Below are 144179 nucleotides of genomic sequence, written 5' to 3' on the forward strand. Positions count from 1 at the left end.
CCTGACTTCTCTTGGTATCTCCTGTGGCCCCAGACTCTACTCCCCAGTCTCATGAGCCCACCAGGCTCCAGGCCAGAGCTGACAGCTGTTGCTGGCTGCCTCTGCTGGGCTGAGGGCAGGTTCTCACATGGGCCTTCAGTTCCCCCAGCTTTGATTGGAGCGTGGTTGTTGTGCCATCACTAAGTTGGTGATGAGTGGCCTGAAAGCCTTTCCTTGTGCGGATGCTCACTTCCAGTGAGGACTGTGGTGGTTCTGGTGAGTGAGTGTGGCTTTGTGGGAAATGAGCTGGTGAGTTGCAGTACAGGTGGGGTCCTTCTTCAGGACCTGTCTCTTGGGCTCCCTGTCCCATTTGCTGCAGTTAGTTGTCTGGGTCTTTGCATACTTTCTCTGCCATTCTAGAGTAATGCCTCAGACTCAGCTAACAGTACACATTTTGGGGCTTCTTCCCAGAAGTCTTCAATTGGAGGCTCCTGGGATGGGACCTGGGAAGCTGGATTTCTGGCATGCTTCCCAGGTGATTCTTCTGCTATCTACATTTTTTTCAAGCAAAGCTTCTAGGGCAGAAGCAATTCTCTGGACATCACTTTAATAAGTCATCTAATGGATGTGAAATCTTTTACCATAGGGGTTGGTAGGGATAGGGAGCACTTTATCTGCTCTGTAGGACATTTAGCAGCTTCTGGATTTTTCAGTATTAAAAAATCTATCCAAGGGGCTTTATTTTATATTTATCCTTTCCCTTCCTGGATAGTTTTAAGATCAACTTCAAAAATTTGGGCCAAATTTTGAGTCTTAATGCTTTTAAATTAGGTTGCATCAGTTAATCTTCTTTATTTTAATCTTACAAATTTGGAATTAGAACTTTTTGAATTTACCCTGAAAATGTATCTAGACTAAGCCATCAAAAGGAAAACTAAGTGAAAAAAAAGTTGATGACTTCACTCTGCATTCCTGTGCTGTTTAGGTTCAGCAGTTGCATCTCCAACTCTACCCTTCTCAGTTTATTTCAGTAAACATGTAGCCAGTCTCCACAGCATTGAAGGTGTGATGGTGATAGGCATTAAGGGCTTCAAAGATGACTAGCACTGGTCCCTGCACTTAGGCAGACCTGAGAACCAATGGACAAGTAAAATGTGCTAAGTGCATTGATAGCATTTGTATAGAGTGCTCTGGGAATACCGGAAATAGGAAGTGTTCTTGCAACGATAGTTTTCTCTGAATGGGATGGTTGATAAGACAAATCCAGGAACACCAATAAGTTTCTTGACTTGAACTGAGTCTGGAAGCTTGAGGAGTCAGCAGTAGAAGAAGCATAAAAGTGCAAAAGTGTTTGATATGTTTGGCAAGCAGAAAGGAGTCAAGTATGACTAGTTCCAGATGTTGAGTTCCAGATGTGTGTGATGAGAGGAAAGGGAGCCCAAAGCCCCAAATGCAGTGATATAGAGCCGGGGCTTGACTCTGTGGGCCAAGAGTTTTCAAGCTGTTCTTGGAACCCTGGAAGCCCCTCAAAGGTGCCTAGGAGGTTAGACATGGGTGTGTGTTGGTGTTCATGTGCACGTGTACATACCCAGGAGTGCAGGGAGAAGGCATGCGAGGGCCTGGGTGGTCCCCCCTTGCTTCAACTATGTTTGGCAGCAGAAGATTTTATATGAATAAAAAGTCCCCTTCCTTTGTCCTCTTCTTCATAAAGTTTGAAGACCTCTGCTGCAGACAGCTGGAGAGGAGGTAGAGATTTTTAAGCAGGGAGTAAGACAATCAGATCAGGGTTTCAGAAAGAAAAACCTATGGAGGCCACCTGGAGGTTGATTAAATCCGTTGCATCTGAAGCCAAGAGACCAGGTAGAAAAGAGCTAATAAGAGCCAAGGCTAGGTCAGTGGGTGCCAGAGGTGAAAGAATAAAGAGCACAATGGAAGGAGGGGTCCAACTGTCTAGAAGCCCAGGGGCTGGGGCTGTGGCTCTGGGGGTTCCTTGAACTGTGGAAGGGAAGGAACAATAATGAGGACATGCGGGACCTTTGCATTTGTGGCAGCATTGGCTGCCTTTTCTTTTTGTAAATTCCAATGAAAGAGCCCATCCATCAGATAGACTCTGATAGAGATGCTCAGTATGCGAAACACCCAGTGGGTCCTCAGACATAGGGGTCTGGGGCTCAGAGACCGAGCCTGAGAGTGATCAGGTCCCTGGAAGAGCCCATGGGGTTAAAATGGGAAAGGCCCTGGGAGAACAGCAGCAGTAAGAGGTGACCAGAGAAACAGGTGAGAGAGTGGAACAGAGTGGGCAGGCCAGCAAGAAGAAGAGCAGGAGAGAAGGGATCATAGAGCAGGCTCAGAGGCCTCAACCTGCTTGAGGAAAGCCTTTGGTTAGGATGGGGGTAGGGGTAGGGGTAGGGTGGATCATTCGTGACATTTGCTAAGTCAGTGAAGCCTAATTTCAGTGAGATGAAGTGGAAGGGGTATTGGAAAAAGCACAGGTCAGTTTCTAGAGAGGTAATTGACTGGGCATAACCAAGGGCAGAAACGGGGGTGATGCGGGTAAATCTTGTGTCTTCAACCTGGGAACACGAAGGTGTCACCAAGGCATGGGGGGATTCCCCTGAGATAAGCAGAGTCTTTGGCCACTGAAAGAAGAAAGCCAGAGTTACAGCCAGGCTAACCTGGAGTAATGGAAAGGTCTGAGGTCTAGGGTACCCCTTGCACAGCTCCAGTGGTGTTTATGTGGAAGGAGTGCTTTTCTGCCATTGATGTCGGGTTATAAATGACTAATTGGGTTGACCTGAGAGATAATATCCAGCAGATAACACGAGGACTGTCCCATATGGGTGTGTTCATCCAGGCAGATGGTGGCAGAGTGAAATGTGCTTCCTTCAATCCATGCCTCTTAAGACTGGTCTCTTGGGAGCTGGAAGCTGCGACGGCAGCTACTTCATTGGAGGGGAGGCCCTGGAGTTGATGACGTGGTTTTCCCTGTCAGGAAGTTTGGCTGCTAGAGGAAGTAGTTAGGTCACTGGAAAGGGGTGTTTGCAGCAGGACACTGGCCTATATCGGGGGGAGGGGCTGGAGAGCCTGAGGAGCAGGAGGGGTAAAGCTGAGCTGGGGCTGGAAAAGAGGAATGTGGATGCTGCTCATGCGTGACTCTTATGTTTTCTCGGGGAAACAGAAACCTCGTCTGCTTGAAGAGTGCCTAGGACGGGATGAATGGGCAAGATCTTGAAGATAGTGGGAAAGACTAGACATGCCAGTCTAGGGAAGGCAGACAAGGTCAGAGCTAATGAATCTACATGGAATTCAAACATCTCTGCCATGAGATTTTTTCCACCTCAGTGTTCTTTTTAGAGGAACAGAGCTAGAACTGGGCAGTGGTCACAGCTCCAGTCTCTAACCCTTAACTCCGTTTTCTTCCCCCTGACTTCTGCCCTGGGTGCCTATGAGATACGATAGCTGTCTAATGGGATTAATAGCCACTGTACACTGGTACATAGGTTGTGGTGATGCTGTTAGTGGTGATGAGGCCCTCTTTGGTCACCCCCTCACGCCTGGTTAAACACCCAACTCAACAAAAATTAGCCAGATATGGTGGCTACTCTGGAGGCTGAGGTGGGAGGATGGCTGGAGCCTGGGAAGTCGAGGCTGCAGTGAGCCATGATCATGCCACTACACTCCAGCCTGGGCAACAGAGCAAGACCCTGTCACAATAAATAAGTAAATAAATAAAAATTTAAAAAACACCTAGCTCTTTGGAGGCTGCTTGGGTTTAGTAATCATTTCAGAGGCTGTCTGGCTTTCAGCAGAAGTAGGTACTTTCCTACTAAAGTACCTACTAAGTACTTCCTAAGTGGGAAAGTACCTACTAAGGTTTAACCAGGCGTGAGTACTTTGTAGGTACTTTCCCACTAAAGTAGGTACTTTCCTACTAAAGTAAGTACTTAGTAGGTACTTCAGTGGGAAAGTACCTACTTCCATTGAAATCTGCCTAAAGATTTGATCTGACAGGTGGTAAACTAGTGAACAGACATTAGTTTTTATTTTTTCTATGTAATTCTGTTAGGGTTTTGTCATAGCTACATCTTATTTCTAGTATTCACATGGCGGGGGGTAGAGAGGGAATTTTAATCTTTGAGCATTTGTTAGGATTGGGCCAGCACCTAGGCCACTCTGTAATTTTTTCCCACAGACCTCAGTGGGGTAAGTCTTACAATATCTGCTGAAAATGTTTATAATGCTGTTGCTTAAATAGAGTTCTGGGTGCATATATCAAGGCTAGATATTTGTAATCCACCATTTGAGTGATATTAGTAGCTTCTCACTGAACTGGGGGTCTCATGCAAGACATCTAAAGCTTCAGACTGAGCCCCATTGGTTTAACTGGGGTAACAGTTTGCTTAGACCGTCTGGGCTGAAGTAGTTTTGAATTCTGTCTGTGATATTCAGGCGTTTCTCTGGACCTCAGATAACCTGGGTCTGAGTTGGATTTTACTCTCAAGCCAAGTGCTGTGGTCCTCCCCGCAATTAGTATTGTAAAGAAGAGGAAGGATAGTGGGAATGTGCTAATGTGGTTTAGTTGGCTGGGGCCCTCATTCACCCAGAATGTGTCTCTTTTCTTAATTGTTCTCTCAGACAAAGAGAGAAACAGAGAAGTTTCTCTGGCTGGAAACAGAGAAGCGGCTGCACACGGTGGGCGAGCCGGTGGAGTTCAGATGCATCCTGGAGGCTCAGAATGTTCCCGACCGTTACTTTGCTGTCTCCTGGGCCTTCAACAGCTCGCTCATCGCCACCATAGGCCCTAACGCTGTGCCTGTCCTCAACAGCGAATTTGCTCACCGGGAAGCCAGGGGACAGCTTAACGTGGCCAAAGAGAGCGACAGCGTCTTTGTGCTGAAGATCTACCACCTCCGCCAGGAAGATAGAGGGAAATACAACTGCTGGGTGACTGAGCGAGAGAAAACCGTGACGGGGGAATTCATTGATAAGGAGAGCAAGCGTCCCAAGAACATCCCCATCATAGTCCTCCCCCTCGGTAAGTAGAGAGATGTGCTGCTTTCTTCTCCTTTGGCTCAGCATCATTTAGGAGAGGTAGGGGGAGAGAGAATAGTGTGGTGAGGGTGAGGGGAGACAGATGGAACCCTCGAGGTTAATGCAGAGCTGGGGGAAAAACCGTTGAGCCTCTCTTCCCTGTTGTAGCCCACCTGCCTACATTTAGCAGTCTCCCCATAGCAGAGGATCAGGATCAGGGGTGTCCAGGATCAGGGTGCCCAGATAGGGCTGGGCATAGGCCTATCTGATTGCTAGCAGCCCTGTGCATACACAAGCAGTGCCAGCTCAGCTTGGAGGGAAACCAGGAATCCCAGAAAGCTGTTTGCTCTTGTGTGGGAATCAAGTCCCAGAAGAAGTGGGTAGATAGATGCCTGCCTTGAAATCTCACTTAAGGAGAGCTGGTCTTTTATGGGAGGATTTTAAATCATAAAGTGCATTATTAAGGATTTGCCATCTGGGTTTTTCAGGTATAAAGGCTGGCATTTCCCTAAATGGCTTTTCCCTGTTGAAATTGTGTTTCTAAAAGTCAGTGGATGGGACCTCTCACATCTTCCTGGAGCATAGCCTTTTAAGCTTAGCTGATTTCTGAGGCTGCCTCAGTGGGCTCCCAGCCTTCATGTAGACTGGCCTTGTGTGGGTGGGTAGTGGCCATTGCTAGGGATTCCAGAAACTACCGGTGTTTGCTTGTGTTGTGTTTAAACATTCATAGTATCAAGATATTCTTATTAATCTCATTCTCCCATAGTTCTGTTTTTAGTAAAGAGAATAAAAACCTATGATGCTCTGATTTTAAACAAGTGGTAAAGTTTTAAGACTAACCTTTAACCTTTTCTCAGCTGCTAAAACTATTCTTTCTCTGAGCCTTGTAATAATTTCCTTTACTTTTTATTTATATGTTTTAATATTTAAAATATTTCTCTTCAAGTGTGAAGTAAAAAGTAGCCATAGGGGTCCTCTTGTCAGTCTTTTCTTCTTTTCTCATCAACTGGATTATTTTCTTTTATGCTTATTATTATTTTGTTAAAAACCATGCACACACATACCTAATTATCTTTTTTTTCCTGGCAATACATATTTTAATTTGTTTCATTTTTATGATGACAAATAATTTTCAAGTTTATTTCCTTGTTTAAATACAAAGCTAAACCACAAACAGGTATAATCAAGACATTGTGTCTCACATTTATACTCCCGTCGGATCCTCTTCCAATTTGCTGACCACTGACCAGGCTAGCATGGGGGAGGGGGTGGGAGGGAAGACTTTCTTAGGTAACACCGTCGTAAGGCCCGAGGTGGGGTTGGGGGGAAAATCAAAGATGAGGACAGGCTCTCATACCTGTCTCCATTCACATTTACCTGGGACCAGGGTGGGCAGGAGACACCAGGTCATGGCTCCTGAGCCCCGGCCCCCTGGACTGAAGGGACAGTGTGTGAGAATCAGTTCTGTGAAGGGCGGGAGGAAGCAGCCACCTATTCCTCCTGCCTTCACTGTTAAGGTGAAAACCTTAGCCCTATCCTTGATTCCTGGGGGCTGCCGGGCCCTGTGTGCTCCCCTGCACACCTGGGTGCCTTTCTGAGGCTGGCAGCAGTGGCTGGGGTCAGGGGTCCTGGGCTCCTAGGCTCACACCTCAGCTCAGTTGCATCCTTGCAGGAGGACACTGGGTATCTGACAAACACAAGGCCTCGACAGCAGGTCTGGAACTTTCAACCCCAGCAGGATGAGGGGGAATGGGGGTGGATGTCAGGTAAGTAATCTCTGGTTCCACTACAAAACTTTATTTTTGATTAGAGTACCATTCTCAATCTCTTCTACAAAAAGCCAAAAAAAAAAAAAAAAAAAAAAAAAAAAAAAAGCAGCCACTTCACTCACTTCAAGACCTGTATACATGTAAGTTGTTTTCTGTGGTTTTTTTTTTTAATTATTTTTAATTTTTATTATTATTTTTAAAATAAATTCAGTGTTCACATTTCTATAAAGAATTAACCTAGTTTCAGGAAACCCTGCCCCAGCAGGGCAGGTAAGCAACACTCTCCCTGCCCACATCTAGTTTGATTTCACGCCCTGATGCTTCAAGGTGCCCAGAAAAGCGGCAGCTTGTGGAAGAGGAAATCTATGCCCGGCCCGTGCTTGGGGCCAAGGGCTCAGTAAGCTTTCGAGAAAACAGAGGGGAAGACTAGCTTACTGCAAAAACCTTTTTAAAAAATATTCATACACTTCAGTGAGCGCCTGTCGAGACGTTAGGAGAACAAGAGCTTGGAAACATCCCGTCCAGGCCATTGGGAGGCAGCGTCTTCCTCACACCCCGTCCGTGGATGTCGGGGGTGCAGGGGGAAGGTCCTGGCTCTTCCACTGGAGAAAGGAGACTCACCTAGCTTCCTAGTTCATGTTTGACTATTTCCTCTAAAACCTGTGCTGAGTCTTTGACTGCATGCACGGGAAGCACAAACGTTCGGCTTGTATGCAAAAGAAAGTACAAAAACAACTAGAATATAAAAGTTTTGGTAATATAAGGCCATCTGTTCAAGTCCACCTTGGAAACCTGTAACAGATATTTAAATACTACAGTGAAAAGGCATCTTAATATACTTTTTAAAAACATCTGAAGTAATCCGCTAAGATTAAGTGTGTAAAAAAAAATTCAATTCCCTTTGAGGGCACTTTGTCCTTTGAAGAAGGGAAAGTGGGGCGGGGAGGGCGCGGGGCCCACCGGTTAATGCTTCAGCCACGGGTGGGCTTCAATGGAAGCCTTGCTGCGGTCCCCATAGTCATACAGGAGCTCCTCCCCAGCCGCCATGTCTTGGGAGGCGATGAGGGTGAGGTGAGGTACGCCGTCGATGTCGTGCAGTTTGGTTTGGCAGTTCCCACATTTGCTGTGATTGATCGGTCTTCCTAGGCAATTTGTCTCTCTAGTTGCATCCACGCAGTAGGTTTTGCTCAGATACTGAAAATAGTACATGTAGCAGCACGTGGAAGGGTCCTGTGCGTACAGAGCCTCCCATTTCTTGGCGTCGGTGATCTCGATGAGGTCCCCGTGGTATTCCACCACAAAGTCACCCCGGGAGAACTGCTTGGTGGCAATCACACCCCTGCCTTTGCCATCGATGAGGTCAATCTTCATTCCTTCTTCCTTCCCACTTTCAATCAATTCATCTATTCTTTTCCTTTCTTCAGACTGCAGCTCGGCTTTGCTCTTCCTGGAGCTCCTTCGGACAGGGTAGAAATCCGTAAGTTTGCGATTCTGTTGCGTTTTTCCTTGAGCTTTTTTTCGGGGGGCCTGTTTGCCCTTGATGGGCTTTTTCAGGGCTTGCTTGGCGATGGCTGCATTGGTGGAATCACAAGATGAGGGTGGAGTTTTTGGAGGTTCTGCTGCTTCAGATTTTTGGTTTGGAAAAGGTACCAGGGGACCTCTCCTGGCTTCTTTGATCTTCTGTTCCTCGGACTTCATGGCGCTCCGTACTGCGTTCCCAGCATTTCTTTTCTCTTCTCGTTTCCTGTAGATTCCGGCTAATGGTTTCCCCTGGCATTTGACTTGGTGGTGTGTAACTGAGTTCTCTTCCTGAAGGGGGAAACGCATTCCAGAGCATTTGTTCGGGCTCATGTAGGAATAGATCTTTGACTGCCCGGTAAATACGTTCTCCCGTCCGTGCGGGAACTCCCCGGGCCCCTCCGCTCCACCATCTCCGGGCCCGGGGCCGTCGCTGCCGCCGCCACCGCCGCCGCCGCCGCCTCCACCGCGCGGGGCTTGGACATCTTCCTGCCTGCAGCCCGGCCAGGCCCATGGCAGCGCGCCCCGCGCCCTAGCCGCCGCCGCTACCGGGCCACCACCGCTGCCGCTGCCGCTGCTGCTGCCGCCGCCACCAGCGCTGCCGCGGCGCCCCGGGGAAGGGCCGGCAGCGCCCCATGGCGCCCCCTTCCCCCGTGGCCGGCAAGGCAGGGCCCGGCACCCGCGCACCGCGGCAGCCCCGGGCCGCCCGGGGTGAGGCACGCAGGGAGGGAGGCGCAGGCGGTGCGTCCTCAGCAGCCCGCCCGCTCCACCTAATTATCTTGAAATTCTTTTGTTTCTTAGCCTTTTCCTCCCTGCAATGCCTAGCATGGTGCTTTGCATAGAGTAGGTGCTCGCTGAATACCGTACAACTGAAATTATTGAATTGAATGCCCACTGTCTTTACTATTTTCCTGTCAGTCTGTGCTTGCCTTAACCACGGACTCTCTACTTTTAAATCTGCAACTAATTCCTCATTGTTTTCTAAGGATCAAGTGAAGGGCAGCCACGCTGTTTACTTCCTATATTTTTTGTGCTAAGATTTCCCCCAACCCCTTCTGAGAACTGGTTTGATTATCTGTGGCCTGCTATATTGCTTTTCCAGCAGATAACTGGGTAGTTAAAATCCCCCAGCACCACCAGATCCTGTCCCAAGGCCACTTGTGTAAGTCGGCTGAAGAACTACAACAATCACATCGATAATGGTGATAATGCCTTGGATTTTAATGGCGCTTTTCCTCCTAAGAGACCAAAGTGCTTCTGCATATATCATCTTCTCCGCTCCCACCTCTCAAATCCTCGTAGAGGCCAATATGATATCCATCGAATGAATGAAGAAATCAGAGCACCACACAGGAAGTGACAGAGCTGATTGTTCAGTTAGTGGTTGAGCTTGCATTGCATTAGGAAATATTTGCTTCTAACTCCACACCCACCGCCCTGCGCTTAGCCTGTGCTACACCATCAACTTCCTGATTTGAAATTTCATTTGCGAATGTGTACTCAGATTTTTATTAGTTCTGTCCTAGTTTTCACTTAATCCAGAGAGTTTAAAATTGTCGGCTGCCTTTTCTCAGGCCTGGAGATTCTTGTAAATAGTGTTAGTGGGCAGTGAGGCACCAGGTCTGTAGTTGCCTTTGCCTCAGCTGCTGTAATAAAATAGCATTTCTTCTTGTAGCCCCACATTCTAACTATGTGGGTTTCCAGGCTTGCTCAAGCAACAGAGCACCACCAAACAGTAGCCCTTTCAATAAATGAGCTAGGACTTGCGTAAGAGTCCACTGGGATGACAGTAGGGGATGAGAGTAAGGTCCTGCAAGTCATTCTCCTACTTAAGACAAGTGAAAGGATTTTCTTCCTTGATGCTGCAGTTGCCCTTTTAATCCCTTATTTTGAATTGGTAACAGTGGGGATGAGTCTTTAATCTAAAGAGGAATATTGTTGTTATTAATGATGATGAAAAATAATTACCTCATCTAATCCTGTCAATGTCATGCCCTAAGAAGTAGGCACTATTAGTATCTCCATTTTTCACATGAGAAATTGGAGCTTTGGTAGGTTAAGGAAGAACCACAGGATTACAGAGTTAGGAAGTCTCCAAATGCATCCCCTTAACCATTAGTGCTATAGATGGTGACTGTTCAGGAGCCTGATTATCTCTATGAATCATCCTGGTATGACTCCTGGGGGAGGTTGCCCTCCTGGGAAAATTGCTATTCCCTGCCCCATCCAGACCTTTTATTTTTCACATAAAACAAGCACATCCAGAATGGCTAGCAGGCATCCTCACTATAATAAGAGCTACATTTTGAGGCTCAGTGCTCGTCTTTGTTTCTGCTTGTTGGGGAAATAAAGGAGAGAAAAGATTTGATTCAAATGCATTGTTATGTGTATGTGTGTGTTTTCTCTTGGTAATTGGGTGTGCGTCTTAAAATCTGGGATTTGATTTAATTAATTGGTTTAAATTATTGCATGTATTTAATGTGGGTGGTACCCCAAAATTGGAGCCAAATTAGTTACTTTGTGTTCTTTAATACTTACAGACCTTCTGAACTCAATATAGATAATTATACAAAATACTACAGGCATAATTAAAACATATTAGGCTATCTGTGATGTTTATAAAAACAAAGAGTTATGTGGAATAGTAAAATTAATCATGATCATGATGACCAGTTTTTGAAAACCTACTATGTGTTAGGTGAATCTATACGCATCATCTCATTTACTTTTTAATATTTAAAGAATTCTACAATTAAAGGTGGCTCTCTACCTGTCTTACAGAAGAAGAGGCTGAGGCATGTCGAGTTTAAATAATTTGATTGAGTGAATTCAGATAGTTAAGTGAGCAGCAGAGGCTAGATGAGACAGAGAAGGGAGTGGAATCCTTATCCCAAACTTTTGATTGGCCGAATGTTTCTAGAAAGAGAGCAAAGGAGCCCCAGGGCTGACTGGACAGGCGGGAGAGTGGTGGATGACGAGCTGCTGGCTTTGTTTTCTTCCTGTGTGTTAATGAAAGAATGAAAGCCTGCTCCTCATGCACTCTGCGAAACTAGACCATCTGTGCTCCCTTATTACCCACACTTAAGCACACGTTATCATCCAAATACTTACTGTCAGTTTTTTTTTTCATATTTCCTAAATTGTCCTGAAGGACTCAAATGGCACATTATGGATGTTCAGCTTTTATTTGACTGCTGTAGTATCGAATGGTAGGAAGAGGGAAGTGAAGTAGGATTTTGGAGTTACTCTTCTTGCTGAAAATTCAACTTGAAAAACCCTGAACTCCAGCTGAATAGATTACCCAATAAATTGTTTTATGCCCTAATCATCATGCCACTATGTTGTATTTCTTAGGTTCTTATTCAGGCTCAGGTCTTAGAACCTCGTTATCACAGTTCTCTGCACACAGCAAAGAACATCCTAGATTATCAGATCTAAAACCACAGGGAGCAATGCCCAGAACCAGCCAGGGCTTACATCAGCTAGGGTCAGAGTGTTTTTGACCCTCTGAGGCTCACCGTACCTGAATATGATTCCATTTGCACCCCTCCTCCTGTTTCCTCTGTGGGGAGGGCGCTGTGGAGACCATAAAGCCTCCAGGGTGTTTCTCTCTCCCTCTTCCTAGAGAGCAGCATCTCCGTGGAGGTGGCCAGAAATGCCAGCGTCATCCTTGAGGGCAAGGACCTGCGCTTCTCCTGCAGCGTCCGCATGGCAGGCAGGCTGCAGGGTCGCTTCTCTGTCATCTGGCAGCTTGTGGACAGGCAGAACCGCCGCAGCAATATCATGTGGCTAGACCGGGATGGCACCGTGCAGCCAGGCTCGTCCTACTGGGAGCGCAGCAGCTTTGGGAGCGTCCAGATGGAGCAGGTGCAGCCCAACTCATTCAGCCTGGGCATCTTCAACAGCAGGAAGGAGGACAAGGGCCAGTATGAATGCCATGTGACTGAATGGGTGCGGGTGGTGGATGGCGAGTGGCAGATTGTTGGGGAGCGCCGGGCCAGCACTCCCATCTCCATCATAGCTCTTGGTGAGTGAGCGGTGGGACTGGCAGAGGGTCTGGTATGGAGACAGCTTCAGTGTCAAACACCTTATCCTGACTTTTGTCTGTCAGAGTTCTAGCAGGAAACTATGGCCAGTCTTTTACCTATACAGTTTGAAGTACTTTCCTTTATATCTATTTTGTTTCTTATAAGGGTTTAATTAATTAAGATAGTGCTAGCAAGGACTAAGGGACCCACAGTGGATGATGGGGCTCCTGAGGGATAGCAATAGCTGGAAGCTGTGACTACTCCTCGTCTGGCTGGGAGAGAGTGATGTTATCAGAACTCCATCCAGGTTAGTGAAGCCACCCAGCCATAGTGGTGGCCCCAGGTGGAGGAGCATGGCCACTGCCAGCCTGGCCTTAAAGAGAGCAGAGTGGCTGAGCACTGTGTGGCATGTCTTTCCTGCCCTGCTCCTCAGGGGCCAGCCTTCCTGAAAGAGAGCAGAGAAGGGTATAAAATTATCTGTTGTCATTTATTTAGCATTTACTATGTTCCTGGCTAATCCTTAACACTTAAGCTTAGTTGTCCCATTGAATCCCCACCTAGCCAAGTGACAGACACTTTCATTTTATGGAGGAAACTGAGACTGAGACACATTAAATACTTTGCCTAAGGCTAGAAGTTTCTACTACCTGATGGGGCCCATACCTAACAAAGCTATTCCCTCATTAGCATGGAATGAAAAGATACCTTGAGATTTGCTAAAACCAAGGAAGATTAGATTTGCTTCTCACTGGGGTAAAGAGGCTTCTATCAACATTTATCTGCCTGGATATAAACAGTATATTAGATTTTAAATGACCAGTCTGTGACTTTGCTGGGAAAGAAATTTGTTATGTCAGGTCTTCCTGTTTATCAGGAGACATCGGTTGTCCTCAGCAACTTTATGTCCCACTCCCTGGGACTGTGTCACCACCTTCCTTGCAGGTCGGGATGGTGGTGCTTTTGGATACTTCCAGTAAAGACGGCAGCCCCGAGTGGTTTTTGTCCTTGACAGAGTCCTCCATTTTCTTACCCCTTTGAGATTAGAATTACATTTGTTTTCTAAAGCTTAATCCTAAAGATTGACCTGCTTTTTGCAGTAATTATATGGCTCAGATTTCTGTCTTAGAAACTTCCTCCAGTGATTGCGTTTCCTGATAAGCTCAGTTCCTGTGTCCATACTCAGCAACTATGTGGACCCAGTGAGATGGAACTTGGGGGACAACTTTTGAATGTCCAGTACTGGTTTTTTTTTTTTTTTTTAACCATCCTGGAAGGTTAGGAATGTCCAATGAGTGATTAGAGTTAGTGAGGATTGTTTCTCTAGAAGTAATTTATGGTATCAGGTTATCCCCTGAGTTTTTTCTTACTCACCATATGTCTGGTGGTTCTCACAGCCAGGGGCACTGAGGGGCTCTGCCCTGGGATCTGGAGGCCAGCACTGTTCACCTGATCTCCACCACTGAGATACCTCTGGTTACAGCCATAATCAGGTGGCCCAAAGGACTAAACAAGGAAGAATGGGAGGGCACTCTAGATTAATTGAGGTTGTCTTTTCAGTCTAAAGTTAACAATGACACACATGAATTTTCATATCAGTATAATTAGATGCGGGTCCCAAATGTACAATGGGCCATTATAGCTGTTCAGTTAGAGCAGCTTGGGTGCTCTGTGACTGTGGCATGTGTCTGTGTCAGGACTAGACAAAGTCATTTGCTTGGGGAAGCTCTCTCCCCTTCAGGTGTGAGGCCAGGAGCACCTGGTGTGGGTCCTGTCCCTGAGGTTCTGTCCTACACCACCCTCATGCAACACCTACTACACACAGATGCACAGTGACTGTCAGAGATGCTTCATGTTTAAGGATGGGCCTCCGTGTCATAAACTTTTTTAAAGGGTATATAGAGATAGCCCATGAAATCCAAATCAAAGGTCCAGAGTTTTCAGCAAATTGTACCTACCTATTTGCCAACTTAACCTCCCCATAGAAAGCCAAAAGATTCATCCTGTGTCCAGTCTTTCACATTACAGTGTTTAAAGTACTTTTTTTAAATTTCTATTTCATTTTTTAACAAAATATTTAACAAAATATAGTATATCTCATGTGCCAGGTACTATTTGTAATGTTTATAAACACTGATTTATTTAATCTTCACAGAGACTCATTTTACAGATTGGAAAACAGAGGCAGAGAGAAGTTAAGTAACTTTAATGTCACTTAGCTGGGAAGTATCAAAGGCTTGGCTGCTGGCTCCAGAGTCTGGACCTTTAACCACCGTGTTATGCTTTCCATGGGTAAAGTAACCTAAAAAGGCCCCTGGAATCAGTTACATGTGGTTGGAGACTAACTCTGTCATTGACTTACCAAATGCTTGATATTGAGCAATTTATCTAACCTCTCTCTGCATCAGTTTCTACATCTGCAGGAAGAGATGACAAGCCTGCCTGTTCTACAAGGTTGTTTTGGGGATTCAGTGGAGCATGATGAGAGCAAAGCAGTTGGCACCATGCTTGCACCTAGATAGTGCTCAATAAATACTGGCTACTGTTAGCTTTATGATTGTGATCAATGTATGAATATTAAACAGTATTTCCCGGCTGAAGGAACTCTGAGGTACTCATATTGAGGAGTCAGTATTAGAGCTTAGCAGTGCTGCCCATTCAATAAGGAATATTGAGAGACCCACAGCCACTGAGACTGCAGAACCCTGCATTTAGGACAATTGTCCCACCCCACTGGAGGTCCCCACCTGCTCTGTTCTTGGATTTCATGAGGGCCGTGAGAAAGAGACTGGAGGCCGACTCCATCTGCTTCCCTTCTCGGCACCAGTGCACTAAGGGACCAGGAAAAGAGGTGTTGGGGCTGTGTGGTTGTGTTTTCCTCCTGTGCAATGGAGGAAATTGGCTTTGGGGTTTTCTTTTCCTGTTTTCTCATGGAATCTCAATATTTCTAGGAGCAACCCTGCCTACATGCAATCAGTCCCTGAGAGGATTGTGATGTCTAATTCCAGGGGAGGAGCAAATGCACGAGGATCTCATTGGGAAGGGTTAGGCTAGTGCTGTTCAGGGGGAATTGTGGTGGGCCTTTCTTTGGAGTCTTGGAAACTCTTGGACTGGGCTTCAGCAGGATAGTAAAAGCAACACTAGCCTGAGAACCCAAAAGGGGCCCCGAGAGCCTCTGCTCCACACTGCTTGCTTTGCCAGCTGCCCCATTGCTGATGTCATACTGCCCTGAGAAAGCCACATGCCTCCTCTGGTTGAATCTCTCTGCTCTCTCTCCAGAAATGGGCTTCGCAGTCACAGCCATCTCCCGGGCACCGGGGGTGACCTACAGCGACTCCTTTGACTTGCAGTGTATCATCAAACCCCACTACCCTGCCCAGGTCCCCGTGTCAGTGACATGGTGGTTCCAGCCGGTGGGCACGGTGGAGTTCCATGACTTGGTGACCTTCACCCGGGACGGAGGGGTCCAGTGGGGGAACAGGTCCTCCAGCTTCCAAACCCGAACTGCCACCGAGAAGGCTGAGCCCAGCAACAACGTCCGCCTAAGCATCAGCCGAGCCAGTGACACGGAAGCAGGCAAGTACCAGTGTGTGGCAGAGCTGTGGCGGAAGAACTACAACAACACCTGGACACAACTGGCAGAGAGGACCTCCAGCCTGCTGGTGATCAGGCTGCTGCAGCCAGGTGAGTGCTGAGGACCTGTGGGCAATGTGCCCATGCTGCCTGAGCAGACGTGAGGGAAAAAGAAAAGTGTGCATGGAGCCCTTAGCATCACTTCCCCCTTTCCCAGCTCTTCATTTAGAGACATTGCAAATCAATAGGAAGTTTTAAGAATCATGCAGTGGACACTTGTATTTCCTTTCCTTGATAGCCAGTTGTTGTCTGACGGCATTTGTTTTCTTCCTCTGTGTGTATGTTTGTTGTTGTTTTTGAGCCATTGGAGGCAAAGCTGTGGACATTGGGACACTTCTCCCTAAGTACTTCAGCATGTAACTCCTAAGAACCTACCCACCCACTGCACCATTATCACACCCTTGGGGTTTTACGTTAGTGTAGTTCTATCACCTACATTTCCCCAGTTGTCCCAATCATGCCCTTTATTTTTCCCTTTCAGATTAGGATCCAACCAGGGATCACACATCACATTTGTTACCCTGTCTCTTTAGACTCCTTTAATCTAGAACAATTCCCTAACCTGTGTGTTTGCGTGTGTGTGTGTGTGTGTGTGTATGTGTGTGTCTGTAGATATGGACATTTGTGAAATGCACAGGCCAATTGTTTTAAAGAAAGCCCTTTTCTTTACTTAACCTCATCTCCTGTAATCCTCATACAATTATGGGGAAGTGATATCATTGTCTCCTGTTCATAGACAAGGAAATTCTGAGTAAAGAGGGAGGGTAATAGGCACCTATTGAGCATCTTCTTTGCATGAGGTGCTGAAGGTCAGTTATTCTATTAGAATTGCACAACAACCCCAGGAAAGATTTAAGTGACTAGCTTAAGGTCATGTACCTAGTGAATGGTGGAGACAGGATTTGAACTCCGGTTGTCTTTCTCCCACAATGTTGCCTGCACCCAGGCCCTGTCCAGTTGTATGGGCCCTGAATTTGAGCTCCTTTCTCTATGGAGGCTGAGTCTGTCTCAAAGCGGATCATCAGGATGGATTAATTTGGAGAGCATTAGTCAGTAGGGCTTTCTGCAAACACTCTCACCTTCATCAGGCTCTTCCGCTGACATGCGGGAGGAGTTAAGTACATGCAGCTCTTATGGTTTTCCTCCATCTGTCCTTGTCTCCTGCCAGGTTAGAAGCTGGTGGAGGGTGGAGCCCAGGCGGTAGGCTCCTGTGTTCCTTCCCTCACCCAGCCTATGCCTCGGCTAGGACAGATACCTGTGCAGGCAAGGGCAAGGGTTTGACTTTGCAAAGATGGTTGGAACGTCTTGCCAAAGGGATTTTTCTGTCCACTAACAGCCATGGTTAGGGCCTGACCTGGTCTTCCCGACTACTTTAGGTGGCCACAGTGTTGTTTTCATCAACATGAGGTTAAATAATGGTAACCTTTGGGTTTCTCCTTCACCTCTTCCAACCCCATAACAGAGTTCTGTTCTGTACCAGATTTGGAACAAGTGAGTTGTATAAATGATGAGACTGTTCCCTTGGCCAACGAGAGCCTAAACTTTGACTGACAAGAGGCCCAGAGAAGAGGCTGTTTTACTTAAGTGGATTTTCAGGTTAGTGGAAGGTTAAGCAGAGACCCCATTTTATGTGAACCCTTGTTGTGGAAAATGTCGACGTACCTACTTGCCTGCGTTATTGAGTGGGACATTAGGATTGTAATTGCACCTTTTTTGGCCCCCTCTGGCTCTCAAAGTCAGTTTTCTGAGCAGCATTGCCCATCACATGGTTCTGCAGCTGTAGAAGGTAGAGGAGATGCTGACCTCAAGACCTTGTCTGACATTGCCTTTTTGAATCCATCCCTAGTATTTGCCTGTTTCTGGTACTACTTGGAATCTAAGACTGGAGTGCCTAAGGGAAGAATACAGAATGAGTTCATTGAAGGTTCTAATTATTTGGATTAATTTATGGTGTTACTAAAGGCAGACAGGGAAAAATATGTATGAAGTACCTCTTGGATGCCAGGTTTGTGCTTAGTGCTTTACTCATGTTTTCTTTTTTAAATTTATCCAACAACCTAATAATGTAGGTGTTTGTATCCCTATTTTGCTAATGAGGAAACCAAGGCTCAAAGTGGTCAGGAATCTTGATGGAGGCAAGCCAGCTGGTTAAGGGGCAAAACTGAGATTTGAACTGAGATTGGAGCCCAGGTATCTCTGACTTCCATAGAGCAAACATTTTCCTTTATACCATAATTGCCTCCTGGGTAAAGTAGCTGGAGGGTTGGGAGACCCCAGATCTGCTCTGAGGTTGTCTTTGTGTCTTGGGTGTCTCGAGTTGGTTTCTGTTGTGTTTTCACTGTAAAATGAGAATGAACAGTGGTTGGCAGAGGAGACTTATGAGTATCACTGTACTTGGACTGTTATGAGGCCTCTACTTAAAGGTGCACAGTAATATACTTTTATGGCCCTTTGGAGGCTAGGAAGAGCAAAGGTGGGTGCTTGAGGCCATGCAGGACTCCCAGAGGACAGCTGAGGCACCAGGAGAGTGCATCCCCTTAAGTGTTACTGTCTCTCCTCTATTAAATATTTATGCATTTAGCACTTAATATTTTCCAGAGAGCTTCATAAGAGTTTTTACTCTTTCCTGTATACTTTGGTGCTGGTGCATTGATTTTGGGGAAATAGAAGTGGAAAAATACATGAGAGCTGACTGTGTGCTGGAGACTGTTGGACACTTGGTGTATATTATCTCACTTAATCTTCACTGCAACCCTGGGAGGAACATATTGCTTTCCCATTTTATAAATGAAGTAACAGAGGCTCTGAGAGGTTCTCAGTTCCTCAAATTAAACACCTAGTGAGTGGGGGAAGTTGGGATTTGAATCCAGGTGTGCCTTGTTTAAAAGTAATTGCGGTAGGGAGACTTTGACCTTTTTAAAGGCTATGCAATCAGAGATTCTTCTTTCTGCATTCAGTTAATGCTGTCCTTTACAGAAGAATTTTCTCCTTGTAGATTGATGATGTGGAGGAGTTATGGCACTAGCGTTACTGGTAGTAACAACAATAGCAGCTGATATTCACTGAGCATTTCTTGTAAACCACTGGGAATGCTTTACACATAATAACTTAGTTCCTTGTTTCTTAATCCATGCAGTGCTGTGAGGGGGACCGTTTTACCCAACTTCACAGATGAGGACACTGACACAGAAGTTACATAAATTGCCCAGTGTGCCATAGTAAGTGGCAGAGCCAGGATTCAAGTCCAGGCAGGCAGTTTGGCTCCAGAGTCCAAGTCCCTAATTTTATTATTATATGTTCTAGACAAGTGCTTTTCTTCTCAGGAATCTTCTTTGGTACCGTATGCTTGTATTTAAAGTTTCCTCTCTCTGGTTAACCACTCCTGATTTCCTAATCCCCTTTAGCAAATCCTTAAATTTGTTTTTTGGAAGTTGGGGTCATAAGACACTGGTAGAGGTTCCTCAAGACACAGTTTGCTGATGGTGTAGAAGTTTTATCTTGTGCCTCTTTTAACTCCTGATTCTTCCAGCTTCTGCCACAAGGTGGCTCTAAGACCTGGGGATACCAGCGCTATCCTCTCTTCTTTTGCTCTCCCTGCGTACCTTGCCCCTCAAAACATAGATTCTTAGCCCTGCTCTGGTGTCTTCCATAGAAGTGTCCCCTGCTACCCCCGTTTTAAAGAATATTGTGTTAAATATTCGTATTCCATCAGAATCAAATAGGAACCCAGGGACTGTTGACTCACTCATGCTGGTCCATTTACCATCAGCCTTCCACTGCTGTGATATCATTTATCACAGCAAGCTTCTTTGTGGTCTGTGCCCCAGACTCGTCCCTGCTGATCCTGCCCCCATATCAGTATTCATCAGAATCTCTGGTTGGATGGCACAGTTGACTTGTGGATCTGTTATTTGACCATGCCCTGTGTGTGCTTCCTGTTGTGTATGCACATCCCCAACAGAATCTTCAAGGAATGCCATCACTGTCATATTGCCATTGATCTAGCTTCGTCTGATCCCCATTGATCACATAGTGTGACCCCTCAAGGGGTGCTTAGGCAAGACTTTCAGCCAGTTCACATATTTGATTGTTAGCTCTTGATCAGTTTTCTCTTTTAATTGTAAAGCATAATTGCCTTGCTTCCTTCTGATTTTCTTTAGCTCAAAACGCCCTCCAATTACACATCCCTAAATACAGAAGCAGTAAGAGAAATGTCAGCACTCATTTTTCAAATGTTTACGACAATATCTTGGTTTGGCTATTAAAATTGACAAAGCCATAAACAAGCTCCCATGAGGACAGCCTCCAGTGGTGGAAAGCTGACTTGTCAGAGGGTGTATTCTGCTGGGATTTTACTGATGGGCACTCAGGATGAATATTTAATACCCTCTGGATGTTGCCAAATTGGTTTTCTTCTATTTCTTATTGCTGACCTGGCAGATTGGGATAGCAGAGGGCTTTTCTTTGACTTCCATGAGTCCAGAGCATGTGAACACTGGCTCTCCTTTCACATTCTGAGGGATGACTGCCCCATCCCTCAGAGGACTGGCCTCTGCCTTCTTTCAGGGGAGTCTGGGGTTCTCCTTCTTCCATCCCAGGTGGCTTCTGCCTGTTGTCTGTGCCAAGATAGAATGGGCATGAGTGCAAGAGCCCTAAGATGAGAGCCCAGCCCCTCCCAGATGCCTCAGGCCTGTTGTCATGGTAACACCGGGGCACTTGCTATTGGCATCAACGAGCCAGGGTCACTGCCCTGCCTGCAGACAGGTAAGGCAGGGTAGGGCACATCTGGGTAACCTTCATTAGCTATTTCCACCTGCAGACTCTTGCTGCTTTCCCCTTGCCCCTCCCTCCCTGTCTCTCTGCATGCATTGAGCACCTACTAAGTGCCAGGTTGCCATGCTGGTGAGGCTGCTGAGATGGGTGTGTCACATTCCTGCCTTGCGGGCTCTGTGGGAGGCAGGAGGCCTAGGGACAGAGGAGAGCAGAAAAGCATTACAGGTGTGGAGGCAGAGCCAGCACAGGGCATGAACACGGGGCAGGGGGCAGGGGGCGTGAGGAGAGAATGGGGTAGGGGTGAGGGTGGGAGGTTGGGAAGGAGAAGTGGAGCATTTCAGGCTCAGAGAAGAGTGTGAATAAAGATAGTCATGGAGGGTGGGAGCAGCATGCTTATCTTGAGATGACTAAAGCATGGGGTCTGGGAGGGGTTCACCCCCAGGCAAGCTGGCAGGGATCAAGAAGTCCCTTTTGTACATGGGAGCATGGGGTGAGGATGGGCATATGTAATAGCTAAAAGCAAGGACAGACCAGACGGCCTTGGTTTGAATCCCAGCTCTACCACTAAGCCAGCTGTGTGACCTTGGGCAAGTGTCTTTATAAAATTGGGAATAATATTTATTTCATAGGATTGGTGAGGACCAAATAGTTAATATCTATAAAGTGCTTAGAATAGTGCTGAGCACATAGGACCAGATGAAAGTTTGCTAAATAAATAAGAACATCCTAAACTCAGAAATTAGGACTTTAGCTCATACCCAGATCATATACTCCATTTTTGTAATAATTTATAATATTCCCTTTACCCAGAAATGAAATTCATATACAATATAACATTCCTAATCATATCTTTAAAATTTGCTATACTGTCCTAGTTGTGGGATAAAGAAAGTATTTTTTTTTATAAAGTAGTTCATAGTAAAATAATGTGTTTCAATGTGTAAATGCTCAGGACAGCTATGCTAGGAGGCACAGTCACAGTCAACGCTGTCCCTAAATGCACACTAACAGTCACCGTATCAGACTTGGCACCATAAGCAGGACTGCCATCCTGACAGGGTTTCTGAAGTCCTGAGTAACTCTTGCTACAATTCTGAACAAAACAAAGGAAAATCCTCTCTTGACTGACCTGGCATATATTAAAACCATGCAAAATAAAAGTATTGTGATTATAGTAAAATGAAAGTAGGTTCTAGGCTCAGAGGCATAATTTTTGCCCACATGAATGTCATTTGAAAGTCACACAGGACACGAGGCAGAGTTTTGTTGCATGGAGTTGTCCCATATATGATTTTACATCTTTAATGGCTTTATTCTATTGAATATATACCCCTCCCCAAATCAATATGGCAACCAGAGACCTGCTTGCAATTAGCTGCCTTATTGAGAACTGCTGTCATGGACTGTGGGGTGGGCAGCTGTGGGCAGTAGCATGCCCCATTTGCCATTTAGGGAAATCCCCTGGCTGTGGCTAGGCCGAGAGGGAGGGAGTGTCATATGCAGGCCAATTATAAGAGCCTGAGAAGGAGATCATTGAGGGCCCAAATAGGGAATGGTCATGTGGAGAGAGCAGGGAGCCAAGGGGTGTTAAGGACAGAGGGACTCAGGGGTAGTAACAGTTTGACTGGCAGGCGCCTGTGCCACTGGCTTCCCATGCAGCTCACCCTGCATTCTTTCCTTGTCTCTCATCTGACTTGCTTCTCTCCACTTGAAACATCTCTCCTGCCGCAGACACTGGCCGCCTCTATCTCTAGCATTACTGTCTGTTGTCTTTAATAAAGAGCAGTGTCTTCCTCCCTCAGTGCCCATCTCTTTGCACCTGCCACTCTGGCTGCTGCTCACACCACTGCACAGAAACCGCTTTCTCCAGACTTACCGGCAACCACCTCAGCAGCACAGCTGTTGCTTCTCAAACTTGAATGTGCATCAGAATCAATTGGAGGGCTCATGAGCCTGCAGGTTGCTGAGCCTTACTCACAGTTTTTCTGACTTAACAGGTGCTGGCAAATTCCCAGGTGATGCTGATCTGCAGATCCATGGCATGCACCCTGAGGGCCACAGGTGGTCAGGATCAAGTACAAGTTGCAGGCCCCTTCTAGTGTGGCTGAAGCTTACCTTTCTAACCTCATCCACTACACCTGAGCACTTGCTCCTCCTTGAATAGAGTGCACAGGGTAGTTGTCATCTTTCTTCACTTGTCCCCTCTCTCTGGCGTGCCCTTTCACTCTCCTTCTCCACTTGTTTCTCAGGGCCTAGCTCAGAGGCCACATACCTTTTGAAATGTTCTCTTTTCTATCAAAATCAGAATTGCCCCTCCTTTTAAAAAGTAACCACATTTATTCAACTATTCATTGATTAGTTTAACAATGATTGGGTCAGAGTCCCTGCCCTGCATATGCTTAGAATTTTGTAAGAAAGAGAAGACTTTAAAAATTACCTTCGTTGTAAGGCAGCAGTAACAGCTATAGTGGAGCATAAGGGAATCCTTTATTGAAGAAATAAATGAGTTTTGAGTGAGAAGAGCACGCACAGAGTGGAATCTGAAGGGAGGGTAGGCTGGCTGAGAAAGCTGCTGCTGGTCTCTGCTGTGGAGTTCTTCCCTCTTCCTGTTGTCTCACCTTGAAACCACCCTACCCTGGCTTGTAACAAACGCAACAGCCTCTCCTACCATACAAAACACAGATCTTCCAAGTTTTAATCACAAGCCTGGGAAGGAAACTCTCCAGCTGCAGAAAGAAAGGGCCACTCCCTCAAAGCAGGGCCTGGCCCCTGGGGGCTGCTGTGAAGGCAGCTGCTGGCGTGAGCAGGAGCAGCTCTCGGACCCTCTTCCTGTCTCTTGCTGGATTCTTTCTTCCTCCTGCCAATTCACTGTTGGGGGTTAACCAAGCCTCACTCTTTTCTTTCACGTCTGCATTTATGGCCTCTCAAAGCCCGTTCACTCACACGCCAAGTCCAGGGTTTCTCAGGCTTGAAGCTACTTGTGAATCACCTGGGGATCTTGTTAAAGTGCAGATTCTGACTTACTGGGTCTGGGGTGGGGCCTAAGAGTCTGCATTTCTAACAAGCTCCCAGTGCTGCTGGTCTGAGAACAGCACTTTGAGCAGGAAGATTACCACTTATGCTTGACAACTCCCAATCTAAGTGTTGAACTTTGAACTTGGGACAAGGCACAGAAACCAAAAAGGAATGAAAATAGCTAAAATTCACTGGGTGTTTGTTATATACCAGGTTCTGTGCTAAACTCTTTTTATAGACAATTGCTTTTAGTCTGCACAAAACTCCTAATGGAGATAGAGACATTGTTCTTATTTTGCAGATGAAAACACCTGTGGTCTCTAAGTGGGCAGGGCTCTCCTAGCTCTGTGGAGGAAGGTGGTGCACGCAAGCTGTACACCACCCAGGGCAGGGCTCTGGCAGGACATGGGAGGGCTCCCTAATTATATGGGGAGATTCCAGTCTCCCCTGTGCCTCAGGAAAGGTCCTACCTGCCCTGGAGATGTGGGAGGAAATCCAGAGCATAGAATAAGAGCTGACCCCTTGCCCACCTGTCAGACATGCACCAAATTTAAAAAATGCCTCTCTTTCAAGCTTCTCAACACTTCACAATATTTTGACACGGGAAGGAAAAAAAATGGAAATGCTTTGGAACATTTCTCTTCCTTGAATTCTTGTTCTCAGACCATGTGACTGAATAGAAGTTTACTCACAGGATTCCAGTTTAACATATGCAGTTACTGTAGCAATTGAGGTTTCCTTAGTAACAGTTGCAAAAATAATCCAGTCCCAATTAATAATACATTTTAAACCTCATTCTACTCCATGCTGAACAACCCAGTTTTTTTGGCCAAGTACCAGATAATTCAGGTGGTGTCATTTGCACTGATATAGATATCATTTGCATGCGGTGAATTGGGTTGGAAAAGAATGAAAAGGGAGCCGGTTGTTTCAAGTATTATAGGAATCCAATCTGAAAAGTCGACTGGCAAGTGAACGCAAATCTAACTTCCAGAGCTTGGGAGCTTAATGGTAAACCCTGTCCTGGATTCCTAGTGTGCCCTAGAGGACTTTCTGCATTTGAAGAAGGGAGAAGGCAGAAGATTGGACTTGCTAACAAAAAAGATGAACCCGGGAGGGTGGGGCCGTGGCACACAGGATTTCTCTCTAAGTGGTGCCTGGTGTGTTCTTGATGGCGTGAGAAGGTCTGTGGGTTTGTGAATTCAACAAGTCTTCCTGGAGAGAATGTCTGATTCACCGCCGGGAGATGCTCCGCAGTGTTGCTCAGTCATGGCATTGGGAATTGGACTTTGCCACACCTTGGCTTGCTAAATCCTTCCATCCATTCAGAACATTTGTCTGTGTGTTACAGGGAGACCAAGTGGCAGTCTGTGGCTTTCACAAGTTTTGGTTCTGTGATGCATGGGACTCAATCAACCCTTGATGCTGCCAAACCAAGCTTAAGCCAGCTGGCAGACCAGGGTCATGACCAGTGGGCTGGGTCCTGGGTCTGGATGCAGTTCCTGGGGTTGAGCTGGACTAAAGAGACAAGAGTCTGACCAGCAGAGTGCTGGAGCCTGGCCAGGCATCCCTGCCCTGCCCCTGCCCCTGCCCTCCACACAAGCTCGGTTGGAGGAGGCCTAGGTTGCTGTCCCTAGGTGGAATCTGCACCTTGCCCCTGCTTTCTTTCTCAGCTGGGAAGTGGTTTGGTCCCTGTGGCGGAAAAACTAAGTGTGAAGAGAGTGATGGAGGTGGAACAATGCTTGTGCTATTAGTTCCCTAAGAGGAACTTAGAATTGTTTTTTTTTTTTTTCATTTTTAGTAGCATCAGAGGCATGGGTGGGGGAATGCAGAGCCAAGGTTAATGATGATAGGGTGGGTGAGATCTCAAATCACCTTCCTAAGATGGATTTCATTAGACCTTGGCTTCTTGCCACTGGCAAGGTGAACATCGTCATTAATTAGCTGCTGGGGAGGCGCTCCACAGGCTGCCCTCTTGTCTGTTTTTGGAGCGGGACAGTGAGGAGAAGGGAGGATTGCAGTTGGCTTTGCCTTGTCCCGTGGTTTACTGTCTTCTCAGCCTTCTCTCTCACTCCCCTAGAGGAAGCCGCCTCTCCCCGCCCCCGCAGCATCCTCTAATTACCTGTTGCCGTGTTTCTCCAATGTGCTCTCATTAGCTCACCCACTCATTCACCTATTTCAGCAAACACTGATCAAATGCTTTCCTGGCCCAGGTGTTGTGCTAGGCTCTGGGGTTGCAGCGATAAGAATGTCTGCTAGGCCTTCCGCCCCATGAGGGCTGGGGCTCTGGCTTACTCTTCAGGGCATCCCCAGCACTTAGCATCCTGTGGGAAACTGAGTGGGCACTCTGTAAATACTGGTTGATTGAGTGGAAAGAGCTTGATCCCTGCCCTCGGGGAGCTCACCATCTAGGATATGGGAGAGAGATGTGAGGACACACAGCCCAAAGATATATAGAGGGTGCTGAGGAAGGGTATGGAGCCCAGGGGGATGGGAATGAGGGATAAGTGGAGAGAAGGGTGAGGGTGGGAGGTGGCAGAAGGAGACTGGCAGAGAGGACAGCAAGGGCAAAGGCCAGCACTCAGGGAAACTGCACCAGGGGCGTGCGCCTGTGGAGGGTGCCTGAGGGTGAGTCGTGAGAGATGAGTCAGGACACTTGGGTGAAGGCCAGATCCTGAAGGGACTTTGTGCTGTGAAAGGGAATTGTTTCTCTCTAGCCCGTAAGTAGTTCAGAGCCATTAAACTTTTCAAGCAGAGACCTGATATAGCTAGATTTGTACTTCAGCAGGATCACCCTCAGAGGCCCTGTGATGGTGGGCTGTGCAAGCAGTGGATAGGGGAGAGATGATGAAGGCCTAAGCCAGGCACATGGCAAGGAGGAGACAGGGAAGGGTATTTAGCGGTGGCCTGGGCTCCGTGCTGCCTTCCTCACACTGAAGGCAGTCGGTGTTAAATCCCCCAGGAACTGCGCTGGAGGAAAACTGACTCAGAACCTCAAGGTGGATGGGCCACGTTTCTGGGAGTCTGTGGTGATTCCTGTGTTCCCCTTTCCTTTGCAGTGACAAAGCTGCAGGTGAGCAAATCGAAGAGGACCCTCACCCTGGTGGAAAACAAGCCCATTCAGCTGAACTGCTCAGTCAAGTCTCAGACCAGCCAGAACTCCCACTTTGCGGTGCTCTGGTACGTCCACAAGCCCTCAGATGCCAACGGCAAGCTTATCCTGAAGACTACCCACAACTCCGCCTTCGAATACGGTACTTACGCGGAGGAGGAGGGCCTGAGAGCCAGGCTCCAGTTTGAGAGGCATGTGTCGGGGGGCCTGTTCAGCCTCACCGTCCAGAGAGCCGAGGTCAGCGACAGCGGCAGCTACTACTGCCACTTGGAGAAGTGGCTGCTGAGCCCCAACTACGCCTGGTACAAGCTGGCAGAGGAGGTTTCTGGGCGCACAGAAGTCACTGTGAAACAGCCAGGTAAGGCCGCAGGGCAGGGCTGTCCTGGGTCAGTGGGTTTAGTGCAGAGACTGCCTGGGGGTGGGTGGGGCTCTGTGGGGCTGGTGTGGAGAGACTGTCTGCAAGGTGCATGCTGAGTGTGGGTGCAGGTACACAGACCATCACCCTAGCACACTGCAATCCCATCCATTTTACCTGCAGTGGGTCCTGATGCTGACGGCAGACTCATGGAAGCATCCTTGACCCTGCTTCTGTGGATAGCATCTTCACCAAGGAGCAGGGCAGCTGTGGTTAGCAAAATGTGGCAAGGCAGGGTTCATGGCAGCTCCTGAATCTTCTTCTGGATTTGCAGTTTGCACCCTGAATCTTGGGCTGACACCAGCTCCACACCCAGAGTTCCTACCTAGAAGGCATTTTCTGGTCTTATGCATCTGCATCCCCCTTCTTCCTTAGCTCCCAGCCCAGCCCAGACAAGCCTTTCCTGCCTCCAAACTGAATCATTCCTCTTCTGGCCCTTCCTCGACCCCATGGTGTAGCCCTTATTCCTCTCCCTCACAGGTGGCACTCAACCTCTGCCAGAATGCTTCCAGGGAGGGAGAGCTACTCACTCTGCAAGCCTCAGTTCCACTTTTGGGCAGCTCTGATTGTTGAAAAGTTCACTTTCCTGTAATTTCCCTTTTGAGATCTGCCCATGGAAAAAACAAAGAGAAGTCTGCGTCATTTCCTTTCAAATACATGAAATGTATGCCCCTTCTCTGTTAAAAATCTCTAGTTCTTTCAACTTCTCACATAGTGTAGCCTTAAGTGCCTCTCCATCCCTTATTCTCACATCCCTACAATTCGTTGTTGTCTCTGCCTGTCCTTCCTGATGGGCCATGGAGGGTGCTGTGTTGCCACTCTTAGCCTTGCTAAGAGTGACAATTCTGGCAGGCTGCAGACCATGTGTGGACCTTGATCTGAGGGCTTAGAGGCTTCGACCTGCCAGCCCTGTGGGGGCACCCACCCTATCTCATCTCATTGAACGGGGCAGAGCAGGTGAGGGCATGATGGACGGATGGGCCTCATCCCCCTGCTTCCGTTGCCTGGGGTCCTCGGTCAGCCTGTCTGCTCAGACCCCTGAAACTGGGGGTTGAGGAAGGACCCTCCTGGATCACGTGACTCTGTTCAGTCCAGGTGACTAGGGTCCTTGGATTAACAGCTCCTAGAGCCCAGCCTATAGCCCTGAAAGTTGGGGAGAGGGCCTGTTAGGAGAAGCATCCCCTGCCTTGGGGTTGTAGAGGTGATCTAGGCTCCTCAGACCTTGTGGGGCCTCAGATGCTTACATCTCCAGCTCCTCCTGGCATGGGCATCTGGCTGCAGCCCAGCTCTGTGGCCCCATCTCCCAGGGAACCTTTGGTCTAATCTGCCTCCCGCTGAAACCCAGCCTCATTCAGCCCCACCGAGGCTTTCAGAGTTCAGGTCTCTCATTCAGGGTTTGAGACCCCACCGGGCTCAGAGAGACCTGCAGCCTGCAGCGATCCCAGATCACACAGCCCCAGGGATGGGACCAGGAGCCAGCCCACATCCCACCTGCAGCAGTTCCTGTGCCTTTAAAGCCTCCCCTCCCCCTGCCCCGCCCCCAGTCCACTGGGGGAGGGAAGGAGGAGCTGGGTCACAGCAGGGAATCTTAGCTTGGTTTTAGTGTGCTGCTGGACGACCAGACCGGGCGTCGAGTGAGCCCAGAAGTGAGAGCAGTTGGTTGCGCCCCAGTGCTGTGTGACCCAGAGGCGCCACTCACCCTCTCTGAGCTGGTGGACATCATAGGTGGGGAAGCTCAGGTCAGGGCACTCCCATGAGTGTCTGGAGTCCTGAGTCCCATTCTCAGCTCTGCCATATGCTTGCTGCACTCTAGAGGAGTTCCTCTTCCTCTCCGAGCCTCGGTTTGTGTACCCGTGCCGTGGGAGTGAGTTGCACTTTGGGGTGAAGGGGGCAAGACTTGTGTGGGCGCATCCTGCAGAGGGATCCCACAGAAGGGGAGAGCCCTGGGTTCTTTATCCGACTGGGTCTGGGCTGGGGGGGGGCTCTGTTTCTTGGCTGATGAGTTTACGTGAGTTTGAGTGAGGTATGCGGGTGGGTGAAGGAGGGCTGGGGGGAGTCACCTGACTTGTGCAAAGAAGCTCTTGAGAGAGCCGTGGCTTCTTGGAATTAAGAGGAAAGAGTGCAGCATGAACAAACAGGTCCTGGAGGATCTGGCAGCCCTGAGTGGGGGTGGGGGGTCAGCTCTGGAGTAGAGCCAGAGCTGTGATGGGGTTGGGGGGACCCTGTGTCCTTGGGCCATGCTTGCCTCGCTCCTGGGTTCTGTTTGTGCCTGTGGATTGGGGTGGGGCAGGGCCGGTTGTGCGAGGGGTCATTGCCCAACTCCAGGGAGCACCTGCCACCTCTCAGCTATATATATAGGGATATATATAGTTCTTTCTACAGGTTTCCAGCAGGTAGTGGTTATTAAATCTTACTGAAGGGGTGTTTTTTCTGATTCTCAACTCTGTGCCGCAAGGGTGGAAACTGTGAGAGACAGATTCCATCTCCACATCTGGGTAGTAAGAATCCAGTCCAGGGGTGTAGACGGTCCTGGGGAAGCAGCCAGAGATCTGTACATTCTGATATCCAGGGATAGCGACTCCAGGCTGGGGGCTGGCAGGGTAAGGGGTGGGTGTGTCCTGGGCTCACCCGCAGGTCTGCAGACTTCCTGGAGCCAGCTGACCTTGGTAAATCCCTTTTGTCTAAGCTTCAGTTTCCTGCCTGTGAATGGGGTTGGGGCTGTGCTCTGGTTTCACCTTTGTGGCTCTGGGGTTGTGGTGACAAAGCCATCAAGCTGGGTTGAAGGATTAACCAGGAAACCTCAGACTGGCTGCCGTGTCTACCTCTTCCTGGTACTGCTCTCTCTGCTGCATCCTGGGAAGCTGCTCTGCCCAGCCTAGATGAGGCTCAGTTGTGTGTGTGTGCACGTGCTTGCACGTGTGTTGGAAGTGGGTGGTATTGATACCAGAGTCAGTGTCTCCGGGTGAGTGAGGCTTGCACATTTCTCGGGACAGGGAACTCACTACCTTATGTGCCCAGGACAAGAGCTGTGGGGTCTGGAGAAGACTTCTAGGCCAGCCCCTGCAGTCTTTCCTCAGGTGACATGGCTTCCCTGGACCCACTTCCCCCTAGGTGCCCTCTCTGCATTCAGGGGGTAGAGGGCTGACTGGGACAGAATGTGACACACTCAGCATGTGAGGAAAAGCCTCCTTCATTCTGTAGGCCCTACCTCTATTAACATGTCCTTTGATAAAGTGACTCCCCTCCTGTCTCCCCTCTCTGGAATCCTCAGCTGCTGCCAGGCTTCAGCTGTGCCCTACTGAAGGCAGCTCTGTCTCCCTACTTTCCCCAGCCCAGGGTTTTCCTTTTGGGGTCAGCTGCAGGGATCTGGGCCATCCTTTACTCACTCAGATTTTCTTCCTGCCCACCTGCTGCTGTGAATCCTGTATGTCATATACATGTGTGTGTGTATATATATATATATAATTATTATATTTATGTAATTTATATAATATATTATAATATATAAATATATATAGTATTATATATAAAATTATACTTTAAGTTCTAGGGTACATGTGCACAACGTACAGGTTTGTTACATATGTATACATGTGCCATGTTGGTGTGCTGCACCCATTAACTTGTCATTTACATTAGGTATATCTCCTAATGCTATCCCTCCCCCTTCCCCTCACCCCACGACAGGCCCCAGTGTGTGATGTTCCCCTTCCTGTGTCCAAGTGTTCTCATTGTTCAATTCCAACCTATGAGTGAGAACATGCATGTCTTATATGCTCTCAGGCAGAGAGGAAACTGCTGAGCTGGGCAGGGGACAGAGCCCTGTGGCTCTCCACTTCAGACCCCTCCCGGCTGACTGCCATGGAATGCAGCCACTCAGCAGGGCCAAATCCCGTGATGTTCCTGTTGGCTGTCTAGCCTTCAGGGACAGGTCATGGGGCCTTGGTTCCTGCCCTGTCATCTTCCCAGTCACCCTGATCTTCAGGGGGAGGAATAGCCTGAGAAAGGGCTTGGTCATAGCACCTCCATCCTAGGGCTATTGAGGATCTCACAGTTGTGTGTCTGGTGGGTTCTGTCCAGAGCCCGTTTGAGAGCAGTGGATGACAGGACAGGCGTATGTGACCCAGGCAGGAAGCAATATTGGGTCAGCCTTCATGTCCCCTTCTGTCAGGTTGGGGCAGCCTGGAAGGATGATTGTGGGGTAGGTGTTATGGGCACGAAATAGACCTCAGGTGGAGGCTGCAGGGGCTCTCCGGCACTGTAGACACAGCAGGCCAGGATCAGGGGAGAGAGCCATGACTCAGGGAGACTCTGGCCCATATCCCTGGCAGATGAGGGCCACAGGGGAATGGGCAGCACTGTCCAAAGTCCCCTGGGCTGGGTCCGCAGCTGTTCCTGGCTCAGACTTCTTGGTGGGCTGGTCAGAAACATGCAGTAACTTGGGGCAGTTACCAGGTGGCCAAGTCTGCACTGCTGGGCTCTGTGAGCTTGGGCCAGCTCAGGCCCTCTCTGGGCCCTGCCTTTCTGGGCTGTTCAGGTGGTTCCTCGGGCCTGGGGTGCTAATGTTTCTGGATGGGCAGCAGAACCAGTCTGCACTCAGGGCCCCAGGCCATGTTCCCGGAACACACTTTTAGCATTGACAGCAGCGTGTGGTGAGGCCCCTTAGTCTGGGTTCTGGTCTAGTGCCAGGGGCACCACTACTCCACCACCTCCAGAGCCATCTCTGGGACACTGGCTGTGAGTTCAGATGTTCTGAACAGGGACAGGGCGAGCCAGAGGGACCCAGCCTGGGGCTCACTGGAGGGGCTCGTGGGCAGACAGTGCCCTTTGGAGGGAACTGAGTCTGAAAGGAAGGAAACCCTTTCCCCGGCTCATAGCACCTGCCATCCAGGGCCCTGCCAGGGCTGCGTGAACTTTAGTCATGTGGTGACAGGCCAAGTCACCGTGCCAAGTCACTGTGTGCCTCCTTGCTGCTGTGACGTCAGCTTCCCCATCCTCCCAGCCAGGCTGGATCTCTGTGAGAGGCCTGCCTGTCCAGCACCCTGTGTGGATGCCTCCCACTGTCCACCAGGGCTGCTGGGCACCCCCTGGCTGGTCTCTTGGACTAGGTAAGCTCATGGGTCCTCTGGCCGCTCCTGCTCTTTCCCTGCCTCTGCTCCTCCTCGGAGGTGGCCACCCCCAGATCCCACTCCCAATTCGGAGGCCCCCTGAGGAGTGCTGCAGGGGGCCGCAGGCATGGCTCTGAGCCACTCTGGAGAGTGGGGGGGCCCAGCCAGTTCTGTGGCTGGGATTTTCCCAGGCAGACAAGTCTGTCTCTTCCTCCCCAGCGGGTGCAGCCCAGAACTGTCTTCTGAGGAAGAGGTGCTCTCCTGGGCCCCCACTGTCCCCAGGCCTCAGGTAAGCCCATCAGGGTCACAAGGAAGGGGTTCTGGGTTTGAGGCCAACCATAGCAGCTGACCTACTTTCTAGCCTCAGTTTCCCCTAGTGTGTGCAGCTCTCACACTGTTTGGGTGAGAACCAGGCCTCTGAGCTTGGACATTCTTTCAGTGAGTTTTGAGGGTGGAGGGATGGGAAATGGAAGCCCAGGACCTCAGCAGGGTGTCTTCCTCCGAGCCGGGGACATCTGCCTATGGGAGGCTGGGCCCACCCTCCCTTGCTGACCTGCCCTGGGAGGAAGGGACAGGGCCCAGCACTGCCTACTCCCCTCCCTGTTCTTCCCAGCAGTCTAAGCCTGGCTGGGTGCCCCCTGCTCCTCCAGGTGCCTACTTGGGCCTTTGGGTAGACAGATTAACAGACAGGGGAGGCTGGGTCATGGTTTGACCACCCCAGGACCCTGACCGGGGGCTCAGCTCATGACCCTGAGCCTGGGAGAGATGAGGCCATGCCCTCCAGGGCACTCAGCATGACCCGGCCCAGTGGACGGGACTGGGTAGCTTCCTTGGTGCAGGGGGCTGTCATGCTAGGACAGGGTCACTCACCAGGCCAGGCCCCTGCCCCATGACTTGTGGTGGAAATGTCCTTTTGTTTTTGTTTTTTGCTTTTGTTTTTTTGAGACGGAGTTTTCCTCTTGTTGCCCAGGCTGCAGTGCAGTGGTGCAATCTTGCCTCACTGCAACCTCCACCTCCCGGGTTCAAGCAATTCTCCTGCCTCAGCTCCTGAGTAGCTGGGATTACAGGCACCTGCCACCATGCCTGGCTAACTTTTTGTATTTTTAGTGGAGATGGGGGTTTCACCATGTTGTCCAGGCTGGTCTCCAACTCTTCACCTCAGGTGATCCACCTGCCTCTACCTCCCACAGTGCTGGGATTATAGGCATGAGCCACTGCACCCGGCCATGTGATGGGAATGTTCTGTGTCCATAATAGATGCTGCATATTGCTGGCCCAGCTCCTGAGGCTCTTTGGACCTCCAGGAATCGGTGTCTCTATCAGGGACCCTTAATCCTGACCCGGACTCCCGGCTGGGACCCAGGGTGTTGGAGTGGCAAGAGCGCTGTCAGGCCTGGTGAAGGGTGTGAGCTGTCCAACGGGGCAAGGAGGAGGCAGGGCCTGTTCTGTAGTTGGACAGACAGAGCCCTCTAGCAGCTTTCTGGAAGACTGAAGGGCAGGCGATGTTGGAGAGAGGGAGTGCAGGCAGCGGCTGTGAGGGAGTTCAGGTCAGAAACAGGTGGCACCTGGATTCACGCTGTGGTGGTCACGGTGGGGATGAGGGGCTGCTTTGGATTGTGCTGGGGATGTGGGGTGGTGTGCTGCTGCATGACTACTGCCAGGTCTCTCTGCTCTTGGTGTCTGCATCCAGGGCTGGGAGGGGGTCAAATGTATCACACTATCGGCCCCAGGCCCACCAAGCCTGGGGAGGTGGCCACACTTCCACGATGGCATCTGGATGTTCCCTGTGTGTGGGGAGGGCACAGGGACTCCATTCATAGACCACCTCTTGGACAGTGTGTCTGCCTCTGAGGTCAGACGCTCTGCACTGGGACAGGGTGGAGTGGAGGGAAACCCAGCTTGGGGCTCATTGGAGGGGCTTGCTGGCAGACACCTCCCTTTGTGGGAAACTGACTGTGGGAGAGGGGAACTCCAACCTCTGTCACCACATCCCTCTTCCCTGTTGTCACACCTGTCACCTGCTGCCATATCCATGAGACTTCCCAAGGGTCACTGCTGCCACTCACTGCACAGCCTGGAAGGGAGTCCACAGGGGACATAGAGTGAGCAAGAGACCTGTGCCACTCAGGCCTCCTGGGGGTGTCCCCAGTGCAGCCATGATGATAATCACAGCTACCATTCACCAAGTCCTGCCCACAGTCTAACCTACTCTATTCACAAAACTCCCAGCAGCAAGGCAAGTGAGGTGCTGCCGTCATCCAGGCTGGACAGTTCAGTGATTTGCCTGAGGCCCCACAGCAGGTGAGTGGCAAGTCCAGCGTCAGAGCAGGGCAGGCTGGCAGTGCCCCCTGAGCCCCCTTTGCCATGCTTACCACATGCACATCCTGGGCTTCTGCAGGAATGCCCTGTCCCCTACCTGCCCTGCTCCATGCAAAACCCTCTTTGAGCTGTGCCTGGGAGACGTGCTGAGAGAATTCATGGAAACAAATGTGTTACTGACAGCCTCTTTGCCTCCAGAGTTCAACTGGAGACAGAGAAACCAGCCAGAGGCAGAGGGAGGTAACACGGAGTCCCCCAGAAAGGTCTGGGCTGCGCGTGCTTCAGGTAACCTCCCTTGACCTTCAGGAGAACGAGAAGGCTGCCTGATCAGAGAGTCTCTGAAGAAGATCCTGTGGCTGCAGGCTTCAGCAGAGTGTGAGGGAGACCCCAGTTATTTCCTCAGGTGTTTCCACCAAATCCTCCTGTCTTTTGTGGCCAACACCCCAGGCAAGGCTTGGGGTCCCCGTCTGCTGCTGGACGGTAAGTCCTGTCCCCGTGGCAGTGAATCTGTGGGGTGTTCTGATTGTGGGCACTATGGAAGCTAAACCCCATGCTCCAGGTGGGGTGGAGGGTCTTCAGAGGACTCCTGGACAGTGCCAGGCTCTAAGCTGAGGTGGGGGACACAGGAGAAACCAGGCCAGGCCCATCCCTACTGGAGCTTCTCCCTAAGCAGTGGAGGCTCAGCCACTGTGAGGAGGTAGGCAAGGCCCTGCAGAAAGAGGGGTGAGGAAATCTGGGGGCTCCCAGGAAGGTTCGCTGCTGGAGATGGGGTTCTTACCAGGATGGGCTCTGAAGATAAGCAGGGAGGATTTGGGAGGGCAGAGATGAGGCCCAGAGCTTCTGGCAGAGAGCATGGCCTGCGCAAAGGTCTGGGGGCCTGACAGCCTGTACGTATTCTGGGAAGCAGGAAGGAGACACAGGCCTTGTGTTTCTGAGCCCCGACTTTAGACTGTGCCCTGTTGGGGAGGGGCCAGGGAATGTCTGAGGCTGGGCCTGACCCTGCTCCTCACCCCGTGGGAGCAGCAGAGCCATGAAGAAGAAGTTAGTGGTGCTGGGCCTGCTGGCCGTGGTCCTGGTGCTGTTCATTGTCGTCCTCTGTCTCTGGCTGCCCTCAGCCTCCAAGGAACCTGACAACCATGTGTATACCAGGGCTGCCGTGGCTGCGGATGCCAAGCAGTGCTCGGAGATTGGGAGGTGAGTGGGGCAGGGCATGGGACATGGGCCCTGAAAACTGGGCAAGTGGACCAGAGCAATACCTTCACCCCTCTGAGACTCAGTTTTCCCACATGTAAGCTTTGCTTGGACTCTCTCAGTAGCCTTTGGGAAGGGGATGGTGACTCCGAGAGCAGGATGTGGGTCTCCTAGAGCCAAACAGGGCCCCTTTTCTCAGTTCTAAGAGTCTCTGTCTCTTTGGATAAACTCCACTGTTTTGTTGTTTGGTGGCTATTTTTACTTATTTCTTCCTATCTATCTATCTATCTATCTATCTATCTATCTATCTATCGATCGATCTATTTAGAGATGGAGTTTTGCTCTGTTGCCAGGCTGGAGTGCAGTGGTGCAATCTCAGTTAACTGCAACCTCCGCCTCCCAAGTTCAAGCGATTCTCATGCCTAAGCCTCCCAAGTAGCTGGGATTACAGGCGTGTGCCACCACGCTCAACAGATTTGTGTGTGTGTGTGTGTGTGTGTGTGTGTGTGTGTGTGTGTGTGTGTGTGTGTGTGTTTCCGAGACAGAGTATCACTCTGTTACCCAGGCTGGAGGGCAGTGGTGCAATCTTGGCTTACTGCAGCCTCCCCCTCCCAGGTTCAAGTGATTCTCCTGCCTCAGCCTCCACATTAGCTGAGACTACAGGCATGTGCCACCATGCCCAGCTAATTTTTGTATTTTTAGTAGAGACAGGGTTTTGCTATGTTGGCCAGGCTGGTCTTGAACTCCTGACCTTGTGATCCTCCCACCTCTGCCTCTCAAAGTGCTGGGATTACAGGTGTGAGCCACTGTGGCCTGGCCTAATTATGGTGTTTTTAGTAGAGATGGGGTTTCACCATGTTGGTCAGGCTGGTCTCGAACTCCTGACCTTAGGTAATCCACCCACCTGGGCCTCCCAAAGTGTTGGGATTGCAGGTGTGAGCCACCATGCCCGGCTTATTCTTTTCTGGTTTTTTTTTTTTTTTGGATAGGAGACAATTTCTTTCTTTCTTTTTTTATTTTATTTTATTATTATTATACTTTAAGTTTTAGGGTACATGTGCACAATGTGCAGGTTTGTTACATATGTACACATGTGCCATGTTGGTGTGCTGCACCCACCAACTCGTCATTTAGCATTAGGTGTATCTCCCAATGCCATCCCTCCCCCCTCCCCCCAAGGAACGCTGTTGCCCAAACAGGGACATGAAGGGCTTATTCTTTTTTTAAGGTGGAGTCTTACTCTGTCACCCAGGCTGGAGTATAGGGGAGCGATCATAGCCCACTGCAGCCTCAAACTCTTGGGTTTAAGTGATCCTCCCGCCTCAGCTTCCTAAAGTGCTGGGATTACAGGTGTGAGCCATGGTGCCTGGCTTCTACTGTTTTATTCTATTTTAGACTCTTATCTCATGTTATATATAAAGATCAGTTCCCTTCTAAAGACTTAAACAGAAAAAATATTATGTTTTTCATATTTTGAGACAGGGTCTTGTTCTGTCACCCAGGCTGGAGTGCAGTGGCATGATCATAGCTCACTGCAGCCTTGAACTCTTGGGCTTAAGCGATCCTGCCACCTCAGCCCCCTGAGTAGCTAGGACTACAGGCATGCATCACACCTGACTAATTTAAAAAGACTGTTTTGTAGATATGGTCTCACTCTATTGCCCAGGCTGGTCTTGAACTCCCGGCCTCAAGTGATCCTCCACCTTGGCCTCCCAAAGTGCTGAGATTACAGGTGTAAGCCACCATCTCTAGCAGGGAAAAAAAATGTTATTAATGAAGTATAGCAATTTCCCTTTTTGTCCCAATTATAAAAATCATGTACATTTGTTTGCTTCATAAAGAGGAAACTGTCTGGGCAAGGTGATCTACACCTGTAATCCCAGCACTTTGGGGGATTGAGGCGGGCAGACCACCCGAGGTCAGGAGTTCGAGACCAGCCTGGCCAACATGGTGCACTCTGTCCCTACTAAAAATATAAAAAGTTAGCGGGGCTTGGTGGTGTGCGCCTATAATCCCAGCTACTCAGGAGGCTGAGGCAGGAGAATCGCTTGAACCCAGGAGGCAGAGGTTGCAGTGAGCTAAGATCATGCCACTGCACTCCAGTCTGGGCAACTGAGTGAAACTCTGTCTCAGAAAAAAAAAAAGAAAAGAAAAAGAAGAAACTGTAATCCCAGCACTTTGGGAGGTTGAGGCGATAGGATTGCTTTAGACCATGAGTTCGAGACCAGCCTGGGCAACATAGAAAGACCCTATCTCTACAAAAAAGACAAAAATTGCCCGGTGTGGTGGTTCTTACCTGTAGTCCCAGCTACTCAGGAGACTGAAGTGGGAGGATTGCTTGAGCCCAGGAGGTCAAAGCTGCATTGAGCCAAGACTGTGCCACTGCACTTCATCCTGGGTGACAAAGTGAGACCCTGTCTCATAAAACAAAGGCTGGGCACAGTGGCTCATGCCTGTAATACCAGCACTTTGGGAAGCCAAGGTGGGTGGATTACTTGAGCACAGGAGTTCTTGACCAGCCTGGGCAACATGATGAAACCCCATCTCTACAAAATACACAAACAAACAAAATTGGCTGGGCATGGTGACATGTGCCCATAGTCCCAGCTACTTGGGAGGCTGAGATGGGAGTGTCAATTGAGCCCAGGAGACTGAGGCTGCAGTGATCTGAGATCACACCACTGCACTCCAGCCTGAGCAACAAAGAGAGACTTTGTCTCCAAAAAAAAAAAAAAGAGGCCAAGGCAGGCGGATCATGAGGTCAAGAGATAGAGATCATCCTGGCCAACATGGTGAAACACGGTCTCTACTAAAAATACAAAAATTAGCTGGGCATGGTGGCATGCACCTGTAGTCCCAGCTACTCAGGAGGCTGAGGCAGGAGAATGGCTTGAACCCGGGAGGCAGAGGTTGCAGTGAGCTGAGATCGTGCCACTGCACTCCAGCCTGGCAATAGAGCAAGACTCCATCTCAAAACAAAAAAGAAAGAAACTAAAAACAAAAACCCCAAAACTCGAATGGACTTCTCTTCCATCCTCCTTTGGGCAGGTGGGCAGCAGGGTGTGTATGCGGGGCCAGGGTGGAAGCCTGCAGGTTCTCATGCCTTTATGTGCCACATGGCAGGGATGCACTGCGGGACGCTGGCTCTGCAGTGGATGCAGCCATTGCAGCCCTGTTGTGTGTGGGGCTCATGAATGCCCACAGCATGAGCATCGAGGGTGGCCTCTTCCTCACCATCTACAACAGCACCACCCATGAGTGCCTCGGAAGAGGAGAGGGAGAGGGGTAGGGGTTGTGGGTTGGGCCGAGGCACAGTTCGGTGGCCCCCAGGCTCACGTGGCATAAAGGGTTTGGGTGGGTGGGCCTGCCTACCTGCTTCTCCTTCTAGGAAAAGCTGAGGTCATCAATGCCCACGAGGTGGCCCCCAGGCTGGCCTTTGCCAGCATGTTCAACAGCTCGGAGCAGTCCCAGAAGGGTAAGCCATGCTGCAGACTTGGGGCATGGGTGCAGAGCTGGCTGAGCCACCGGGAAGGGGCCTTGCCCACAGAAGCCTGCTCCCGTCAGGGTTCAGGGGCAGTTCTAGTACCCCCCATCCCTTCCTGGCCCCATAGCACCGTCCCACAATGAGTGGTCAGGACCATCATCACCACGGTAAAGGGCCGAGAGCTTCTGTTATTTCTGCTAAGGCCTCCGGGGCCACTCTGTGCAGCACATGGAAAGAATAATTATTATGCTAGCAGACCTCATGGACCAGGGCTCACTGGGGCCCACGCTCTGCTCTGCGCTTTTCACCCACGAGCCTCTCACAACCCTCCCTGCTCCTTTGGGCTAGGGGATGCTGTGTGGATTCCCATTTTACAGGGTGAGGATGCTGAGTCTCAGACAGGTCATGCAAATCAGCTGAGGTCACACAGCTGGGAGGTGGTGAAGCTAAAATTGAACCCAGGCTGTCTATATCCTGCCTTTTCAACAGGCATCCCATTCACTCATTTGTTCATTTGTGGGGATGGCGCTCTAGAATGTGAGGTGGAGTCTCTCTTTTCTAATCTGGTCTTAAGTGGAGAGGAGGCCCCCAAATTCCCCAGGTACATGAAGGGAAGCCACTGTCCATCCAGGAAGCCACTGTCTGTCCCCAAAGGAGGCACAATAGATTGTGAGATAAAAGTTGGAGGATGGGAGGGTCTCAACAACTCAACGCCTCTAGTCCTAGCACTTTAGGAGGCCAAGTCAGGAGGAGCACATGAGCCCAGGAGACCTGCCTGGACAACATAGCAAGACTCCATCTCTACAAAAAATGGGAAAAAAAAATTAGCTAGGTATGGCGGTGTGTGCTTATGGTCCCAGCTACTCAGGAGTCTAAGGTGGGAGGATCACTTGAGCCCAGGAGGTTGAGGCTGCAGTGAGCCATGATTATACCACTACACTCTAGCTTGGGCAACAAAGTGAGACCCTGTCAAAAAAAAAAAGGCTGGGCCTTTTTTTCACAGGCTCACGCCTGTAATCCCAGCACTTTGGGAGGCTGAGGCAGATGGATCACCTAAGTCAGGAGTTCAAGACCTGCCTGGCCAACATAGTGAAACCCTTTCTCTATTAAAAGTACAATAAGTCGGGCATGGTGGCACAGGCCTGTAATATCCCAGCTACTCAGGAGGCTAAGGCAGGGGAATCGCTTGAACCCAGGAGGTGGAGATTGCAGTGAGCCGAGATCATGCCACTACACTCCAGCCTGGGCAACAAGAACGAAGCTCCGTCTCAAAAAAAAAAAAACAAGTTGGAGGATGGAGGGGCAGGACACACTCACCATAGCAGGCCTTAGACTTCAGGTGGGGGTCCTGGGTGGCGCCCTTTGGAGTCTTCTGCAACATACTCAATCTTTGATTTTTTTTTCTTTTTTTTTTTTTTTCAGATGGAGTCTCACTCTGTCGCCCAGGTTGGAGTGCAGTGATGCGATCTCGGCTCACTGCAAGCTCTGCCTCCTGAGTTCACGCCATTCTCCTGCCTCAGCCTCCCGAGTAGCTGGGACTACAGGTGCCTGCCACCACACCCGGCTAATTTTTTGTATTTTTTAGTAGAGACGGGTTTTCACTATGTTGCCCAGGCTGGTCCCTCGATCTCCTGACCTCGTGATCCCCCTGCCTCGGCCTCCCAAGGTGCTGGAATTACAGGCGTGAGCCACTGTGCCCCGCCAATCTTTCATTTGTTTTTAATACTCATTGAGAAACTCAGCATCTGTAGACATGAAGTTGCTCAGGGTAAGAGAATGCGGGAATCATAGGCTTGGCACCTTGTGGATGCTTAGAATCATTTATTTAACTAGAATGTATTGAGCATTGTCTTAAAGAATCAGCTGTTGTTCCTGAAGCTGGGGTGAAAAACAAAGATGGCAGAGGAAATCTGTGACACTCCAGGTGGGAAAAGAAACTAGGCAGGTGCGGGTGTGTTACGGGCTGTAGAAAAACAGACCTGGAGGGCCTCAAAATCTGGGACTCTATGGAGGGTGACCCAGTCAGGGAAGGAGACATCTGAGCAAAGACCCAGAGGCAGAGATGGGGTCAGGGGAGTTATCTCCTGGTCTGCTATCCAGGTGTGATGGCAGGGACAGAGCCCTGTGGGGAGCTAGGGAGGCTGCAGCAAGTGACCCAAGGGAAATGGCCCAGGTTGTGTGGGATCTCTTAGGTTATGGTGAAGCCTCTGCTTCCTGTCTGAGGGAAGTGGGGGCTCGTGGCGTGTGTGAGTGGAAGGGGATGGATCTGGCCTACGGATTGCTGTGTAAGGGGCAGGGAGCATGTGGGGACCTGTCCAGAGGTCACTGCAGTAATTCGTGGAGAGGGTGCTGGGAAGTGGCTGATGCTGGACAGACACACTTGGAAGTGGAGCCTGTGGATTTGAGGATGGGTTGGGTGTGATGCTTGTGTAGGGAGTCCCCGGGGACCCCTGATCTTTTGTCTGTACCTGGAAGGATGGGGTGACCCTAATGGAGACAGGCAGAGTTCTCAGGACGCAGGTTGAGCAGACACTCAGAGCTCGGTTTTGGGCACGGTGAAGTTTGAGATGTTTTCTTCAAGCAGGCAGGTAGACACTCAGGTCTGGTGATCAGAGGAGCAGTCCAGGCCAGCAGGTCAATTTGGGAGTTAGTGCATAAATGGAGGCTGAAGCTCAGATGTCAAGCAGACCACGAGGAGAGAGAGCAAAGACAGAGGGGAGAGTAGGAGCTAGGATGGCAGGCGGGGGAGACTCGGGTGGAGCCAGGTGCTGGGATGCAGGGGCGGCTCTCAGGGAGAGTGATGAGCCCAGTAAAGCTGAGAGGGGCACTGGGTCTGGCAGTGTGGGGGTCACCAGAGAACTTGGCAAGTGTGGCGGCATGAGAGTCTGATTGGCCTGAGGTCAGGAGAAGATTTTTTTCTGATATTGATACATGATATTTTCTATATTTATGGGTACATGTGAGTGCTTGTTACATGCATAGAGTGTATAATGATCAAGGCAGGGTATTTGGAGTCTCCGTCACCTTGAGTATTTTTCATTTCTGGGTGTTAGCACCATAGTCCTCTCTTCGTTACTTTGAAATATACAAAATACTGTTGCTAAGCATCATCACCCTGGTCTGCTATCAAAGATTAGAACTTCTCCTGTCTTGGCTGGGCACGGTGGCTCACGCCTGTCATCCCAGCACCTTGGAAGGCTGAGGTGGGTGGATGACCTGAGGTCAGGAGTTTGAAACCAGCCTGGCCAACATGGCAAAACCCCATCTGTACTAAAAATCCAAAAATTAGCCTGGTGTGCTGGCCTGTGCCTGTAAACCCAGCGACTCGGGAGGCTGAGGCAGGAGAATCGCTTGAACCTGGGAGGCGGAGGTTGTAGTGAGCTGAGATCATGCCACTGCACTGCAGTCTGGGAGACAGAGCAAGACTCCATCTCAAAAACAAACAAACAAAAAACAAAACAAAACAGAAAAGAACTTCTGTCTAACTACAAGGTGGAAGGAATCATGTGCTGGGTGTCAGACCTTCCGGGATGTATGTGCAGCTTCTAGGAATTGAAACCACCAGCTCTTGGAAACTTGTGCCAGGCTTCAGGGTGGGAGAGGCAGTTCTAGAGCAGCAGCCGCCAAGCCAAGCCAAATGGCCCCAACATCTCTCGCAAGAGCAGGAGAGTACCTGGGGGCAGAGGCCATAGTTGTACCTTTCTGGGCAAAGGGTCAGTGTCTGTAGTGTCCATATGGGCAGTGGGGCTCGGGGGGAAGCAGGCCCAGGGGTCTGTTTCCAATGACCTCCTCAAAAGTCAGAACTGGAAGGCAAAACCCCTTATAGACTGGGTGCACCTGTAATCCCAGCATGTTGGGAGGCTGAGGTGGGAGGATTGCTTGAGGCCAGAGTTTGAGACCAGTCTTGGCAACGTAGCAAGACCCTTGTCTCTACAACAAATAAAAATAAAAAATTAGGCTGGGAGTGGTGGCTCACGCCTGTAATCCCAAAACTCTGAGAGGCTGAGGAGGATGGATCACCTGATATTAGGAGTTCAAGACCAGCCTGACCAATCTGGTAAAACCCCGTCTCTACTAAAAATGCAAAAATTAGCAAGGCATGGTTGTACATGCCTGTAATCCCAGCTACTTGGGATGCTGAGGCAGGAGAATTACTTGAACTCGGGAGGTGGAGGTTGGAGTGAGCCAAGATTGTGCCATCGCACTCCAGCCTGGGCAACAAGAGTGAAACTCCATCTCAAAAAAAAAAAAAAAAAAAAAGCCACGTGTAGTGGGGTATGTCTGTAGTCTTAGGTACTTCAGAGGCTGAGGTGGGAGGATCGCTTGAGCCTGGGAAGCCAAGGCTGCAGTGAGCCATGATTGCACTACTGCACTCCAGCTGGGACAACAGAGTGAGACCCTGTCTCAAAACAGACAAACAAACAAAAACCCTTATAGTTGGATGGGGAAACTGAGGCTGCAAGAGGGGACAGGATGGAGGTTAAGGCTCAGTCTTGCCTCTCTGGGGCAGTAGAAAAGAGGAAGGGAGCCCTTTCTTGGGGCTGGCTGTGTCTTGAAGGTGGCCTGTGCTTGACCTGGGTCAGGGTGGGATCTGCTCTTGTTTTGGCACATTCTGGTGGAGCCCATGAGTCTTACAGGATAAGCCCTTGTGGTCAGCGAGATGGGAGGGGGTCTGGCCTGGCACAGGATTTTAGACATGCAGGCACCTGCACAGACAGACACCTCATCCTGGGACAGCAAAACCCAGCCGCATGCTACTGCTTCCCCTCCTGTGCCCTCCTCAGACATCCCTGGTCCATGTACACTCCTACCTGCTGAGCCCCTCTTAAAAAAAATTAAACATCCCCTCCTAAAAAAAAAATTAAAATTAAAAAATAAATAAAAAAATTAAAAATCCCCTTCTGCTGGGTGTGGTGTTCACGCCTGTAATCTCAGCTACTCAGGAGGCTGAGGTGGGAGGATTGCTTGAATCCAGGAGTTCGAGATCAGGCTGGGCAAGATGGCAAGACCCCAACTCAAAAAAGAAAAAAAAAACCTTTCCTCCTAAGCCTCATTGCCCCATCTGTAAAACGAGTCAGGGACTGTGCCTGGGATGCTGCCTGCGAGAGATCCCGATGTCCCCCACTCAGGGTCACTAACTGTGGCTCTCTCTCCCCAGGAGGGCTGTTGGTGGCGGTGCCTGGGGAGATCCGAGGCTATGAGCTGGCACACCAGCGGCATGGGTGGCTGCCCTGGGCTCGCCTCTTCCAGCCCAGCATCCAGCTGGCCCGCCAGGGCTTCCCCATGGGCAAGGGCTTGGCAGTAGCCCTGGAAAACAAGCGGACGGTCATCGAGCAGCAGCCTGTCTTGTGGTATGTCTGTGGGTGTGGCCCCCTGACACAGGCAGGGCAGGCACAGCCCAAGGACCTTGCAGGCTGTAGCAGCAGTGGAGCGGCCCTCTGCCTTCAGGACCCTGCGCTGATAATGGGATGAGGAGATACAGACCCTTCCCACCACGTGTGGGGACACATTCTGAGCGTGGGGTCCCAGTGGCCACTGTGGCTGGCCATGTGTCCTGAGTGGCAAGGGACACTAGGAGGTTCCCGGAAGGGACACTAGGAGGACGAGTGCTGAGTGACGGGGCCACCCACCTGTGACAGGCGCCGCCCCTGCTTTGTGCTGGTCTCCCGTGTGGGCAGGTGTGGGGGGTGATGTAGCTAAGTCCACCCCACCTGCTGCCTCACATGAGCCCCCTCTGCCCCAGTGAGGTGTTCTGCCGGGATAGAAAGGTGCTTCGGGAGGGGGAGAGACTGACCCTGCCGCGGCTGGCTGACACCTACGAGACGCTGGCCATTCAGGGTGCCCAGGCCTTCTACAATGGCAGCCTCACGGCCCAGATTGTGAAGGACATCCAGGCGGCCGGTGAGTGGGTAACCTTAAGGGCCCGGGTGAGGAACTCTGCAGTGGAAACCCTGAGCTGTAGCCCAGAGCCATGGGGTCCTCCTGTCTTGCCTGAGCCTGCAGGAAGTTCCTGGTGGAGGAGGGTCAGTGACTGGCCATGTGGGTCCACAGCTCCTGCTTATATCAAAACCAAGAGAGGCCACACAGTCCAGGAGAGCAAGTCCCTGTTGGGGTAAATGCAGGTGTAGGCAAGAGCCAGGGCTGGGGAAGCACTAGAATACAGCCTGAAGATCCAGGAGGACTTCTTGGAGGAGGTGGTGGCTGGGCTGCAGATTACTTCGTTAGGCAGAGAGAGGAAGGGATTCCTAGCAGAGGAACAGCTGGGCTAAGGCCCAGTAGAGGGGGCTTTGATTCACCAAGAGGGTTACAAGGGATGAGGGTCGCCTTGAGAGAGGCATGGGGAAGGGGATTTGTGGGGCAGGGGCCTGGAGCTTGGCTGTGGCTTTCTTCAGGTAATTTTTGTCACTGTTTCATGGAGGAGGGTGATTAGCTTGTCGACCTTTACCACTGAGGCTGGAAATTGGCATGCCAATACCCTGTCTGTTTGGAGCTGACTCCAGGAGAATTAAGAGCCTCCCTCCCTCCCTCTATCCATTCATCGTGAGGAGAAGAGGCTAAGCAGCAGGGACACCGGCAGGAATTCTCCAGTTAGAAAAGGCCCTCTGAGCCAGGTGCGTGGCTCACGTCTGTAATCCCAGCACTTTGGGAGGCCCAGGCGGGTGGATCACCTGAGGTCAGGAGTTCAAGACCAGCCTGGCCAACATGGTGAAACCCTTTCTCTACTAAAAATGCAAAATTAGTCAGGCATGGTGGGTTGTGCCTGTAATCCCAGCTACTTGGGAGGCTGTGGCAGGAGAATCGCTAGAACCTGGGGGGCTGAGGTTGCAGTGAGCCGAGATTGCACCACTGCACTCCACAGAGTGAGACTCCATCTCAAAAAAAAAAAAAGAAAGAAAAGGCCCTCTGAGGCCAAGCTTTGTGTCTCATGCCTGTAATCCCAACACTTTGGGAGGCTGAGGTAGAAGTTGAGGCCAGGAGGTCCAAGACAAGGCTGGGCAACATAGTGAGTCTACAAAAAAAATATTGAGAATCTACATAAATATAGTGGGGGTGGGGGTGGGGAACAAGAAAACAAAAAATTCAAAGCATAGTGAAAAGAAATATAGCAAAACCCGGCCGGGCATGGTGGCTCACGCCTGTAATCCCAGAACTTTGGGAGGCCGAGGCGTGTGGATACAGGGTCAGGAGATCGAGACCATCCTGGCTAACACAGTGAAACCTGTCTCTACTAAAAATACAAAAAAATTAGCCAGGTGTGGTGGTGGGTGCCTGCATTCCCAGCTACTTGGGAGGCTGAGGCAGGAGAATGGCGTGAACCTGGGAAGCGGAGCTTGCAGTGAGCCGATATCACGCCACTGCACTCCAGCCTGGGAGATAGAGTGAGACTCCATCTCAAAAAAAAAAAAAAAGAAATATAGCAAAACACAACAAAAAAAATTAAAATTTGCTGGGTGTAGTTGTGCCTTTAGTCTCAGCTACTGGGGAGGGTCTGCTGGAGGATCACTTGAGCCCAGGAGTTCAAGGCTGTGATTAAACCACTGCACTCCAGCCTGGGTGACAGAGCAAGATCCTATCTCTAAAAAAAAAAAAAAAAAACAGAAAACACTCTCTGGCCACAGATGAGAGAAGGCAGACAGGAAGCCACTAAGCCAAGCAGGCAGAGGGCAGGTGGCCCCAGACCGGCTGTCAGGTGGTGAGCAGTGTCAGGGAGACAGGAGTGCCAGAGCTGGTGAGGTTCCCAAGGAGGTGAGGTTGCCTGTGGCCCCCTCCCAGGGCACAGTCCCACCCCTCCAGTAGTGCACTCTGTCCTCCCTGGTAGGTACAGGCTTTTCCCCACCACCATGGTGCAGCCATGCCTGCCCCCAACCCCACTGGTGCAGCTCCATCCTCCACGCAGTGATGCAGCCCCATCCCAGTGCCCATTCGAGCTGCTGTCCCATTGCAGGGGGCATTGTGACAGCTGAGGGCCTGAATAACTACTGTGCTGAGCTGATCGAGCACCCGCTGAACATCAGTCTGGGAGACGCAGTGCTGTACATGCCCAGTGCGCCGCTCAGTGGGCCCGTGCTGGCCCTCATCCTCAACATCCTCAAAGCTGAGTGGTTGCACCACAGCTGTGTGGTAGGACCCATGACACTGCCTCTCTCTCCCCACGCCCCACTCCTGCTGCATCTCTGCTCGCCCCCCATGCCACATCTTTCCATCACTGAGCTCCCGAGGTGTGTCCCTGCATCACAGCTCACCATGTCCTGAAGGAGGCAGTGCAGAGCGACAGGGCTGAAGCGGGCAATGCTCAAGGGTTGGAGGAGGAACAGGAGTCATCAGGAGGGAGAGAGGTGCAGGAGCTCAGGGCTGCAGGGCCTGGTCCAGAGGGTACCCTGGTCCAGTGGGTGACCCTGCCACTTGGTCACTGAATGGCCAGAGCTGATGCGTGACGTGAGGCCCAGGCTCAGGAGCCCTCACCTTACTTCACTCTCACCACAGCCTTCTGAAGCAGCTGCTGCTATTGGTTATTAAACGCTCCTTGAGGTGGGCAAAGTGGCTCAGGCAGTTGTTAACCCTCTGAGCCCCTCAGAGTCTCTGGGGCTCAGCAACATGCACCTGGCTCTGATCAACCAGGGTACAGCTTCTCCCGGGAGAGCGTGGAGACCCCCGAGCAGAAGGGCCTGACGTACCACCGCATCATAGAGGCTTTCCGGTTTGCCTACGCCAAGAGGACCCTGCTTGGGAACCCCAAGTTTGTGGATGTGACTGAAGTAAGGGGCAGGGGCTGGCCCACTGTGGGTGTGGGGCCTGCTGTAGAGGCATCGGGTGGGCTCCCCAGGGTGGCTACAGCCTCACATATGCTTTCTGAATCCATTCCTGCCACAAACTTTGATTGCGGGCCTACTGTGTGCTCAGATGGACTGGTGGGTGACCCCCAGTCTTGGCTTCTGCCCCACAGAACTGACAGTGTGGGGAATTAGTGGCCACCCTCCTACCTCAGGTCCTTTGCACATGCTGTGGTTCTCGAGTGCTCAGTGCTGAGATGAGGAACACATGGGGGCATTGCAGCCCTCGGGCATGGTGAGATGGATGGGTGAAAGGGAGACGGCCAGGTGAACAGAGACCTCGGCCACCCACTCCCTGTCACTCCAAACTAATGCTTCCCAGATGCCACCCTCAGCCCTGCACCACCTGACCCACTCACTCAGTAGCTGCCCCAGCTCCACGCTGGGTCCCTATAAGACCCTGTCATATCCCTTCCCGCTGAGGATCCTCACATTCCTCCTTACCTACTTGGGTCCTTGGCATTCCTGGGTGGATCTGCAGAACCCCCACACTGACCAGTGACCTCCCAGGAGGGGCGTCAGCTGCCCGGGTGGTGTCTTCTCTTTCCCCGTGAGCATTCTGCACCTCTGACTCCCGCTGCAGCCAGTGACCTGGTGTCTTGTCTCTCTGAGGGGACAGAGCCACTGCAGCGTGTCCCTCTGCCCTCCCTTTTGGCTAAGGCCAGCTCTTTCATCTACTTGCTGGCTCGGGGTGCTGTTCCTACAATGCTCCTTTCTGCCTCTGACGATTTACTTCTTTATCACGGATTATTCCCGAAAGAAAGGCAGCTGTTGTTGCTCTAGAAATTTCTATCTGCTGCCTCCTTCTGTCCTTTGCTCCTCTTACAGCAAACATGGCTGGGCTATGTCCTCTCTCCCTTCAGGGTATCCTCTCCCCTGCTCTATCCCCATGCCACCAGATCTTCATGTCCAGCCTCAGTTTCCCCATCAGGCCCCACTCAGCAGCATCTCACACAGCTCACCACACTCTCCTCGAGTTTTCATTTTGCAAATTTTTCGCACCTACAAAAATGTAAAAAAATCCCAAAACTGCCCAAGCATCAATGTTCCCTTTTCCTGGAGTCTGCAGTGTGGACGTTTCTGCCAGATTTCCTAACTCTCTCCGTCTCCACCCACATCTATTGGGATTCGTGTTTTTCTGAAGGATTCCACAGTAGGTTACTGATGTCACACCTCAGGGTGTGTCTCAAAAGTGAGACTTGAACATAGCACAGCAGGATGTCGGGGTGACACAACCTGCTGTCCCTTCTCTTTGCCTACAGTAGGCTCCCTTGGCTGTTTGGTTTTTGTTGTGTTTTTGTTTAGACACAGAGTCTCTGTCATCCAGGTTGGAGTGCAGTGGTGTGATCTTGGCTCACTGCAGCCTCAACCTCCAGGGCTCAAGGAATCCTCCCACTTCAGCCCCCTGAGCAGCTGGGACCAGAGGCACGTGCCACCAAACCTGGATAATTTTTGTATTTTTTTTAGAGACAGGGTCTTGCCCAGACTGGTCTCAAACTCCTGGGGTCAAACTATCTTCCCACTTCAGCCTCCCAAATTGCTGGGATTACAGGTGTGTTTTTTTTGTTTGTTTTTGAGACAGAGTCTTGCTCTGTCACGGAGGCTGGAGTGCAGTGGCGCTATCTCAGCTCGCTGCAAGCTCCGCCTCCTGGGTTCACGCCATTCTCCTGCCTCAGCCTCGCGAGTAGCTGGGACTACAGGCGCCTGCCACTGCGCCCAGCTAATTTTTTGTATTTTTAGTAGAGACGGGGTTTCACCATGATTGCGATCTCCTGACCTCGTGATCCGCCTGCCTCGGCCTCCCAAAGTGCTGGGATTACAGGCATGAGCCACCGTGCCTGGCTTGTTTTGTTGATTTGTAAAGCCCAGGGCAGTAGTCTTGGAAAATGTCCCACATCGTGGATTTGCCTTTCTGTTTCCTTGAGGGCAGTTTCAGACAGAACACCTTTCCCTGGGATTGGTCAACTAATCTGTGGGGTGTTGCTGAAACTTTATTTTATTTTATTTTATTTTATTTTATTTTATTTTATTTTATTTTATTTTATATTTTATTTTTGAGACGGAGTCTCGCTCTGTCCCCCAGGCTGTCCCCCAGGCTGGAGTGCAGTGGCGGGATCTCGGCTCACTGCAAGCTCCGCCTCCCAGGTTCACGCCATTCTCCTGCCTCAGTCCCCCAAGTAGCTGGGACTACAGGTGCCCACCACTGCGCCCAGCTAACTTTTTGTATTTTTAGTAGAGACGGGGTTTCACTGTGTTAGCCAGGATGGTCTCGATCTCCTGACGTCATGATCCGCCCTCCCATAGTGCTGGGATTTCAGGCCTCGGCCTCCCAAAGTGCTGGGATTACAGGCATGAGCCACCGCGCCTGATGTTGAAACTCTCTTGAGGCATTTTCTTCGGCCTTTGGGTCCATCCTCTCTGTCTCCTCCTTGACCTCCTCATCTCCTCCTCGCCACTGCCTTGGGGACCTTGGCCAGGCTCATGGCATCCAGCAGCCACTCAATGTCAATACTTCCATGTTCATCTCTCAGCCTGCCCTTGCCTGTGAACCCATGCTTATTTATTTATTTTTTTTATACTTGCACCCATGCTCTTCAGGTCTGATGAAGTGTCCAATATCAAGCTTCTGACCATACCCAAACCTGCCCCTTCTGCAGGGTTTATCTCGCTAGTCGGCACCATCCTTGATTCTTCTCTTTCTCCCACCCAGGCCATCATCTCTTGCCTGGTTGATACCCACAGCCTCCCCTTTGGGATTTATCCTTATCCCTGTCATAGCTGCCAGAGGGACCCTGTGAAAACACTCCCCAGCCTGCTCATTCCTCTGCCCTAAGCCTGCATGGCACAGAGCAAAAGCCAGTTTTTATGGGACCTAGGAGGTCCTGTGGGTTGGGCCCCAGCCTGCATCTTCATCCTCTTCTCCCCACCCCACTCCATTCACTCTCTGCCTATCGCTCACCAGCCTATACCACCTGCCTCAGGGCCTTTGCACTGACCATTTAGGCTGCATTCCAGGCTCTTTTCACACGTTGCCTCCTCTGAGAAGCCCTCCCTGACCACTCTGCCCATACCTCATGCCTCTTGATTCCCCTTACCTGGCTTGTGGTTTCAGCACTTTCCCTGTGTGTGTTTGTTTTTCTTGGCATGAGGGCAGGACGTAAGTGTCTGTTCCCTGTTGATTCCCCAGTGCCAGGCATGCAGTGCAAACTCTAGAAATATTTTTTGCATGAAGGAATGAGTGATTGAATGCGGCAAGGGTCTGGAGGCTCAGGACCAGGCAGACAGACATTCAGAGTTACTGAAACGCAACAAAGACAGGGAGTCAGACTGGTCGTGCAAGGTCCTGGGCCTGCCCTTGGGTCCTGGGGAGCCACGGAAGGTTGTGGGTGCTAGAAGGTTTTGGTCAGAGTCACAGTCAGGGGCCTTCTGAGACCTGTGCCCCCTCCCTACCCTCCCTCCCCACCTCATCAGGCCAGCTCTGGGGTCTCGGCAGGTGGTCCGCAACATGACCTCTGAGTTCTTCGCTGCCCAGCTCCGGGCCCAGATCTCTGACAACACCACTCACCCGATCTCCTACTACAAGCCCGAGTTCTACACGCCGGATGACAGGGGCACTGCTCACCTGTCTGTCATCACAGAGGACGGCAGTGCTGTGTCCGCCACCAGCACCATCAACCTCTAGTAGGGGTTGCTGGGACGCCTGGGTGGGAAAGTGCCAGAGGTGGGTGGCCCAGGGACCGCCCACTTATCCAGTAAGGTGGCTCCGTCACCTCTTTTCCTGGTGGGAAACTGAGGCCCAATCTTGGTAGCTTATCCTGGGCCTCTCAGTGAGTATGTTTCAGCCTCAGTGGGTGGATAGGGACCAGGCTGGGCCAGGCAAGGTCGGGCGCTGTCTGACCCGGCTGGGTGGTAGCTTTGGCTCCAAGGTCTGCTCCCTGGTCAGCGGGATCCTGTTCAATAATGAATGGACGACTTCAGCTCTCCCAGCATCACCAATGAGTTTGGGGTACCCCCCTCACCTGCCAATTTCATCCAGCCAGGTATGGGGTGGAAGTCCGGGGGTGGGGGGACTGGGGTGGAGAGGGGCGGGTGTCCTGGGAAGGCAGCTCATGGGCATCCCTGTCTTCTCCCATCAGCCGCAGGGAAGCAGCCACTCTCATCCATGTTCCCAACGATCATGGTGGGCCAGGACGGCCAGGTCCGGATGGTGGTGGGAGCTGCTGGGGGCACACAGATCACCACAGCCACTGCACTGGTATGCGTCACCCCTTTTCTCCCTGGCCCTTCCCACTCCGCACAGCCCCCAAGCCATGCTGATCACACTCCCAATGCCCCAGACCATCATCTACAACCTCTGGTTCAGCTATGACGTGAAGCGGGCCGTGGAGGAGCCCCAGCTGCACAACCAGCTTCTGCCCAACATCACGACAGTGGAGAGAAACATTGACCAGGTGGGCCAGGGGTTGGAGAAACTGAGTCACGGTGTGGGGCCCCAGAGCATCCTGGGCTGGAGGCCTGGATCATCACAGAGTGGACAATGGTTGGTGTCCTCTCTCTAGTGTCTGGGCCATCTGGAGCCCCTGTGCCATGAGGGTCAAATCCCCTGCTCCAATGAGGCCCAGAATGCCCCAACCTGCTCTTCCTGATGACCTGGCCTGAAATGGCACCACCTGGGCTGAGGCCTGTGACCACACAGGCGTGGTTCAGGTGGCATCTGGAGCCCTGCTCAGGCTTCCCCTCTCCTCCCACCCCCAGGCAGTGACTGCAGCCCTGGAGACCCGGCACCATCACACCCAGATCGTGTCCACCTTCATCGCAGTGGTGCAAGCCATCGTCCGCACGGCTGGTGGCTGGGCAGCTGCCTCGGACTCCAGGAAAGGCGGGGAACCTGCTGGCTACTGGTTGCTCCAGGCAGACAAGGCTGACAAGCAACCCAGGGACAAGATACTCACGAGGATAAGGAAGAGGACTTTGGGGGACGGGCTTCCCCTGTGAGCAGCAGAGCAGCATAATAAATGAGGCCACTGTGCCAGGCTCCAGGTGGCCTCCCTGGCCTGTCTCCCCACTCTCTGGGCCTCAGTGTATTTTGTGTGAAATGGAGCCATCTGGCTGGGGAGGAACAGAGGGGTGGGATTCGGAGATCTTCACAATGCGGGCACTGGAACTAGCCTCAGCATCTTCAGCATGGGGAGAGTGGGGCACATGGCTGGGGGCCAGGGGAAGGTTCACACCAAGCCCTGCCCCTTTCCACCCTGATCCCTCGGACTTTGGGGCCAGGCCCTCCCTTACTGGGGCTGGGCAGTGACACTACCTAGAAGCAGCCACCAGGGGGTGTCACGACCCTGGCGCTTTCTTAGGCAGAGGGTGGCCAGCTGATGCTGGGAACCCGGGCGCCTTCTCAGACCCGTAGGCCTCCAGCTCAACCTGCCGATGACACTGGCGGTGAAGCTGAGGTCCGAGGAATGGGGACTGGGCAACAGGCTGGAGGAAAACATCTCGGTCAGAGCCACGCCCCTGGGGGGGTTCCCAAGAGCAAACCCAGAGTGAAACCCAAGCTTGTGATCCTCTCCAGAGGGAGGCCTGGTTCTCAGGGAACAGCAAACGGGAAGATGTCCCCAGATCCCAGGGATCAGGGCTTGGTCCAGCCGGGGACGCAGCCCAGAGGGAGTGGGTCCAGAAGGAAACAGCTAGACACAGCAGCCTTCACCATTGGCAGCCCCTCCAGGCCTCCCTCGGGGCCTGCTCCCTCCTCTGTGCACAGTTCCAACACCTGGAGCAGGGTTCTGGGAAGGGCTGGTGGAGGTGGGCTGGTGGGAGGCGGTGATCACAGCCCAGCACCTGGATATCACCAGGGGCACTGGGGCCAGGGGCCAGGTGAGGCCAGGTCAGGGCTATCCTTCAGGAGCCCCGAAAACCTGGTGATTCCAAAGGGCCCATAGACAAACAGGGTTTTATGCCTGTGGAGTCAAGTCCCACTGGGTCTGAGCTCTGGAGGGCTGTGTCTCTGGGGCTCTGCAAGGGTGAGGTGGAGGTAGGCTCAACTGGTGTACAAGTCACTCTTCAATCCTTATTTTATTTATTTAATTTTTTTTAAAAATTAAACCAATAGAGATGGGGTCTCACTATGTTGACCAGGCTGGTCTTAACTCCTGACTTCAAGCAGTCCCCCCATCTCAGTCTCCCAAAGTGCTAGGATTACAGGGGTGAGCCACTGCACCCGGCCTCAACCCTTATTTTGGCCTGAGAGGAAAGGCTGTGACCCCATTTGCAGGGGAGAAGACTGAAGCTGAAGGGGCAGGCCTTGCTCTGGGTTGCACAGCAGCAAGAGAAGTGGGAGCTGGCCATGAGACTTCCTGGACCCGACACGCTGGTGGGGTACAGCCTGGTTCTCCAGGTCCCATGGGGCTCAGCCCAGGACTACCTCGGGGGGTGAGGGACTTAAATCCTCTCCTTCATTCTCATCACCCTTTCCCCCATCATTTCCTGAGGAAGGACATTCAGGGACCTGAAGGGGTGGCCTGCCCCTCCACACCTGTGGGTGTTTCTCATCAGGTGGGACAAGAGACTGAGAAAAGAAAGAGACACAGAGACAAAGTATAGAGAAAGAAAAGTGGGCCCAGGGGACCTGCACTCAGCATATGGAGGACCCACGCTGGCACCAGTCTCTGAGTTCCCTAGTATTTATTGATCATTGTCTCTACCATCTCAGAGAGGGGGATGTGGCAGGACAATAGGGTAATAGTGGGGAGAGGGTCAGCAGGAAAACACGTGAACAAATGTCTGTGTCATAAACAAGGTTAAGAAAAAGGTGCTGTGCTTTGATGTGCGTATACATAAACATCTCAATACATTAAAGAGCAGTATTGCCACCAGCATGTCCCACCTCCAGCCCTAAGGCAGTTTTCTCCTATCTCAGTAGATGGAATATACAATCGGGTTTTACACCGAGACATTCCTTTGCCCAGGGACAATCAGGAGAGAGATGCCTTCCTCTTATCTCAACTGCAAAGAGGCCTTCCTCTTTTACTAATCCTCCTCAGCACAGACCCTTTACGGGTGTCGGGCTGTGGGATGATCAGGTCTTTCCCTTCCCAGGAGGCCATATTTCAGACTGTCACATGGGGAGAAACCTTGGACAATACCCGGCTTTCCTAGGCAGAGGTCCCTGCAGCCTTCTGCAGTGTTTTGTGTCCCTGCTTACTTGAGATTAGGGAGTGGTGATGACTCTTAACAAGCATGCTGCCTTCAAGCATTTGTTTAACAAAGCACATCCTGCATAGCCCTAAATCCATTAAACCTTGAGTCGACACAGTACATGTTTCTGTGAGCACAGGGTTGGGGCTACGGTTACAGATTAACAGCATCTCAAGGCAAAATAATTTTTCTTACTACACAACAAAATGGAGCCTCTTATGTCTACTTCTTTCTACAAAGACACAGTAACAGTCTGATATCTCTTTCTTTTCCCCACAGGGACCTTCCTGGCTGTGCCTCGGGTCAGGACTAGAATGACACCCATTCATTTCCCTGGGCCTTTGCTCGGGTGGTCCCTGCGCCCTGGCCTCTGCCTGACGAGGATGGTGGGGAGAGGAGGGGGGACATCCCCCACACTGCTGTCTCCACTGTTCCTGCTGCCCAGGCCTCTGGGCTTCCAGGACTGCAGCGGGTCGATGGGTGGGCTGGCCTGAGCCCAGGAATGCACTTCAGCTCCTGGTTGAGCAATGTCACTGAGGCTTGGGAGTCGGGTAGCGGCGGGAGGAGGCGTCCACAGGCCCCCATACCGTGAGAGGCAGCCGTGGGAACAGCCTACCTCTAAACAATCACTGCGGCCCAGGCTGACCAGGGGCTCTGGCCAGACATAGGGGCCTGGCAGGCTGTGTGGCCTGTAAGGACACAGTCTGTCTCTGTGCCTCAGTTTCTCTGCTGCCCAGATGGAGGCGCCCGGACTCCAGGTGTAGACATCTGGAGCAGGCAGTGTTCAGCTGGGGAGGAAGCGGGGAGGACTGTGGGGGCCATGTGGGAAGGATTCCACCCCACATCACCTGCACCCCTGCTGAGCCTGGTCAACGGAGCCCCTCGGTGGGTCTTCACTCCCCTGGCTGCCTCCCATTTAGGCACCCTGAGGCCTGGGGAGAACAGAGCCAGCCCAGTTTTAGGCACCCTGAGGCCTGGGGAGAACAGAGCCAGGCCAGTGTCCCCAGAGAGGCTGCACTGCCAGCACAGTAGTAGCGGATTTGGATTCAGGGAAGCAGAACTGCAGCCAGGGTGGGAAAGAGCTGCAGGTGGGGTGGGGCCCCCACATGGCACAGCCCCCCTCCCTGGAGGTCCATGCTGCATTTCCAGGACAGCAAGTCCCAGGGATGGATGGTGCCGGGTACCAAGGGCTAGAGGCATGGTCTGTCTGCATTTCCCACGTAAGTGTCTCGTAGTCACCAGCATTTGATGCGGTCAAGTCCCGCTGTCCTCTGTGCAGACTGGGAAGCCCTTGGTCACCCTGGGGGTGTTGGGGGACCCAGGCCAGGCTGCAGAAGCATAAGGACTTGAACCCGGGTCCTGAGTGACACCACCTTGGGTCCTCCTCCTTCTGCGTCTGTTCAGCTCCACCTTGATGCTGACTAGGCTGGGCCATGCGGAGAGGGTTAGGGGATAGAGATGGGAGCTGGGGAGCAGGGCTCCACTCTGGGAGGGGGGAAGCCTTGCCGGATCCAGGGCAGAGTTAAGCGGCCCCAGCTCTGCTTTCCCAGAGCTGCTGAGAACCTGGGGAATGGTGTGGAGGTTCCAGGGAGCCCTGCCCCTACCTGGCAACAGCAGTGCAGCAGGCACCAAGTTCTCCTGCACATTGCGACAGTGTGACCATGGGCTCTGGCAGGCGGTAGGTGGGGCCTTTGGACCTACCAGCAGTGAGGGAGTTAACACAGCAGCTGACTTCTCTAGGCAAAGAAAACTCCCCTCAGACGCTTTGCTGCCTGGCCTCCTGCCAGGAACAAGCAGGAGCTGAAAACTAGAAGTTGAGGCGTGAGTTTGGCCACTCCGTAGTGTGCACTTGGTGAGGGCAGCAGCTCACCACAGCTGCCAGCCATCTGTCCATTCACCCATCTGTCCATCTGGCAGCCCGCTGTTCAGACCTGTCTGTCTGTCCGCCCATCTGTAAGCCCATCTCTGTCCCATTGTCTATCTGACCATCTTTCTCTTACTGTCCTCTTTTTCTAGCTATCTGGCCTGTCTGTCGATCCATCTTCGTGTCTGTCTTAAGCCCCCACCTGTTTGTCCATCTGTCCAATTACCTGTGAGTCTATCTATGCATCTTCTTGTCCATTCATCTGCCCAACCATCTGTCCCTCCGTCTGCCCACCGGCCTCCCCTCTCCTTCTGGGCCGCAGAGCCATGGCCCAGGACTGCGGAGCCATGGTTGACCTGGTCCTGCTGGGGCTGGGGCTGGGGCTGGCGCTGGCTGTGATTGTGCTGGCTGTGTTCCTCTCTCGACACCTGGCCCCAAGTGGCCCCCAGGCCTTTGTCCATGCTGCTGTTGCTGCTGACTCCAAGGTCTGCTCAAATGTTGTACGGTGAGTGAGACGTGGGAGGAAGCTGGGTGGCCCTTGGCAGCCAGCCCCTCCTGGAGAAGGCGTGTGTGTGTGAGCATGTGTGTGTGTGTGTGTGATTATGTGTGAGTGTGAGTGTGTGTGGGTATATGTGTGAGTGTGTTTGTGGGGTGTGGGTGGGTGTGAATGTGTGTGATTGTGTTTGTGTATGTGTGAGTGTGTGGGTGTGTGTGGGTGTGAGTATATGTGAGTGTGAGTGTGTGGGGGTGTGGGTGGGTGTGAATATGTGTGATTGTGTTTTGCTGTGGGAGGGTGTGTGTGACTGTGAGTGTGTGAGTGTGAGTGTGTGGGTGTGTGGGTGTGTGTAAATGTGTGTGATTGTGTGTGTGAGTGTATGTGTGGGTGTTTGTGGGGGTGTGTGTGTGAGTGTGAGTATGGGGCTTGTGGGTATGTGTGAATGTCTGTGATTGTGTGTGGGTATGCGTATGTGTGGGTGTGTGTGCGTGTGTGTGTGTGCACGTGCACTGGCCCAGGAAGCAGGAGCTGTGTGTGTGGGCTTCAGCACCTGCAGGATTGAGCGCAAGGAGACAGCCTCAGGGCCCTTGCACAGAACAGGTGGCAGGGTGTGCCCGTGGGGCAGATGGGGACGTTGGGACAATGGTGGTGTGTGAGTCCATACCTGGCTCCAGGATTCAGGAGGCCCATTTGCATATCCCAGGTGGGAACCTGTCTGGCCCCGCCTGACCCTGCTGGCTGGTGCAGGCCCCTTCAGTGAGGCCAATTCTCCAAGGCTGGGGTCTTCTCCCAGGGTCATGGGTGAAGGGGTTTGGAGGCTCCCTGCGTGGTACTGGCCTGCTGGGGTACACACAATGCTGCCATAGCCAGTCTGCCCCAACACCCAGCCCGGGGCCACATCTCAGGTCTCTCAGTCCTGAGGAGCCCGGTGCCCCACCCCTCACATCCTCTCTTCCTGAGTCAGGGCCTGGGTCTCGTGAGCTGAGTGACTGATACTTGGTGTCCTGGATGAGGTCGTGATGGAGAGGGGCCACAGTGGGTGTTTCCTGATCCTCTTCCAGGACGGTGCTGCTGCCACTGCAGGGAGGACACATACAGGATGCCCCTTCCTGCCCCCTGCCTCCCATTGGGCCCACAAAAGCCAGGGCAAGCCTCCCCTCCCTGCTAGCCACCTGGTCTGCTTCCCAGAAATTCTGTCTTGCAGGCTGTTGGGAGGATCCCAGTACTTTGTAAACTAAAGCAAGGGAGGAGTGGTCATTCTCTCTCTTTGTTCATTTATTCACCTTTTCATTCATTACTTCTTCCCTCCATTCCCCCATCTGTCCATCCTTCCCTGTCCTGATTGCTCACGCCACCCCCCTAGCCCCTCCTGACCTGATCCTTTGGTTTCTCTTCAGGGCTTTCTGTCTCCTCCCACAGGGCTGAGAATGGCAGCTCAGGGGCAAGTGGGGGCTGCGGACTGCTTAGTCTCCCCAGTGGCTCTCAGGGGATTTGAGGGTTTGACGCCAGCTGCCACCCCGGGCTGTGCCCCTCCTCTGCTCAGGAGGACATACAGGGATGCGACACCCACTTAAACTCGAAGTTGCAAAGATGCAAATGAGACTGGGGTCTCAGGCACCAGAGACCACCCGTGGGCACGTGGCTTTTGGGAGTGGGGACCTGCTGCCACAGATCTCTGAAGAGTCTGGACCTGCTGGGTCTCACCGAGTGACTGTCTGGGGGTCTCCATAGCATGCCCTGCTGTGTGCCTGACGGTCACTGGTTGGGTAGGGGTCTCTACTCTAAAGCTCCCTCTGCCGGCATCCCCTCGAACTCTCCCTTGGTGAAGAGAGGATGTGGTTTGCCCCAGTGTTTTATCAAACAACTCTCTCCACTTCCAGTTTTAAGAAGCTGAGAGTGGAAGAGAGCCTGGGGCTGGCCCCAGCTGCTGCTGTGAAACAGGGGTCACTGGATGCTGGGACCCTGGCCGGGCTGGCTGGAGGCCTCAGGAAGAGGCCTGCTACAGCGTCATCCTGGCCAAGATTCCTCCCTGCAGAGGACCCTGGCCACACTGCCACAGGGTCTGCTGGGGCCACCAGAAGCCCATGCTCCTGCCTCCATCTCTCCCCTCTGTGCTCACCTCTCACCAGGAGGCCCTCCCAGAGTTCAGTGTCCTGCTTTTTTTTTTTTTTTTTTTGAGACGGTGTCTCACTCTGTCACCAGGCTGGAGTGCAGTGGCGTGATCTCAGCTCACTGAAACCTCTGATTCCTCAGTTCAAATGATTCTCCTGCCTCAGCCTCTTGAGTAGCTGGGACTACAGGTGCCAGCCACCATGCCCAGCTAATTTTTGTATTTTTAGTAGAGACGGGGTTTCACCATGTTGGCCAGATGTTCTCTATCTCTTGATTAGCCCGCCTTGGCCTCCCAAAGTGCTGGCATTACAGGAGTGAGTCATGGCGCCCGGCCTCATCTCCTACTCTTTCAGCACCAGGTTTTATTCTTAGGATTCTGCTACAGCCGGAGCCCCTGGGTGCGAGCTCCTAAGCTTTCTGTGAGTGTGGACCCAGCACCGTGCCTAGTAGACATACAAAAGGAGCATGGTGACAGTGAGGTCTGTCATCTCCAGCATAATGACTGCTTTGATCCTTGTGAAAAAGGTGATTTTTGGCTGGGTGTGGTGGCTCACACCTGTAATCCCAGCACTTTGGGAGGCCGAGGGGGTGGCTCACTTGAGGTCAGGAGTTGGAGACCAGCATGGGCAACATGGTGAAAACACGTCTCTACTAAAAATACAAAAATTAGCTGGGCATGGTAGCGGGTGCCTGTAATCCCAGCTACTTGGGAGGCTGAGACAGGAGAATCACTTGAACCCAGGAGGCAAAGTTTGCAGTAAGCCAAGATTGCACCACTGCACTCCAGCCTGGATGACAGAGCAAGACTTGGTCTCAAAAAAAAAAAAAAAAGAAAGAAAAGTTTATATTTTTGTTCTAATGGTTATCTTAATATCTTCATTCTATAATTATATGTTTTATATAATTATAATAGCTATATAAGATATAATACCCCTAGTATGTTGTTTTTTGGATATTCTACTCGTTCCTAACGGTTAATTTATGTGTCAACTTGGCTAAGCTATGGTGCCCCGTTGTTTGGTCAAATACTTGTCAATATCTTGCTGGGAGGTTATTTCATAGATGTGGTTAATACTGACAGTCAATTGACTTTAAGTAAAACAGATTACCCACCATAATATGGGTGGGCCACCTCCAATCAGTTGAAGGCCTTAAGAACAAAAACAGGTTTCCCAGAGAAGCAGGAATTCTGCTTCAAGACTGTAACACACAAACCCTGCCTGAGTTTCTGGCCTCCTGACTGCTCTACAGATGTGAGGTTCCAGACTTCGAGATCAACTCTTACCTGAATTTATAGCCTGCTGGCTTGCCCTACAGATTTTAAACTTGCTAGTCCCCACAATCATGTGAGCCAATTCCTAAATAAATCTCTCTCTATGTATAATCTATTGGTTTAGTTTCTCTGAAAAGCTTTCACATCCAGTTTCCTGGATGTTAAGAATTACTGAAACTAGCTAGTAACTTTTTTTTTTTTTGAGACAGAGTTTTGCTCTTGTTGCCCAGGCTGGAATGCAATGGCACAATCTCAGCTCACCGCAACCTCCACTTCCTGGGTCCAAGCAATTCTCCTCCCTCAGCCTCCTGAGTAGCTGGGATTACAGGCATGTGCCACCATGCTTGGCTAATTTTTGTATTTTTAGTAGAGACAGGGCTTCTCCATGTTGGTCAGGCTGGTCTTGAACTCCCAACCTCAGGTGATCCACCGCCTTGGCCTCACAAAGTGCTGGAATTACAGGCATGAGCCACTGCTCCTGGCTTCCAGTAAATTCTTCTTTTCCGTGATGTGTCTCTTACCTCTAATAATACTTTTCTTCTTAAAGTCTACTTCATTAAAAATAGTTATGCTGGGCATGGTGGCTCATGGCTGTAATCTTGGCACTTTGTTGGAGTTCGAGGTGGGTGGATCACTGAAGCCCAGGAGTTCAAGACCAACCTGAGCAACATGGCGAGACCCTGCCTCTACAAAAAAATATGAAAATTAGCTGGGTGTGGCTAATATAATTCTAAGTTGGCACACTTGTAGTCCCAGCTACTTGGGATGCTGAGGTGGGAGAATCGCTTGAGCCTAGAAGGGAGAGATTGCTGTAAGCCAAGATCACATCACTGCACTCCAGCCTGGGAGACAGAGTGAGGCGCTATCTCCAAAAAAAAAAAAAAGTTATACAGCTTTCTTGGTTAGTGCATGCATGACATATTTTTCATTATTTTCCACCTCTCTGTATCCTTATATAAAAGGCATTAGTTGGGTTTTACTTTATTTTCAATTATTTTAATTTTTATTGTCCTTTTAAATGTAACTAATGATTTATTTGAGTTGAAACCCACCACCAATTTGTTTTCCATGCCTATTCTATTTCTTCTTATCTCCTCTCACATCTTGTTTTGGATTTATTATTTTTATTATTTAATTTCCTCCTTCTCTATTAGTTTCATAACTGTGCAGTCTTAGAGTTATTTTAAAAGATGACTGGATTATTTTAGAGCTTACAACATGCATCCTTCACTTATCGAAGTCTAACATGAGCTAGTACTTTTTGTTGTTGTTGTTGAGATAGAGAGAGTCTTCCTCTGCTGCCCAGGCTGGAGTGCAGTGAAGCAATCTTGGTTCACTGCAACCTCCACTTCTTGGGTTCAAGCAATTCTCCTGCCTTAGTCACCTGAGTAGCTGGGACCACAGGTGTGCACCACTATGCCCGGCCAATTTTTGTATTCTTTTTTAGTAGAGACAGGGTTTCACCATGTTGGCCAGGCTGGTCTTGAACTCTTGACCTTAAGAGATCTGCCTACCTCGGCATCCTAAAGTGTTGGGATTACAGGCATGAGCCACCGCGCCCAGCCTATGAGTTAGTACTTCTATCCTCTTCCTAGTCAGTACAAGAACCTTGGAACAGGAACTAAATTTACCCCCAGTGACTTATATGCTAATATTTTTGTGTATTTTAAATATGTGTGTGTGCATAGATGTACCTGTGTGTTTTTTGTGTTTTTATTCTTATTTGTGTTGAGAGTGTAGAGCTATGTAAGAGTAAAGAGAATTGTGTAATGAAGCCCCACGTATCCATTCAATTTCAACAACAATCTTATGGCCAAGCTAATTTCATGTATACTCTTTCCTGCTTCCCTCTACCCCACATTATTTCAGTGCAAATCCCAGATATATAACTGTACCCATACATATTTCAGTATGTTTTACTTATTTTAACCCCCACAAGATATCATTTTCTATACTACTGTCATTTTATACCAATAACATTCATTTAGATTTACCCACACGTTTACCCTACCCTCCGGGTCCTGTTTCAAAATCAAACCCATGCTCACAGGCCAATTTCTTTTTCTTTTAGAGACAGGGTCTCACTTTGTCACCCAAGCTGGAGTGCAGTGGTGTGATTATAGCTCAATGCAGCCTCCAATTCCTGGACTCAAGGGACCCTCCTGCCTCAGCCTGCCAAGTAGCTTGGACTATAGCTGTGTGTTTTATTATTATTTTGTAGACATGGGGTCGGGCTATGTTGTCCAGGCTACTCTCAAAATTCCCGGTCTTGAGCAATCCTCCTGCCTCAGTCTCTCAAAGGTTGGGATTACAGGTGTGAGGCAAGGCACCCAGCTCAGCCACAGAGCCCTGTTGCATCTCTCTTACTAGGAGCAAGAGCTGACTGCCCCCTCATCCCCATTCCAGAGTGTTGGGGCTGTGTTCAGCTGAGGCCAGGTCACTGGCATGGCCCAGGGAGTGGGATCATTCACTGCTGCCCCAAATGTGAGATCGTTCCACCTTGACAAGACTTCCTCATCCAATCCCTTTACTTGACAGCTGGGGAAACCAAAGCGCACAGAGCACCCCCAGCTCACTCGGGGTCTCAGAGCTGATCCATGAGCAGAGGCCGAGATCCTGGGATCTTGTCCCCCAGCCACCCCGCAAGCTTACTCCCTTTCTGCTGGAAGAGATGGGGCTGGACCTCGACCAGCAGCCCTGGCCTGGACATGACTGTGCTCACGCAGGTATTGAGGCCGAGATGCCCCGGCATCATATTTCTTTCTCTTTTTTTTCTTTTTTTTTTTTTTTTGAGACAGTGTCTCTGTCACTCAAGCTGGAGTGCAGTGGCATGATATTGGCTCACTGCAACCTCTGCCTCCTGGTTAAAGTGATTCTCCTGCCTCAGTCTTCCAAGTAGCTGGGCCTACAGGCTTGTACCACCACGCCTGACTAATTTTTGTATTTTTACTAGAGACGGGGTTTCCCCACGTTGGCCAGGCTCATGTCGAACTCCTGACCTCAGGTGATCCACCTGCCTTGGCCTCCCAAAGTGCTAGGATTACAGGCATGAGCCATGGCGTCACTTAAATGTAGTGAGAGGCCGGGCAAGGGGCTCATGCCTGTAACTCCAGTACTTAGAGAGAACGAGGCTTTCCGATCACCTAAGGTCAGGAGTTTGAGACCAGCCTGGCCAACATGGTGAAACCGTGTCTCTACAAAAAAATAGAAAAAACAAATACCTGCGTGGTGGTGAGTATCTGTAGTCCTAGTTACTCAGGAGGCTGAGGCATGAGAATCGCTTAAACCTCGGAGGTGGAAGCTGCAGTGAGCTGAGATGGCGCCACTGCACTCCAGCCTTGGTGACAGAACAAGACTTTGTCTCTAAATAATTAAATAAATAAATATGGCTGAGCATGGTGCCTTAGGCCTGTAATCCCAACACTTTAGGAGGCTGAGGCAGGTGGTTCATGAGGTCAGGAGCCCGAGACCAGCCTGGCCAAGATGGTGAAACACCAGGGGATCCTGTGCGAAGCACCATGGCTTCAGCTGGGGTGGGAGGAATGGGTGGGCCTCTCTCTAATGACTTATCCTGGTGTTTGTGTTTCTAAAGATTTGATTGTGGAGAGCATATCCGATGATGGGGATTTGTAGGTAGGTAACTACTTTCCACGTAAGATCCAATGGGAGAGAGTTCCCAGGGGCCTTCGGGGTATCCATGCTGCTTGGGAGGTTAAGGGAGGGGGCATGAAATCAAAACGAAACAGGAAATAGGTGTCATACTGTATTTGGTCTTTTCCAGGTTTATTGGCATAATAGTTAGAACTGTCTCTCTGGGCCATGAGGGTGATGTGTTATTTGAAGGTGGTCTTTCCCAGAACACCTGGCCTTTTCTTTTCTGCCTCTGCCAAACATCACAGCCTTTGGGTTGGATTAGTCAGCACCCCTTGGGATTGTGCACAAAAGGTTTGGGGTTGCATCGAGTGTCACCTGTGGTGAACAGAATCTGAGGGACACAACTCTCTCACAGGCACTTCCTTCAACCTGGAGACAGAGTTCTCCTGGTGTGTGCCCAGGGGTAGAGGAGAAATTGACAGTCGGCCTCTGAACTTTCAGGACTTTAAAAAGCACTCATGTTTCCATCCTCACTGTTGACTCCCGGCTTAAAGGGATCTCCTGGGGTGAGTGAGGAGGCGGGATCGGACCCTGGCAGTCTGACGGCAGCACCTGTGTTCCTCTGCACTGGGCCGTGGATGACATTGCACACCTTCGTGAGAATCAGGAATTGAGGCTAACCACATCTGAAATTGAGATGGGCCTTGAGTCATATAAATAGTTTGGAAAAGATGCATTTTACTACGCTGTTGAAAGAAACCACTTATTTCTCACGCCAGCAGGATAAATGGTTTTCAGTATCCACTTAACTGCTCATTGACTCTTACTGTAGATGAGGAGGTGGCCAGCAGCCCCTGCCCTCCCCCAGTTGTAGGCCCAAGGTAACCAGCAATTGACTGGATATAATGGAAGAGTGGTGCATTCGGAGGTATCTGTATTAATGGGACCCACATGATATGGATGAGAGCTATTAGGGTGAGAAAAAGCCTGGGAGCACAATGAAATATTTAAATATTAAACAAAACATTGTTGAAATCTCCATTGTACTTTAGTACTTGAAGTCATTCTTGTGGTCATCACTGCCTTTCCCAAGCATAACAAGCTACTTCATATCACATAGACCCGTGCCATGAGGAATGATGATGTTTGTAAAATGCCAATAAAACAATTGCCTATATAAGCCACAATGTTTCATCCATATATTTCAATTTCCATGTGTAAGTATAGTTCAAATTTCAGAAATTTATTATTATCTAATAGAATATGCATGGTATATCAATGAGCAATTATCATACTGTTTCTATTAACAATTATTTGTATGATGAAAAAAGCAGACTCCCATTCTTGGATTTTTCTGTTTGCACACATTAGCATGACAGCCCCATTTCCACCTGACACGTGCCAGCAAGAGGCCAGGAACAGAGGCTTTTCTTATTAACTAAGATTTCTAAATGTATTACGTATTCACATTTAGAAACTCTAAATATCATAAAAGGTTAGCAAGGAAGTTTCCCTTCCACTCTGAACTTCCAAACACCAAGTCAACATTTTTGTTTGCCTATCATCCCTGCAATCTATGTGCAAATAGAAACATGCACCTGGAATGCATGCTGATGTGTGATCGTGTTTACAAGAAGTCCTCTGCGCCTCTGCATATATCACTGGGCAATGCACCTTAGTTATCATTCCACATTTCAAATGTAAATCCATTGTATTGTTTCAGAGCTATAAATTACTGCACCCTATGACTATTCCCGAAATTACTTAAGCACCCCGCTATGGGTATCCATTCGTTCTGTTTCCAGTCTTGCTCTTATAACCAATGCTGTAGTGAACAGCACTGTGTTAAGAAGTGGTGAACGTGGGCATCTTTGTCTTGTTCCCGTCCTCAGGGGGAATGCTTTCAACTCTCCCCCATTCAGGAAAATGTTGGCTGTGGGTTTGTCATAGATAACTTTTATTATGTCCATTCTATGCTGATATTGATGAACAGTTTTAATCATAAAGAAATGCTGGATTTTGTCAAAGGCTTTTTCTGCATCTATTCAGATTATCATGTGATTTTTGTTTTTAGTTTTATTTATGTGACGTATCACATTTATTGACTTGCCTATGTTAAACCATTCCTGCATCCCTAGTATGAAACCCACTTGAATCATGGTGGATTATCTTTTTGATATGCTGTTGGATTCAGTTAGCTTGGTTGTAGCATTTCTTATTATTCCATCTGTGGAATGTATTGGTTTAAATAATGAAAACATGTTCTATCCCCACTGCTTAGCACTTTGTGTTTAATAGCCTTCCCAACAGAGTAACATAAAAGCAGGAGCCCTGCTAGTCTCCCCTTAACCCGGAATCCCCCCTTCTCCACAGCTCGCTCATTGGACAGGATAGACTGGGAGCCCAGGCCTCAAGGTAAGGACGTGCTCTGTCACCTAGAGGTGCAGTGCTTGGGAAGGCCAACCTTGGAGGGTTGCCTGCCAGCTTTACAGTGACAGAGGTGTTGGGAGGGACTGATCACCAATGCATAAGGCTGTGCTTTGTTGGTGACATAAAGGATTGTTTCACAGATTGTTGGGGAGGGACAATCCCAAGGCCTCCCCCGGCCCTGGTGCTGGCTGTGCACAAAGGCAATAAGAGAGGGATGCTGGTAAGGGCTGACCTGTTGCTGTGCTGGGGAGGAAGGTGCTGGGCTGAAATTCGGGAGGCTGAGGATGCAGCAGTCCCATAGGAGGTACATGACCTTCAGGATACATTTTCTTCATTGATGATCAATGGAAATGAGAAATCACTGACTATTTTTTCTATCATTGGAATCTACTCTCTACTGCTCATGCTGTTCCTGTCTTTTGGGGAAGATGGAGGATTAATCAGTGTGCGCAGCACTGAGTGGAAGGAAGGAGAACTGTGACAAAAGTTAAGGAAGGATGAGAGATGGGAGGGCCCTTCACCCAGCTGCTTGCAGAGTCCTCCTGAGGAGGAAAGCCCCATGGCTCCCTGGTGAAGGAGCAGTGAGGGATGCGTGACTCCCACAGTGAAGTTTGCAGTATATCTGAGGACACCCAGGCTGGTCCATGAGGAGCCAGTGGCAGAGTGAGAAGCAGAAAGGCCAGGAGGGTGGCTGGAGGCCAGACTCTGAGTCATTCTCCATGTGATGGAAACAGCCAGAGCCCAGTGGGCTTGGAGGTACAGGATGCGGTGGCTGATGACAGAACAATGTGGAGAGAGGCGTCATTTGTCAAATCCTTACTTTGTTCTGGGCATTGTGCTAAAAATTCTGATGGCTCATCCCATTTACGGGCTGAAAGTTGCAGAGGTTTAGGAAGCTCGCCCACGATACTGGAGCCCCCATCTCCTACCCTAGTGCTGTCCACCTTCTCACCCAGCCACCACTTGTTTCAGGGGAACACACAGAAGTGGTAACCTCTTATGGATAGGCAAGTAAATTCTGATGTTTTTGTTATTCACAGAAAACCACTGGCTTGTGTGAGGTGGGAAGGTGAAATACCAGAAGTATTTCATCTAGTTATTTCTACCTACGCAACTCCTATAGTATTGAAATGCATAGGTTAGCATTTTTGGCCAATTTACTCTGCATTCTGGGTTAAAGGCTTTTATTTATTTATTTATTTATTTATTTATTTATTTATTTATTTATTTATTTATTTTTGAGATGGAGTTTCGCTCTTGTTGCCCAAGCTGGAGTGCAATGGTGCAATCCTGGTTCACTGCAACCTCCGCCTCCAAGGTTCAAACGATTCTCCTGTCTCAGCCTCCCAAGTAGCTGAGATTATAGGCATGTGCCACCACACTGGGCTTTTTTTTTGTATTTTTAGTAGAAATGAGATTTCACCATGTTGGTCAGGCTGGTTTCGAACTCCTGACCTCAGGTGATCTGCCCTCCTCGGCCTCCCAATGTGTTGGGATTACAGGTGTGAGCCACCACGCCCGCCCTAAAGTCTTTTAAAATTCACTTGTATAAGTTGACTTAGTTTTCTTTAACCTTGTAGAAAAATACAAAAATGGCAAACTCTTTTATCACACAAATAATGTCTTTTTAATGGAGTGATTTTTTTCTAATCGAGGTATTATGTACTTTTCATTTACTAATTATTGTTTACATTTGAAGTGCTTTATGAATTAATATTTAATTGCACAGATGAAGATTACTAGTTATAGGCATTTTACTAACCAATACTCATTAAGCATAGCGTGGATTCATATGACATCAAGGAGCTATTTTATTTGGTAAAATGAAAAAGCACAAGAATGAACGAATGCAAGAACTGAAACAGTGGAGACACCTAGAATGACTTGTCTAAGATCTAAATCATTTTGTCGTCTTCCCAGCATACTTATTATCCTGATCATTGTCATCAGCATTGTTTGGGTCCTTTTAGCACAGATTTCTCAAAAGGGGTAACTCCATAACTGTTGGAAGCTTACGAATTCATATAATTTTTAAGAGGTCAATTTGGAAGTACCTATCTATTTTAAAATTCCAGTAACCTGGGAATTTCATCCCATGTCTAGAGTCTTTTATGTAAAATATTTCCACAATTAGGAGAAATATGTGCATGGGGATTTTCTATGTAGTGGTGTTTTGATAGAATAGAAAATTGGGATAAACCAAATTTCCATCATGAAGGAAATAGTAATATGCTGAATAATAATACAGCGAATATTATGCAGGCTTTAAACATCAAAAAAGAATTCAACTTCTGACTTCCGATGATGGTGTTGAAGCAGGTCACTGCTGGTTAACATTTGATTTTCTCGTTAGCGACGCCGTGGAGGGCGTCCTCATTAGCGATGCCGTGGACGGCGTCCTCGTTAGCGATGCCGTGGACGGCAACCTCGTTGCCCATGCCCTTGGTGGCGTCCCCGTCGGCGATGCCCTGGGCGGCGTCCCCGTCGGCGATGCCCTGGGCGGCGACCCCGTCGGCGATGCCCTGGGCGGCGTCCTCATTGGCGATGCCCTGGACGGCATCCTCGTTATCGATGCCGTGGAATCCATCTTCATTAGTGATGTCCTGGACAGCATCCCAGTTGGCGATGCCCTGGGCGGCGTCCTCGTTAGCGATGCCGTGGACGGCATCATCGAGAGCAATGCCCTGGATGGCGTCCCCGTCGGCGATGCCCTGGACGGCAACCCCGTCGGCGATGCCCTGGACAGTGTCCCCGTCAGTGATGCCGTGGAAGGTGACCTCGTCGGCGAAGCCGTGGACGGCGTCCCAGTTGGCGATGCCCTGGACGGCGTCCCAGGTGGCGATGCCCTGGACGGCGTCCTCATTGTCGATGCCCTGGACGGCTTCCTCGTTATTGATGCCGTGGAATCCATCTTCATTAGCGATGTCCTGGACAGCATCCCAGTTGGCGATGCCCTGGGCGGCGTCCCCGTCGGCGATGCCGTGGAAGACGACCTTGTCGGCAAAGCCGTGGACGGCGTCCCAGTTGGCGATGCCCTGGACGGCATCCTCGTTATCGATGCTGTGGAATCCATCTTCGTTAGCGACGCCCTGGACGGCATCGTTGTTAGCGACGCCCTGGACGGCGTCCTCGTTAGCAATGCCCTGAATGGCGGCATTGTTAGGGATGCCGTGGACGGCCTCCTCGTTAGCGATGCCCTGGGCGGCACCCTCGTTAGCAATGCCCTGGGCGGCGTCCTTGTTTGCGAAGCCCTGGGCGGCATCCTCTTTAGTGATGCCACGGATGGGGTCCTCGTCAGCGATGAGCTGGACTGCATCCTCGTCAGCGATGCCCTGGACGTTGTCCTCGTCAGCGATGCCCTGGACAGTGACACCGTCAGCGATGCCATGGATGACGTCCCCTTCAGCGATGTCCTGGGTGGCATCCCCGTCAGCGATGCCCTTGATGGCGTCCCCGTCAGCGAAGCCGTGGACGGCGTCCCAGTCAGCGAGGCCCTGTACGGTGTCCCAGTCATCGAGGCCCTGGACGGTGTCCCAGTCAGTGAATCCCTGGATGGCGTCCCAGTCAGTGATGACGTGGATGGCGTCCTCGTCAGCGATGCCCTGGACAGTGACACCGTCAGCGATGCCATGGACGACGTCCCCTTCAGCGATGCCCTGGGCGGCGTCCCCATCAGCGATGCCCTTGATGGCGTCCCCGTCAGCAAAGCCATGGACGGCGTCCCAGTCAGCGAGGCCCTGGACGGCGTCCCAGTCAGCGAGGCCCTGGACGGCGTCCCAGTCAGCGAGGCCCTGGACGGCGTCCCAGTCAGTGAATCCCTGGATGGCATCCCAGTCAGTGATGACGTGGATGGCTTCCTCGTCGGCGATGCCCTGGATGGCGTCCTCGTCAGCGATGCCCTGGACAGTGACACCATCAGCGATGCCATGGACGACGTCCCCTTCAGCGATGCCCTGGGCGGCGTCCCCATCAGCGATGCCCTTGATGGCGTCCCAGTCAGCGAGGCCTTGGACGGCGTCCCAGTCAGCGAGGCCCTGGACGGCGTCCCAGTCAGTGAATCCCTGGATGGCGTCCCAGTCAGTGATGCCGTGGATGGCGTCCTGGTTGGCGATGCCCTGGACGGTGTCCTCGTCGGTGATGCCGTGGACGGCGTCGTTGGGGGTGCCCTGGACGGCATCCTCGTCAGCGGTGCCATGGACGGTGTCCTTGTCAGCGGTGCCGTGGATGGCGACCTCGTCGGCGGTGCCGTGGAAGGTGTCCTCGTTGGCGGTGTCGTGGACGGCGTCCTCGTTCGTGATGTCGTGGATGGTGTCCCCATGGGGAGCTTGAAGAACACAGAATAAAGGTCAGTTCCCTGGTGGTGGAGACTGTGAATCACCCAGGGGGTTGCTTGGTGTGGTGCATGGAGTTGGCTTATCACAGCATGGGCCAAGCTGATGCTGGGACATACTCCCAGGTGGACCTGCACTAGTGAAGCTAAGGGATATGTCTCAGAACACTTTCTGCAGTCGGAATCAGTTTCCAGGTTCAGGTATGCATTATCCGGTGAAGTGGGGAAATATAAAAACTAGAAATTGACAAATTCATGAAAAGCCTTCCATGAGTGCAAGTGTGATTTTTTTATCCACTTTACATTCAGTATGCATTCACACATACAAAATATTTTTACAAGAAATCAGAAATTTTAATTTTTGTCAGTTATGTTAAATCTAACTTAGCTGCCGACATAAAGATTCTCATTTACTTGGTCTCGAGAAAATGTAGCACATAGTAAGTAGACCAAAATGTTTATTAAATGAAAACACAGAGCAGAGATAGGGGGGCTGCTAGGCAGACTGGGTTGCACCTGATTACCTGGATGATAATAAACTGCACAAAACCTCGGTCAAATTAATATTGAAACTGCCTTTTGCTTGGGCTCGTTTCCCTTGCGGAAGAAGGATGACCAAGAAGATGAACAGGAAAGAAATGAGAAACCGAGGCCTTTGCTTAGTAGCTAAAGGCCACCTTCTGTAACACGAAATAGTCTACAAGTGGCCTTGAACTCTGCCGTGATTCAGTGACAGAGTTCCCTCATGTCTTCTACCCAGGTTGAAGTCCAGCAAAATTGCGACTGTCCTCTTTACAACTTGTGAGACCACACTGCTTCTGCATTTGCCTGTTGTATGAGATTTACACTTGTTTTAAGGCAACATTTTGTTTCAGTTGGGCTGGTGGCCATACCCAGCACTAGCCAGTCAATAGTGAGATGGCTCCTCATGGAGGAGGCTTGGCTTGATGCTGAGGGTCTTTAACCCACATATACAAGAGAGTTGCCACTAAGGGATGGAAGCCAGGCTAATAATCAAGTGCTACACAGAGTTTCTATCTGTCCCTCCTCACCATTTTTGGCTGGCAGGATTTGAGCATTTTAGGGCTTGGGAAGATAGTATTACTAAATCTACTAAAATACATCACCCATCCTTATAGACTTTGGCCAGTTGCTGAGCAAATTAACTTCACAACTGAAGTGGGCCACACTGGCCTTTGTGGTCCCCCACTCCTCTTAGAATTTGTGTGCGTGGGGCCTACTGGAGGGTGGGAGGTGGGAGGAGGGGGAGGATCAGGAAAAATAACTGATATTAGGCCAATGTATGGGTGATGCAATAATCTGTACAACAAACTCTCATGACACACATTTCTATATGTAGCAAACCTGCACATCCTGCACATGTACTCCTGAACTTAAAAGTTAAAAAAAAAAAAAAAAAGATCTGTGAGCTGAGCCAAACACCTGGGGATCTTTGTGCTTTTGACACACTGATGACTATGCCTGTCCGTGGGGAGATGAGCCTATAACTGCCCTGGGTTGTGTGACCACGGAGGCCACTTTATGATGATGGGCAGTGTCTGGGGCCTTTTGGGCTCGTTGCTTTTGGGTTTATACATGAATGCTGGACTCCCTGTGTGGTGGTGAACACCCCATGACTAAGTGCATGTCAGTGTCAGCACTGGCCCACACTCCTGGGTTCGTGTTTTCACTTTTTCATTCAGGACCTCAGGAGCTGGGGCCACTCCCTTGGCCCTTCAGGTTCTCCACCTGAGCAGTCGGGATAATAAGGCAGACCCGGGGATGGCTCTGGTGAGGGTGGAGGAGTCACTGTACAGAGAGAGTAGAGCGGGGGTGGATTTTATTGTTAGAAGTGGACACTGGTGATTGGGTTGTATAAGTGGGAAATCTCTCCTGAGAAAACACACAGCCTCACCTGTACAGAAACACACACATTCACACCACACGAGGCAGCCTCACACAAGACACCACCAATCCTCAAGCACCCAACTCAGCACCACCCAAAAGGGAGCACAGCTGCTTCCTCAAAATTTGGCCATAATTTTTCCCTGGGGAATTCATGTTTTAAAAAAACACTTCCCCTATACTTATTCCTATCACAATCCCAGGATCAGGGTGGCTCTTCACATTGAAACCAGGCAAGGATGCCACACGTTTCTTGGCATCCAGATTGTTTTCTTGGCAAGTGATCCCAGAATACTTACTAGATTCACGCCTCAGAGGGGCCACCTGCACCACCTGCACCACCTGCAATACAGAAACAGAACTTTTTGAGGGGTATGTCATGTTGTGCATTATTTGCACAAGGCTCTGTTTCTCTCAATGAATACTGAAAACTTGATCAGAAAGTGTAGTCAACTTCAAGGCCTCCAAGACAAGGGTAGGATACACACTGGAAAAGACATCAGCTTCTGGATGGTGTATCTCTCAGGTCCACGTAGGTTGGCAAGTGCAAAATACTGAATCCAAGGAGTAGACATTGCTTCCAAGGACAAGGATCCCAAGGATACAGTCTACAACCTGAAGCCGTCATAGCTAAATGCCATTTTGGATTACATATCAGTTGCTAAGAGTCACTTCTTCCTCCCCCTCAGAAAACTGCATTGAATACCTGTCATGGACATTGTCATTTTCTCACATGTAAAGTCAGTTGAAAAAGAAAGACACCAAGAAAGGAACATTTCTATTTCAGAGAAAGCAAGGCAACCTTACCCTCGCATTGACTGGCCTCTCTCCATCTCCTCTGTCCTTGTGAACTAGAGACTCCTCAGAGGCTAGGAGGACACACAGCAACAGTTAGTCATAGATGCTTTTGTTCATGAGTTATTCAGGGAGCTCTGCTTAATGTGGACAACAGGACAGTGTGTGTGGATGTGTTTCATTAAAAGCACAGCTTGAGCTCCTGCCAGAAAATCTTCCCTCGTGGAAAGACAGGCAGGAACGAGGAGCTAAGGAGCAAGAAACAGAGTCCCTGGCATTTTGCTGATGGCAACTTAAGGCAATGGGAATGAGTCAGTCTACAAATGGTACTGAAGCACATGCTATAGTTTGATGAGAGTCCCACTGCTTACACTGTGAGGTTTGAAACCCAGTTAAATGGTTTTCTAAACCCTGTAAAAACAATATTAGCTTGCAGGATTTATGTCCCAAGACTAATTTTACCTCTGAGGATCCACAGTGGCTGTCACTGTAGTTATTATGTGTTTTAGCATTTTGCACTTGAATAAAAGCAAAGTTTAATAGACAGATTGGATTCAATTCTAGGCAAAACAGTCTATGGTATTTATTCACTAATCCTTTGTTATAACTGCTGATGGGAGAATTAGAAGTACTGAAATTATATCCTTTAAAATTAATTAAAGCATAATTATTAATCACACAATATTTTTTCATCCAGGCCTCCTTTTCTTTGTCATGCATGCATATTAATTGAGGATGGAGAATATCTACACTTGTTCAGGCCAGCCAACATACGACAGTTTACTTCAAGAGAGGAGACATGGGTTGAATGCTGGTATCTTTTAATTCTTCAGCACAAACAGTTGCAACAAGTGTGGTGAACTAATCACCAGATGGCCCTTTGCTGCCTTATTTGTCATTGTGCCTTACATGTAGCTTGCAGGATTTGATTACGCTTATGTTTTGTGGTGATCATACTTTCAACTATTCCTAAAATACTGCTTCAGTCTTATCTGTTTGGGGTCAACTGCTGAGGATTTCTTACAAATTAATGAAGTTTGTGAATCTAAAGTTCTACACAAAGGGGGAAATATTTGCAAATCATTTATCTTGTAAGAGACTAAAATTTAGAATATATTTTAAATATATTTAAGATATATTCAAACATCTACAACAACAAACTAACTAAATAAAAATCAGACAACTTTTTAAAAATGGGCAAAAGACTTCAACACTTTATGTACAGTATATGATACATATTTGCTGTACTTTTGTATTTTATGTACAGTATACGATACATATTTGGTGTACTTTGATATTTTATGTACACAATAAAATATATATCTTGTGTACTGTGGTATTTTAGGTATGGCATATAATATATATATGGTGAACACTGATATTTTATGTACAGTACATAATATACGTTTGGTGTACTTTGACATTTTATGTACAGAATATAATATATATTTTGTGTACTTTAATAGTTTATGTACAGTATATAATAAATATTTGGTGTACTTTGATATTTTATGTACAGTATATAATATATAATTGGTGTACTTTGATATTTTATGTTCAGTATATAATATATATTTGCTGTACCTTGATATTTTTTGTAGCGTATATAATGTCTGTTTGGTATACTTTGATATTTTATGTACAGTATATAATACATATTTGGGGTACTTTGATATTTTATTTAGAGTATATAACATAAGTTTTTTGTACTTTGATATATTAGGAACAGTATATAATACATATTTGGTGTACTTTGATATTTTATATACAGTACATGATTGATATCTGGTGTAATTTGATATTTTAGGTATAGTATATGATACATATCATGTGTAATTTGATATTACATATTCAGTGTATGATATATATTTTGAGTACTTTGATAATTTATGTGCAGTATATAATATATGTTTTGTGTACTTTGATATTTTATGTACAGTATATGATACATCTTTTGTGCATTTTGATATTTTATCTACAGCTTATCGTACATATTGCGTGTACTTTCATATTTTATGTATAGAATATAATATATATTTTGTGTGCTTTGATATTTTATGTAGAGTATATAACATATATTTGGTGTGCTTTCATGTTTTATGAACAGTATATGATATATATTTGGTGTGCTTTGATATTTTTTGTAGAATACATGATATATATTTGCTGTGCTTTGATATTTTATGTACAGTATATGAGATATATTTGGTGTGTTTTTATATTTTATGTACTGTATATGATACATATTTGGTTTGCTTTGATATTTTATATACAGTATATGATACACGTTAGGTGTGCTTTGAAATTTTATATACCGTATATGATACATTTGGTTGTACCTTGATATTTTATGCACAGTACATGATAAATATTTTGTGTACTTTGATATTTTTTGTACAGTAAATGATACATATTTGGTGTACTTTGCTATTTTATGTACAGTGTACGTTTCATATTTGGTGTACTTTGAGGTTGTATGCAGAGAAAATGATACATATTTTGTGTAATTTTATATTTTATGTAAAGTATATGATACAAGTTTGGTGTACTTTGATATTTTATGTACAGTATATGATACAAACTTGGTGTACTTTGGTATTTTATCTACAGTATAAAATATATATTTGGTGTATTTTGATATTTTATGTCCAGTATATGATACATATCTGGTGTACTTTGATATTTTATGTACAGTATATAATACATATTTGGGGTACTTTGATATTTTATGTACGAAAGGTAATACATATTTGGGATAGTTTGATATTTTTTGTATAGTATATAATACAAATTTTGGTGTACTTTGATATTTATTGTATTGTATATGATACATATTTGGTGGAATTTGGTATTTTATATACAGTATATGATACATATTTGGTGTACATTGATATTTTATGTACGGAATGTAATACATATTTGGTGTAATTTCATATTTTATGTACAGTATATAATACATATTCGGTGTATTTTGATATCTTATGTACAGTATATAATACATATTCAGTGTACTTTGATATTTAATGTACAGTATAAAATACATATTCGGTGTACTTTGGTATTTTATGTTCAGTATATTATATATAATCCGTCTACTTTGATATTTTATATACGGTTGATATTTTATATACATTGTAGAACATACCTTTGGTGTACTTTGATATTTTTTGTACAGTATATTATTCATATTTGGTGTACTTTGATATTTTATGTACATTATATGACACATATCTGGTGTACTTTGCTATATTATGTACAGTATATGATTCATATCTGGTGTACTTTGATATTTTATGCACAGTATATGATACACATTTTGTGTACTTTAATACTTTATGTACAGTATATAATATATATTTTGTGTATTTTGATATTTTATATACAGCATATTATATATATGGTGTACTTTGATATTTTATATATGGTATATAATACGTATTCGGTGTACCTTGATATTTTATGTATGGTATGTAATACATATTCGGTGTACTTTGATATTTTATGTACCGTATATAAGTCTTCTGTGTACTTTGATATTTTATGTACTGTATATAATTTATATTTGGTGTACTTTGGTTTTTTATGTAAAGTAGGTAATGCACATATGGTGTACTTTGATTTTTTATGTACAGTATATAATACATGTTCGGAGTATTTTGATATTTTGTGTACTGTATATAATATGTATTCGGTGTAATTTGATATTTTATGTACAGTATATTATACATATTTGGGGTAATTTGATATTTAATGTACAGTATATAATACACATTTAGGTACCCTTATATTTTATACAGTATATAGTACATATTTGGGATACTTTGATATTATTTCTATGGTATATAATACATATTTCAGGTACTTTGATATTTTATGTACAGTATGTCATACGTATTCGGGGAAATTTGATATTTTATGTACCGTATATAATATGCATTCGGTGTACTTTGATATTTTATGTACAGTATATAATACGTATTTGGTGTACTTTGATATTTAATGTACAGTATACAATATGTATTCGGTTTACTTTGATATTTTATGTATGTTATATAATATGTATTCGGTTTACTTTGATATTTTACATATGGTATATAAGAAGTTTTCGGTGTAATTTGATATTTTATATATGGTATATAATACGTATTCGGTGTAGATGATACATGATGTATGGTATATACTACGTATTCATTGTACTTTGATATTTTTAGTACTGTATGTAATACGTATTTGCTGTACTTTCATATTTTACATACGGTACATAATACGTATTCGGTGTAGTTTGATATTTTAGGTTCGGTATATAATACGTATTCAGTGTACTATGATATTTTAGGTATGGTATATAATACATATTCGGTTTAGTTTGATATTTTACGTATGGTATGTAACACGTATTCGGTGTAATTTGATATTTTACGTGCGGTATATAATACTTATTCGGTGTACTTTCATATTTTATGTAAGGTATATACTACGTATATGGTGTACTTTGATATATTATGTGCTGTATATAAAACGTACTCGGTGTACTTTGATATTTTATGTACAGTATATAAAACGTATTCGGTGTACTTTCATATTTTATGTACAGTTTATAATATATATTCTGTGTATTTTGACATTTTATGTACAGTCTATTACATATTCGGTGTACTTTCATATTTTATGTACTTTATATAATACATATTCGGTGCATTCTGATATTTTATGTAAGGTATATAATACATATTCGATGTAGCTTGATATTTTATGTACGCCATATAATGTGTATTTTGTGTATTTTGAAATAGAATGTATGGTATATAATACACATTCGGTGTACTTTAATAATTTATGTATGGTATATAATATGTATTTGGTGTATTTTGATATTTTATGTACAGTATATAATATGTATTTGGTGTAATTCCATATTTTACGTACGGTATATAATACTTATTCGGTGTACTTTGATATTTTATCTACAGTATATAATACATATTTGGTGAACTTTGATATTTTATGTACCGTATATAATATACATTTGGTGTACTTTGATATTTTATGTACATTATGTAATATATATTTGGTGTACTTTGATATTTTATGCACAGTATATAATATATATGTGTTGCAGTTTGATATTTCATGTACGGTATATAATACGTATTCAGTGTACTTTGATATTTTATGTACAGCATATAATAGGTATTCGTTGTACTTTAATTGTTTATGTACAGTATATAATACGTATTTGGTGTTCTTTGACATTTTATTTACAGAATATAATACTTATTCAGTGTTCTTTGAAATTTTATGTACGGTATATAATACGTATTCCATGTACTTTGATATTTTATGTACCGTGTATAATATGTGTTCCGTGTAGTTTGATATTTTATGTACGGTATATAATACGTGTTCAGTGTAGTTTGATATTTTATATACGCTATATGATACGTATGCAGTGTTCTTTGATATTTTATATACGGTATATAATGCATATTCAGTGAATTTTGATATTTTATATACGGTATATAACAAGTATTCAGTGTACTTTGATATTTTATGTACAGCATATAATAGGCATTCGTTGTACTTTAATAGTTTATGTAGAGTATATAATACGTGTTCGGAGTACTTTGATATTTTATGTACAGTATATAATACGTATTCGGTATACTTAGAAATTTTATGTAAGGTATATAATACGTATTTTGTGAACTTAGATATTTAATGTACGATATATAATATGTGTTACGTGTATTTTGATATTTTATGTATGGTATATAATACGTGTTCAGTGTAGTTTGATATTTTATGTACGGTATATGATATGTATGCAGTGTTGTTTGATATTTTATGTATGGTATATAATACGTATTCGGTGTATTTTGATATTTTATGTATGGTATATAATACGTATTCGGTGTATTTTGATATTTTATGTATGTATATATTACGTTTTCAGTGTATTTTCATATTTTATATACGTAATATAATACATATTCGGTGTTCTTTGATATTTAATGTACGGTATATAATACGTATTCTGTGTTCTTTGATATTTTATGGACGGTATGTAATACGTATTTTGTGTACTTTGATATTTTATGTACGGTATATAATACATATTCGGTGTACTTTGGTATTTTATGAACGGTATATAATACATATTTGGGGTACTTTCATATTTTATGTACAGTATATAATACATATTTGGGGTACATTGTTATTTTAAGTACTGTACATAATACATATTTGGGGTACTTTGATATTTTATGTACAGTATATAATATATTTATGGTGTACTTTGCTATTTTATGTACAGTATATAAAATATATTTGGTGTACTTTGATACATTATGTAGAGTATATAACATATAATTGGTGTACTTTGATATTTTATGTACAGTATATAATATATTTATGGTGTACTTTGCTATTTTATGTACGTTATGTAATATAAATTTTGTGTACTTTGTTATTTTAGGTGCAGTATATAATATATGTTTAGTGTACTCTGACATATGCACAGTATAAAAAATATGTTTGGTGTACTTTGATAATTTATGTACACTATATATATTTGGTTTAATTTCATATTTTATGTACAGTATATTATACATATTGGGTGTTCTTTGATATTTTATCTACAGTATATAATATGTAGTTGGTGTACTTTGATATTTAACTACGGTATATAATATATATTTGGTGTACTTTGATATTATATGTACATTATTAAATAAATATTAGTTGTAAATTGATATTTTATTTACAGTATATAATATATATTTGGTGTACTTTGATATTTTACGTGTAGTATGCAATAAATATTTGGGGAGGTTCCATAGTACATGTACAGTATATAAGATATATTTGGTGTACTTTCATATTTTAAGTACAGTATATAATACATATTTGGTGTACTTTGATATTTTATGTACAGTATATAATATATATTTGGGGTACTTTGATATTTTATGTACAGTATGTAATACATATTAGTGGTACTTTGATATTTTATGTACAGTATATATTACATATTTGTGGTTCTTTGATATTTTATGTAAAGTATATAATACATATTTGGGGTATTTTGATATTCTATGTACAGTATATAATATATATTTGCTGTACTTTGATATTTTATATACAGTATAGAATATATATTTGGTGTACTTTGATATTTTGTGTACAATATAGAATATATATTTGGTGTACTTTGAAGTTTTATGTACAGTATAGAATATATATTTGGTGTACTTTGATATTTTATGTACAGTATAGAATATATATTTGGAGTAAACTGATATTTTATGTACAGTATGGAATATATATTTGTTGTACTTTGATATTTTTTGCACGGTATAGAATATATATTTGGTGTCGTTTGATATTTAATGTACAGTGTGGAATATATATTTGGTGTACTTTGATTTTTTATGTACAGTATAGAGTATATATTTGGTGTACTTTGATATTTTATGTACCATATACAATATATAGTTTGGATACTCTGATGTTTTACATACAGTATAGAATATGTAGTTTGTGCACTTTGATATTTTATGTACAGTATAGGATACATAGATTGTGTACTTTGATATTTTATATCCAGTACATAGTATATAGTTTGTGTACTTTGATATTTTATGTACAGTACATAATATATTGTTTGCATACTTTGATATTTTATGTACAGTACGTAACATATAGTGTGGGTACTTTGATATTTTATGTACAGTACATAATATATAGATTGGGTAATTTGATGTTTTATGTACAGTACATAATATATATTTTGGGAACTTTGATTTATTATGTACAGTATAGTATACATATTTTGAATACTTTGATATTTTATGTACAGTATACTATATATATTTTGAGTACTTTGATATTTTATGTACAGCATTCAATATATATTTTGGGTACTTTGATATTTTATGTACAGTAATGAATATATATTTAGGGTACTTCGATATTTTATGTACAGTATAGAATACATATTTTGGGTACTTTGATATTTTATGTAAAATATGGAATATATATTTTTTGTACTTTGATATTGTATGTACAGTATAGAATATATATTTGGTGTACTTTGATATTTTATGTACCTTATAGAATATATATTAGCTGTAATTTGATATTTTATGTACAGTATATGATATATATTTGTTGTATATTGATATTTTATTTACAGTGTAGTATATATATTTGGTGTAGTTTGATATTTTATGTTCAGTGTGGAATACATATTTGGTATACTTTGATATCTTTTGTAGAGTATAGAATACATATTTGGTGTACTTTGGTATTTTATGTACAGCATAGAATATATATTTTGTGTACTTTGATATTTAATATTCAGTACATAATATATAGTTTGCATACTTTGATATTTTATGTACAGTATACAATATATAGTGTTGGTACTTTGATATTTTATGTAGACTATGGGATATATAGTATGGGTACTTTGATATATTATGTAAAGTATAGAATATATAGTTTGTGCGCTTTGATATTTTATGTACATTACATAATATGTATTTTGGGTACTTTGATATTTTATGTTCATTACATAATATATAATTTGTGTACTTTGATATTTTATGTTCAGTACATAGTATAGAGTTTCTGTACTTTGATGTTTTATGTACACTACATAATATATAGTTTGGGTACTTTGATATTTTATGTATAGTACATAACATATAGAGTGGGTACTTTGGTATATTATGTACAGTACATAATATATAATTAGGGTACTTTGAAATTTTACGTACAGTACACAATATATATTTTGGGAACTTTGATATATTATGTACAGTATAGTATATGTATTTTGAGTACTTTGAAATTTTATGTACAGTATAGTATATATATTTAGGGTACTTTGATATTTAATGTACAGTATACAATATAAATTTTGAGTACTTTGATATTTTATGTACAGTATAGTATATATATATTGGGCACTTTGATGTTTAATGTACAGTATACAATATATATTTGGGTACTTTATACTTTATGTACAGTAAAGAACATATATTTTGGGTACTTTGGTATTTTATGTACACTATAGAATACATTTATTAGTACTTTGATAATTTATGTATAATATAGAATATACATTTTTGGTACTTTGATATTTTATGTACAGTATAGAATATATATTTTTGGTACTTTGATATTTTATTCACAGTATAGAATATATATTTGGGGTAATTTTATATTTAATACACAGTATAGACTATATATTTGGTGTACTTTGATATTTTATGTACAATATATAAGATATAGTTTGTGTACTTTCACATATTATGTACAATATATAAGATATAGTTTGTGGACTTTGATATTTTATGTACAATATATAAGATATCGTTTGTTTACTTTCATATTTTATATACAATATATTAGATATGGTTGGTGTACTTTCATGTTTTATGTACAATATATAAGAAATGTTTGGTGTACTTGGATATTTTATGTACTATATATATAATATAGTTCGTGTACTTTGATATTTTATGTACAAAATATTAGATAGTTTGTGTACTTTGATATTTTATGTAAACTATATAAGATAAAGTTTGTGTACTTTCATATTTTATGTAAAATAAGTAAAATATATTTTTCGTACTTTGGTATTTTATGTACAATATAATATTTATTTTGTGTACTTTGATATTTTATGTACAATATATAACATATATTATTTATAATTTGATATGTTATGTACAATATATAATATATGTTTTGTGTACTTTGATATTTTATGTGCAACATATAATAAATATTTTCTGTATTTGATATTTTATGTATAATATATAATATATATTTGTTGTACTTTGAAATTTTCTGTACAGTATATAATATATTTTGTGTACTTTAATATTTTATGTACATTATATGATATATATGGTGTAATTTGCTATTTTATGTACTGTATATAATATATATTTGGTGTACTTTGATATATTATGTACAGTATATAATATATATTTGGTGTACTTTGATATTTTATGTGCAGTATATAATTTACATTTGGTGTACTTTGATATTTTATGTACAGTATATAATATACATATGGTGTACTTTGATATTTTATGTACAGTATATAATACATATTTTTCATTCTTTGATATTTTATGTACAGTATATAATACATATTTGGTGTACTTTAATATTTTAGGTACAGAATAGTACACAAATTTGGTGTACTTTTTGATATTTTATGAACCGTATATAATATATATTCCATTTACTTTGACATTTTATGTACCGTATATAATATATATTTTGTGTACTTTTGTATTTTATGTATGGTATATAATACGTGTTTTTTGTACTTTGATATTTTATGTTCGGTATATAACACGTATTCGGTGTACTTTGATATTTTAAGTATGGTATATAATACATATTCGGTGTACTTTGATATTTTATGTGTGGTGTTTAATACGTATTTGGTGTACTTTGATATTTTATTTACGGTATATAATACGTATTCGGTGTACTTTGATATTTTATATACAGTATATAATACGTATTTGGTGTACTTTGATATTTTATGACCGGTAGATAATACTTATTCATTGTAGATTTATATTTTATGTATGTATATAATACGAATACGGTGAACTTTGATATTTTATATACGGTATGTAATACGTATTTGGTGTACTTTGATATTTTATGTACTGTATTCACCACGTATTCTGTGTACTTTCATATTTAATGTACGTTATATAATACGTAATCGGTGTACTTTGATATTTTATGTATGGTATATAATACGTATTCAGTGTACTTTGATATTTTATGTACAGTATATAATAGATGTTCTGTGCACTTTGATGTTTTATGTACAGTATATTACATATTCGGTGGGCTTTGTTATTTTATGTACGGTATATAATACATATTCTGTGTACTTTGAAATTTTAAGTACGGTATATAATACATATTCAGTGTACTTTGATCTTTTGTGTACCGTATATAATACGTATATGGTGCACTTTGATATTTTATGTACGGTATATAATACGTATTCGGTGTACTTTGATATTTTATGTATGGTATATAATACGTGTTTGGTGTACTTTGGTATTTTATGAACAGTATATAATACATTTTCGGTGTACTGTGACATTTTATGTACAGTCTATTACATATTTGGTGTACTTTGATATTTTATATATGGTATATACTACATATTTGGTGTACTTTGATATTTTATGTATGGTATATAATACATATTAGGTGTACTTTGATATTTTATGTACAGTATATAACAGATATTGGGGTACTTTGATATTTTATGTACAGTATGTACTAAATATTTGTGGGACTTTGACATATTATGTACAGAATATAATACATATTTGTGGTACATTGATATATTATGTACAGTATATACTACATATTTGTGGTACTTTGATATTTTACGTATGGTATGAAATACGTATTCAGTGTACTTTGACATTTTATGTACAGTATATAATACGTATACGGTGCACTTTGATATTTTTTGTACGGTATATAATACGTATTAGGTGTAATTTTATATTTTAAGTATGGCATATAATACATATTTGGTGTATTTTGATATTTTATGTGTGGTGTTTAATACGTATTTGGTGTACTTTGATATTTTATTTACGGTATATAATACGTATTCGGTGTACTTTGATATTTTATATACAGTATATAATACGTATTTGGTGTACTTTGATATTTTATGACCGGTAGATAATACTTATTCATTGTAGATTGATATTTTATGCATGTATATAATACGTATACGGTGAACTTTGATATTTTATATACGGTATGTAATACGTATTTGGTGTACTTTGATATTTTATGTACTGTATTCAACACGTATTCTGTGTACTTTCATATTTAATGTACGTTATATAATGCGTAATCGGTGTACTTTGATATTTTATGTATGGTATATAATACGTATTCAGTGTACTTTGATATTTTATGTACAGTATATAATAGATGTTCTGTGCACTTTGATGTTTTATGTACAGTATATTACATATTCGGTGGGCTTTGTTATTTTATGTACGGTATATAATACATATTCTGTGTACTTTGATATTTTAAGTACGGTATATAATACATATTCGGTGTACTTTGATCTTTTGTGTACTGTATATAATACGTATATGGTGCACTTTGATATTTTATGTATGGTATATAATACGTGTTTGGTGTACTTTGGTATTTTATGAACAGTATATAATACATTTTCGGTGTACTGTGACATTTTATGTACAGTCTATTACATATTTGGTGTACTTTGATATTTTATATATGGTATATACTACATATTTGGTGTACTTTGATATTTTATGTATGGTATATAATACATATTAGGTGTACTTTGACATTTTATGTACAGTACATAATATATATTTTGTGTACTTTGATATTTTATGTACAGTATATAATGTTTATTTGGTGTACTTTGAAAATATATGTACAGTATATAATATATATTGTTGCAGTTTTATATTTTATGCACAGTTTACAATATATATTTGGTGTACTTTACTATTTTATGTACAGTATATTATATATTTGTTTTAATTTGATATTTTTGTACCGTATATAATATATATTTGGTGTAAATTTAAATTTTATGTACAGTGTATAATATATTTGGTGTACTTTGATATTTTATATACAGTATATAATATATACAGAGTATTTTATTATTTTATGTACAGTATAAATTATATGTTTGCTGTATTTTTATATTTTATGTACAGTATATAATATACATTTGTTTTATTTTGATATTTTATGTAGAGTAAATAATGTATATTTTGTGTACTTTGATATTTTATGTACAGTATGAAATGTACATTTGGTGCAATTTGATATTTTATGTACAGTATATAATGTATATTTGGTGTAGTTTGATATTTTATTTACAGTGTATAATATATATTTGGTGTACTGGATGTTTCATATACAGTATACAATATGTATTTGGTGTAATTTGATATTTTATGTACAGAATATAATATATATTTGGTGTAATTTGATATTTTATGTACAGTATATTAAAATATGTATTTGGTGTACTTTGATATTTTGTGTACTGTATGTAATATATATCTTGTGTATTTTCACATTTTATGTACAGTATATAATATATATTTGGTGTACTTCTATATTTTATGTACAGTATATAATATGTATTTGGTGTGCTTTGATATTTTATGTACAATATATAATATATATTTGGTTTACTTTTATACTTTACGATCAGTTTATAATATATATTTTGTGTATTTACAGATTTTATGTACAGTATATAATATATATTTGGTGTAATGTGATATTTTGTGTACAGTATATAATGTATATTTGGTGTATTATGATATTTTATGTATGGTATATAATATGAATTTGGTGTACAGTGATATTTTGTGTACATTGTATAATGTATATTTGTTGTACTTTGATATTTTATGTACGGCATATAATATGTATTTGGTGTACTGTGATATTTTATGTACAGTGTATAAGACATATTTGGTGAACTGTGATATTTTATGTACAGTATATAATATATATTTGGTGTGCTTTTATATTTTATATACAGTATATAATATATATTTTGTGTATTTTCATATTTTATGTACAGTATATAATATATATTTGCTGCAGTTTTATATTTCAAGTACACTATATAATATGAATTTAGTGTAATTTGATATTTTATGTAGAGTCTATAATATATATTCTGTGTGCTTCTACATTTTATGTACGGTATATAATATATATTTTGTGTATTTTCACATTTTATGTACAGCATATAATATATATTTGGTGTTCTTTTATATTTTATGTAAAGTATATAATATATATTTAGTGTAATTTGATATTTTATGTACGGTGTATAATATATATTTGGAGAATTTTAACATTTTATGCACAGTGTATAATATAGGTGTCCTTTGATATTTTATGTACCATAGATAATATATATTTCGAGTACTTTGATATTTTATGTACAGTATATAATATATATTTGGTGTACTGTGATAATTTATGTAGAGTATAACATGTATATTTGGTGTACTTTGATATTTTATGTGCAGTATATAATATATATTTCGTGTTCTTTGATATTTTATGTAAGGTATATAATATATATTTGGTGTACTTTGATATTTTATGTACTGTATATAATACATATTTTGTGTATTTTCATATTTTATGTACAGTATATAATATGTTTATGGGGTACTTTTATATTTTATGTACAGTATATAATACGTATTTAATGTAATTTGATATTTCATGTACAGTATATAATATATATTTGCTGTGCTTTTATATTTTTTGTACAGTATATAATATATATTTGGTGTAATTTGATGTTTTATTTACAGTATATATTTTGTGTATTTTCACATTTTATGTACTGTATATAATATATTTTTGGTGTCCTTTTATATTTTGTGTACAGTATATAATATGTATTTAGTGAAATTTAATATTTTATGTACAGTATATAATATATATTTAGTTTAATTTGATATTTTAGGTACAGTATATAATACATATTTGTTGAACTTTGACATTTTATGTACAGTATGTAATATATGTTTGGTGTCTTTTGATATTTTATGTACAGTATATAATACATATTTTGAGTATTTTTATATTTTATATATGGTATATCATATGTATATGGTGACCTGTGATATTTTATTTACAGTATATAATATATATTTACTGTACTGTCATATTTTGTATACAGTATGTAATACATATTTGGTGAATTTTGACATTTTATGTACAGTGTATAATATACAATTGGTTTCCTTTGATATTTTATCTACAGTATATAACATATATTTGGGATATTTTGATATTTTATGTACAGTATATAATATACTTTTTGTATTGTGATATTTTATGTACAGTATATAATATATATTTGGTGTGCTTTGATATTTTATGTACAGTATATTATTTACATTTTGTATATTTTCACATTTTATGCACAGTGTATAATATATATTTGGTGTATTTTATATTTTATGTACAGTATATAATATGTATTTAGTGTAATTTGTTATTATATGTGCAGTATATAATATATATTTGTTGTGCTTTTGTATTTTATGTACAGTACATAATATATATTTGGTGTACTTTGATATTTTATATACAGTATATAATATCTATTGTAGTTCTTTGATATTTTTTGTAAAATATAAAATATTTATTTTGTCTACTTTGATAATTTATGTACAATATATAATATATATATAGTGTACTTTGATATTTTATGTACAATATATAAATCATATAGTGTGTACTTTGATATTTTGTGTACAATATATAATATATATTTTATGTACTTTAATATTTTATGAACAATATATTATTTATTTTTTCTATGCATTCGTATTTTATGTACAATATAAAATATACATATTGTGTAGTCTGATATTTTATGTACAATATATAATATATGTTTTGTGTACTTTGATATTTTATGTACAATATATAATATACTTTTTGTGTACTTTGATATTTTATGTACAATATATAATATATCTTTCATGTACTTTGATATTTTATGTACAATATAAAATGTATGTTTTGTGTAGTTTCATATCTTATGTACAATAAATAATATATGTTTTGTGTACTTTGATATTTTATATACAATATATAATAAATGTTTTGTATACTTTTATATTTTATGTACAATTCATAAAATGTTGTGTACCTTGATATTTTATGTATGATATACAAATATCATATATTATATATAATATGTATCATACATTACCTATATCACACATTTTATTTTATACATATTGTATATGATAAGTTATATATCATAAATATGTTTTCTATGTTATATATGATATGTATCATATATATTGTGTAGTTTGATATTTTATGTACAATATATAAGATACATTTTGTGTAGTTTGATATTTTATGTACAATATATACGATATAATTTGTGTACTTTGGTATTTTAGGTAGAATATATAAGATATATATTGTGTACTTTGATATTTTTTATACAATATATAAGATATATTTTGTGTACTTTTTTATTTTATTCACAATATATAAGATATATTTTGTGTACTTTGCTATTTTATGTACAGTATATGAGATATACTTGGTGTACTTTGATGTTTTATGTACAATACAGTAATTATAGTTTTGTACTTTGATATTTTATGTACAATATATCAGATATAGCTTGTGTGCTTTGAAATTTTATGTACAACATATAAGATATGGTTTGTGTACTGTCATATTTTATGTACACTATAAAAGATACAGTTTGTTTACTTTGATATTTTATGCACAACATGTAAGATATAGTTTGCCTAATTTGATATTTTATGTACAATATATAAGATATAGTTTGTGTACTTTGATATTTCATTTACTATATATAAGATATGGTTTGTGTACTTTCATATTTTGTGTACAATGTATCAGAAATATTGTGTGTACTTCGGTATTTTATGTACTGTATATTAGATATAGTTTGTGTACTTTGAAATTTTATGTAAAATATATAAGATATAGTTTGTGTACTTTGATATTTTATGTAAAATATATAACATATAGTTTGTGTACTTTCATATTTTATGTACAACATACAATATATATTTTTTCTTTGATATTTTATGTACAATATAATACCTATTTTGTGTACTTTGATATTTTATGTACACTATATAACATATATTTTCTTTAATTTGATATGTTATGTACAATATACAATATATGTTTTGTGTACATTGATATTTTTTGTAAGATATATAAATATCATGTAATATATAATATATATAATATATTACATATATCACACATTTTATGTAATATCTGTCATATATATTATATGTCATATGTTATCAATAATATATATCATATGTTCAAGGTAAAATATATCATACATCATATAATATATAGCATATGGTATAATATATATATAATATATTCTATGATATATAGCATATATTACATAATATATATCATATATCACATAATATATATCATACTATATACCATATATCATATAATAGACATCATACATTATATTATATATATCTTATGTTATATAGTACATGTCACATATTATATTTTTTATAGTCAGTATATATTACCTATTATATATTATTTACTCATCATATAATCTATAATTGAAATATTATATAATATATTATATATTTTGTTATACATATAAAATATATAATGTATATTTTATATATTTTATATATGATATATTTAATATATAATACTTATAATCTATTATATACAATATATATATAATATATATAATTATATATCTTATAAATATGAAATATATAATAATATATATAATATAATATATATATTAAAATATACATGACATAAAATATAATATACTTTATAGATCATTATACCATACACATATTATATATTAGATAAAATATAAAATATATATTATATGTTATATATTATATAAATAATATATAATATGTAATATAAAATGTCATACTATATATTATATATTATATGTAATATATAATATATATAATATATAATATATGTAATATGACATGATATTTTTATGTGTATTATGAGATATTATATATTATATATTATATATTACAGATATAATATATTATACAATACGTAATGCATATATATAATATATATTATATATATAATTGTTTTTAGACAGAGTCTTGTTCTGTTGCACAGACTGGGATGCATTGGCACCATCTTCGCTCACTGCAATCTCTGACTCACGGGTTCAAGCGATTGTCCTGCCTCAGCCTCCCAGGTAGCTGGGACTACACCATACTGGGACTACTCCAGCTGCCACCATACGTGGCTGAATTTTTAGTTTTAGTAGAGACAGGATTTCACTGTATTGGTCAGGATGGTCTTGATCTCCTCACGTTGTGATCCTCTTGCCTTGGCCTCCCAAAGAGCTGGGATTAGAGGCCTGAACCAAGATACATCTTTTTTAAATGAAGAAAAATTTCAAAGGTACTCTGCTTGGTACAATAATCAAGTATATAAATTGAGGAATAAAACATAACCATGAAACATATTGATAACTGCATATGGAAAATACAGAGGATAGTGTTTTGAAAAACATATTTGGAAAGCACTAACTAATAATTTGAAGAGTTTGCATTTGACAGGCCAGTATGAACATACCTTGAATGCAGCAACACAGGTTCCACATGAGAAAAATCAAAATCAGGGAAAATGAAACCACAAAGGTTCAATCCGCTCTGAGCTTTGAAAAACTCAGCACAGACAGTGGCACTTAGGACCAAGGGCGGGAGATCCCTAATCCCATCACCACGGCAATAGGGCATAAACATTCCAGGGTGAAGGCACAATCCACATTGTGAGGTCCAACTGCTGCCAGGCAGTCAGGAGTGCTTTCACATGTACAGAAAGGTCATTGAGGGCTCAGTATTTTCTTTCAAAAACTGAATCCCAATCCCACACATTACTATGATGTACTTCTTAAAATAAGTTATGAGATGGGAAACAGGGCACCCCCAAACATATATATATATATATGTCTGTATATATATATAATTTATATAATGTAATATATATAACTTATATAGTATGTATGACATATATATAATTTTCTTTTACATCCTGCATGCTTATATTATATACAATATCTTATGTATAATATAAAATATAATCATATGTTATTATTATATAAAATATAACACATGTAATAATATATAATTGTTATATATAATATAATACATAATTATATACAAAATTATACAGTTATATACATAATTATACATAATATAATAACATATAGTATATATAATATATAATATCTAATATATAATATGTTATATAATATAGAATATCATATGTATAACACAGTATATAATATATAATATTTGCTATATGATATAATGTATAAAGTATTATATATTACATATAAAATGTAACATATCATACATAATATGTAATATATAAGATATTATATAACATAAAATGTATTATATATTAGATGCGATATATTATTTACCATATTATATATTGTATCGCCTTATAATATATAATATTATATATGACATATATGAGATTAAATGTTATATAATATATTACATTACATATAATAATGTAACATAATATATAATATATTGTGATATATTACATATGCTATATTATGATACAATATATATTATATATTAAGATATATTATATATAATATGTAATATAACATATATAATATATATCATATACCATATATAATATATATCATGTGTTATATATCATATATTATGTAAAATATGTGTCATATGTTATATATATCATACATTATATGTAATATATATCATATGTTATTTGATATATGTCATATACTATATGTTATATATCATATATTATCAATACTATATATCATATATTCAATGTAATAAATATCATTCATTACATAATATATGGCATATGATATTAATATACATAATATATTACATAATTTATAGCACATATCATATAATATATATGTCATACTATATACCATACAACTCATATATAACAGTATTTTATATATTATATATAATATATGACATATAGAATATATTTCATAAAACATATATAGTATATATCATGTATTATATATCTTATATTATACATAACATGCATCATATATTACATTTATCATACATTATATGCAATACGTATAATATATTATGTTATATATCATATATTATATATAGTATATCATGTATTATCAATAATATATATGAAATGTTCAATGAAATATATATCATACATTACATAATATATAGCATATGTTACAAAATATATATAATATATTATATAATATATTAGCATATATTATATAATGTATATCATATATCATATTATATACTATATATGATATAATATACAACATACATTATATTATATATATCATGTGCTATATAATATATGTCATATATTATATTTATCAGAGTTTATATATTACCTGTAATACATTATTTACATAGCATATAGTATATAATTTAAATATTATATAATATATTTTATATTTTGTTTAACATATAATATGTATAATGTATAATTTATGTATTTTATATATGATATATTTAATATATCATATATAATCCATTATATATAATATATAAGAGATTATATATATTACATACATGTCATAAAATATAATATAAATTATTGATCATTATGTAATACACATATTATATATTAGATAAAATATATACTATATAGATTATGTATATTACTTATAGTATAAATAATATATATTATATGTAATATATAGTGACATATAATATATATTACATATTATATATTATATGTAATGTATAATAAATATAACACATATTATATATAATATGACATTATATTTTTATGTATTTTATGAGATATGATATATTATATATTATACATTACAGATATAATATATTATATAATATATAATGCATATATATATAATACATATTATATATGTAATTGTTTTTAGACAGAGTCTTGTTCTGTTGCACAGACTGTTGTGCAATGGCACTGTCTGGATTCACTGCAATCTCTGCCTCACGGGTTCAAGCGATTGTCCTGCCTCAGCCTCCCAGGTCGCTCGGACTACACCATACTGGGACTACTCCAGCTGCCACCATGCCTGGCTAATTTTTTTAGTGTTAGTAGAGACAGGATTTCCCTGTATTGGCCAGGATGGTCTTGATCTCCTCACCTTGTGATCCTCTTCCCTTGGCCTCCCAAAGTGCTGGGATTAGAGGCCTGAGCCAAGATACATATTTTTTAAATGAAGAAAAATTTCAAAGGTATTCTGCTTGGTACAATAATCAAATATATAAATTGAGGAATAAAACATAACCATGAAACCTATTGATAACTGCATATGGAAAATACAGAGGATAAGGTTTTAAAAAACATATTTGGAAAGCACTAACTAATAATTTGAAGAGTTTGCATTTGACAGGCCAGTATGAACATACCTTGAATGCAGCACCACAGGTTCCACATGAGAAAAATCAAAATCAGGGAAAATGAAACCACAAAGTTTCAATCTGCTCTGAGCTTTGAAAAACTCAGCACAGACAGTGGCACTTAGGACCAAGGGCGGGAGATCCCTAATCCCATCACCATGGAGATAGGGCATAAACATACCAGGGTGAAGGCACAATCCACATTGTGAGGTCCAACTGCTGCCAGGCAGTCAGGAGTGCTTTCACATGTACAGGAAGGTCATTGAAGGCTCAGTGTTTTATTTCAAAAACTGAATCCCAAGCCCACAATTTACTATGCTGTAGTTCTTAAAATAAGTTATGAGATGGGAAATAGGGCACCCCAAAAACATATATATATATGTCTGTATATATATATAATTTATATAATGTAATATATATAACTTATATAATATATAACATATATATAATTTTCTTTGACATCCTGCATCCTTACATTATATACGATATCTTATGTATAATATAAAATATAATGATATGTTATTATTATATACAATATAATGTATGTAATAATATCTAATTTTTACACATAACAAAATATATAATTATATACATAATTATACAGTTGTATATATTTATATAGAATATAAGAATATACAGTATATATAATATATAATATATCATATGTTATATAATATAGCATATCATATGTAACACAGTATATAATATATAATATTTAATATATGATATAATATATAATGTATTATATATTACATATAATATGTAACATATTATATATAATACGTAATATATTAGATATTATATAACATATAATGTATTACGTATTAGATGTTATATATTATATAACATATTATACATTATATCATGGAAATAGGGAAAAAACAAATATATATATATGTGTGTGAATATATATATAAATATATATAATGTAATATATATAGCTTATATAATATGTATAACATATATATAATTTCCTTTTACATCCTGCATCCTTATATTATATACAATATATTACATATAATATAATATATAATGATACATTTTTATTATACACAATATAATTCATGTAAAATATATAATTATTATATATAACATAATATGAAATTATATATTGCATATAATTATATAATTATATATCATATATTTATATATATTATATATAATATATATTATATAATATAAATTATATAACATATATAATACAGAATATCATATGTATAACATATGATATATTATGTAATATGCAATATATAATATAATATATAATGTATTATATATTACATATAATTTATAATGTATTATGTATTACATATAATATATAATGTATTATATATTATATGTAATATATAATATATTATTCATAATAGATACTATATTAGATATTATAAATTATACAGTATATTGTATATTATATATTATGTGTTATATAACATATCATATATTATATAGGAATATATTATATATTATATTATATACATGACACATATTACATTAAATATTATATAATATATTACGTTATGTACAGTAATACAATAAAATATATAATAAATTATGATATGTTATATATAATATATTAAGATATATTATATATAATATAGTATGGTAAAATATATATTATATATTAAGTTATATTATATAATATACAGTATAATCATATGTTATAGAATATTATATAATTATATATAATATATAACATATGTAATATATGTCATACATCATATATAGTAGATATTTTATGTACAGTATAGAATATATATTTACCCTATATTGATATTTTATGTACAGTATAGAATATATATTTGGTGGACTTTGATATTTTCTGTACAGTATTGCATATACATTTGGTGTAATTTGATATTTTATTTACATCATACTGAATATATTTGTTGTACTTTGATATTTTAGGTACAGCATAGAATATATATTTGGGGTATTTTGATATTTATTGTGCAGTATAAAATACATATTTGGGGTACTGTGATATTTTGTGTACAGGATAGAATATATACTTTCTGTGCTTTTATATTTTATGTATAGTATAGAATATATATTTGGTGTAATTTGATATTTTACGTACAGTATAGAACATATATTTGGAGTACATTGATATTTTATGTACAGTATAGAATATATATGTCTTGTACTTTGATATTTTATGTACAGCATAGAATATATATTTGTTGTACTTTGACATTTTATGTACAGTATAGAATACATATTTGGTGAACTTTGATATTTTATGTACAGTATAAAATATATATTTGGTGTACTTTGACACTTTATGTACAGTATAGAATATACATTAGGTATAGTTTGATATTTTATGTACAGTATTGAATATATAGTTTGGGTACTTTGATGTTTTATGTACAGTTCATGACATATAGTTTGGTTACTTTGATATTTTATATACAGTACACAATATATACATTGTGTACTTCGAAATTTTATGTACAGTACATAATATATATTTTGGGTACTTTGATATTTATGTACAGTGCAAAATATATAGTTTGGGAACTTTGATTTTTTATGTAGAGTACATAATATATAGGATGGGTACTTTGATGTTTTATGTGCAGTATAGTATATATATTTTGTGTACTTTGATATTTTATGTACAGTATAGTATGTATATTTTGGGTACATTGATATTTTATGTACAGTATAGAATATATACTTTGTGTAATTTGATATTATATGTACAGTATGTAATATATATGTGGTGTACTTTGATATTTTAAGTACAGTATAGACTATATATTTGATGTAGTTTGATATATTATGTACTGTATAGAATATATATTTGGTGTACTTTGATATTTTATGTGCAGTATTTGATACACATTTGGTGTACTTTGATATTTTTGTACAGTATATGATACATGTTTGCTGTACTTTGATATTTTATGTACAGTATATGATACGTATGTGGTGTATTTTGATATTTTATCTGCAGTATGTGATACATATTTGTTGTACTTTGATATTTTATGTACAGTATATGATACATATTTGGTGTACCTTTATATTTTATGTACACTATATGATGCATATTTGGTGTCCTTTGACATTTTTTGTACAGTATATGATACATATTTGCTGTACTTTGATATTTTATGTACAGTACATGATACATATTTGGTGAAATTTGATATTTTATGTATGGTATATGATACATATTTGGTGCACTTTGATATTTTATGTACAGTATGACACATATGTGGTGTACTTTCATATTTTAGGTTCAGTGTACAATAAGTATTTGGTCTGCTTTGATATTTTATGTAAAGAATATGATACATATTTTTTGTACTTTGATATTTTATGTACAATATATGATTCATCTTTGGTGTAGTTTGATATTTTATGTATAATATATGATACAAATTTTGTGTACTTTGATATTTTCTGTACAGTATATAAAATATATTTGGTGCACTTTGATATTTTATGTTCTCTATAAAATATACGTTTGTTGTTATTTGATATTTTATGTACAGTATATTATATATGTTTGGTGTACTTTGATATTTTATGTACAGTCTATCATATATATTTGGTGTACTTTGACATTTTACGTACAGTGTATAATACATATTTGGTGTACTTTGAAATTTTATGTACAGTATATGATATATTTGCTATACTTTGATATTTTATGTACAGTATATATTATATATGGTGTACTTTGACATTTTATGTACAGTATATAATATATATTTGGTGTACTTAGATATTTTATGTACAGTATAAAATATATATTAGGTATACTTTGATATTTTATGGACAGTATATAATATATGTTTGGTGTACTTAGATATCTTCTATGCAGTATAAAATATATATTCTTTTGTAGTTTGATATTTTCTGTACACTACATAATATATGTTTCGTGTACACACACACACACACACACACACACACACACACACTCCTTCATTCTGCTGGTTAGGAACTTAGTAGGGGTCTCAGGGAGCTGCGGGTTTCCTAATCATGTCTGCACCTAAGAACACTAGGGTCTTGTCTGGCTCTTCTTATGAACGGTCCCCCAGCCCGGACTCCCCAAGATCCATGCTAGCCTCACCCAGCTTCTCCCTCTTCCCTCCCAGAAACTCAGACTTAAGAGGAAGCTCCTCACCAGGGATCCGGAGCTACCATTCACCATCCCCTAGGGCTCCACCACACTCACGTCTGTCATCGCCAGGATCCCACAAACTCCCATTTCCCTGTCCTCTCCGTGACGGGCAATCAATGAAGCTATTGGGCTCTCCCGTGTCCTCCTCTGAGGATTCTTCAGAGTCACCACGTTCATCAGTAATATACCACATGTTCCTACTGCCATCACCCAGCAGCTCACCCCCAGCTCTCGGGGAGTCTCCTGGGTCTCCCAGCTACTCTCCAAACAACCCCAGATTTCAGCTGGAGTCAGCCCCCCACACCCAGGAATCACCTACAAACTCACGAGTCTCACGGTGCTCCTCCCCTGTGTCTTTCATCTCTTAACCCCCAGGCCTCAGGGACTCTCCTGTGGCTCCCAGTTACTCTCAAGCCATCCCCAGGTTCCTGCGGGAGTCAGCCCCATGCACCCAGGAGTCCCACAGAGACTCACAGGTCTCGGGAGAATATGAGCGGTCCCCCAGCCCTGACTCCTCAAGATTCATGCCTGCCTCACCCAGCATCTACCTCTCCCCTACCAGGAACTCAGACCCAAGGAGCAGCTCCTCACAAGGGATGTGGAAGTACTCTCCATCATCCCGCAGGGCTTCACCACTCTCACATCCGTCATCGACAGAATTCCACAACTTTACATTTCCCTCTCCTGACCAAGGAGAACAATCACTCATGTCATTGTGTTCTCCCGTGTCCTCCTCGGGAGATTCCTCACAGTCACCCCATTCATCAATAATATACCATATGTTCTTACTGCCATCATCCAGCAGCTCACCCCCAGCCACCAATGACTCTCCTGTCTGTCCCAGTTACTCTCCAACTATGCCCAGATTTCAGCGGGCGTCGGTATCCCACACCCCAGAAACACCTACAAACTCACAGACCTCAGTGAGATCCTCGCCAGTCTCTCTCACGTCTTCACCCCCAGCCCTTAAGGACCCTCCAGGCTGTCCCAGCTACTCTCCAACCACGCCCACATTTCAGCGCGGGTCAGTTCCTGGCACCCCGGAGTCACCACCAAACACACCAGTTTCACTGCGTTACTCCCCGGTCTGTCTCATGTCTTCACCTCCAACCCTCAGGGATTCTCCTGTCTGTCCCAGCTACTCTCCAACCACGCCCACATTTCAGCGGGAGTCCATTGCAGACAAACAGAAATCAACACCAAACACACCAATTTCACTGCGTTACTCCCCAGTCTCTCTCATGTCTTCACCAGCCCTCAGGGACTCTCCGGTCTGTCCCAGCTACTCTCCAACCACGCCCACATTTCAGCGTGGGTCAGATCCAGGAACCCAGGGATCACCACCAAGCTCACCACTTTTAATGTGTTACTCCCCAGTCTCTAGCACGTCTTTATCTCCAACCCTCAGGGATTCTCCTGTCTGTCCCAGCTACTCTCCAACCATGCCCACATTTCAGCGGGAGTCCGTTGCAGGCACCCAGAAATCACCACCAAACTCACCAATTTCACTGCGTTACTCCCCAGTCTCTCTCATGTCTTCACCAGCCCTCAGGGACTCTCCGGTCTGTCCCAGCTACTCTCCAACCACGCCCACATTTCAGCTGGAAGCAGTTCCTTGCACCCCGGAATCAACACCAAACTCACCAATTTCACTCAGTTACTCTCCAGTCTCTCTCATGTCTTCACCAGCCATCAGGGACTCTCCCGTCTGTCCCAGCTACTCTCCAACCACGCCCACATTTCAGCTGGAGTCAGTTCCAGGTACCCCGGAGTCACCACCAAACTCACCAATTTCACTCAATTACTCTCCAGTCTCTCTCATGTCTTCAGCAGCCCTCAGGAACTCTACTGTCTGTCGCAGCTACTCTACAGCTACGCCCAGATTTCAGCTCGAAGCAGTTCCTTCCACACCGGAGTCACCACCAAACTCACCAATTTCACTCAATTACTCTCCAGTCTCTCTCATGTCTTCAGCAGCCCTCAGGGACTCTCCTGTCTGTCCCAGCTACTCTCCAACCACGCCCACATTTCAGCTGGAGTCAGTTCCTGGCACCCCGGAGTCACCACCAAACTCACCAGTTTCACTGAGTTACTCCCCGGTCTGTCTCATGTCTTCACCTCCAGCCCTCAGGGACTCTCCTGTGTGTCCCAGCTACTCTCCAACCACGCCCACATTTCAGCAGGAGTCCGTTCCAGGCACCCAGGAATTACATACAAACTCAGCAGTTTCACTGTGTTACTCCCCAGTCTCTCTCATGTCTTCACCCCCAGCCCCCTGGGACTCTCATGTCTGTCCCAGCTACTCTACCACCACGCCCAGATTTCAGAGGGAGTCAGCCTCCCACACTCTGGAATCACCTACAGACTCACAGACTTCACGGAGGTCCTCCCTGGTCTCTCTCAGGTCTTTGCCCTCAGCCCACAGGGACTCTTGTGTCTCTTTCAGCTACTCTCAAAACTTCTCTAGATTCCAGCTTTCCAGCTGGACTCAGTTCCAGGCACCCACGACACACCACCGAACTCACGAATTTCACTGACTTACTCCCCAGTCTCTCTCATGTTCTCACCCCCAGCCCTCAGGGACTCTTCTGTCTCTCTCAGTTACTCTCCAACCATCTCCACATTACACCTGGGGTCAGCTTCCCACACCCAGGTATCACCTACAAACTCACGGACCTTACTGCAACCCTCCCCCATTTCTTTCACCTCTTCACCGCCTGCCTTCAGGGACTCTCGTGTGTCTCCCAGCTTCTCTCCAGCCTTCCCCAGATTTCTGCCACAGTCAGCCCCAGGCACCCAAGGGAACCCTGGACACTCACAGGCCTCACCAGGCTACCTCCCAATGACCTGTATCTATACAGGGACGGCTCCCACGCTTTCCTCAGGGACCCCAAACCCATCTCCACTTACACTCAGACACTCCCAGGGCCTGACAGCTACTCCCCGTTATTGTCCTTCAGTTCGAAGCCCTGGCCAATCTACTAGCCAACATGATGCAGCTACCTGGCCATGTCTCCACATTTCTGGGGAGGGCCCCACACCCAGCCGCAGAAGAGCCACTCCTGCATTCCGTCCTCACACACAGGCCTGTCCATCCACTTGCTACTGTCACACTCTTGCCAGCAGAAGAGGCCCCTGTAATGGCCGATATCACCGCCCAGTCTATCCTCACCCCACAGCTGTGCAGCGGGACCCTCCTGCTGGCCCAAGTGGCTGCCAGAGCCCATGCTGGCACGACGCTCCAGCATGTCGGCGTCCCTGCGGGCCACGCTACCGGTGACATGGCTCGCATGACCCTCCTTCCTGGCAGTGACACTGCTGATGTGAACCCCAGTTTCACAGCTGTCATTTGTAGATAGGACCATTTTCCCTTTTCTCTCTACCTTCCATTCACAGGGCTTCTCATTCTCTCTGTTTCTGCCTCCGTTTCAGAGATTTACTCACCTTTTTCTCTCTCACTATGTCTGCCGTGGTCTCCAGAAGAGTGTGCCACATAAAATTGCCCCATTAAAAGTCATGAATTGAGTGGATTTTAGTATATTTGTGCTTGTGCACATTCAATTTTAATTCGCAATCCATTTTAGAAGGTTTTACCACCCCCGACCAGAGAAAAACCCTGTGGACATTAGTCACTCCTCATTCTGTCTCAAACCCTCTCCCTGACCCTCAGCCCCAGGTAACAACTGCATAGAGCGATCAACCCCATATGCATAGATTTCCATATTGTGGACATTTCCTATAAACGGAATTGCACAATACGTGAGCTTTTATGACTGACATAACACTTTTAGCACAATATTTTCAAGATTAATCCACATTGCAGCCCTACCCACAGGGGGAAACCGCATTTTGTGGTTTCAGTAACACCGGGTGTTTTCTCCTTCCTTCCTTCCTTCCTTCCTTCGTTCCTTCCTTCCTTCCTTCCTTCCTTCCTCCTATTTCTCTCTTATTCCTTCTGCCCTCTCTCTTCCATATGCCTTAGGTGCATCCTACGTCCTGCGTCCTTTTGGGGAATCCTCAACAGGTGCTGGAAAATTGTGTTATTGTGATTATTTACCGCTATCTCTCTTTCATGGTTCTCCATCAGTTGTAAGCATCTATTGGTTTATCCCAGGTCACTAAGTATATTTTAATTAGGTACACCTGTTTTTCTTTATACACCTGTTTCTGGAGTATCGGGTCGAATACTCATAAACACAGTGTATCTCAGAAACGCATCTAATATTCCAATAAACCCAGCATAACGTTGAAAAATCATAAATCAAACCAACATAAGTCACGGTTTGTCGGAGGATATGGGCTCCATCAATTCCATTGTCTTCAATAATGCTGTACACCATTAACAATGGCAGACTGATTGGGCGTGGATGTGGATAACATTATAAAAATCGGTTATTAGAGGGATACTTCTTTAACCTGATGAAGAGCTGATCTAATGGTATTAGTACAGTGCATGCTTATGTGAGATGTTTTGAGACAGAGTAGTACATTTGTGTATGAAATTCTGTGGCTTTTTTCACTTGATAGGAACCTTTGTGTGTGGAAAGCTGAGAAAATTGCTTTCTGCTGTAGAGTCTGGCATTCACGGTAGATTAAAGCTTATTTTTCTGGAAGTAAATCTTATTCAATAAAATACTACTCTTTATAATAAAAAACAAAGACACTGGTGATGTGAAGTCATTATCCTCAGCAAACTAATCCAGGAACAGAAAACCAAACGCCACATTCTCACTTATAATGGGAGCCGAAAAATGGGATCACATGGACACAGGAAGGGGAACAACACACACTGGGGCCTTTCGGGAGGCAGAGCGTTAAGAAAAACAGCTACTGCATGCTGGGCTTAATACCTAGGTGATGGGTTGACAGGTGCAGCAAACCACCATGGCACACGTTTACCTTAGTAACAAATCTGCACACCCTGCCCATGTATCCCAGAACTTAGAAACAAAACGAAAGCAAAGAGAACGAGAAAGCAATAGCAAACCGCTAACGGCAAAACAAAGTTTCAAACTCCGAAAGTGACAGACCAATTTTTGGTTCAAATCATGGTTCTCGACCCAGGTGCCATAAGGTCAGGATAAAGAATTTGATTACGTATTGTAAAGAAGACATGCAGCGGATGACCAGAAAAATTGTTCTCAACATACATGTGGCTTCGAGTTCAACGGTGACGCTATCTGCCGGGACATAGCATTAGATTCCAAAGGGCCGAGTCCCGCAAGACTGGCCTCCCACACTAATAACAATGGGAAGCCCTACGTTGTTTTACCTGTGCTTCTCAGCAGCTGGCTGTAAATCAGGTTTCCACCACTCCCAGTTTTAGTTGCATTCATTTGCTGGAAGAGCTCACAGCACGCAGGGAAACACTGACATTTCCCATTTTCTGTATTTTAGCGGATATTGCAAAAACTTCAGAAAAAACTTTTGGGCCCGGCATGTGGGGAGGGGCGCACTGCCTTCCAGGAAGTGTTATCCAGAAGCTCTCTAAACCCAGTCCTTTTGGGTTTTTATGGAGACCTCATTCTATAGGCATGATGGGTTAAACCATAGGCTATTGGTCATCAACTCCACCTGAGGCTCTCAACCCTCCCTGGAAATTGGGGTTGAGGCTTTGCCATTCTCAGTCTGAGTAAAAGAATTTACACAAACGGAATTTTAAAACAGATTAGCATAACTGGAAACTTAACTAGATGATGGAATTATCTGGAGCCACACCTTGATATTCCTAACCCGAGCACCCTCATCCAACGAATGCTCCACCCAACTGGCTCCCAAGCCTCTACGGGGTTCCAGAGCAAAAGGATGTTTCTACAACGCCTATCTCCACCTCTTCTTCAAAGTCTTTCCGCTTACACGGGTAATTCTTCAACTGCCATGCATCAGGGTCAGGGGGAGGGCTTGTTACCACACAGATCTGTGGATCTCCGGGGTTTGAGGGTGACAAGGATGCTGCTGGTGTCAAAACCACAACGTGGGAACCACAGAACCCCTAGTTGGTTTTCAGTGTTTCCGTGCATTTAATTCATCATACCTTTGGTCAAGAAAACTTGTAAGCTCTCAGATTGTCCCAAAGGTGGCGCATGAAATCAAATCAGGAGAACAGTTTCCTACGAGGTGTAGCCTGGGAAAGTTGGGGGTGACTGATGGAAAGGAGGAGTGAAGCTCCGCCCTTTCCGCTGCGAGGTTGTGCCCGAGGCTATTTAAACCCACCCTGGCTGGCCTGTACTCAGATCTTCGCAGAGCGGAGCAGCGGCCGGAGCGTTTGGCGGACTCTGCGTGGACTTGGAGCTCACAGCGTCTGGTGACTTGGAAGCGGATTCAGAGGACAGGACAGAACACTTGGGCAAGTGAATCTCTGTCTGTCTGTCTGTCTGTCTGTCTGTCTCATTGGTTGGTTTATTTCCATTTTCTTAAGGAGCACATACCTCACACCCCACACACACAAGCACACACACACACACACACACACACACACACACACACACACACACACACACACACACACACTCCTTCATTCTGCGGGTTTGGAAATTAGTAGGGGTCTCTGGGAGCTGCAGGTTTCCTAATAATGTCTGCACCTAAGAACACTAGGGTCTTGTCTGGCTCTTCTTATGAACGGTCCCCCAGCCCGGACTCCCCAAGATCCATGCTAGCCTCACCCAGCTTCTCCCTCTCCCCTCTCAGAAACTCAGACTTAAGAGGAAGCTCCTCACCAGGGATCCGGAGCTACCATTCACCATCCCCTAGGGCTTCACCACACTCACCTCTGTCATCACCAGTATCCCACAATCTCCCATGTCCCTGTCCTCTCTGTGATGGGCAATCAATGAAGCCATTGGGCTCTCCCATGTCCTCCTCTGAGGATTCTTCAGAGTCACCACGTTCATCAGTAATATACCACATGTTCCTACTGCCATCACCCAGCAGCTCACCCCCAGCTCTCGGGGAGTCTCCTGGGTCTCCCAGCTACTCTCCAAACAACCCCAGATTTCAGCTGGAGTCAGCCCCCCACACCCAGGAATCACCTACAAACTCACGAGCCTCACGGTGCTCCTCCCCTGTGTCTTTCATCTCTTCACCCCCAGGCCTCAGGGACTCTCCTGTGGCTCCCAGTTACTCTCAAGCCATCCCCAGGTTCCTGCGGGAGTCAGCCCCATGCACCCAGGAGTCCCACAGAGACTCACAGGTCTCGGGAGAATATGAGCGTTCCCCCAGCCCTGACTCCTCAAGATTCATGCCTGCCTCACCCAGCATCTACCTCTCCCCTACCAGGAACTCAGACCCAAGGGGCAGCTCCTCACAAGGGATGTGGAAGTACTCTACATCATCCCGCAGGGCTTCACCACTCTCACCAATCCGTCATTGACAGAATTCCACAACTTTACATTTCCCTCTCCTGACCAAGCAGGACAATCACTCATGTCATTGTGTTCTCCCGTGTCCTCCTCCGGAGATTCCTCACAGTCACCCCATTCATCAATAATATACCATATGTTCTTACTGCTATCATCCAGCAGCTCACCCCAAGCCACCAATGACTCTCCTGTCTGTCCCAGCTACTCTCCAACTACGCCCAGATTTCAGCGGGCGTCGGTATCCCACACCCCAGAAACACCTACAAACTCACAGACCTCAGTGAGATCCTCGCCAGTCTCTCTCACGTCTTCACCCCCAGCCCTTAAGGACCCTCCAGTCTGTCCCAGCTACTCTCCAACCACGCCCACATTTCAGCGTGGGTCAGATCCAGGAACCCAGGGATCACCACCAAGCTCACCACTTTTACTGTGTTACTCCCCAGTCTCTAGCACGTCTTTATCTCCAACCCTCAGGGATTCTCCTGTCTGTCCCAGCTACTCTCCAACCACGCCCACATTTCAGCAGGAGTCCGTTGCAGGCACCCAGAAATCACCACCAAACTCACCAATTTCACTGCGTTACTCCCCAGTCTCTCTCATGTCTTCACCAGCCCTCAGGGACTCTCCGGTCTGTCCCAGCTACTCTCCAACCACGCCCACATTTCAGCTGGAAGCAGTTCCTTGCACCCCGGCATCAACACCAAACTCACCAATTTCACTCAGTTACTCTCCAGTCTCTCTCATGTCTTCACCAGCCATCAGGGACTCTCCCGTCTGTCCCAGCTACTCTCCAACCACGCCCACATTTCAGCTGGAGTCAGTTCCAGGTACCCCGGAGTCACCACCAAACTCACCAATTTCACTCAATTACTCTCCAGTCTCTCTCATGTCTTCAGCAGCCCTCAGGAACTCTACTGTCTGTCGCAGCTACTCTACAGCTACGCCCAGATTTCAGCTCGAAGCAGTTCCTTCCACACCGGAGTCACCACCAAACTCACCAATTTCACTCAATTACTCTCCAGTCTCTCTCATGTCTTCAGCAGCCCTCAGGGACTCTCCTGTCTGTCCCAGCTACTCTCCAACCACGCCCACATTTCAGCTGGAGTCAGTTCCTGGCACCCCGGAGTCACCACCAAACTCACCAGTTTCACTGAGTTACTCCCCGGTCTGTCTCATGTCTTCACCTCCAGCCCTCAGGGACTCTCCTGTGTGTCCCAGCTACTCTCCAACCACGCCCACATTTCAGCAGGAGTCCGTTCCAGGCACCCAGGAATTACATACAAACTCAGCAGTTTCACTGTGTTACTCCCCAGTCTCTCTCATGTCTTCACCCCCAGCCCCCTGGGACTCTCATGTCTGTCCCAGCTACTCTACCACCACGCCCAGATTTCAGAGGGAGTCAGCCTCCCACACTCTGGAATCACCTACAGACTCACAGACTTCACGGAGGTCCTCCCTGGTCTCTCTCAGGTCTTTGCCCTCAGCCCACAGGGACTCTTGTGTCTCTTTCAGCTACTCTCAAAACTTCTCTAGATTCCAGCTTTCCAGCTGGACTCAGTTCCAGGCACCCACGACACACCACCGAACTCACGAATTTCACTGACTTACTCCCCAGTCTCTCTCATGTTCTCACCCCCAGCCCTCAGGGACTCTTCTGTCTCTCTCAGTTACTCTCCAACCATCTCCACATTACACCTGGGGTCAGCTTCCCACACCCAGGTATCACCTACAAACTCACGGACCTTACTGCAACCCTCCCCCATTTCTTTCACCTCTTCACCGCCTGCCTTCAGGGACTCTCGTGTGTCTCCCAGCTTCTCTCCAGCCTTCCCCAGATTTCTGCCACAGTCAGCCCCAGGCACCCAAGGGAACCCTGGACACTCACAGGCCTCACCAGGCTACCTCCCAATGACCTGTATCTATACAGGGACGGCTCCCACGCTTTCCTCAGGGACCCCAAACCCATCTCCACTTACACTCAGACACTCCCAGGGCCTGACAGCTACTCCCCGTTATTGTCCTTCAGTTCGAAGCCCTGGCCAATCTACTAGCCAACATGATGCAGCTACCTGGCCATGTCTCCACATTTCTGGGGAGGGCCCCACACCCAGCCGCAGAAGAGCCACTCCTGCATTCCGTCCTCACACACAGGCCTGTCCATCCACTTGCTACTGTCACACTCTTGCCAGCAGAAGAGGCCCCTGTAATGGCCGATATCACCGCCCAGTCTATCCTCACCCCACAGCTGTGCAGCGGGACCCTCCTGCTGGCCCAAGTGGCTGCCAGAGCCCATGCTGGCACGACGCTCCAGCATGTCGGCGTCCCTGCGGGCCACGCTACCGGTGACATGGCTCGCATGACCCTCCTTCCTGGCAGTGACACTGCTGATGTGAACCCCAGTTTCACAGCTGTCATTTGTAGATAGGACCATTTTCCCTTTTCTCTCTACCTTCCATTCACAGGGCTTCTCATTCTCTCTGTTTCTGCCTCCGTTTCAGAGATTTACTCACCTTTTTCTCTCTCACTATGTCTGCCGTGGTCTCCAGAAGAGTGTGCCACATAAAATTGCCCCATTAAAAGTCATGAATTGAGTGGATTTTAGTATATTTGTGCTTGTGCACATTCAATTTTAATTCGCAATCCATTTTAGAAGGTTTTACCACCCCCGACCAGAGAAAAACCCTGTGGACATTAGTCACTCCTCATTCTGTCTCAAACCCTCTCCCTGACCCTCAGCCCTAGGTAACAACTGCATAGAGCGATCAACCCCATATGCATAGATTTCCATATTGTGGACATTTCCTATACACGGAATTGCACAATACGTGAGCTTTTATGACTGACATAACACTTTTAGCACAATATTTTCAAGATTAATCCACATTGTAGCCCTACCCACAGGGGGAAACCGCATTTTGTGGTTTCAGTAACACCGGGTGTTTTCTCCTTCCTTCCTTCCTTCCTTCCTTCCTTCCTTCCTTCCTTCCTTCCTTCCTTCCTTCCTCCTATTTCTCTCTTATTCCTTCTGCCCTCTCTCTTCCATATGCCTTAGGTGCATCCTACGTCCTGCGTCCTTTTGGGGAATCCTCAACAGGTGCTGGAAAATTGTGTTATTGTGATTATTTACCGCTATCTCTCTTTCATGGTTCTCCATCAGTTGTAAGCATCTATTGGTTTATCCCAGGTCACTAAGTATATTTTAATTAGGTACACCTGTTTTTCTTTATACACCTGTTTCTGGAGTATCGGGTCGAATACTCATAAACACAGTGTATCTCAGAAACGCATCTAATATTCCAATAAACCCAGCATAACGTTGAAAAATCATAAATCAAACCAACATAAGTCACGGTTTGTCGGAGGATATGGGCTCCATCAATTCCATTGTCTTCAATAATGCTGTACACCATTAACAATGGCAGACTGATTGGGCGTGGATGTGGATAACATTATAAAAATCGGTTATTAGAGGGATACTTCTTTAACCTGATGAAGAGCTGATCTAATGGTATTAGTACAGTGCATGCTTATGTGAGATGTTTTGAGACAGAGTAGTACATTTGTGTATGAAATTCTGTGGCTTTTTTCACTTGATAGGAACCTTTGTGTGTGGAAAGCTGAGAAAATTGCTTTCTGCTGTAGAGTCTGGCATTCACGGTAGATTAAAGCTTATTTTTCTGGAAGTAAATCTTATTCAATAAAATACTACTCTTTATAATAAAAAACAAAGACACTGGTGATGTGAAGTCATTATCCTCAGCAAACTAATCCAGGAACAGAAAACCAAACGCCACATTCTCACTTATAATGGGAGCCGAAAAATGGGATCACATGGACACAGGAAGGGGAACAACACACACTGGGGCCTTTCGGGAGGCAGAGCGTTAAGAAAAACAGCTACTGCATGCTGGGCTTAATACCTAGGTGATGGGTTGACAGGTGCAGCAAACCACCATGGCACACGTTTACCTTAGTAACAAATCTGCACACCCTGCCCATGTATCCCAGAACTTAGAAACAAAACGAAAGCAAAGAGAACGAGAAAGCAATAGCAAACCGCTAACGGCAAAACAAAGTTTCAAACTCCGAAAGTGACAGGCCAATTTTTGGTTCAAATCATGGTTCTCGACCCAGGTGCCATAAGGTCAGGATAAAGAATTTGATTACGTATTGTAAAGAAGACATGCAGCGGATGACCAGAAAAATTGTTCTCAACATACATGTGGCTTCGAGTTCAACGGTGACGCTATCTGCCGGGACATAGCATTAGATTCCAAAGGGCCGAGTCCCGCAAGACTGGCCTCCCACACTAATAACAATGGGAAGCCCTACGTTGTTTTACCTGTGCTTCTCAGCAGCTGGCTGTAAATCAGGTTTCCACCACTCCCAGTTTTAGTTGCATTCATTTGCTGGAAGAGCTCACAGCACGCAGGGAAACACTGACATTTCCCATTTTCTGTATTTTAGCGGATATTGCAAAAACTTCAGAAAAAACTTTTGGGCCCGGCATGTGGGGAGGGGCGCACTGCCTTCCAGGAAGTGTTATCCAGAAGCTCTCTAAACCCAGTCCTTTTGGGTTTTTATGGAGACCTCATTCTATAGGCATGATGGGTTAAACCATAGGCTATTGGTCATCAACTCCACCTGAGGCTCTCAACCCTCCCTGGAAATTGGGGTTGAGGCTTTGCCATTCTCAGTCTGAGTAAAAGAATTTACACAAACGGAATTTTAAAACAGATTAGCATAACTGGAAACTTAACTAGATGATGGAATTATCTGGAGCCACACCTTGATATTCCTAACCCGAGCACCCTCATCCAACGAATGCTCCACCCAACTGGCTCCCAAGCCTCTACGGGGTTCCAGAGCAAAAGGATGTTTCTACAACGCCTATCTCCACCTCTTCTTCAAAGTCTTTCCGCTTACATGGGTAATTCTTCAACTGCCATGCATCAGGGTCAGGGGGAGGGCTTGTTACCACACAGATCTGTGGATCTCCGGGGTTTGAGGGTGACAAGGATGCTGCTGGTGTCAAAACCACAACGTGGGAACCACAGAACCCCTAGTTGGTTTTCAGTGTTTCCGTGCATTTAATTCATCATACCTTTGGTCAAGAAAACTTGTAAGCTCTCAGATTGTCCCAAAGGTGGCGCATGAAATCAAATCAGGAGAACAGTTTCCTACGAGGTGTAGCCTGGGAAAGTTGGGGGTGACTGATGGAAAGGAGGAGTGAAGCTCCGCCCTTTCCGCTGCGAGGCTATTTAAACCCACCCTGGCTGGCCTGTACTCAGATCTTCGCAGAGCGGAGCAGCGGCCGGAGCGTTTGGCGGACTCTGCGTGGACTTGGAGCTCACAGCGTCTGGTGACTTGGAAGCGGATTCAGAGGACAGGACAGAACACTTGGGCAAGTGAATCTCTGTCTGTCTGTCTGTCTGTCTGTCTGTCTCATTGGTTGGTTTATTTCCATTTTCTTAAGGAGCACATACCTCACACCCCACACACACAAGCACACACACACACACACACACACACACACACACACACACACACACACACACTCCTTCATTCTGCGGGTTTGGAAATTAGTAGGGGTCTCTGGGAGCTGCAGGTTTCCTAATAATGTCTGCACCTAAGAACACTAGGGTCTTGTCTGGCTCTTCTTATGAACGGTCCCCCAGCCCGGACTCCCCAAGATCCATGCTAGCCTCACCCAGCTTCTCCCTCTCCCCTCTCAGAAACTCAGACTTAAGAGGAAGCTCCTCACCAGGGATCCGGAGCTACCATTCACCATACCCTAGGGCTTCACCACACTCACCTCTGTCATCACCAGTATCCCACAATCTCCCATGTCCCTGTCCTCTCTGTGATGGGCAATCAATGAAGCCATTGGGCTCTCCCATGTCCTCCTCTGAGGATTCTTCAGAGTCACCACGTTCATCAGTAATATACCACATGTTCCTACTGCCATCACCCAGCAGCTCACCCCCAGCTCTCGGGGAGTCTCCTGGGTCTCCCAGCTACTCTCCAAACAACCCCAGATTTCAGCTGGAGTCAGCCCCCCACACCCAGGAATCACCTACAAACTCACGAGCCTCACGGTGCTCCTCCCCTGTGTCTTTCATCTCTTCACCCCCAGGCCTCAGGGACTCTCCTGTGGCTCCCAGTTACTCTCAAGCCATCCCCAGGTTCCTGCGGGAGTCAGCCCCATGCACCCAGGAGTCCCACAGAGACTCACAGGTCTCGGGAGAATATGAGCGGTCCCCCAGCCCTGACTCCTCAAGATTCATGCCTGCCTCACCCAGCATCTACCTCTCCCCTACCAGGAACTCAGACCCAAGGGGCAGCTCCTCACAAGGGATGTGGAAGTACTCTACATCATCCCGCAGGGCTTCACCACTCTCACCAATCCGTCATTGACAGAATTCCACAACTTTACATTTCCCTCTCCTGACCAAGCAGGACAATCACTCATGTCATTGTGTTCTCCCGTGTCCTCCTCGGGAGATTCCTCACAGTCACCCCGTTCATCAATAATATACCATATGTTCTTACTGCTATCATCCAGCAGCTCACCCCAAGCCACCAATGACTCTCCTGTCTGTCCCAGCTACTCTCCAACTACGCCCAGATTTCAGCGGGCGTCGGTATCCCACACCCCAGAAACACCTACAAACTCACAGACCTCAGTGAGATCCTCGCCAGTCTCTCTCACGTCTTCACCCCCAGCCCTTACGGACCCTCCAGTCTGTCCCAGCTACTCTCCAACCACGCCCACATTTCAGCGTGGGTCAGATCCAGGAACCCAGGGATCACCACCAAGCTCACCACTTTTACTGTGTTACTCCCCAGTCTCTAGCACGTCTTTATCTCCAACCCTCAGGGATTCTCCTGTCTGTCCCAGCTACTCTCCAACCACGCCCACATTTCAGCGGGAGTCCGTTGCAGGCACCCAGAAATCACCACCAAACTCACCAATTTCACTGCGTTACTCCCCAGTCTCTCTCATGTCTTCACCAGCCCTCAGGGACTCTCCCGTCTGTCCCAGCTACTCTCCAACCACGCCCACATTTCAGCTGGAAGCAGTTCCTTGCACCCCGGCATCAACACCAAACTCACCAATTTCACTCAATTACTCTCCAGTCTCTCTCATGTCTTCACCAGCCATCAGGGACTCTCCCGTCTGTCCCAGCTACTCTCCAACCACGCCCACATTTCAGCTGGAGTCAGTTCCAGGCACCCCGGAGTCACCACCAAACTCACCAATTTCACTCAATTACTCTCCAGTCTCTCTCATGTCTTCAGCAGCCCTCAGGGACTCTACTGTCTGTCGCAGCTACTCTCCAACTACGTCCAGATTTCAGCTCGAAGCAGTTCCTTCCACACCGGAGTCACCACCAAACTCACCAATTTCACTCAATTACTCTCCAGTCTCTCTCATATCTTCAGCAGCCCTCAGGGACTCTCCTGTCTGTCCCAGCTACTCTCCAACCACCCCCACATTTCAGCTGGAGTCAGTTCCTGGCACCCCGGAGTCACCACCAAACTCACCAGTTTCACTGAGTTACTCCCCGGTCTGTCTCATGTCTTCACCTCCAGCCCTCAGGGACTCTCCTGTGTGTCCCAGCTACTCTCCAACCACGCCCACATTTCAGCAGGAGTCCGTTCCAGGCACCCAGGAATTACATACAAACTCAGCAGTTTCACTGTATTACTCCCCAGTCTCTCTCATGTCTTCACCCCCAGCCCCCTGGGACTCTCATGTCTGTCCCAGCTACTCTACCACCACGCCCAGATTTCAGAGGGAGTCAGCCTCCCACACTCTGGAATCACCTACAGACTCACAGACTTCACGGAGGTCCTCCCTGGTCTCTCTCAGGTCTTTGCCCTCAGCCCACAGGGACTCTTGTGTCTCTTTCAGCTACTCTCAAAACTTCTCTAGATTCCAGCTTTCCAGCTGGACTCAGTTCCAGGCACCCACGACACACCACCGAACTCACGAATTTCACTGACTTACTCCCCAGTCTCTCTCATGTTCTCACCCCCAGCCCTCAGGGACTCTTCTGTCTCTCTCAGTTACTCTCCAACCATCTCCACATTACACCTGGGGTCAGCTTCCCACACCCAGGTATCACCTACAAACTCACGGACCTTACTGCAACCCTCCCCCATTTCTTTCACCTCTTCACCGCCTGCCTTCAGGGACTCTCGTGTGTCTCCCAGCTTCTCTCCAGCCTTCCCCAGATTTCTGCCACAGTCAGCCCCAGGCACCCAAGGGAACCCTGGACACTCACAGGCCTCACCAGGCTACCTCCCAATGACCTGTATCTATACAGGGACGGCTCCCACGCTTTCCTCAGGGACCCCAAACCCATCTCCACTTACACTCAGACACTCCCAGGGCCTGACAGCTACTCCCCGTTATTGTCCTTCAGTTCGAAGCCCTGGCCAATCTACTAGCCAACATGATGCAGCTACCTGGCCATGTCTCCACATTTCTGGGGAGGGCCCCACACCCAGCCGCAGAAGAGCCCCTCCTGCATTCCGTCCTCACACACAGGCCTGTCCATCCACTTGCTACTGTCACACTCTTGCCAGCAGAAGAGGCCCCTGTAATGGCCGATATCACCGCCCAGTCTATCCTCACCCCACAGCTGTGCAGCGGGACCCTCCTGCTGGCCCACGTGGCTGCCAGAGCCCATGCTGGCACGACGCTCCAGCATGTCGGCGTCCCTGCGGGCCACGCTACCGGTGACATGGCTCGCATGACCCTCCTTCCTGGCAGTGACACTGCTGATGTGAACCCCAGTTTCACAGCTGTCATTTGTAGATAGGACCATTTTCCCTTTTCTCTCTACCTTCCATTCACAGGGCTTCTCATTCTCTCTGTTTCTGCCTCCGTTTCAGAGATTTACTCACCTTTTTCTCTCTCACTATGTCTGCCGTGGTCTCCAGAAGAGTGTGCCACATAAAATTGCCCCATTAAAAGTCATGAATTGAGTGGATTTTAGTATATTTGTGCTTGTGCACATTCAATTTTAATTCGCAATCCATTTTAGAAGGTTTTACCACCCCTGACCAGAGAAAAACCCTGTGGACATTAGTCACTCCTCATTCTGTCTCAAACCCTCTCCCTGACCCTCAGCCCTAGGTAACAACTGCATAGAGCGATCAACCCCATATGCATAGATTTCCATATTGTGGACATTTCCTATAAACGGAATTGCACAATACGTGAGCTTTTATGACTGACATAACACTTTTAGCACAATATTTTCAAGATTAATCCACATTGCAGCCCTACCCACAGGGGGAAACCGCATTTTGTGGTTTCAGTAACACCGGGTGTTTTCTCCTTCCTTCCTTCCTTCCTTCCTTCCTTCCTTCCTTCCTTCCTTCCTTCCTTCCTCCTATTTCTCTCTTATTCCTTCTGCCCTCTCTCTTCCATATGCCTTAGGTGCATCCTACGTCCTGCGTCCTTTTGGGGAATCCTCAACAGGTGCTGGAAAATTGTGTTATTGTGATTATTTACCGCTATCTCTCTTTCATGGTTCTCCATCAGTTGTAAGCATCTATTGGTTTATCCCAGGTCACTAAGTATATTTTAATTAGGTACACCTGTTTTTCTTTATACACCTGTTTCTGGAGTATCGGGTCGAATACTCATAAACACAGTGTATCTCAGAAACGCATCTAATATTCCAATAAACCCAGCATAACGTTGAAAAATCATAAATCAAACCAACATAAGTCACGGTTTGTCGGTGGATATGGGCTCCATCAATTCCATTGTCTTCAATAATGCTGTACACCATTAACAATGGCAGACTGATTGGGCGTGGATGTGGATAACATTATAAAAATCGGTTATTAGAGGGATACTTCTTTAACCTGACTGAAGAGCTGATCTAATGGTATTAGTACAGTGCATGCTTATGTGAGATGTTTTGAGACAGAGTAGTACATTTGTGTATGAAATTCTGTGGCTTTTTTCACTTAGTAGGAACCTTTGTGTGTGGAAAACTGAGAAAATTGCTTTCTGCTGTAGAGTCTGGCATTCACGGTAGATTAAAGCTTATTTTTCTGGAAGTAAATCTTATTCAATAAAATACTACTCTTTATAATAAAAAACAAAGACACTGGTGATGTGAAGTCATTATCCTCAGCAAACTAATCCAGGAACAGAAAACCAAACGCCACATTCTCACTTATAATGGGAGCCGAAAAATGGGATCACATGGACACAGGAAGGGGAACAACACACACTGGGGCCTTTCGGGAGGCAGAGCGTTAAGAAAAACAGCTACTGCATGCTGGGCTTAATACCTAGGTGATGGGTTGACAGGTGCAGCAAACCACCATGGCACACGTTTACCTTAGTAACAAATCTGCACACCCTGCCCATGTATCCCAGAACTTAGAAACAAAACGAAAGCAAAGAGAACGAGAAAGCAATAGCAAACCGCTAACGGCAAAACAAAGTTTCAAACTCCGAAAGTGACAGACCAATTTTTGGTTCAAATCATGGTTCTCGACCCAGGTGCCATAAGGTCAGGATAAAGAATTTGATTACGTATTGTAAAGAAGACATGCAGCGGATGACCAGAAAAATTATTCTCAACATACGTGTGGCTTCGAGTTCAACGGTGACGCTATCTACCGGGACATAGCATTAGATTCCAAAGGGCCGAGTCCCGCAAGACTGGCCTCCCACACTAATAACAATGGGAAGCCCTACGTTGTTTTACCTGTGCTTCTCAGCAACTGGCTGTAAATCAGGTTTCCACCACTCCCAGTTTTAGTTGCATTCATTTGCTGGAAGAGCTCACAGCACGCAGGGAAACACTGACATTTCCCATTTTCTGTATTTTAGCGGATATTGCAAAAACTTCAGAAAAAACTTTTGGGCCCGGCATGTGGGGAGGGGCGCACTGCCTTCCAGGAAGTGTTATCCAGAAGCTCTCTAAACCCAGTCCTTTTGGGTTTTTATGGAGACCTCATTCTATAGGCATGATGGGTTAAACCATAGGCTATTGGTCATCAACCCCACCTGAGGCTCTCAACCCTCCCTGGAAATTGGGGTTGAGGCTTTGCCATTCTCAGTCTGAGTAAAAGAATTTACACAAACGGAATTTTAAAACAGATTAGCATAACTGGAAACTTAACTAGATGATGGAATTATCTGGAGCCACACCTTGATATTCCTAACCCGAGCACCCTCATCCAACGAATGCTCCACCCAACTGGCTCCCAAGCCTCTACGGGGTTCCAGAGCAAAAGGATGTTTCTACAACGCCTATCTCCACCTCTTCTTCAAAGTCTTTTCGCTTACACGGGTAATTCTTCAACTGCCATGCATCAGGGTCAGGGGGAGGGCTTGTTACCACACAGATCTGTGGATCTCCGGGGTTTGAGGGTGACAAGGATGCTGCTGGTGTCAAAACCACAACGTGGGAACCACAGAACCCCTAGTTGGTTTTCAGTGTTTCCGTGCATTTAATTCATCATACCTTTGGTCAAGAAAACTTGTAAGCTCTCAGATTGTCCCAAAGGTGGCGCATGAAATCAAATCAGGAGAACAGTTTCCTACGAGGTGTAGCCTGGGAAAGTTGGGGGTGACTGATGGAAAGGAGGAGTGAAGCTCCGCCCTTTCCGCTGCGAGGTTGTGCCCGAGGCTATTTAAACCCACCCTGGCTGGCCTGTACTCAGATCTTCGCAGAGCGGAGCAGCGGCCGGAGCGTTTGGCGGACTCTGCGTGGACTTGGAGCTCACAGCGTCTGGTGACTTGGAAGCGGATTCAGAGGACAGGACAGAACACTTGGGCAAGTGAATCTCTGTCTGTCTGTCTGTCTGTCTGTCTCATTGGTTGGTTTATTTCCATTTTCTTAAGGAGCACATACCTCACACCCCACACACACAAACACACACACACACGCGCACACACACACACACACACACACACACACTCCTTCATTCTGCGGGTTTGGAAATTAGTAGGGGTCCCTGGGAGCTGCAGGTTTCCTAATCATGTCTGCACCTAAGAACACTAGGGTCTTGTCTGGCTCTTCTTATGAACGGTCCCCCAGCCCGGACTCCCCAAGATCCATGCTAGCCTCACCCAGCTTCTCCCTCTCCCCTCTCAGAAACTCAGACTTAAGAGGAAGCTCCTCACCAGGGATCCGGAGCTACCATTCACCATCCCCTAGGGCTTCACCACACTCACCTCTGTCATCACCAGTATCCCACAATCTCCCATGTCCCTGTCCTCTCTGTGATGGGCAATCAATGAAGCCATTGGGCTCTCCCATGTCCTCCTCTGAGGATTCTTCAGAGTCACCACGTTCATCAGTAATATACCACATGTTCCTACTGCCATCACCCAGCAGCTCACCCCCAGCTCTCGGGGAGTCTCCTGAGTCTCCCAGCCACTCTCCAAACAACCCCAGATTTCAGCTGGAGTCAGCCCCCCACACCCAGGAATCACCTACAAACTCACGAGTCTCACGGTGCTCCTGCCCTGTGTCTTTCATCTCTTCACCCCCAGGCCTCAGGGACTCTCCTGTGGCTCCCAGTTACTCTCAAGCCATCCCCAGGTTCCTGCGGGAGTCAGCCCCATGCACCCAGGAGTCCCACAGAGACTCACAGGTCTCGGGAGAATATGAGCGGTCCCCCAGCCCTGACACCTCAAGATTCATGCCTGCCTCACCCAGCATCTACCTCTCCCCTACCAGGAACTCAGACCCAAGGGGCAGCTCCTCACAAGGGATGTGGAAGTACTCTACATCATACCGCAGGGCTTCACCACTCTCACATCCGTCATCGACAGAATTCCACAACTTTACATTTCCCTCTCCTGACCAAGCAGGACAATCACTCATGTCATTGTGTTCTCCCGTGTCCTCCTCGGGAGATTCCTCACAGTCACCCCATTCATCAATAATATACCATATGTTCTTACTGCCATCATCCAGCAGCTCACCCCCAGCCACCAATGACTCTCCTGTCTGTCCCAGCTACTCTCCAACCACGCCCACATTTCAGCGCGGGTCAGATCCAGGAACCCAGGGATCACCACCAAGCTCACCACTTTTACTGTGTTACTCCCCAGTCTCTAGCACGTCTTTATCTCCAACCCTCAGGGATTCTCCTGTCTGTCCCAGCTACTCTCCAACCACGCCCACATTTCAGCGGGAGTCCGTTGCAGGCACCCAGAAATCACCACCAAACTCACCAATTTCACTGCGTTACTCCCCAGTCTCTCTCATGTCTTCACCAGCCCTCAGGGACTCTCCCGTCTGTCCCAGCTACTCTCCAACCACGCCCACATTTCAGCTGGAAGCAGTTCCTTGCACCCCGGAATCAACACCAAACTCACCAATTTCACTCAATTACTCTCCAGTCTCTCTCATGTCTTCACCAGCCATCAGGGACTCTCCCGTCTGTCCCAGCTACTCTCCAACCACGCCCACATTTCAGCTGGAGTCAGTTCCAGGCATCCCGGAGTCACCACCAAACTCACCAATTTCACTCAATTACTCTCCAGTCTCTCTCATGTCTTCAGCAGCCCTCAGGGACTCTACTGTCTGTCGCAGCTACTCTCCAACTACGCCCAGATTTCAGCTCGAAGCAGTTCCTTCCACCCCGGAGTCACCACCAAACTCACCAATTTCACTCAAGTACTCTCCAGTCTCTCTCATGTCTTCAGCAGCCCTCAGGGACTCTCCTGTCTGTCCCAGCTACTCTCCAACCACCCCCACATTTCAGCTGGAGTCAGTTCCTGGCACCCCGGAGTCACCCCAAACTCACCAGTTTCACTGAGATACTCCCCGGTCTGTCTCATGTCTTCACCTCCAGCCTTCAGGGACTCTCCTGTGTGTCCCAGCTACTCTCCAACCACGCCCACATTTCAGCAGGAGTCCGTTCCAGGCACCCAGGAATTACATACAAACTCAGCAGTTTCACTGTGTTACTCCCCAGTCTCTCTCATGTCTTCACCCCCAGCCCCCTGGGACTCTCATGTCTGTCCCAGCTACTCTACCACCACGCCCAGATTTCAGAGGGAGTCAGCCTCCCACACTCTGGAATCACCTACAGACTCACAGACTTCACGGAGGTCCTCCCTGGTCTCTCTCAGGTCTTTGCCCTCAGCCCACAGGGACTCTTGTGTCTCTTTCAGCTACTCTCAAAACTTCTCTAGATTCCAGCTTTCCAGCTGGACTCAGTTCCAGGCACCCACGACACACCACCGAACTCACGAATTTCACTGACTTACTCCCCAGTCTCTCTCATGTTCTCACCCCCAGCCCTCAGGGACTCTTCTGTCTCTCTCAGTTACTCTCCAACCATCTCCACATTACACCTGGGGTCAGCTTCCCACACCCAGGTATCACCTACAAACTCACGGACCTTACTGCAACCCTCCCCCATTTCTTTCACCTCTTCACCGCCTGCCTTCAGGGACTCTCCTGTGTCTCCCAGCTTCTCTCCAGCCTTCCCCAGATTTCTGCCACAGTCAGCCCCAGGCACCCAAGGGAACCCTGGACACTCACAGGCCTCACCAGGCTACCTCCCAATGACCTGTATCTATAAAGGGACGGCTCGCACGCTTTCCTCAGGGACCCCAAACCCATCTCCACTTACACTCAGACACTCCCAGGGCGTGGCAGCTACTCCCCGTTATTGTCCTTCAGTTCGAAGCCCTGGCCAATCTACTAGCCAACATGATGCAGCTACCTGGCCATGTCTCCACATTTCTGGGGAGGGCCCCACACCCAGCCGCAGAAGAGCCCCTCCTGCATTCCGTCCTCACACACAGGCCTGTCCATCCACTTGCTACTGTCACACTCTTGCCAGCAGAAGAGGCCCCTGTAATGGCCGATATCACCGCCCAGTCTATCCTCACCCCACAGCTGTGCAGCGGGACCCTCCTGCTGGCCCACGTGGCTGCCAGAGCCCATGCTGGCATGACGCTCCAGCATGTCGGCGTCCCTGCGGGCCACGCTACCGGTGACATGGCTCGCATGACCCTCCTTCCCGGCAGTGACACTGCTGATGTGAACCCCAGTTTCACAGCTGTCATTTGTAGATAGGACCATTTTCCCTTTCCTCTCTACCTTCCATTCACAGGGCTTCTCATTCTCTCTGTTTCTGCCTCCGTTTCAGAGATTTACTCACCTTTTTCTCTCTCACTATGTCTGCCGTGTTCTCCAGGAGAGTGTGCCACATAAAATTGCCCCATTAAAAGTCATGAATTGAGTGGATTTTAGTATATTTGTGCTTGTGCACATTCAATTTTAATTCGCAATCCATTTTAGAAGGTTTTACCACCCCCGACCAGAGAAAAACCCTGTGGACATTAGTCACTCCTCATTCTGTCTCAAACCCTCTCCCTGACCCTCAGCCCTAGGTAACAACTGCATAGAGCGATCAACCCCATATGCATAGATTTCCATATTGTGGACATTTCCTATACACGGAATTGCACAATACGTGAGCTTTTATGACTGACATAACACTTTTAGCACAATATTTTCAAGATTCATCCACATTGCAGCCCTACCCACAGGGGGAAACCGCATTTTGTGGTTTCAGTAACACCGGGTGTTTTCTCCTTCCTTCCTTCCTTCCTTCCTTCCTTCCTTCCTTCCTTCCTTCCTTCCTTCCTTCCTTCCTCCTATTTCTCTCTTATTCCTTCTGCCCTCTCTCTTCCATATGCCTTAGGTGCATCCTACGTCCTGCGTCCTTTTGGGGAATCCTCAACAGGTGCTGGAAAATTGTGTTATTGTGATTATTTACCGCTATCTCTCTTTCATGGTTCTCCATCAGTTGTAAGCATCTATTGGTTTATCCCAGGTCACTAAGTATATTTTAATTAGGTACACCTGTTTTTCTTTATACACCTGTTTCTGGAGTATCGGGTCGAATACTCATAAACACAGTGTATCTCAGAAACGCATCTAATATTCCAATAAACCCAGCATAACGTTGAAAAATCATAAATCAAACCAACATAAGTCACGGTTTGTCGGTGGATATGGGCTCCATCAATTCCATTGTCTTCAATAATGCTGTACACCATTAACAATGGCAGACTGATTGGGCGTGGATGTGGATAACATTATAAAAATCGGTTATTAGAGGGATACTTCTTTAACCTGACTGAAGAGCTGATCTAATGGTATTAGTACAGTGCATGCTTATGTGAGATGTTTTGAGACAGAGTAGTACATTTGTGTATGAAATTCTGTGGCTTTTTTCACTTAGTAGGAACCTTTATGTGTGGAAAACTGAGAAAATTGCTTTCTGCTGTAGAGTCTGGCATTCACGGTAGATTAAAGCTTATTTTTCTGGAAGTAAATCTTATTCAATAAAATACTACTCTTTATAATAAAAAACAAAGACACTGGTGATGTGAAGTCATTATCCTCAGCAAACTAATCCAGGAACAGAAAACCAAACGCCACATTCTCACTTATAATGGGAGCCGAAAAATGGGATCACATGGACACAGGAAGGGGAACAACACACACTGGGGCCTTTCGGGAGGCAGAGCGTTAAGAAAAACAGCTACTGCATGCTGGGCTTAATACCTAGGTGATGGGTTGACAGGTGCAGCAAACCACCATGGCACACGTTTACCTTAGTAACAAATCTGCACACCCTGCCCATGTATCCCAGAACTTAGAAACAAAACGAAAGCAAAGAGAACGAGAAAGCAATAGCAAACCGCTAACGGCAAAACAAAGTTTCAAACTCCGAAAGTGACAGACCAATTTTTGGTTCAAATCATGGTTCTCGACCCAGGTGCCATAAGGTCAGGATAAAGAATTTGATTACGTATTGTAAAGAAGACATGCAGCGGATGACCAGAAAAATTGTTCTCAACATACGTGTGGCTTCGAGTTCAACGGTGACGCTATCTACCGGGACATAGCATTAGATTCCAAAGGGCCGAGTCCCGCAAGACTGGCCTCCCACACTAATAACAATGGGAAGCCCTACGTTGTTTTACCTGTGCTTCTCAGCAACTGGCTGTAAATCAGGTTTCCACCACTCCCAGTTTTAGTTGCATTCATTTGCTGGAAGAGCTCACAGCACGCAGGGAAACACTGACATTTCCCATTTTCTGTATTTTAGCGGATATTGCAAAAACTTCAGAAAAAACTTTTGGGCCCGGCATGTGGGGAGGGGCGCACTGCCTTCCAGGAAGTGTTATCCAGAAGCTCTCTAAACCCAGTCCTTTTGGGTTTTTATGGAGACCTCATTCTATAGGCATGATGGGTTAAACCATAGGCTATTGGTCATCAACCCCACCTGAGGCTCTCAACCCTCCCTGGAAATTGGGGTTGAGGCTTTGCCATTCTCAGTCTGAGTAAAAGAATTTACACAAACGGAATTTTAAAACAGATTAGCATAACTGGAAACTTAACTAGATGATGGAATTATCTGGAGCCACACCTTGATATTCCTAACCCGAGCACCCTCATCCAACGAATGCTCCACCCAACTGGCTCCCAAGCCTCTACGGGGTTCCAGAGCAAAAGGATGTTTCTACAACGCCTATCTCCACCTCTTCTTCAAAGTCTTTTCGCTTACACGGGTAATTCTTCAACTGCCATGCATCAGGGTCAGGGGGAGGGCTTGTTACCACACAGATCTGTGGATCTCCGGGGTTTGAGGGTGACAAGGATGCTGCTGGTGTCAAAACCACAACGTGGGAACCACAGAACCCCTAGTTGGTTTTCAGTGTTTCCGTGCATTTAATTCATCATACCTTTGGTCAAGAAAACTTGTAAGCTCTCAGATTGTCCCAAAGGTGGCGCATGAAATCAAATCAGGAGAACAGTTTCCTACGAGGTGTAGCCTGGGAAAGTTGGGGGTGACTGATGGAAAGGAGGAGTGAAGCTCCGCCCTTTCCGCTGCGAGGCTATTTAAACCCACCCTGGCTGGCCTGTACTCAGATCTTCGCAGAGCGGAGCAGCGGCCGGAGCGTTTGGCGGACTCTGCGTGGACTTGGAGCTCACAGCGTCTGGTGACTTGGAAGCGGATTCAGAGGACAGGACAGAACACTTGGGCAAGTGAATCTCTGTCTGTCTGTCTGTCTGTCTGTCTCATTGGTTGGTTTATTTCCATTTTCTTAAGGAGCACATACCTCACACCCCACACACACAAGCACACACACACACACACACACACACACACACACACACACACACACACACACACACACACTCCTTCATTCTGCGGGTTTGGAAATTAGTAGGGGTCTCTGGGAGCTGCAGGTTTCCTAATCATGTCTGCACCTAAGAACACTAGGGTCTTGTCTGGCTCTTCTTATGAACGGTCCCCCAGCCCGGACTCCCCAAGATCCATGCTAGCCTCACCCAGCTTCTCCCTCTCCCCTCTCAGAAACTCAGACTTAAGAGGAAGCTCCTCACCAGGGATCCGGAGCTACCATTCACCATCCCCTAGGGCTTCACCACACTCACCTCTGTCATCACCAGTATCCCACAATCTCCCATGTCCCTGTCCTCTCTGTGATGGGCAATCAATGAAGCCATTGGGCTCTCCCATGTCCTCCTCTGAGGATTCTTCAGAGTCACCACGTTCATCAGTAATATACCACATGTTCCTACTGCCATCACCCAGCAGCTCACCCCCAGCTCTCGGGGAGTCTCCTGAGTCTCCCAGCTACTCTCCAAACAACCCCAGATTTCAGCTGGAGTCAGCCCCCCACACCCAGGAATCACCTACAAACTCACGAGCCTCACGGTGCTCCTCCCCTGTGTCTTTCATCTCTTCACCCCCAGGCCTCAGGGACTCTCCTGTGGCTCCCAGTTACTCTCAAGCCATCCCCAGGTTCCTGCGGGAGTCAGCCCCATGCACCCAGGAGTCCCACAGAGACTCACAGGTCTCGAGAGAATATGAGCGGTCCCCCAGCCCTGACTCCTCAAGATTCATGCCTGCCTCACCCAGCATCTACCTCTCCCCTACCAGGAACTCAGACCCAAGGGGCAGCTCCTCACAAGGGATGTGGAAGTACTCTACATCATCCCGCAGGGCTTCACCACTCTCACATCCGTCATCGACAGAATTCCACAACTTTACATTTCCCTCTCCTGACCAAGCAGGACAATCACTCATGTCATTGTGTTCTCCCGTGTCCTCCTCGGGAGATTCCTCACAGTCACCCCATTCATCAATAATATACCATATGTTCTTACTGCCATCATCCAGCAGCTCACCCCCAGCCACCAATGACTCTCCTGTCTGTCCCAGCTACTCTCCAACTACGCCCAGATTTCAGCGGGCGTCGGTATCCCACACCCCAGAAACACCTACAAACTCACAGACCTCAGTGAGATCCTCGCCAGTCTCTCTCACGTCTTCACCCCCAGCCCTTATGGACCCTCCAGTCTGTCCCAGCTACTCTCCAACCACGCCCACATTTCAGCGTGGGTCAGATCCAGGAACCCAGGGATCACCACCAAGCTCACCACTTTTACTGTGTTACTCCCCAGTCTCTAGCACGTCTTTATCTCCAACCCTCAGGGATTCTCCTGTCTGTCCCAGCTACTCTCCAACCACGCCCACATTTCAGCGGGAGTCCGTTGCAGGCACCCAGAAATCACCACCAAACTCACCAATTTCACTGCGTTACTCCCCAGTCTCTCTCATGTCTTCACCATCCCTCAGGGACTCTCCCGTCTGTCCCAGCTACTCTCCCACCACACCCAGATTTCAGCGGGAGTCAGCCTCCCACACTCCGGAATCACCTACATACTCACAGACTTCACTGAGGTCCTCCCTGGTCTCTCTCAGGTCTTTGCCCACAGCCCACAGGGACTCTTGTGTCTCTTTCAGCTACTGTCAAAACTTCTCTAGATTCCAGCTGGAGTCAGTTCCAGGCGCCCACGATACACCACCGAACTCGCGAATTTCACTGACTCACTCCCCAGTCTCCCTCATGTTCTCACCCCCAGCCCTCAGGGACTCTTCTGTCTCTCTCAGCTACTCTCCAGCCATCTCCAGATTTCACCTGGAGTCAGTTTCCCACACCCAGGTATCACCTACAAACTCACGGACCTTAGTGCAACCCTCCCCCATTTCTTTCACCTCTTCACCCCCTGCCTTCAGGGACTCTCCTGTGTCTCCCAGCTTCTCTCCAGCCCTCCCCAGATTTCTGCCACAGCCAGCCCCAGGCACCCAGGACAACCCTAGACACTCACAGGCCTCACAAGCCTATCTCCCTATGACCTGTACCTATACGGGGATGGCTCCCACGCATCCCTCAGTGACCCCAAACCCATCTCCACTTACACTCAGACACTCCCAGGGCCTGACAGCTACTCCCCGTTATTGTCCTTCAGTTCGAAGCCCTGGCCAATCTACTAGCCCACGTGACGCAGTTACCTGGCCATTTCTCCACAGTTCCGGTGAGGGCCCCACACCCAGCCCCAGAAGAGCCCCTCCTGCATTCCGTCCTCACACGCAGGCCTGTCCATCTACTTGCTACTGTCACACTCTTGCCAGCAGAAGAGGCCCCTGTAATGGCCGATATCACCACCCAGTCTATCCTCACCCCACAGCTGTGCAGCGGGACCCTCCTGCTGGCCCACGTGGCTGCCAGAGCCCATGCTGCCACGACGCTCCAGCATGTCGGCGTCCCTGCGGGCCACACTACCGGTGACATGGCTCGCATGACTCTTCTTCCTGGCAGTGACACTGTTGATGTGAACCCCAGTTTCACATCTGTCATTTGTAAATAGGACCATTTGCCCTTTTCGCTCTCCCTTCTATTCACAGGGCTTTACATTCTGTCTACTTCTGCCTCCGTTTCAGATATTTACTCACCTTTTTCTCTCTCATTATGTCTGCCATGGTCTCGATGAGAGTGCGCCACATAAGATTCCCCCATTAAAAGTCATGAATTGAGTGGCTTTTAGTATACCTGTGCTTGTGCACATTCCATTTTAATTCGCAATCCATTGTAGAACGTCTTATCACCCCCGACCAGAGAAAAACCCTGTAGACGTTAGTCACTCCTCATTCTGTCTCAAACCCTCTCCCTGACCCTCAGCCCTAGGTGGCAGCTACATAGTGCGATCAACCCCATATGCATAGATTTCCATATTGTGGACAATTCCTATAAACGGAATTGCACAATAGGTGAGCTTTTATGACTGACATAACACGTAGCACAATATTTTCAAGATTCATCCACATTGTAGGCTTACCCACAGGGGGAAACCAGTATTTTTCGGGTTTTAGTAACACCGGGTGTTTTCTCCTTCCTTCCGTCCTTCTTTCCTTCTTTCCTTCCTTCCTTCCTTCCTTCCTTCCTTCCTTCCTTCCTACCTTACTTCTTTCCTTCCTTCCTTCCTTCCTCCTATTTCTCTCTTGCTCCTTCTTCCCTCTCTCTTTCATATGCCTTAGGTGCATCCCACATTCTGCGTTTTTTTTGCGGGAAATCCTCAACAGGTGCAGGAAAATTGTGTTATTGTAACTATTTACCGCTATCTCTCTTTCACGGCTCTCCATCAGTTGTGAACATATATTGATTTATCTCAAGTCACTAGGCATATTTTAATTGGGTACACCTGTTTTTCTTTAAACAGCTGTTTCTGGACTATAGGGTCGCATACTCATAAACCCAGTGTAACTCAGAAACGCGTCTAATATTCCAATAAACCCATCATAACGTTGAAAAATCATATATCAAACCATGATAAGTCACGGTTTGTCCGAGGAGATGGGCGTCATCAATTCCATTGTATTCAATAATGCTGTACGCCATTAACAATGGCAGACTGATTGGGAGTGGAGATTGATAGCATTATAAAAATCAGTTATTAGAGGGATACTTCTTTAACCTGACTGAAGAACTGATCTAATGGCTTTAGTACAGTGCATGATTATGTGAGATGTTTTGAGACAGAGTAGTACATTTGTGAATGAAATTTTATGGCTTTTTTTCACTTAGTAGGAACCATTGTGTGTGGAAAAGTGAGAAAATTGCTTTCTGCTGCAGAGTCCGGCATTCATTGTAGATTTAAGCTTAGTTTTCTGTGAGCAAATCTTATTCAATAAAATACTACTCTTTATAATACAAAACAAAAACACTGGTGATGTGAGGTCATTATCCTCAGCAAACTAATCCAGGGAAAGAAAACCAAACGCCACATTCTCACTTATAATGGGAGCTGAAAAATGGGATCACATGGACACAGGAAGGGGAACAACACACACTGGGGCCTTTCGGGAGGCAGAGCGTTAAGAAAAACAGCTACTGCGTGCTGGGCTTAATACCTAGGTGATGGGTTGACAGGTGCAGCAAACCACCATGGCACACGTTTGTTTATCTTAGTAACAAATCTGCACACCCTGCCCATATACCCCAGAACTTAGAAACAAAACGAAAGCAAAGAAAACGAAAAAGCAATAGCAAAACGCTAAAGGCAAAATAAAGTTTCAAACTCAGAAAGTGTCAGACCAATGTTTGCTTCACATCACGGTTCTCAACCGAGGTGCCATAAGGTCAAGATAAAGAATTTGATTACATATTGTAAATAAGACGTGCAGCAAATGACCAGAAATATTATTCTCAACATATGTGTGTCCTCTAATTGAATGGTGACGCTATCTACCAGGACATAGCATTAGATTCCAAAGGGCCGAGTCCTGCTAGACAGGCCTCCCACACTAATAACAATGGGAAGCCCTACGTCGTTTTACCTGTGCTTCTCAGCAACTGTCTAGAAATCAGGTTGCCACCACTCCCAGATTTAGTTGCATTTAGTTGCTGGAAGAGCTCACAGCACGCAGGGAAACACTTACATTTGCCATTGTATTTTAGCAGATATTGAAAAAGTTCAGAAATAAATTTGGGGCCCGGCATGTGGGGAGGGGCGCACTACCTTCCAGGAAGTGTTATCCAGAAGCTCTCTGAACCCAGTCCTTTTGGGTTTTTATGGAGAGCTCATTCTATAGGCATGATGGGTTAAACCATAGGCTATTGGTGATCAACTCCACCTGAGGCTCTCAACCCTCCCTGGAAATTGTGGTTGAGGCTTTGCCATTCTCAGTCTGACTGAAAGAATTTATGCAAACGGAATTTTAAAACAGATGAGCACAACTGGAATCTTAATTAGATGATTGGATTACCTGGAGCCACACCTTGATATTCCTAACCCGAGCACCCTCAGCCAACGAATGCTCCACCCAACTGGCTCCCAAGTCTCTACGTGGTTCCAGAGCAAAAGAATGTTTATACAACGCATATCTCCACCTTTTCTTCCAAGTCTTTTCGCTTACACGGAAAGACTTCTTCAACTGCCATGCATCAGGGTCAGGGGGAGGTCTTGTTACAACGCAGATCGGTGGATCTCCGGGGTTTGATTGTTGCAAGGATGCTGCTGGTGTCAAAACCACAACGTGGGAACCAAAGAACCACTAGTTGGTTTTCCGTGTTTCAGTGCATACAATTCCTAAGATATCTGGCCAAGAAAACTTGTAAGTTCTTAGATTGTCCCAAAGATGGCGCATGAAATCAAAGCAGGAGAACAGTTTCCTACGAGGTGTAGCCTGGGAAAGTTGGGGGTGACTGATGGAAAGGAGGAGTGAAGCTCCACCCTTTCTGCTGCTAGGCTGCACCCGAGGCTATTTAAACCCACCCTGGCTGGCCTGTACTCAGATCTTCGCGGAGCGTATCAGCGGCCGGAGCGTTTTGCGGACTCTGCGTGGACTTGGAGCTCACAGTGTCTTGCGACTTGGAAGCGGATTCAGAGGACAGGACAGAACACTTGGGCAAGTGAATCTCTGTCTGTCTGTCTGTCTGTCTGTCTGTCTCATTGGTTGGTTGATTTCCATTTTCTTAAGGGGCACATACTTCACACCGCACACACACAAACACACACACACACTCACACACACACACACACACTCCTTCCTTCTGCGAGTTAGAAAATTAGTAGGGGCCCCTGGGAGCTGCAGGTTTCCTAATCATGTCTGCACCTAAGAACACTAGGGTCTTGTCTGGCTCTTCTTATGAACGGTCCCCGAGCCCGGACTCCCCAAGGTCCATGCTAGCCTCACCCAGCTTCTCCCTCTCCCCTCTCATAAACTCAGGCTTAAGGGGATGCTCCTCACCAGGGATCCGGAGCTACCATTCTCCATCCCCTAGGGCTTCACCTCGGCGACGTGGAAAGGGTCCCCTACTCGGTTCTTGAACCCGTTCTGGAAGGGTGGACGCCCGATCAGCTGTACCGCACAGAGAAAGACAATCCCGCACTCTCTCGAGACGCAGATGAATTATGGAGGATTCATTGTCTCCAGGACTTCAAGGAAGAAAAGCCACAGGAGCACGAGTCTTGGCGGGAGCTCTACCTGCGGCTTCGGGACGCCCGAGAGCAGCAGCTGCGAGTAGTGACCACGAAATTCCGATCCGCACGTGAAAACAAACACAGCGGCCGACAGACAAAGATGATCTGTTTCAACTCTGTGGCCAAGACGCCTTATGATGCTTCCAGGAGGCAAGAGAAGTCTGCAGGAGCCGCTGACCCCGGAGATGGAGAGATCGAGCCAGCCTCCAAGCCCGCAGGAAGCAGCCAGGCTCCCTCCGGCCTCGGGGACAGCGGCGGCGGCGGCGGCAGCATTAGCGGCGGCAGCAGCAACGAGCACGCGGCGCCCGCGGACAGAACCCGAAAACAGGCTGTCAGGAAAGTGGCCCCGCTGATGGCCAAGGCAATTCGAAACTACAAGGGAAGATTCTCCCGACAATAATCTCAGGACTTGCCTTACAGATAAAATCTGGGGGGAGGAGGGCCAATGCAAAGTCAGTGCGGGTTGGGGAATGAAACTTCCGATGGACACCAGAACCTTTGGCTTGGAGCAAAGTTGAGCCTCCGAATCCTGCAGGTGTCAAGTGCTGGCCCTGTGATTTCTGCCTCCCACACCCAGCCACTGCCCCACTGCTTGGAGGACACCTCAGAATTCACAAGATATTATGAACGCATTTGGATCAATTCTACTTTGGTGGTTCACTGATCGTCTTTTAAATAACGCCCTAGTTGCAATCATAAATCAGGTACAAGATGTGAGATTCCCTTTTGTCATTTTTCCTTTCTTTTGAAATCATCGAGTACATAAGGAAGGACTTCTTACACACAAACTCTCAATCCATCAGTTGACACTGATAACTCCGACTATGCAAAATGTTTTGTTGTCGTTGGTGTTTTCGTTTAGAGAAAAGGCCGGGCATGATCCTGTAATCGTCAGCCATCCTCCTCTGGGAGGCCGAGGAAAGCAGATCGCTTCATCCCAGGAGGTGGAGAACAGGCTGGGACAAACGGAGAAACCCCGTCTCCACAAAAGATACCGAAATGGGCCCGGCGTGGTGGCACGGCCCCTGTGGTCCCAGCTTCTTAGAGGGCTGAGGTGGCAGGATAGCCTGAGCTGGGCAAGCGGAGGCTGCAGTGACCCTTCCTCATTCCACTGCACTACAGCCTGGGTGACACAAGTGGAGCACATCTCAAAGAAACCTGCTGTTTATTTGAAGAAAGGAACTCTTGGATTTCATACATAAATGCTAACAACTGCTACGTTCCCTAAGTCAAAATACTTTTACTAAGCACCGCAAAGAATCAATCCCAATCTTTTCACCCAGAACCCCTGTGAAAGAATGGCAACACCTTAATCAGCTTATTTAGGTTCTCGATCAGGAAGTCTAAACCTGCCAATCAGAGTTTCTAATTACCATGAGATGACCGGGTTAACTACCTTGAGTTCACCTCCTAAGAGCTCCTGCAAGCTTTGGTGAAAGTTTGCATTCTAACTCAGGGCATTTGTTGGCTTCACACGGGCTGGTAATCACAGATCCGTGTGCCAGATACGACACACACACATAAACACAAAGAAAGACACACACACACACACACACACACACGCACACATAAGCATGCACAGGCACGCGCGCGCACACACACACACACACACACACACACCATTAAGTAAACTTGCTTCGCAGGCGTTACCGACAGTGAGGGATGGAGAGAGAAATAGAAAGACCTAAGCCGCAAGGCAAAACCCAGCAAGGGCAGCAGAAAAGATCAAAGTCCTGTGCCCTTGGCTGTCAGCAGAGTGGGTGCTGGGAAGCTTCTGGAAGCAGGCACCTGAGTGGATGCCGGTGCACGTCAAAAGAGGCCTTCAAGCCTGAAGAACACGTAAGGAGCCAGAACAGGGTGCCACAGAGATACTACCCTTAAGGAACACAGAAAAGCATTCGTTCCGGGGAAGGGGACATAATCCAATCAGCGACCCTGTGAAACTCAGACGTGTCCGGGCACGGTGACCCACACCTCTATTCCCATCGCTTTGGGAGGTCGAGGCCGGTGGGCCCCCTGAGGTCCGGAGTTGCAGACCAGCCTGACCAACATGAGGAAATCCCGTCTGTTCCCTAAAGACGAAACTCGGTTGGGCTTGCTGGCGAGTGCCTGTAATCCCAGCTACTCAGGGGGCTGAGACAGGAGAATCGCTTGAACCCGGGAGGCCGAGTTTGCAGTGAGCCCAGATCCCACCATTGCACTCCAGCCTGGACAGCAAAAGCCAAACTCCGTCTCAAATTAAAAAAACAAAACCTCAGAAAAGCTTCCCCAGCAAGGGCCAGAGACAACGCCGGTCTCTATTTCTTGACAGCAATTCAAGAGAGAATCTCGGGTGGCTTGCAAAACTCACAAGAGAGCAGAATATCCTCCCCAAGGCAGAGAAGCCACACGCTCTTTCTGGAGGTGGAGTAGCCACCGATCACCGTGCAGCCCCTCCCCACTCCCAGCCAGAAACCCCAGCCCCTCGGAACCAAATCCACTGGCAACAACCTTTCTTCCTGGAAAACGTTTCCCCTGCCAAAATGGAAAACAAACATGATACAAGCAAACGCAACTCAAAACACAAACACAAGGAAACAATCCGAGCAAGCTCTAGCCCCTCATAGCTCATCGATGCCCCCACTGGCATGCTACTGAAAACAGCGGCTGCACCCATTAAACTCATTCATTACTGGAGAACGAGACAAAACTTAGCAGATCCCTGCCCCCACAGCGACAATCCCACTCGAAAACACAGAAAGGAAACAATCCCCGCACAAAATATAAATCTACCCCAGATAGAATTCAGCATCAACCTAAGGATCCTGCTGTTACATTACTACACTGACCCAGGACAGCTCAATTCCCTTCCCACCTATTTACAAGATAATCCTCATTCAGGGAGCTCTGGAAGCATCGCCAGTATTGCACTAGGATCCTCTTCGTGAGGCAGCTGGAAGTCTGGAAACACAGCAAATTTACTTATTTCTCTACACGACACGAAGGCTAATTCTCAGAAAAGGCTTAACGCCCTAATCCCCATTCCCCGATTCTCAGGCTATAACGATTATCTTTCTGCAGAAGAAACACACACACACACACACACACAGAGAGAGAGAGAGAGAGAGAGAGAGAGAGAGAGAGAGAGAGAAAGTCATGTGAGAATGTAAACATTAAGCGAAATCGCCGCCGACAGCAGAAACAACAGCCGACACCATAGACACTTCAAATGGTTCTGTTTTCCTCATTTGGACTGAAAGGTGAGAGTGGAACTCGGCTGCCCAAACCGTGGCACCAATATCAGCTGCAGGCCAGAGCAAGCCTTTCCGAGGAGATTTTAAGCAACCGGTGGGAGCAAGATCCTGAAGCATTTCTTCAAAGATTGGTCACAGGAGATGAAACCTGGCTCTACCGGCAGGATCCTGAAGACCAAGCACGAGGCCATGGCTACCAAGAGGTGGCAGTGCTCCAGTCAAAGCCGTGGAGGAGCAGTCAAGGGCAGAGGTCAAGGCCACCGTTGGGGGGAAGGGGGGATGCTAGAGGGATTCTACTGGTTGACTTTCTGCAGGGCCAAACCCTGATCACATCTGCTCGCTAGCAGAGCGTTTTCAGAAAGTCAGCCAAAGCTGGAGCGAAGAAGGTCCCCACCAGAGAGTTCTTCTCCACCATGACAGTGTTCCTGATCATGGCTTTCTTCGAGCAAGGGCAGCTGGGCAAGACCTGCCATGGGAAACTGTGAGGCATCCACCTGACAGTCCTGATTTGGCGCCTGCTGACTTCTCTTTGTTTCCTCGTCTTGGAAAACCTGTAAAGGGCACCCAGTTTTCTTCAGTTAACAATGGAAAAAAGACTGCATGGAAATAGTTAAATTCCCAGGACCCTGGGGGCTTTAGGGATGGGCTAGACGGTGGGGAAAAGACACTGCTTCCAGAAGCGTCTTGAAGTTGATGGAGCCGAGGCTGAGAAGTAAAATACGCCTATTTCCTCTTTCTCCCTTAATCCCACTTTTCTAGGAATGTTTCCAAGTCCCCTCACACAACGTCAATCCCAGGTAAAGAGTTGTCATCCTCTGTTGGTTCTTCTTCCTACGATTTTGTCTTGCGGTGTCGTTATTTTCGCTTTTACTCCCAAGAAGATTCTCTCTGTGTCTTTTGGAATCCACAGATGTGGAAGCTGGGAACATGGAGGGCCAACGGTAGAACTCAGTGGGGTGTGTCCAGGTTGCAATTAACCTAATGAACCTGCGGGGCACAGCAGTCCACCTGGCGTGGACCATCCCGATTGGCTGCATTGGGCTGACGGACTGAATTCCTATCAGGGTGGGGCAGCCCAGGGGCCAAGGGGGTCAGGGCTTGAGCCCTGGGTGGGCCCGGGGCTGGCTATATAAGGCCGGGCTCTGGCAGCGGAGCTTCACTCCGCCTTGGACGACGCACCACACAGGTCACTCCAGGCTGCGGCTGCACATCCCGAGGAACAGAAGCCGGCCTGCTCAGCTGTCTGCAAGGACCGGCGTTCCAGACCAAGTGGCCCACTGCTCCGAGGACCCAGCTCGCTCCAGGCTGTGACTCCACATCCCGAGGTCGCTGCCTGGCGACCGGGCAGCGAGGACCGGCCACCCCAGACTGCCTGTGCCGCCGCCCCGAGGACAGAGCCGCGACCGCGAGGACAGCGATGCCTGCACAGCTCTGGCGAGATGGCGGCAGGGTCCACTACGCTGCGCGCAGCGGAGAAGCTGCAGGTGCGTCTGGCCACTAAGACGGACCCGAGAAAGCTAGAGAAATATTTGCAGAAACTCTCCGCCTTGCCCATGACGGCAGACATCCTGGCGGAGACTGGAATCAGAAACACGGTGAAGCGCCTGCGGAAGCACCAGCACGTGGACGACTTTGCCAGAGACTTAGCGGCCCAGTGGAAGAAGCTGGTGCTCGTGGACTGAAACACCGGGCCTGACCCACAGGACCCTGAGGAGAGCGCTTCCCGACAGCGCTTCGGGGAGGCTCTTCAGGACCAGGAAAAGGCCTGGGGCTTCCCAGAAAACGCGACGGCCCCCAGGAGCCCATCTCACAGCCCTGAGCACAGACGGACAGCACGCAGAACACCTCCGGGGCAACAGAGACCTCACCCGAGGTCTCCCAGTCGCGAGTCCAGAGCCGAGAGAAAGCGCCCCAGAATGGCCCCAGCTGATTCCGGCCCCCATCGGGCCCCTCCAATGCGCACCGCTCCCCTCCCGATGCCCGAGGGCCCTGAGCCTGCTGTGCCCGGAAGCAACGCGGAAGAGGCCACGCTCACGCCGCTCACGGCGGGCCTCTGCTGGGTCAAGGCTGCCAGGGCCAACCCCAGGGGGAAGCGGTGGTGAGCCACAGCAAGGGGCACAAATCGTCCCGCAGGGCTTCGGCTCAGAAATCGCCTCCTGTCCAGGAAAGCCAGTCAGAGAGGCTGCAGACAGCCGGCGCTGATTCGGCCGGGCTGAAAAGGCTGCCCAGCCATGTCTTCTCAGAGCTCTGGGACCCCTCAGAGGCCTGGATGCAGGCCAACTACGATCTGCTGTCCGCTTTTGAGGCCATGACCTCCCAGGCAAACCCAGAAGCACTCTCCGCGCCAACGCTCCAGGAGGAAGCTGCTTTCCCTGGATGCAGAGTGAACGCTAAGATGCCGGTGTACTCGGGCTCCAGGCCTGCCTGCCAGCTCCAGGTGCGGACGCCACACCAGCAGTGCCTCCGGGTGCCTAGGAACAATCCGGACGCCCTCGGCGACGTGGAAGGGGTCCCCTACTCGGTTCTTGAACCCGTTCTGGAAGGGTGGACGCCCGATCAGCTGTACCGCACAGAGAAAGACAATCCCGCACTCTCTCGAGACGCAGATGAATTATGGAGGATTCATTGTCTCCAGGACTTCAAGGAAGAAAAGCCACAGGAGCACGAGTCTTGGCGGGAGCTCTACCTGTGGCTTCGGGACGCCCGAGAGCAGCGGCTGCGAGTAGTGACCACGAAAATCCGATCCGCACGTGAAAACAAACACAGCGGCCGACAGACAAAGATGATCTGTTTCAACTCTGTGGCCAAGACGCCTTATGATGCTTCCAGGAGGCAAGAGAAGTCTGCAGGAGCCGCTGACCCCGGAGATGGAGAGATCGAGCCAGCCCCCAAGCCCGCAGGAAGCAGCCAGACTCCCTCCTGCCTCGGGGACAGCGGCGGCGGCGGCGGCAGCATTAGCGGCGGCAGCAGCAACGAGCACGCGGCGCCCGCGGACAAAACCCGAAAACAGGCTGTCAAGAAAGTGGCCCCGCTGATGGCCAAGGCAATTCGAAACTACAAGGGAAGATTCTCCCGACAATAATCTCAGGACTTGCCTTACAGATAAAATCTGGGGGGAGGAGGGCCAATGCAAAGTCAGTGCGGGTTGGGGAATGAAACTTCCGATGGACACCAGAACCTTTGGCTTGGAGCAAAGTTGAGCCTCCGAACCCTGCAGGTGTCAAGTGCTGGCCCTGTGATTTCTGCCTCCCACACCCAGCCACTGCCTCACTGCTTGGAGGACACCTCAGAATTCACAAGATATTATGAACGCATTTGGATCAATTCTACTTTGGTGGTTCACTGATCGTCTTTTAAATAACGCCCTAGTTGCAATCATAAATCAGGTACAAGATGTGAGATTCCCTTTTGTCATTTTTCCTTTCTTTTGAAATCATCGAGTACATAAGGAAGGACTTCTTACACACAAACTCTCAATCCATCAGTTGACACTGATAACTCCGACTATGCAAAATGTTTTGTTGTCGTTGGTGTTTCCGTTTAGAGAAAAGGCCGGGCATGATCCTGTAATCGTCAGCCATCCTCCTCTGGGAGGCCGAGGAAAGCAGATCGCTTCAGCCCAGGAGGTGGAGAACAGGCTGGGACAAACAGAGAAACCCAGTCTCCACAAAAGATACCGAAATGGGCCCGGCGTGGTGGCACGGCCCCTGTGGTCCCAACTTCTTAGAGGGCTGAGGTGGCAGGATCGCCTGAGCTGGGCAAGCGGAGGCTGCAGTGACCCTTCCTCATTCCACTGCACTACAGCCTGGGTGACACAAGCGGAGCACATCTCAAAGAAACCTGCTGTTTATTTGAAGAAAGGAACTTTGGATTTCATACATAAATGCTAACAACTGCTACGTTCCTTAAGTCAAAATACTTTAACTAAGCACCGCAAAGAATCAATCCCAATCTTTTCACCAAAAACCCCTGTGAAAGAATGGCGACACCTTAATCAGCTTATTTAGGTTCTCGATCAGGAAGTCTAAACCTGCCAATCAGAGTTTCTAATTACCGGGTTAACTACCTTGAGTTCACCTCCTAAGAGCTCCTGCAAGCTTTGGTGAAAGTTTGCATTCTAACTCAGGGCATTTGTTGGCTTCACACGGGCTGGTAATCACAGATTATCCTTCCTTCCTTCCTTCCTTCCTTCCTTCCTTCCTTCCTTCCTTCCTTCCTTCCTTCCTTCCTTCTTTCCTTCCTTCCTTCCTTCCTACCTTCCTTCTTTCCTTCCTTCCTTCCTTCCTTCCTTCCTACTTTCCTTCCTTCCTTCCTCCTATTTCTCTCTTACTCCTTCTGCCCTCTCTCTTTCATATGCCTTAGGTGCATCCCACATTCTGCGTTTCTTTAGGGAAATCCTCGACAGGTGCAGGAAAATTGTGTTATTGTAACTATTTACCACTATCTCTCTTTCACGGCTCTCCATCAGTTGTGAACATATATTGGTTTATCCCAAGTCACTAAGCATATTTTAATTTGGTACACCTGTTTCCCTTTATACAGCTGTCTCTGGAGTATAGGGTCGCATACTCATAAACCCAGTGTAACTCAGAAACGCATCTAATATTCTAATAAACCCATTAAACGTTGAAAAATCATAAATCAAACCATCGTAAGTCACGGTTTGTCCGTGGATATGGGCGTCATCAATTCCATTGTATTCAATAATGCTGTACACCATTAACAATGGCAGACTGATTGGGAGTGGAGATTGATAGCATTATAAAAATCAGTTATTAGAGGGATACTTCTTTAACCTGACTGAAGAACTGATCTAATGGCTTTAGTACAGTGCATGATTACGTGAGATATTTTGAGACAGAGTAGTACATTTGTGAATGAAATTTTATGGCTTTTTTTCACTTAGTAGGAACCATTGTGTGTGGAAAAGTCAGAAAACTGCTTTCTGCTGTAGAGACTGGCATTCATTGTAGATTTACGCTTAGTTTTCTGTGAGCAAACCTTATTCAATAAAATACTACTCTTTATAATACAAAACAAAAACACTGGTGATATGAGGTCATTATCCTCAGCAAACTAATCCAGGGAAAGAAAACCAAACGCCACATTCTCACTTATAATGGGAGCTGAAAAATGGGATCACATGGACACAGGAAGGGGAACAACACACACTGGGGCCTTTTGGGAGGCAGAGCGTTAAGAAAAACAGCTACTGCATGCTGGGCTTAATACCTAGGTGATGGGTTGACAGGTGCAGCAAACCACCATGGCACACGTTTGTTTACCTTAGTAACAAATCTGCACATCCTGCACATATACCCCAGAACTTAGAAACAAAACGAAACAAAACAAAACGAAGAAGGAATAGCAAAACGCTAAAGGCAAAATAAAGTTTCAAACTCAGAAAGTGACAGACCAATGTTTGCTTCACATCACGGTTCTCAACCCGGGTGCCATAAGGTCAGGATAAAGAATTTGATTACGTATTGTAAATAAGACGTGCAGCAAATGACCAGAAGTACTATTCTCAGCATATGTGTGTTTTCTAATTGAATGGTGATGCTATCTACCGTGACATAGCTTTAGATTCCAAAGGGCCGAGTCCCGCCAGACAGGCCCCCCACACTAATAACAATGGGAAGCCCTACGTCGTTTTACCTGTGCTTCTCAGCAACTGGCTAGAAATCAGGTTGCCACCACTCCCAGATTTAGTTGCATTCATTTGGTGGAAGAGCTCACAGCACGCAGGGAAACACTCACGTTTGCCGTTGTATTTTAGCGGATATTGCAAAAAGTTCGGAAATAAATTTGGGGCCCGGCATGTGGGGAGGGGCGCACTACCTTCCAGGAAGTGTTGTCCAGAAGCTCTCTGAACCCAGTCCTTTTGGGTTTTTATGGAGACCTCATTCTACAGGCATGATGGGTTAAACCATAGGCTATTGGTGATCAACTCCACCTGAGGCTCTCGACCCTCCCTGGAAATTGGGGTTGAGGCTTTGCCATTCTCAGTCTGACCCAAGGAATTTACACAAACGGAATTTTAAACAGTTGAGCATAACTGGAATCTTAATTAGATGATTGGATTACCTGGAGCCACACCTTGATATTCCTAATCCGAGCACCCTCATCCAACGAATGCTCCACCCAACTGGCTCCCAAGTCTCTACGTGGTTCCAGAGCAAAAGAATGTTTATACAACGCATATCTCCACCTTTTCTTCCAAGTCTTTTTGCTTACACGGAAAGACTTCCTAAACTGCCATGCATCAGGGTCAGGGGGAGGTCTTGTTACAACGCAGATCTGTGGATCTCCGGGGATTGATTGTTGCAAGGATGCTGCTGGTGTCAAAACCACAACGTGGGAAGCACAGAACCACTAGTTGGTTTTCCGTGTTTCAGCGCATACAATTCCTAAGATATCTGGCCAAGAAAACTTGTAAGTTCTTAGATTGTCCCAAAGGTGGCGCATGAAATCAAAGCAGGAGAACAGTTTCCTATGAGGTGTAGCCTGGGAAAGTTGGGGGTTACTGATGGAAAGGAGGAGTGAAGCTCCTCCCTTTCCACTGCTAGGCTGCACCCGAGGCTATTTAAACCCACCCTGGCTGGCCTGTACTCAGATCTTCCCAGAGCGGATCAGCGGCCGGAGCGTTTGGCGGACTCTGGGTGGACTTGGAGCTCACAGCGTCTTGCGACTTGGAAGCGGATTCAGAGGACAGGACAGAACACTTGGGCAAGTGAATCTCTGTCTGTCTGTCTGTCTGTCTGTCTTTCTCGTTGGTTGGTTGATTTCCATTTTCTTAAGGGGCACATACCTCACACCGCACACACACAAACACACACACACACTCACACACACACACACACACACACACACACACACACACTCCTTCCTTCTGCGAGTTAGAAAATTAGTAGGGGCCCCTGGGAGCTGCAGGTTTCCTAATCATGTCTGCACCTAAGAACACTAGGGTCTTGTCTGGCTGTTCTTATGAACGGTCCCCCAGCCTGGACTCCCCAAGGTCCATGCGAGCCTCACCCAGCTTCTCCCTCTCCCCTGTCAGAAACTCAGGCTTAAGGGGAAGCTCCTCACCAGAGATCCAGAACTACCATTCACCATCCCCTAGGGCTTCACCACACTCACCTCTGTCATCACCAGAATCCCACAAGCTCCCATTTCCCTGTCCTCACCGTGATGGACAATCAATGAAGCCATTGGGCTCTCCCGTGTCCTCCTTTGAGGATTCCTCAGAGTTCCCACGTTCATCAATAATATACCACATGTTCTTACTGCCATCACCCAGCAGCTCACCCCCAGCTCTCTGGGGGTCTCCTGTGTCTCCCAGCTACTCTACAAACAACCCCAGATTTCAGCTGGAGTCAGCCCCCCACACCCAGGAATTACCAACAAACTCACGAGCCTCACAGTGGTCCATCCCTGTGTCTTTCATCTCTTCATCCCCAGGCCTCAGAGACTCTCCTGTGGCTCCCAGTTACTCTCCAGCCATCCCCAGGTTCCTGCGGGAGTCAGCCCCATGCACCCAGGAGTCCCCCAGAGACTCACAGGTCTCGGGAGAATATGAGCGGTCCCCCAGCCCTGACTCCTCAAGATTCATGCCTGCCTCACCCAGCTTCTCCCTCTCCCCTCCCAGAAACTCAGACCCAAGGGGCAACTCCTCACCAGGGATGTGGAAGTACTCTACATCATCCCACAGGGCTTCACCACTCTCACATCCATCATCAGCAGAATTCCACAACTTTATGTTTCCCTTTCCTAACCAAGCAGGACAATCACTCATGTCATCGTGTTCTCCCGTGTCCTCCTCTGGAGATTCTTCACAGTCACCTCATTCATCAACAATATACCATATGTTCTTACTGCCATCATCCAGCAGCTCACCCCCAGCCACCCATGACTCTCCTGTCTGTCCCAGCTACTCTCCAACTACGCCCAGATTTCAGCGGGAGTCTGTACCCCACACCCCAGAAACACCTACAAACTCACAGACCTCAGTGAGATCCTCGCCAGTCACTCTCACGTCTTCACCCCCAGCGCTTACGGACCCTCCAGTCTGTCCCAGCTACTCTCCAACCATGCCCATATTTCAGCACGGGTCAGTTCCAGGAACCCAGGGATCACCACCAAGCACGCCACTTTCACTGAGTTACTCCCCATTCTCTAGCACGTCTTTATCTCCAACCCTCAGGAACTGGCCTGTCTGTCCCAGCTACTCTCCAAACACGCCCACACTTCAGCGGGAGTCCGTTGCAGGCACCCAGAAATCACCACCAAACTCACCACTTTCACTGCGTTACTCCCCAGTCTCTCTCATGTCTTCACCAGCCATCAGGGACTCTCCTGTCTGTCCCAGCTGCTCTCCAACCACGCCCACATTTCAGCTGGAGTCAGTTCCTTGCACCCCGGAATCACCACCAAACTCACCAATTTCACTCAGTTAATCCCCAGTCTCTAGCACGTCTTTATCTCCAACCCTCAGGGACTCTCCTGTGTGTCCCAGCTACTCTCCAACCACGCCCACACTTCAGCTGGAGTCAGTTCCAGGCACCCAGGAATCACCACCAAACTCACTAATTTCACTCAATTACTCTCCAGTCTCTCTCATGTCTTCACCAGCCCTCAGGGACTCTCCTGTCTGTCCCAGCTACTCTCCAACCATGCCCAGATTTCAGTGGGAGTCAGTTCCAGGCTCCCAGGTATCACCTACAAACTCAGCAGTTTCACCGAGTTACTCCCCAGTCTCTCTCATGTCTTCACCCTCAGCCCCCTGGGACTCTCTTGTCTGTCCCAGCTACTCTCCCACCACGCCCAGATTTCAGCGGGAGTCAGCCTCCCACACTCCGGAATCACCTACAGACTCACAGACTTCACTGAGGTCCTCCCTGGTCTCTCTCAGGTCTTTGCCCTCAGCCCACAGGGACTCTTGTGTCTCTTTCAGCTACTGTCAAAACTTCTCTAGATTCCAGCTGGAGTCACTTCCAGGCGCCCACGATACACCACCGAACTCGCGAATTTCACTGACTCACTCCCCAGTCTCCCTCATGTTCTCATCCCCAGCCCTCAGGGACTCTTCTGTCTCTCTCAGCTACTCTCCAGCCATCTCCAGATTTCACCTGGAGTCAGCTTCCCACACCCAGGAATCACCTACAAACTCACGGACCTTACTGCAATCCTCCCCCATTTCTTTCACCTCTTCACCCCCTGCCTTCAGGAACTCTCCTGTGTCTCCCAGCTTCTCTCCAGTCCTCCCCAGATTTCTGCCACAGTCAGCCCCAGGCACCCAGGACAACCCTAGACACTCACAGGTCTCATGAGCCTATCTCCCTATGACCTGGACCTATACAGGGATGGCTCCCACGCATCCCTCAGTGACCCCAAACCCATCTCAACTTACACTCAGACACTCCCAGGGCCTGACAGCTACTCCCCGTTATTCTCCTTCAGTTCGAAGCCCTGGCCAATCTACTAGCCCACGTGACGCAGTTACCTGGCCATTTCTCCACAGTACCGGTGAGGGCCCCACACCCAGCCCCAGAAGAGCCCCTCCTGCATTCCATCCTCACACGCAGGCCTGTCCATCTACTTGCTACTGTCACACTCTTGCCAGCAGAAGAGGCCCCTGTAATGGCCGATATCACCGCCCAGTCTATCCTCACCCCACAGCTGTGCAGCGGGACCCTCCTGCTGGCCCACGTGGCTGCCAGAGCCCATGCTGGCACGACGCTCCAGCATGTCGGCGTCCCTGCGGGCCACACTACCGGTGACATGGCTAGCATGACCCTCCTTCCTGGCAGTGACACTGTTGATGTGAACCCCAGTTTCACATCTGTCATTTGTAAATAGGA

General features: G+C 45.8%; 1 protein-coding gene and 2 pseudogenes across 1 annotated transcript; 2 read left to right on the forward strand and 1 right to left on the reverse strand.

Moving 5' to 3' along the window:
• Positions 1-7371: 7371 nt before the first annotated feature.
• LOC129528214 (N-lysine methyltransferase KMT5A-like) lies at positions 7372-8820 on the reverse strand (annotated as a pseudogene).
• A 112-nt stretch (positions 8821-8932) lies between these two features.
• Positions 8933-35076, forward strand: LOC129528449 (immunoglobulin superfamily member 3-like). Its single transcript, XM_055368844.1, has 7 exons — positions 8933-9008; positions 11923-12324; positions 15602-16006; positions 26803-27213; positions 32598-32667; positions 34608-34679; positions 35004-35076. Exons 1-7 carry the CDS (start codon positions 8933-8935, stop codon positions 35074-35076), a joined length of 1509 nt encoding a protein of 502 aa, XP_055224819.1.
• Positions 35077-35315: 239 nt separating this feature from the next.
• LOC129528215 (glutathione hydrolase 1 proenzyme-like) lies at positions 35316-53269 on the forward strand (annotated as a pseudogene).
• The last annotated feature ends 90910 nt before the right edge of the window (positions 53270-144179 follow it).

Source organism: Gorilla gorilla, chromosome 17 (genome assembly GCF_029281585.2).
Source record: "Gorilla gorilla gorilla isolate KB3781 chromosome 17, NHGRI_mGorGor1-v2.1_pri, whole genome shotgun sequence".
In the NCBI taxonomy this organism is placed as follows: Eukaryota; Metazoa; Chordata; class Mammalia; order Primates; family Hominidae; genus Gorilla; species Gorilla gorilla.

What these genes read in the sequence shown, in the direction of transcription:
- LOC129528449 (XM_055368844.1), top strand. Translation starts at nt 8,933, where the DNA reads ATGGCGCCCCCTTCCCCCGTGGCCGGCAAGGCAGGGCCCGGCACCCGC. An exon ending in GATCAGGCTGCTGCAGCCAG is followed by an intron (nt 16,007 to 26,802) that starts GTGAGTGCTGAG and finishes TTTCCTTTGCAG; the next exon opens with TGACAAAGCTGCAGGTGAGC. An exon ending in CCACTGTCCCCAGGCCTCAG is followed by an intron (nt 32,668 to 34,607) that starts GTAAGCCCATCA and finishes CAAAACTCCCAG; the next exon opens with CAGCAAGGCAAGTGAGGTGC.